General features: G+C 43.0%; 2 protein-coding genes across 3 annotated transcripts in view; one reads left to right on the top strand and one right to left on the bottom strand.

Annotated features, from left to right (window-relative positions):
* Window positions 1-32812: 32812 nt before the first annotated feature.
* On the top strand, window positions 32813-108726 carry LOC122564892 (gelsolin). Of its 2 annotated transcripts, XM_043720304.2 has the most exons (18): window positions 32813-32967; window positions 61063-61264; window positions 66110-66264; window positions 67695-67856; window positions 70724-70873; window positions 72635-72724; window positions 75166-75301; window positions 76864-76952; window positions 77693-77908; window positions 79838-79971; window positions 84285-84375; window positions 89025-89054; window positions 98513-98683; window positions 100883-101057; window positions 102002-102123; window positions 104584-104661; window positions 105423-105483; window positions 108351-108726. In XM_043720304.2, exons 2-18 carry the CDS (start codon window positions 61072-61074, stop codon window positions 108521-108523), a joined length of 2226 nt encoding a protein of 741 aa, XP_043576239.2. In that variant the 5' UTR covers window positions 32813-32967; window positions 61063-61071; the 3' UTR covers window positions 108524-108726. The 2 variants fall into 2 exon arrangements, with proteins under 2 accessions (XP_043576239.2, XP_087854507.1); XM_087998381.1 differs by lacking the exons at window positions 32813-32967; window positions 89025-89054.
* Window positions 108727-133507: 24781 nt separating this feature from the next.
* Window positions 133508-137511, bottom strand: part of LOC122564893 (stomatin) — a 50463-nt gene continuing 46459 nt past the window's right edge. The window contains exon 7 of the mRNA XM_087998684.1: window positions 133508-137376. Coding sequence (XP_087854810.1) covers window positions 137221-137376 — 156 coding nt within the window. The 3' untranslated portion in view covers window positions 133508-137220. The remainder of the gene's footprint in view (window positions 137377-137511) is intronic.

The raw sequence follows: 137511 nt of genomic DNA, 5'->3' as shown, positions 1-137511 counted from the left end.
CCTCCTCTGCACCCGTTCCAGTGCCTCCACATCCTTCCTATAGTATGGCGACCAAAACTGCACACAATATTCCAGATGCGGCCGCACCAGAGTCTTATACAACTGCATCATGACCTCAGGACTCCGGAACTCAATTCCTCTACCAATAAAAGCCAGTACGCCATATGCCTTCCTCACCGCACTATTTACCTGGGTGGCAACTTTCAGAGATCTGTGTACATGGACACCAAGATCCCTCTGCTCATCCACACTACCAAGTATCCGACCATTAGCCCAGTACCCCATCTTTTTGTTATTCTTCCCAAAGTGAATCACCTCACACTTAGCTACATTGAATTCCATTTGCCACCTTTCTGCCCAGCTCTGCAGCTTCTCTATATCCTGCTGTAACCTGCCACATCCTTCCTCACTGTCAACAACTCCTCCGACTTTCGTATCATCCGCAAACTTGCTCACCCAACCTTCTAACCCCTCTTCCAGGTCATTTATAAAAATGACAAACAGCAATGGTCCCAAAACAGATCCTTGCGGAACACCGCTAGTGACGGCACTCCATGAAGAAACTTTGCCATCAACTACTACCCTCTGTCTTCTTCCATCCAGCCAATTCCTAATCCAAACCTCCAACTCACCCTCAATGCCATATCTCCGTATTTTCTGCAGTAGCCTACCATGGGGAACCTTATCAAACGCCTTACTAAAATCCATATATACCACATCTACCGCTTTCCCCTCATCAACCTCCTTCGTCACCTTTTCAAAGAATTCAATAAGGTTTGTGAGGCACGACCTGCCCTTCACAAAACCATGCTGACTATCCTTGATCACATTATTCCTATCCAGATGTGCATAAATCCTATCCCTTACAATTCTCTCTAAGACTTTGCCCACAACAGAAGTGAGACTCACCGGCCTATAGTTACTAGGGTTCTCCCTACTCCCCTTTTTGAACAAGGGAACCACATTTGCTATCCTCCAGTCTTCTGGCACTACTCCTGTAGACAAAGAGGACATAAAAATCAAGGCCAATGGCTCTGCAATCTCCTCCCTTGCTTCCCAGAGAATCCTAGGATAAATGCCATCAGGCCCAGGGGACTTATCTATTTTCACCTTTTCCAGGATTTCCAACACCTCTTCTCTACATACCTCAAAGCCATCCATTCTACTTATTTGTGACTCAGTATTCACATCGACGACAATGCCCTGTTCCTGAGTAAATACTGAAGAAAAGTATTCATTCAGTGTCTCCCCAATCTCTTCCGCCTCCACACGCAACTTCCCACTACTATCCTTGACTGGACCTATTCCTACCCTAGTCATTCTTTTATTCCTAACATACCTATAGAAAGCCTTAGGGTTTTCCCTAATCCTACCGACTAAGGACCTTTCATGTCCCCTCCTTGCTGCTCTTAGCTCTCTCTTCAGGTCCTTCCTGGCTACCCTATACCTCTCAATCGCCACAATTGAACCTTCACGTCTCATCTTGAGATAGGCCGCCCTCTTCCATTTAACAAGGGATTCCAATTCCTTATTAAACCACGGCTCCCTCGCACGACCCTTTCCTCCCTGCCTGACAGGTACATAATTATCAAGGACACTCAATAGTTGCTCCTTAAACAAGCTCCACATATCATTTACACTCTTGCCTTGGAGTCTACTTTTCCAAGCCACACATCCTAAGTCATGCCTCACCGCATCATAATTTCCCTGACCCCAGCTATAACTCTTGCCCTGTAGTACACACTTATCCCTCTCCATCACGAGAGTAAAAATCACCGAATTATGGTCACTATCCCCAAAGTGCTCACCTACCTCTAATTCTAACACCTGGCCTGGTTCGTTACCCAGAACCAAATCCAGTATGGCCTCACCTCTTGTTGGCCTGTCTACATATTGTGTCAGGAAACTCTCCTGCACACATTGAACAAACACTGACCCATCTAACGAACTTGAGCTATAGCTTTCCCAATCAATATCAGGAAAGTTAAAGTCCCCCATAACAACCACCCTATTACTGTCACTCATCTCCTGAATCACCTTCCCTATCCTTTCTTCAATGATTCTAGGACTATTAGGAGGCCTGTAAAAGACTCCTAACAGGGTGACCTCACCTTTCCTATTCCTAACCTCAGCCCAAACTACCTCAGATGGCAAGTCCTCATCCATCGTCCTTTCCACCACTGTAATACTATCTTTGACAAGCAATGCCACACCTCCCCCTCTTTTACCCCCACCTCTGACCCTACTAAAACATTTAAATCCTGGAACCTGCAACAGCCAATCCTGTCCCTGTTCTAGCCATGTCTCCGTAATAGCCACAACATCGAAGTCCCAGGTACCAACCCACGCTGCAAGTTCACCTACCTTATTTCGTATACTTCTTGCATTGAAGTATACACACTTCAAGCCACTTTCCTGTTTACAGGCACCCTCCTTGGAAATTGAGGCCATGTTCCTAACCTCCCTACACTCCAGGCCCTGCACCCTGAAGCTACAATCTGGGTTCCCATGCCCCTGCAGAGTTAGTTTAAACCCCCCCCAAGAGCACTAGCAAACCTCCCCCCAAGGATACTGGTGCCCCTCAGGTTCAGGTGTAGACCATCCTGTTTATAGAGGTCCCACCGTCCCCAGAAAGAACCCCAGTTATCCAAAAACCGGAATCCCTCCCTCCTGCACCATCCCTGTAGCCACGCATTTAAGTGTTCTCTTTCCCTATTCCTCGAATCCCTATCACGTGGCACGGGTAACAAACCAGAGACAACAACTCTGTTCGTTCTAACTCTGAGCTTCCAACCTAGCTCCCTGAAAGCCTGTCTAACATCCTCGGCACTCCTCCTACCTATGTCGTTGGTGCCAATATGGACCACGACTTCGGGCTGCTCCCCCTCCCCCTCCAGGACCCGGAAAACACGATCAGAGACATCACGTACCCTTGCACCTGGGAGGCAACATACCAAACGTGAGTCTCTCTCGTTCCCACAAAACCGCCTATCTGTGCCCCGAACTATCGAGTCCCCAATTACTACTGCTCTGCTCTTCTTCACCCTTCCCTTCTGAGTAACGGGGACAGGCTCCGTGCCAGAGACCTGAGCCCCGTTACTTACCCCTGGTAAGTCATCCCCCCCACAAGTATCCAAAACGGTATATTGTTGGAGCTGTAGTCATCTTGACATCTTCCATCACACCTCTGATATGTGTCTGGTCGATGGTGGACAGGCTCTGGGGAGTCTGGGGATGTTGGTTACTCACTGCAGGATTCCTATCCCCTGATCTGCTTTTAGCCTGAGTATTTTCATGTCTAATTCAGATCTGTGGATTGCCATTTTGCTGCAGTGGAGAGGCTTGAGTGCTCCATTGATCCTGAGAGCCGTTTCATCAGGACAGAGGGAAGAAACCAGCTCAATCCAAAACAAATACTCAACAGCAAGCCAGGCAGTAGATATGCAGGTGCGGTTACAACATTGAAAAGACATTTAGATAGGTATGTGAATAGAAACAGTTTAGAGGGATGAGGGCCAAACACAGGCAAGTGGGACTGGTTTAGTTCGAGAAACTTGGTTGGCATGGATGAGTTAGACTGAAGGGTCTGTTTCCGTGCTGTATAACACTACATTCACTTGATATCAATGTGATGGTGGATGAAGGCTGCAGCAGTAGGGAGGTCCCCAGTCTTTCCTTGCCTCTAGAAATGGAACTACGTTTTGTCAAGAACCATGTGCCCACTGATGTGCAACAGCAATCCCATGGGAAAAGATGTCCCGCACAAAGCATCTACCTTGTCAATGAATTCAGTTCTGTTTCTGGTCAATGGTAACCCAAGGAATAGAATAGAATAGCAATTTATTGTTATGTATATTTTTACAGAAACGATTACAATGAAAAGCTTTCAAAGACACCATAACAGCACCTGAGTTAATGACAGAAGTCATAGATAAGAAGAAAAAAGTAAAAATTAAGACAGAGTTCATCCCAGATCAATTGCAGTTTGGCGAAAGTCAATTAGGTCAATGAGTACTGGAATATCCGGAATCACTGCCAAAAAAAAGACAGACCTCCATGCCAGGACAAGGCCACCAAACCTGGAGCCTGCCAGGCCAAGCCAATACTGCCCATCCAGATGAGGCCGCTGCCATGGGAGACCACTGCGCCAAGTCGAGATCGTCTCAAGAGACCAATTAATACCATTAAATGGCAATGAGCAATGGTTAAATTCTCTCTTGTTGGAGTTGGTCATTACCTGGCACTTGTGTGGTGCAAATCTTACTTGCCATCTGTTAACCGAACCATAGATATTGTTTAGGTCTTGCTACATTTGGAAATGGAATGCTTCAGTTGTGAATATTGTGCAATCATTAGAGAACATTCCCACTTCTGACATTATAATGGAGAAATGGTTGTAGATGGTTGGACCTCAGAGAGTACCCTAAGGAACTCCTGCAATGAAGTCCTGAAGGTGAGATGACTGACCTCCAACAACCAGAACCATTTTCCATTGTGCCAGGCATGACTCCAAACAGTGGAGTTTTTTTCCCCACTCCCATTGGTTCTAATTTTGTTGGGGCTCCTTGATGCCACACTCAGTCAAATGGGGCCTTATGTCAAGGGTGGTGACAGTGACCTCAATTCCAGAATTCAGCTCCTTTGTATATTTTTGAACACGCGACATAATGATGTCAGGTTCTGAATGTTTCTTGTTATCAAGTGGATTGAATTGAATTGGCTAAAGACTGGCATCTATGATGTTGGTGACCTCCAATGAAGGCAGAGATGATAACAAACAAGCAGTCTCCTTATTCGTGTTTGAACTGATGCCATGAGATTTCATGGGCTACAGAGTCAATGGTGAGAGCTTCGAGAGCAACACCCTCTCTCTCAGCTGTATTCTACTGTGCTGCCATCTCTGCTATTTATGTCTTGCCACGCTGGCAAAACAGATGGCACAGTGTGTGACATGGTTGTATGGTCTTAATCTGTGAATATGGCGGCATCAGTTTATTGCTTGACTAGTATGTGAGACAGCTTTTCCCTATTTGACACTCACCCTAGATGTTCATAAGAAGGACTTTCCAGGGTCAACAGGGCAGTGTTAGGAATTACTGTCTCCCATTCCTAGGATAATACAAAATGCTCTGTCCAGTTTCACTCATTTTTGAGGCTCTTAAACGGTTTGATACAAGTGAGTGCCTTGCTGGTCCATTTCAGAAGACAATTAAGAGTCAACCACATATAGGCCAGACCAGGTAAGGATGGCTCACTTCTTTCCCTGAAGATCATTAGTGAACCATTTGGCTTTTTACAACAATGGTTTCAATGGCCATTATTTATACTTGTAATTCCCAATTTACTTTGATTCAAATTTCGCCAACTTTGTGTGGTTGGATTCAAGCCTGGGTTCCCAGAGCATGCTCTGGGTCTCTGGATTACTACCATTGATGATACCATTGCCCCCCCCTTTGACAAAACATGTCTTATTCCAGCAATTCTTAGGATCTGTAGGGCTGGACAATCATGAACAAAGGACGTACACATCCAGCAACGTGTTCACAGACACTGAAGCTTGCACCTCTGCAATGATATTTGACACACTAATATAAAAGACAACTATTTCATCTGTAAAATGAATCACAGTATTAGCACTTGAAATGTCCTCTCTCCTGCAAAGAATTTGATGAATGTTGGATCAAAGCTTGTCTCGGCCTGAAACAGACAATGCATTAATAAGCACCCTATTACAATGTTCGTACTTATCCAGAAAAAAAATCCATGAATTTAACATGCAACCAACCTCAATAGAAATATTACAGATTCATGGGACCACAATTAAACTCTTCTTCTGATGCAATTGAATTCCCATTAAATTTGTTATTCAGATAAATAAACTTGGATATATTTTACACATATTTTGCAATTCACCTTTCCTTCATGCATTTTCGTAACCAGTAATTAGAATCAGTTGGCCTATCCTGAAAACCAGAATTTTCTCCGGACAGATAAATGACTAACAAATTAAAGAGCTAATCCAGACAAAACTGTGTTGGGGACTGCCCCCTAGAATATTTCAATGCACAACAGGTCTGTGTCAGCAATTCTGTTCACTGCTTGTATTTCGTCTTTCTGGTTTCTCTTGTCAGGGAATCATGACTCCATGCTCTATGCTCCGGTGGTTACACTGTTGGTGCCAGGGAATATACTGTTCACTGTCCAGAGACCAAGACTGAGTCAGTAGTGCTCATAAAAGTTGTTTGGCTGATGAGAGACATAAATCATTGGAAATAAATTACTGTTAGAATCACTGAATACATGGAGTGAACATCTTTGCCTGTACACTTTTTCTATATAATTACAGGAAACATGGTCACATATATGGGAGAATTGAGGAATATTCCTGGAATTGTATCATAGCATGAGTTAAGGCCAGCAGATGAATGCCAAAATTGGGGAAACGAGAACACAAATTAACCAATCTTGTCTTGTGTTAAGTACAACAGTTTAGTTACCTAACAATAAACTATAATAGTGCTCGTGTTTATCATTAATGATCTCTGACATGTGAACTGTACAACGTTATTCATTCAAGAAGGTTGATGTCATCAAAGACAAGCAGGCTATTTGGTTGGCAATTCCTCCCCAACTCCTGCCACTGCCTTAAACCTTTGCTCCCTCCACCTTGTGCACACAGTGTGCCACATTGCAGCAACGTAGCCAAGCGTCCTCTGACACACCTTCTAAACCAAGGTCCTCTACCATCCAGAAAGGTAAGGGCAGCAAGCACATGGGAACACCACCACCCACCAATGTCCCTCCCATACCACACATTATCCTGACTTGGAACCACATCACCATTCCTTCAATGTTACTCAGTCAAAAAACTGGAACTCATTTCCAAATAACAACATGGTTACAATTAAGCCAGATGGAAAGCAGCAATTCAAATAGGCAGCTGATGGCCAACCTTTTGAGGGCAGTTCAGAATGGGCAACAAAATCTGGTCTAGTCAGCATCCCAAAATGATTTATGTGTACAACCTGAAACTTTGATGGTTAAATATTGTATTGACTTGACTCAGTTCAAAGTGCTCTTGTCTATTTGTGAGAAAGTAACTGTTGGCACGCTCTCTGTCCCTCAGGTTTGAGCTTATGGGCTAATAGCTTTCTTCCAATGAAACATTAAACTGAGGCTTTGGCTAGATTGGAGTTGGAAAGCCAGGTACATGATGTGCAAAATAGCAGGGAGCTTCCAGACAGTCCTGTGCAACAGTTGTTCCTCAATTAGCATGACAAACAATAAAGTAACTAACTTGTATTGGAGAAGGAAGTTAAAGAAGAGGGAATTCAATTCAATAATTAATTTGAAATGCCTGATTCCAACATAATGCCAAGTACAGCAAGCCAAATCTTGTATTCAAATACTTCAAGAAGAACAGGATAGTGAAAAATTTAAAATGCTTAACATACTGGAAAGGTGAAATAACACCGGAAGACACCACAAGTACTCAGCAGATCTGTTGGCATCTGTGGATGGACAAAAAAAACAAGTTATTGTTTCAGATTTATTACCTTGGTCAGAACGCACAACCACAACCATCTAGAAAGATAAGGGTAGCAGATGCATGAGAATTTGATTTCCAGCAAGGTGTTCTTCTACATATCCTCCTGACTTAGAACTATATTGGCCTTCTTTCGTTGTTGCTAGGTCAGAATTCTGGAACACGGCAGAAAACCCTTGGTGCTTCCACTAAATGGACCGCAGCGGTTCAAGAAGTCAGCTCACCATCACCTTCCTAAGGGCAATTAGGGATGGGGTTAACAGGTGGCTTTGCCAGTAATGCTTACATCCCATGAAAGAATAAATGAAAAGTATAGAAGAATGGAAAAGCAGGAGGGAAGTGAAGAACACAAAAGAACTTTTGATAAGGTGGAAGTCAGGAGTAATTCAGTGACAAAAATGACAATGGTACAAAGCGAAAGTAGATGGTAATGAAGTCAGTAAATACACAACAGATGGGTCTACAGGAGGTATAAATGAAAAAAAAAACAACAGAATCATTATTGTCAATTTCTGTTCAAAGAATGTGGATAAGGATTATGATCTGAAGTTGTTAATTCAGCATTGATTGTAAAAGAGTTGACGTTTTGAGCATAAGCTCTTCATCAGGAATGTTATGCTCGAAACATCGATTTTCCTGCTCCTCAGATATTCCCTTCACTGGCTGTGCTTTTCCAGCATCACACTCTCGACTCTGATCTCCAGCATCTGCAGTCCTCACTTTCTCCCAATTCAGCATTGAGTCTGAAAGGTTGTAACGTACCTGATTGAAACACGAAGTGCTGATCCTCAAGTTTATACAACACTTTACTGGAACAGTATAGGACACTGGAAAGGTCAGAGTGGGAGTGAGGCAGAGAATTGAAATGATAGAGCATTGGAACTTCAGGGACACGATTGCAGATGAAATGGATGTATTCTGCAAAGCAATCATCCAAATTGATGTTTCAATGAAGCTTGAGGAATAACACCTCATCCTTTGATTATAGGCACTTCACAGCCTTTCAGACAAAACAAATGTTCAACAATCTCAGATTGTAAGTATGATTATCTGAGCTGAAATACTAACTCTGATGTTTCCTGACCTGCTGAATAATTACTGCATTTTGTAGTTTCATTTCATATTTCTTTCTGAAATTACAAACATTTATACCTCACCCAGTACTTGGCAAAAAACGTGATCTGATCATTTATGTCTGTGGCGTTTGTGGATGCCTGCTATGCCTGAATTGGCTCCTGCATTTCTTACAATACAGCGATGGCTACATCCCCAAAGAATTGCATTGGTTAGAATTGATGTTGGATGACGACATGAGGTTGTAACTGGTTCTTTAAAGATGTAAGTCTTTCCTTTCCTTTTCAATCATATTAATGTGTGTCCATGGCAAAATAATCAGAAATCCAAAAATTTGATGCATTTTTCTAGTCCTTTAAATCCCCAAAACCTTTTGCATTTTTATGGTCCCCGCTGATGGTACTACCAGACAAGTCAGATCCCAATTCTGCTTCAATAGATAATTTTTTTTGTTTAGTTTATCAACATGACAGTTAGTCACTAAGACATATTCACATGTGAGCGCAGATTTTCTTTAACCACAGAACAGAAGTTTATTACAAATTAGAAATTTGTTTTCAAAAACCAAGTTATCCCGGTGTATACAACAGCTACAATGATCCCAAAACACAGACTTAACCAAAACCTCAACCTAACACTATTACAGAGACTCAAATCCAGAGAAATTACTCCACCTCCAAATTAAAAAAAATCACAGTACCATACACAAATGATACACTTTTCATTACAGCATCCAATGTAATCCTTCCAAAAAATTTACATGAGTGAAAACAAGAGTAAGTTTCCACATGAACAACTTGAGATCATTGCTTTGTTCATCTGAGATTTTTTTCAGGTGTTGATTTGAGGGGAATTAATAACAACTCTCAAAATTTGGCAGGAGTATCTATGGCATTTTGACGTATTTTTGGCATATAGTTTGTGTCGTGCCTCCTCATTGGCCCCGCTGGTAACCTCAGTAGCCCTGGTCTTGATTCCTAAGTGCGAGGATGAAGACTGCCTGAAAAACATCGACAACTGGCAGCCAATAACTGTTGATCCGATTCTACTACGACTTTTCACAATAATAATGGCAAAACGCCTCAGTGATACTATCAAAATTAACAACAGACAAAAAGGATTTCTAGCAGCCACTCCCAGATGCAATGAAAATATTGTCATTCTCGAGAACATAATTAAGGGAGCAAAGCATAACCGCAAGGAACTGGTAGTTGTCTTTGTTGATGTGGCGAAAGCATTCGGCTCAGTTGGGCACAAATTACTACTGAAAACGTTGCAGAGAAAACATCTTCCAAAAGCCTTTGTAGGCCTCATCAAGGATCTCTACACTAGCAACAGAACCATGGTAGAAGGGAAAGGTACTTATACCACTCCAGTAAACATTGAGAGAGGCGTGAAGCAGGGTGACCCACTCACACCAATATTATTTAGCATCGCTCTGGATCCTCTGGTATGCTCTCTGGAGAAGGCCGACTCAGGGGGTCACCATGCCCCTGGGTGGCAGAAGAGTCAACAACTCAACTTTGGCCTTCGTGGATGACATAGCCCTTCTGGTTGACTCTCACACCAGGATGGTGAGGAATCTGAAGCTGCTCCAGTCATATTGTGACCATAGGAGCCTCATTATTAATGTCGCGAACTCAAAGGGCTTCCACTTTACGTTTAAGAAGAAGACCTTCCTGTATAATCACTTCACTAATTGGAAGCTGCGTAATGAATCTATAGCTTATATACCCCCAGGCGATACTGAGAAATATCTGGGTGTCAGTATCGACCCGTGGGCAGGTGTGTCGGAAGGTGAATGGGAAGAGAGGCTTAAGACCTGGGTGAAAGGAATACAGGCAGCATCTTTCCAACTGCGGTAATGCCTAGAGATCCTAAAAACGCATGTCATTCCCAGATTGTATTTTGATTTGTTCCTGTTTGAAGCATCTCAGTGCACACTTATAAAGTTGGACCAGATCATACAAAACACCACGAAAGAATTCTTCCACCTTCCATCTCATTCTGCTGATGGAATCCTGTATGCCAGCAACAGGAATGGTGGTCTAGGTGTGCTGAAACTGGAAGTGCAAATTCCATCAGTGATTGTCTGCAAACATGAGGCACTAGCAATGTCCAAGGATGCGATAATACAGGCGTCCTTTCAGTATAAAGGAGAGTGCAACAGAGATACCGTTGCAGGACTGCGAGAACTAAAAGTCCTCAAAGAGATCAAAGATTTCCTACCTGGCAGCCAAAGTGGCAGTGAAGGGGAAATGGATCCAATGACTCACATCGCGGCCATTATACCAGCACTCCGGGAGGCGGATGCCAGGCGTCAGAAACCACCAACAGGTATGCAGGATGGAGAGAGTGGGAATTTAAGAAATGGTGAGGGCTTGAATGTAAAGGGGCAGGCTTTCAGTATTTCAGAGATGACAGGATCTCAAACTCCTGGCTGAAGCCAACAATTCAACTGAAATCCTCACAGTTTATTAACAGCTTGCTCCTGCAGAGTAACCTATACCCAACATGAGCCACCCTATCAGGGGGAAGACCAAACAGAAACAAAACTTGCCGAAGGTGTGAGAAGGCAATCAAAACCATCTCTGCTCATTTGTCAAAAACGCTTGAATAAAAGGTCATAATAAGATTGCAGACCAGCTGCGGAAGCATGTCAGTCAGTATAGCTGGACATCATATGTTGAGCCCAGGTTATTTGCAAAAGATGGCTCACTGTGGAAACCCAATCTCATATTTAAGAAAGATCAAAAGATCGTGGTAGTTGATGTCACAGTGCAGTACGAAAATGACAGCAAAGCACTGGAAATGGTATGGGGTGAAAAAAGCGAGAAATACAACCACCTTAACGCTGAGATAATGGAAAAGACAGGAGGCACTGAACCCAAGTAGTTTGGCTTCGTGATGGGCGCTCGAGGCAAGTGGCTGTGCTTGAATAACAGCCTCATGAAATTCCTTGGCATAGAAAAATTTGAAACCTTCGCCAAGAGGGCATCCAGGCTCACCGTATCACTGACACTGGAATTATTACAACTCTTCAGTGATAAATGAGCAAACCAGCTCTGGCCAGAGACAAGGATGGGTCAACCCCCACCAAAAAAATTAAAAATAATAAAATGAAAAACGGCGGGGGGGAGGTGCTGGTCCATCAAAACCATGATCAGTCATGACACCTGACTGATGTAAGACATCCTAATCCAAGCCTCATATAGCAGCAGTACTACCCCCAGCCCTTGGCCCGTGGTAATGCTAGAGAGTCAACATCGTCAACGGGTGACATAAAGACTCAAAAAAGGCACTCCTATGAGTGTTACAAAATAACACCTTTAAAACAGTAAAACATGTCAAGACATTTCACAGAAGCAATTATCCAGTTTGATGAGAGGCAAGACTCCTACCCACTGAGACAAAACTGAGATTATGTAGCACCGTGTTACAGGGATGGATTGTATAAATAGGAGTCACGTACTGAGGGAGCAAAAGAGGATTCAAAAACACAGGGTGGAAAGTTTGGCCGAGTCCAGGAAACTTACATATGCGGAATAGAGGACTGAGGATTTTAGTTGGAACTTTAGACATTAAAAAGGAAATGGGTCTGGTATATCAGGAGAAAATCCTTCCTTTATTTATTAGTGAAATAGCTCCACAGAGGCTGGTATCCCATCACCAAGACACCCTTTATTTCCACATGCATAGGCCAACAGCCAGAGTGGGAACACCACTGACCAGCAGGCAGAGTGGGGATACCACTGACCAGCAGGCAGAGTGGGGACACCACTGACCAGCAGCTGGAGTGGGGACACCACTGACCAGCAGGCGGAGTGGGGACACCACTGACCAGGGCCTAGAGCAGAGACATCAGTGACCAGCAGGTGGAGTGGGAACATCAGTGATCAGGGGCTGGAGCAGGGGCACCAGTGACCATCAGGTGGAGTGGGGATATCAGTGACCAGGGGCTGGAGTGGGGACATCAGTGACCAGGGGCTGGAGCGAGGCACCAGTGACCATCAGGTGGAGTGGGAACATCAGTGACCAGGGGCTGGAGCAGGGGCATCAGTGACCAGGGGCTGGAGCGGGGGCACCAGTGACCAGCAGCTGAAGCGGGGACATCAGTGACCAGGGGCTGGTGCGGGACGCTGGTGACCGAGGGTTGGAGCGTGGATACTGGTGACCGAGGCTGGAGCGGGAACATCAGTGAACATGGGTTGGAGTGGGGACATCAGTGACCAGGGGCTGGAGCGTGGATACTGGTGACCGAGGGCTGGAGCGTGGATACTGGTGACCAGGAGCTGGAGCGGGGACATCAGTGACCAGGGGCTGGAGCAGGGACATCAGTGACCAGGGGCTTGAGCGTGGATACTGGTGACCGAGGGCTGGAGTTGGGTCATCAGTGACCAGGGGCTGGAACGGAGACATCAGTGACCAGGGGCTGGAGCCTGGATACTGGTGACCAGGGGCTGGAGTGGGGACATCAGTGACCAGGGGCTGGAGCCTGGATACTGGTGACCAGGGGCTGGAGTGGGGACATCAGTGACCAGGGGCTGGAGCCTGGATACTGGTGACCGAGGGCTGGAGTTGGGTCATCAGTGACCAGGGGCTGGAGCCTGGATACTGGTGACCGAGGGCTGGAGTTGGGTCATCAGTGACCAGGGGCTGGAGCGGAGACATCAGTGACCAGGGGCTGGAGCCTGGATACTGGTGACCAGGGGCTGGAGTGGGGACATCAGTGACCAGGGGCTGGAGTGGGGACACTGGTGACCAGGAGCTGGAGTGTGGACATCAGTCACCAGGGGCTGGAGCATGGATACTGGTGACCAGGGGCTTGAGTGGGGACATCAGTGACCAGGGGCTGGAGCGTGGATACTGGTGACCAGGGGTTGGAGTGGGGACATCAGTGACCAGGGGCTGGAGCATGGATACTGGTGACCAGTGGCTGGAGCGAGGACATCAGTGACCAGGGGTTTGAGTGGGGACATCAGTGACCAGGGGCTGGAGTGGGGACACTGGTGACCAAGGGCTGGAGCGGGAACATCAGTGACCAGTGGCTGGAGCATGGATACTGGTGACCAGGGATTGGAGCGTGGATACTGGTGACCAGGGGCTGGAGCGGGGACATCAGTGACCAAGGGTCGGAGTGGGGACATCAGTGACCAGGGGCTGGAGTGGGGACACTGGTGACCAAGGGCTGGAGCGGGAACATCAGTGACCAGTGGCTGGAGCGTGGATACTGGTGACCAGGGGCTGGAGCGGGGACATCAGTGACCAGGGGCTGGTGTGGGGACATCAGTGACCAGGCTCTGGAGTGGGGATATTGGTGACCAGGAGCTGGAGCGGGGACATCAGTGACCAGTGACTGGAGCGTGGATACTGGTGACCAGGGGCTGGAGCGGGGACATCAGTGACCAGGGGCTGGAGCGTGGATACTGGTGATCAGGGGCTGGAGCGGGGACATCAGTGACCAGGGGCTGGATCGTGGATACTGGTGACCAGGGGCTGGAGCGGGGACGTCAGTGACCAGGGGCTGGAGCATGGATACTGGTGACCAGGGGCTGGAGCAGGGACATCAGTGACCAGGGGCTGGATCGTGGATACTGGTGACCAGGGGCTGGAGCGGGGACGTCAGTGACCAGGGGCTGGAGCATGGATACTGGTGACCAGGGGCTGGAGCAGGGACATCAGTGACCAGTGGCTGGAGCGGGGACATCAGTGACCAGGGGCTCAAGCGGGAATACCGGTGACCAGGGGCTGGAGCGGGGACATCAGTGACCAGGGGCTGGAGCATGGATACTGGTGACCAGGGGCTGGAGCGGGGATACAGGTGACCAGGGGCTGGAGCGGGGATACTGGTGACCAGGAGCTGGAGCGGGGACATCAGTGACCAGGGGCTGGAGTGTGGATACAGGTGACCAGGGGCTGGAGCGGGGACATCAGTGACCAGGGGCTGGAGCGTGTATACTGGTGACCAGGGACATCAGTGACCAGGGGCTGGAGTGGGGACACTGGTGACCAGGGGCTGGAGCGGGGACATCAGTGACCAGGGGCTGGAGCGTGGATGCTGGTGACCAGGGACATCAGTGACCAGGGGCAGGAGTGGGGACAGTGGTGACCAGGGGCTGGAGCGGGGACATCAGTGACCAGGGGTTGGAGTGTGGATACTGGTGACCAGGGGCTGGAGCGGGGACATCAGTGACTAAGGGCTGGAGCGTGGATACTGGCGACCAGGGGCTGGGGCGGGGACATCAGTGACCAGGGGCTGGAGTGGGGACATCAGTGACCAGAGGATGGAGCAGGAATATCAGTGACCAGCAGCCATAATAGGAATGCCAGTGACCACTGGCTAACGCAGTGCAGAGCACGTGGCTGCCAGCATTTGATTGGTCACTGGCCTCCTGCATTGTTTGCTGGGGAGAGTTTTGGAGAGAGATTATGATGTTTGTCTTTATAACTCATGTTTTTCTGACCTATGGTTATACTGTGTATAGCTGTAATGTAACTTTTTCTTCATTTCTTTATTCTGTAACTAAGTACCTAGATACTCTGTACCGAAGATGGTACTGGGGTGTCTTATAAATTTTTCATTGTACTCATTTGAGTATATGTGACAATAAAACAAATTTAATTCAATTTAATACTTAACACTGGCCCAGATCTCTCAGAGCCAGCTCTCAGAGTGAACAGGATGCCTGTCACTCCTGTTTATTTTTTTCTTTTCTTTTCTTCTTTATTCTTTTCTTTATTTTAGAAACACCCAAATGTCCAGTGACAAGCAGTGCCCTTCACATCAAAGGGCAATGCTGCGTGATCAAACAGTGAAGGGGAGGGCAGGGATTAATCCAAAATAGAGTTGGAGAGGAGTCACTCCTCTTTATTTTTTTTTAGTGCACGAATCTTTATTCAATTTCCACCACCAGGAAGATAGGAAAACACCCGGGTGGCCAGTGTCAAGCACTACCCTTCACATCAAAGGGCAATGCTGTGTGATACACTCCAGTATATTTTTTAAATTTTTTTTCTCTTTTTTTTCCTTTAACCCCCACACTACCGCCTAACTGCGGTAGTGCTTATTTTTTCCCCCAGCACCCATGGTGTGAGTGTGTAGGTGTGGGACACAGTGAGAGACACAAGGTGTACGAATCTTTATTCAATTTCCTCCACCAGGAAGATAGGAAAACACCCGGGTGGCCAGTGACAAACACTGCCCTTCACATCAAAGGGCAGTGCTGTGTGATCAAAAGAGTGAAGGGGAGGGCAGGGATTAAATCAAAATAGAGTTGGAGGGGAGTAACTCCTCTTTATTTATTTTTTTCTTTTTTTTTCTTTTCTTTTTTTAAAATTTTTTTTCTTGAACAGCTACCAAACCTTTTTTTTAATTTAACCCCCACACTACCACCTAAATGCGGTAGTGCTTATTTTTTCCCCAGCACCCATGGTGTGTGTGTGCAGGTGTGAGACACAGTGAAAGACACAAAGTGCACCAATCTTTATTCAAATTCCACCACCAGGAAGATAGGAAAACACCTGGGTGGCCAGTGACAAACACTGCCCTTCACATCAAAGGGCAGTGCTGTGTGATCAAAACAGTGAAGGGGAGGGTAGGGACTAAATCAAAATAGAGTTGGAGGGGAGTAACTCCTCTTTATTTTTTTTTGCAAAACTGTTCTCTATGCACACTCACATTCTCGCTTAAATCAAGGCCCTCAGAAACCTTTTTTTTTATTTAACCCCCACACTACCGCCTAAGTGCGGTAGTGCTTATTTTATCCCCAGCACCCATGGTGTGTGTGTGCAGGTGTGAGACACAGTGAAAGACACAACGTGCATGAATCTTTATGCATGAATCTTTATTCAAATTCCACCACCAGGAAGACAGGAAAACACCCGGGTGGCCAGTGACAAACACTGCCCTTCACATCAAAGGGCAGTGCTGTGTGATCAAAACAGTGAAGGGGAGGGGAGGGACTAAATCAAAATAGAGTTGGAGGGGAGTAACTCCTCTTTATTTATTTATTTTTTTTTCTCTCTTTTTCTTTTCTCGCACAACTGTTTATCACTCATTGCTGCATCTACCATTAAGCATCATCAGTTCAGGCTCCCTATCAAAGCAGTTGTACACGACATTGGTTAGGCCACTTGTAGAATATTGTGTTCAATTCTGGTCTGTTATAGGACAGATGTTGTTATAACTCCTCTTTATTTTTTTCTTCTTGTGTGATCAAAAACAGTGAAGGGGATCTCCTGGTTTTTTTTTGGTTATATATTTCTTTTCTTTTTTTTTTAACCCCCACACTCCCACCTAAGTGCGGTAGTGCTTATTTTTTCCCCAGCACCCATGGTGTGTGTGTGTGCAGGTGTGAGACACAGTGAAAGACACAACGTGCATGAATCTTTATTCAAATTCCACCACCAGGAAGATAGGAAAACACCCGGGTGGCCAGTGACAAACACTGCCCTTCACATCAAAGGGCAGTGCTGTGTGATCAAAACAGTGAAGGGGAGGGGAGGGACTAAATCAAAATAGAGTTGGAGGGAGAAATCATGCACTCCACTCCCTGCGGCATAACTCCTCTTTATTTTTTTTTTCTTTTCTTTATTTTTTTTTATTTTATCCCCAGCACCCATGGTGTGTGTGTGTATGAGTGTGAAATACAGTGAAAGACACAAAGTGCACCAATCTTTATTCAAATTCCACTAGCAGGAGGATAGGAAAACACCCGGGTGGCCAGTGACAAACACTGCCCTTCACATCAAAGGGCAGTGCTGTGTGATCAAAACAGTGAAAGGGAGGGTAGGGACTAAATCAAAATAGAGTTGGAGGGGAGTAACTCCTCTTTATTTTTTTTTTGTTTCTGGACTGCTGTGCTCTTCCAGCACCATTAATCCACCACCAGCACCTCTCCTAGTTAAATTTTTTTTTAAAACCAGATTCCTTTTTTTGTTTTTTTTAATCTTTTTTTTATATTAACCCCCACACTACCACCTAAGTGCGGTAGTGCTCATTTTTTCCCCAGCACCCATGGTGTGTGTGCATACGTGTGAGACACAGTGAAAGACACAAAGTGCAAGAATCCTTATTCAATTTCCACCACCAGGAAGATAGGAAAACACCCGGGTGGCCAGTGACAAACACTGCCCTTCACATCAAAGGGCAGTGCTGTGTGATCAAAACAGTGAAGGGGAGGGTAGGGATTAAATCAAAATAGAGTTGGAGGGGAGTAACTCCTCTTTATTGTTTTTTATGGAGTTGGAGGGAGAAATGATGCACTCCACTCCCTGCGTTGCCCACCTCTCCCTGAACAACTCCAGGGTGTTGGTGGACACCGCGTGCTCCTTCTCCAAGGACACCCGGGCTCTAATCTCCTGTTTGTTTTTTTTTACTTTTTTTTTAAAACTCTACACAGACAGTCGCCTAAGGCTGGAATCGAACCTGGGACCCTGGATCTATGAGGCTAACCTCTGAGCCACCGTGCCACCCTAACGTGCCTGTTTATTTGTTTTTTCTTTTTCCTTTTTTTAAAATTTAACCCCCACACTACCGCCTAAGTGCGGTAGTGCTTATATTTTCCCCAGCACCCATGGTGTGTGTGTGCAGGTGTGAGACACAGTGAAAGACACAAAGTGCACGAATCTTTATTCAAATTACACCACCAGAAAGATAGGAAAACACCCGGGTTGCCAGTGACAAACACTGCCCTTCACATCAAAGGGCAGTGCTGTGTGATCAAAACAGTGAAGGGGAGGGCAGGGATTAAATCAAAATAGAGTGGGAGGGGAGTAACTCCTCTTTATTTATTTATTTTCTTTTTTTTCATGTCTTTTTTTAAAATTTTTTTTCTTGAACAGCTACCAAACCTTTTTTTTAATTTAACCCCCACACTACAACCTAAGTGCGGTAGTGCTTATTTTTTCCCCAGCACCAATGGTGTGTGTGTGCAGGTGTGAGACACAGTGAAAGACACAAAGTGCACGAATCTTTATTCAAATTCCACTGCCAGGAGGATAGGAAAACACCCGGGTGGCCAGTGACAAACACTGCCCTTCACATCAAAGGGCAGTGCTGTGTGATCAAAACAGTGAAGGGGAGGGTAGGGACTAAATCAAAATAGAGTTTTTTAGATTAGATTAGATTAGATTAGATTACTTACAGTGTGGAAACAGGCCCTTCGGCCCAACAAGTCCACACCGACCCGCCGAAGCGCAACCCACCCATACCTCTACCTTTACCCCTTTAACCTAACACTACGGGCAATTTAGCATGGCCAATTCACCTGACCCGCACATCTTTGGACTGTGGGAGGAAACCGGAGCACCCGGAGGAAACCCACGTGGAGGGGAGTAACTCCTCTTTATTTATTTATTTATTTTTCTCTTTTTCTTTTCTCGCACAACTGTTTATCACTCATTGCTGCATCTACCATTAAGCATCATCAGTTCAGGCTCCCTATCAAAGCAGTTGTACACGACATTGGTTAGGCCACTTGTAGAATATTGTGTTCAATTCTGGTCTCTGTTATAGGAAAGATGTTGTTATAACTCCTCTTTATTTTTTGTAACTCCAGGGTGTTGGTCGACACCGCGTGCTCCTTCTCCAAGGACACCCAGGCACTCCTGTTCTTTTTTTTTCTGTTTTTTTTCCCTTTATCCCCACACTACCACCTAAGTGCGGTAGTGCTTATTTTATCCCCAGCACCCATGGTGTGTGTGTGCAGGTGTGAGACACAGTGAAAGACACAAAGTGCACCAATCTTTATTCAAATTCCACCACCAGGAAGACAGGAGAACACCCGGGTGGCCAGTGACAAACACTGCCCTTCACATCAAAGGGCAGTGCTGTGTGATCAAAACAGTGAAGGGGAGGGTAGGGACTAAATAAAAATAGAGTTGGAGGGAGAAATCATGCACTCCACTCCCTGCAACGTAACTCCTCTTTAATTTTTTTACTTTTTTTTCTTTTCTTTCTTTTTTCTTTTTTTTATTTTATCCCCAGCACCCATGGTGTGTGTGTGTGTGTGTGTGTGTGTGTATGCATGTGAAAGACAGTGAAGGACACAAAGTGCACGAAATTTTTATTCAATTTCCACCACCAGGAAGATAGGAAAACACCCGGGTGGCCAGTGACAAACACTGCCCTTCACATCAAAGGGCAGTGCTGTGTGATCAAAACAGTGAAGGGGAGGGTAGGGACTAAATCAAAATAGAGTTGGAGGGAGAAATCATGCACTCCACTCCCTGCGGCATAACTCCTCTTTTTTTTTGGAGGGAGAAATAAACACTCCTGTTTATTTTTTTTCTCTCTTTTTTTCTTTTTTTAAATTAACCCCCACACTACCACCTAAGTGTGGTAGTGTTTATTTTTCCCCAGCACCCATGGTGTGTGTGTGTATATGTGTGAAACACAGTGAAGGACACAAAGTGCACGAAATTTTTGTTCAATTTCCACCACCAGGAAGATAGGAAAACACGCGGGTGGCCAATGACAAACACTGCCCTTCACATCAAAGGGCAGTGCTGTGTGATCAAAACAGTGAAGGGGAGGGTAGGGACTAAATCAAAATAGAGTTGGAGGGAGAAATGATGCACTCCACTCCCTGCGGCATAACTCCTCATTTTTTTTTTTCCTCTTTTTCTTTCTTTTCTTTTTTTTAGTGCTTATTTTATCCACTTTTATTTTAACCCCCACACTACCACCTAAGTGCGGTAGTGTTTATTTTATCCCCAGCACCCATGGTGTGTGTGTGCAGGTGTGAGACACAGTGGAAGACACAAAGTGCACGAATCTTTATTCAATTTCCACCACCAGGAAGATAGGAAAACACCCGGGTGGCCAGTGACAAACACTGCCCTTAACTCCTCTTTATTTATTTATTTATTTTTTTCTGGCAGTCGGCAGCATTCCTGTTTTTTTATTTATTTATTTATTTTTTTTCATGCTCCTTCTCCAAGGACACCCGGGCTCTAACGTAACCGCGGAAGAGGGGCAGGTATAGCACTTTTTTTTTCTTTTTTTTTCCTTTTTTTTATTTTTTAACCCCCACACTACCACCTAAGTGCGGTAGTGCTTATTTTATCCCCAGCACCCATGGTGTGTGTGTGCAGGTGTGAGACACAGTGAAAGACACAAAGTGCACCAATCTTTATTCAAATTCCACCACCAGGAAGATAGGAAAACACCCGGGTGGCCAGTGACAAGCACTGCCCTTAACTCCTCTTTATTTTCTTTTTTTCTTTCTTTTTTTTTTCTTTTTTTAATATATTTTTTAATTCTTTATTTTTCCCCTTTAACCCCCACACGACCACCTAAGTGCGGTAGTGCTTATTTTTTTCCCCAGCACCCATGGTGTGTATGTGAATCTCCTGTTTTTTTTTCTTAGTGCTTATTTTATCCCCAGCACCCATGGTGTGTGTGTGCAGGTGTGAGACACAGTGAGAGACACAAAGTGCACCAATCTTTATTCAAATTCCACCACCAGGAAGATAGGAAAACACCCGGGTGGCCAGTGACAAGCACTGCCCTTCACATCAAGTGACAGTGCTGTGTGATCAAAACAGTGAAGGGGAGGGTAGGGACTAAATCAAAATAGAGTTGGAGGGAGAAATGATGCACTCCACTCCCTGCGGCATAACTCCTCTTTATTTTTTGTTTTTTTCCTCTTTTTCTTTCTTTTTCTTTTTTTAGTGCTTATTTTACCCACTTTTATTTTAACCCCCACACTACCACCTAAGTGCGGTAGTGTTTATTTTATCCCCAGCACCAATGGTGTGTGTGTGCAGGTGTGAGACACAGTGGAAGACACAAAGTGCACGAATCTTTATTCAAATTCCACCACCAGGAAGATAGGAAAACACCCGGGTGGCCAGTGACAAGCACTGCCCTTAACTCCTCTTTATTTTTTATTTTTTTTTTATCCCTGCGGCGCCCACCTCTCCCTGAATAACTCCAGGGTGTTGGTCGACACCGCGTGCTCCTTCTCCAAGGACACCCGGGCCCTAACGTAATTTCCTGGTTATACTTTTTTTTTTTACTTTTTTCTCTCGTTTTTTTCTTTTTTTTTCTTTCTTTTTTAACCCCCACACTACCCCCTAAGTGCGGTAGTGCTTATTTTATCCCCAGCACCCATGGTGTGTGTGTGCAGGTGTGAGACACAGTGAAAGACACAAAGTGCACCAATCTTTATTCAATTTCCACCACCAGGAAGATAGGAAAACACCCGGGTGGCCAGTGACAAGCACTGCCCTTAACTCCTCTTTATTATTATTTTTTTTTCCCTTTTTCTTTTTTTTTAACCCCCACACTACCACCTAAGTGCGGTAGTGCTTATTTTATCCCCAGCACCCATGGTGTGTGTGTGCAGGTGTGAGACACAGTGAGAGACACAAGGTGCACGAATCTTTATTCAAATTCCACCACCAGGAAGATAGGAAAACACCCGGGTGGCCAGTGACAAGCACTGCCCTTAACTCCTCTTTATTTATTTATTTTTTTAATTTTTTTTTTCTTGTTTTTTTGTCCCCTGTTTATATATATTTTTTTTAGCACTTTTTTTTTTTATTTTAACCCCCACACTACCACCTAACTGCAGTAGTGCTTATTTTATCCCCAGCACCCATGGTGAACTCCTCTTTATTTTTTTTCATTTTTTTTCCCTTTAACCCCCACACTACCACCTAAGTGCGGTAGTGCTTATTTTATCCCCCACTCCTGTTTATTTATTTATTTATTTATTTTTAAACCCCCACACTACCACCTAAGTGCGGTAGTGCTTATTTTATCCCCCACTCCTGTTTTTTTTTTTCTTTTTTTTTTGAACTCCTCTTTATATCTGTCAGCCAGAGCTCCCTGATTGGACGGGATTAACAATCCCAATCAAGGAAGCCATATTCTATGAGGTCCACGTGACTGACCTCGTTCCAATCACTGTATCCCTTCTCCTCTAAGTCCAGGGATGTAGGCTGGTCCTTTATCTTGTAGCCTCAGCTATGGATGGTATGTATTGGACCATAGTCCACCTCTTGCACCTGGAGCATCTCGGAAAAAAATTCATTCTCTTCTTCAGGTGGTAAAGGTATTAAGGCAGTGACATCCTCCATGTCCATCTCAGATTCCTTCAATGCTTGGTATAGCTGGAAAACCATGGGTACTAACATCTTTTCTGGCTATTCTGAGAAGCAGGATATGTTTTGCTCCTGCCCCATTTGCAAGTTTGCAGCATTCCTGTCGTTCACATGATTGTTCAGGACCGGCTCAGCTACACAAACTTTGTATGTCATAGGACCCAACCTCATGTCAACCTTGCCTCTTCTCCATGCATGACCATTCCCGTGGTTTTGGCACCAAGTTAATTACCCTGAAGTAAACAGTCTCTCTCGGTTAGAGGAGTCTTGTATCTGATATTGGTGTTCCTAATGTCGTTTCCGTCTTCCCTTTCCCTCAGGTCCGGGAAGATCAGATTTAACCTGGTGTGGAGTCTTCTTGCCATTAGCAACTCTGCTGGAGCTGTCCCTGTAGTTGCATGAGGGTTGGTCCAATAATCAAATAGGAATCAGGACACTTTAGTATCTAGGGAAGCTATAGGTTGTTTCTTTAACCCTGCCTTCAAAGTTTAGATTGCTCTTTTCACCAGATCATTGGAAGATGGATGGTATGGAGCTGTCTTTATATGCCAAATGCTATTCCAATTTAAGAAATAGTAAAATTCCCCACTGGTAAACAATGGCCAGTTGTCTGTGACTAACACTTCCAGGAGCCTGTGTATTGTAAAAGATGCTCGCTGCTTTTCTGTTGTCATCCCCATGTTTGACAAATGGACTGTATGCAGGTCCATCCACTTTGAACGGACACCCATGATGACTAGAATGTTGAGCCCATAAAAGAACCAGCATAGTTGCAGTGTAACCGAGTCTAGGGTTTACCCGGCCATTCCTATGTATTTGGGGGAGCTGCTGGGCGGTAATCTTTGTCCTTGTTGGCACTCTGGGCACTAACGAGGCTATGTTGGCATCCAATCATGGCCACCAGACATAACTTCTAATCAACACCTTCATTTTGGACACCCTTGGATGACCCTGGTGGAGTTCAGCCAGTATCTGGCAGTGAGCCTTGCTTGAGACAATTCCTCCTAGTCCCCATAATAAAATGCTATCCTCTACTATGATCTGGTCTCGCTGAGTCCAGAAAGGTTTCAGTTCTGGTTGCGATGGCTCTTTTGTTTCACCCATCACCACCAGCTGTTTTGGTTTTGTCAGGACCGGATCTTGCGTCCACAGTCAGATATGGTCAACAGTGACCAGAACGGTGTCAGGGAAGTTTAAAACCAGAATGGACTCATCCAGCAGCGGCAGCACCGGTAGCATATCCACCAACAGGAGGCGGCTCGACGCATCCACATGTGTTACTTTTTCTCCGGGATGATGTTCCTACTTGTAATTGAATGCTCTTAGCATTAGAGCCCACCACTGAATTCAACCTGAAGCTATGGGTCGCCCAGCTTTGTCCTTTTTAAGTAACACTAGGGTTTATGGTCCATTACTATTATAAATGTAAGTCTGTAAAAGTATTGGTGGAACTTTCTCACACCAAAGATGACTGCCAAACCTTCCTTCTCTACCTGGATGTATTTGCGCTCAGCACCAGCCAGAGCCTGGGAAGCATTAGCTACAGATCCATCCGTAAGCCAAGGGTGCAGGAATTCAAGACTTGGGGGCATATTTTTAATGTGGGAGGAGAAAGATCTAAAAAAGACACGAGGGGCAACTTTTTTACATAGAGAGTGGTTCACTTGTGGAACGAACTGCCAGAGGAAGTGGTGGACATGGATACACTTAGAAAGTTTAAAAGACATTTGGATAAGTTCATCAATAAGAAATCTGTTACTGAGCTTTTGATCATCTGTCCTAATATGCATAAGTCTGTGTCAAATTTTCTTTGCTAATGTTTCTTTGAAACATTTTGGAGCATATTTGCTACTTTAAAATTGCTCTATTAATACAAAGTATTTGTTGTGGTTCAAGCTCCTGTTACTGTGTCCCCCTAGATGGCGCTATAATAAGATATAACATTGAAACCAAAGACATATGAAAGAAATAGCAGAATTTACCTGTATATTGACCTCATCTTTCAATATTTGCCTCCTGGGTTTACCAAAATATTTAATTATTTGCCATGGATATAAAAGTAAGCAACAAGAACACAAGAAATGTGGGCAGGAATGGGTCATTCCGTCCCTCAAACGTGCTTTGCCATTGAATAAGACCATGGCTGATCTGCCCCTGGCCTCAACTCCTGTTTTGTAAAAACCTGCTGATGTTTAAAAATAAAATCTATCTACCTCCTCTAGATATGGAGTATAAAAGCAAAGAAGTGATGCTGCACCTCCACGAATCATTGGTCAGGCCATGTTTGGAGTACTGTGTTCAGTTCTGACAGCCTTATTTAAGGAAGAATGTTAAAGCCCTGGAGAAAGTGCAAATGAGATTTACTAGAATGATAACAAGAATGAGGGATTTTAGTTACAAGGAAAGATTAGAGAAATTGGGCTTATTGTCCTTGGAGCAGACAAGGTTAAGAGGTGACTTTATTGAGATGTTCAAACGTATGAACAATTTCAAAGTTTGTGAGAAGATTTGTAGCTTGGGTGCTCGTTGTTGTGGTTCTGTTCGCCGAGCTGGGAATTTGTGTTGCAGACGTTTCGTCCCCTGTCTAGGTGACATCCTCAGTGCTTGGGAGCCTTCTGTGAAGCGCTTCTGTGATCTTTGAACAAATGTGTATAAACAATTTTGCCAGGGTAAAGAGGGATATTCTGTTTCCACTAATTGATGTGTCAGTAACTTGGGCTCACATTTTCAAGATTGTCAGCAAGACAGCTAGGAGTGAGGTGAGGAGAAACATCTTTACTCAGAGAATTGTTAGGATTTGGTATGTGTTGCCAGGAGAGTGATGGAGTAGATTGCATATGAGGTTTCAAAAGAGAACTAGATATATATTTGAAAGCGATGAATTTAATAGACGATGGAGATAAGGCTGGAAAATGAGATGAGCTGGGTAGCTCTTTCAGGTGTGGGTACAGACACAATTGGCCAAATGGCTTACTTCGTATTGTAAAATTCTATGATTCTGTATTTCTTTAATTACCTTCAGTGATCTAGCCTCTTTGCTGTTGAGAATTTACTGCCTTCTGAAGAGAAGAAAGTCTTTTGCATCTCAGTTTTAAATGAGTGACCCCTTATTCTGTAATCATAGATCAAGGTTCTTCTACTGGCGAAACATAGAATCATTGAGTCTTACAGCACGGATTCAGACCCTTTGATTCAACATGTCCATGCTGACCAGACATCCCAATCTGATTTAATCCCATTTGCCATCATTTGGCCCATATCCCTCCAAATCCTTCCTATTAATATACTGATCCAAATGCCTTTTAAATACTGCAGTTGTATCTGCTTCCACCCCTTCCTCTGGCAGTTCATTCCATATACACGCCACCTTCCATGTGAAAATGTTGCCCCGTTAGGTCCCTTTTCAATCTTTCCCCCCTCTAGTTTTTGGATTCCTCTCAACTGAGGAAAAAGACCTTGGCTGTTTGCCCTATCCATGCCTTCATGACTTTATAAACCTCGATAAGGTCATTCCTGTCTCCAATGCTCAGGGTAAAAAGCCCCAACCTATTCAGGCTCTCCCAATAGCTCAAAACCTCCTATCCCAGCAACATCTTTGTAAGTTCTATCTGCACCCTCTCATGTTTAACAACATCCTTCGTACAGAAGGATGATCAGAATTGTACACAGTATTCTAAAAATGGCTTCACCAATGTCCTATACAGCCAAATTCTATACTCAATGCTCTGACCAATGAAGGCAAGCATGCCAAATGCCTTCTTCACCATCCTGTCTACCTGCAACTCGACTTTCAAAGAACTATGCGCCTGCACCCCAAGGTCTCTTTGTTCGGCAACACACCCCAGGGCCCTACCATTAAATGTATAACTCCTGCCCTAGTTCGCCTTACCAAAATGCAACACCTCACATTTATCTCAATTAAATTCAATCTGCCTGTCCTCGGCTCATTGGTCAAGATCCCGTTGTACTCTGAGATACTCTTCTTCACTGCCCACCACACTGCCTATTTTGGTGTTTTCTGAAAACTTACTAACTCTCAACATCTCAACATTCTGCTAAGCCCTCTTATGATATTGTAGTTTTCAAAAAGACCACACTTAATTTTTTTAAACTCTGAATAATGAAGACCTAAATTCTTTACTAGTTTTAACATATCAACACCCTCATCCCAAGATTCAACCTAGTCAATCTCTTTTGAACAGCTTCCAATGACAGTTTATCCTTTTTTGACTTCAGGGAACTAACCTGTATACAGTATCCCAGATGTGGTTTCACCAACACCCTATACAGTTGTAACAAGACTTCCTTATTTTCAAAGCTTAAAAATGTGTTGCTGGAAAAGCGCAGCAGGTCAGGCAGCATCAAAGGAACGGGAGAATCGACGTTTCGGGCATAAGCCCTTCGTCAGGAAGAAGGGCTTATGCCCGAGACGTCGATTCTCCTGTTCCTTTGATGCTGCCTGACCTGCTGCACTTTTCCAGCAACACATTTTTAAGCTCTGATCTCCAGCATCTGCAGTCCTCACTTTCTCCTTCCTTATTTTTAAACTCCAACATTCTCAGCAATAAAAGACAAGATTAAATTTGCCGAACTATTTGATACACCTGCATGTTAAGATGTTACGTTTCATGTACAGGAAGACCCAAATCCTTCTGTGCTGCAATTTTTTGGAGTCTCTGTCCATTTAAATAATATTCTGTCTTTGATTCTTCCTATCAAAGTACATGACCTCACAACTTCCTGCATTAAACTCCCTTCACCAAGTTTTACATATTCATTCAACCTCTCTATATCGTTTGCAAAATCCTTATGTCATCATCACAATATGTCCTCTACCTATTTTGTAGCATTGGCAAATCTACATTACACTCTCCCATTCCTGCAAGTCATTAATAATGGAGGCTCTAGGACTGATCCTTGTGGCATTTCACTATTCATGTTTTCCAACTTGAAAAAGTCCCAGTAATGTTGACTCTCTACATTCTGTGTGTTCACTAATCCTCAATCCATTGTAATACTTTACCTCAAAAACCATGAGCTTCTATCTTGTGCAGTAACTTTTTATGTAATACATTATCAAATGCATTCTGAAAAATCCAAAGACAATATATCTACCAATTCCCCTTTATCAACTCTGTTTCTTAGATTAGATTAGATTCACTACAGTGTGGAAACAGGCTCTTCGGCCCAACAAGTCCAGACCGGCCCTCCGAAGAGCAACCCACCCAGACCCATTCCCCTACATTCACCCCTGACTAATGCACCTAACACTACAGGCAATTTAGCATGGCCAATTCACTTAACCTGCACATCTTTGGACTGTGGGAGGAAACTGGAGCACCTGGAGGAAATGTGCAAACTCCACACAGACAGTTGCCCGAGGCAGGAATTGAACCCGGGTCCCTGGCGCTGTGAGGCAGCAGTGCTAACTACTGAGCCACCGTGCCACCCCAAAGATCCTGAAAGAACTCTAGCAAATTTATCAAACATAATTTCCCTTTCATAAAACTATGTTATTTCTTTTTGACTGCTTTAAGCTTTTCTAAACGTTCTGCTGTTTGTTCCTTAATAATGACTCAAGCATATTTCCAAAGATAGATGGGAAGTTAACTGGTCTATGGATTCCTCAGCAATGTTCCAATTCACTGGAATCTTTCCAGAACCCAATGAGTTCTAGAATATTTTGAACAATGTTTCCACTGTCTCTACAGCCATTTCCATTAAATCTCTTGGATGCAGGCCATCAGGTCCTGAAGACTTGTCTGCTTTTGGTGCCATTAGTTGGTCAAATGCATTGTCCTTCATGTTAGAGACTGTTATAAGCTGTTTCCGCCCATTAGCACCATGTCTACCAGTTACATTTGGGGAGGTTATAGTGTTCGCCACTGTGAAGACTGATGCTAAAATATTTGTTTAGGTTATCTGTCATAGAGTCATCAAGATGTACAGCATGGAAACAACTTTTCGGTCTAACTCGTACATGCCGACCAGATATCTTAACCTAATCTAGTTTCATTTGCCAGCACTTGGCCCATATCCCTCTAAACCCTTCCTATTCACATGCCCATCCAGATGCCTTTTAAATGCTGCAATTGTATTAGCTTCCACCATCTCCTCTGGCAGCTCATTCCATACACACACCACCCTCTGCATGAAAATGTTGCCCCTTAGGTCTCTTTTATATCTTTCCCCTCTCACCCTAAACCTATGCTCTCTAGTCCTGGACTCCGCAACCCAGGGAAAATACCTTGTCTATTTATCCTATCCATGCCCCTCATGATCTTATAAACCTCTATAAGGTCACCCCTCATCCTCCTACTCTCCAAGGAAAACTGCCCCAGCCTATTCAATCTCTCCTTATAGCTCAAATCCTCCAACTCTGGCAACATCCTTGGAAATCTTTTCTGAACCCTTTCAAGTTTCACAACATCCTTCTAATAGAAAGGAGACCAGAATTGTACGCAATGTTCCAAAAGTGGCCTAACCAATGTCCTGAACAGCCGCAACATGACCTCCCAACTCCTATACTCAATAATCTGACCAATGAAGGAAAGCATACCAAACGCCTTCTTCACTATCCTATCTACCTGCAACTCTACTTTCAAGGAGCTATGAATCTGCACTCCAAGGTCTCTTTGTTCAGCAACACTCCCTCAGACCTTACCATTAAGTGTATAAGTCCTGTTAAGGTTTGCTTTCCCTAAATGCAGCACCTCGCATTTATCTAAATAAAGTCCATCTGCCACTCCTCAGCCATTGGCCCACCTGATCAAGATCCCGCTATGCTCTGAGGTAACCCTCTTTGCTGTCCATTACACCTCCAATTTTGGTGTCATCTGCAAACTTACTAACTTTTCCTCCGATGTTCAATTCCGAATCATTTCTATAAATGACAAAAGGTAGTAGACCCAGCAGTGATCCTTGTGACACTCCACTGGTCACAGACCTCCAGTCTGAAAAACAACCCTCCACTATCACTCTCTGTCTTCTACCTTCAAGCCACTGCTGTATCCAAATGGCTACTTCTCCCTGTATTCCATGAGATCTAACCTTAGTAACCAATCTCCCATGGGGAACCTTGTTGTACATCTTACATAAGTCCATATAGATCATGTTCACTGCTCTGCCCTGATCAATCCTCTTTGTTACTTCTTCAAAAAACTCAATCAAGTTTGTGAGATTTGGTTTCCCACATACAAGGCCATGCTGACTATCCCTAATTAGTCCTTGCCTTTCCAAATACATGTACACTCTGTCCCTCAGGATTCCCTCCAACAACTTGCCCACCACTGATGTCAGACTCACTAGTCTATAGTTCCCTGGCTTGTCCTTACTACCTTTCTTAAATACTGGTATCACGTTAACCAACCTCCAGTCTTCCAGCACCTCACCTGTGACTATTGATGATACAAATATCTCAGCAAGGGGCCCAGCAATCATTTCCTTAGCTTTCCACAGAGTTCTAGGGTACACCTGATCAGGTCCTGGGGATTTATCCACCTTTATGCATTCCTCCACCTCCGCTGTATCTGCTCCCAGGAGGTCCTGGGCCTCCTTCACTGCCATTCCCTCACCACTCGACGCTGGAAAAGCACAGTCGGTCAGGTAGCATCCAAGGAGCAGGAAAAATCACAGAGCGCTTCAGGGAACACCTCCAGGACACCTCACCAATCAACTCCACTGCCCCATGGCCCAACATTTCAACTCCCCCACCCACTCTGCTGAGGACATGCAGGTCCTGGGCCTCCTCCACCGCCGCTCCCTCACTACCCGACGCCTGGAGGAAGAACGCCTCATCTTCTGCCTCGGAACACTTTAGCCCCATGGGTATCAATGTGGATTTCACCAGTTTCCTCATTTCCCCTCCCCCCACCTTACCCCAGTTCCAACTTTCCAGCTCAGCACCGCCCTCATGACCTGTCCTACCTGTCTATCTTCCTTCCCACCTATCCACTCCACCCTCCTCTCTGACCTATCACCTTCATCCCCACCCCCATTCACCCATTGTACACTTTGCTACCTTCCCCCACCCTCCTCCCTGACCTATCACCTCCAACCCCACCCCCATTCACCTATTGTACTCTATGCTACTTTCTCCCCAAACCCACCCCCCCCCCCTCTCATTTATCTCTCCACTCTGCAGGCACCCTGTCTCTAATCCTGATGAAGGGCTTTTATCGATTTTCCTGCTCCTCGGATGCTGCCTGACCTGTTGTGCTTTTCCAGCACCACTCTAATCTAGACTCTAGTTTCCAGCATCTGCAGTCCTTGTTTTTGTCTGGTGTCCCAAAGGTGTTCTCTGAAACGATCCGCAAGACGACGTCCTGTCTCCTTGATGTAGAGGAGACCACACTGGTGCAATGGATGCAGTAGAAGTACAGGTAAGTTTCTGACGGATGTGGGCCTTGGACGGAGGTGAGGGGAGTGGTGTGAGCACAGGTTTTGCACTTCTTGCGGTGGCAGGGAAAGTTGCCAGGAGTGGGGTGTAGGATGGGGGGGGGGGGGGCGTGGGCATGGACCTGATGAGGGAGTCACAGTGGGAATGGTCTCTCTGGAATGCTGATAGGCGTAGGGAGAGAAATATATCTTTGGTGGTGGGGTCCGTTTGGAGGTGGCAAAAGTGGTGGAGGATGATGTGATGTATGCAGATGTTGGTGGGGGGAAGGTGAGGACCAGGGGGGTTGTGTCCTTGTTGCATTGGGAGGGGTGGGGTTCAAGGGCAGTGGTGTGTGAAGTAGGGGGGATGCGCAGGAGGCCATCGTCAACCACGTGGGAAGGGAAATTGTGATCATGGAAGAAGGAGGCCATCTGGAACTTTCTGAAGTCGAATTGGTCATCCTGGGAACAGATGCAGTGGAGGTGGGGAAATTGGGAGTAAGGGATAGCGCTTTTATAGGAGGTAGGGTGGGAGGAGATGGCTGGGTCCAGTTTCATTTCATCCTTCACCACAACCTATGCTTTAATAAGCAACTTTTTATTGTACTTTCAGCATTTTAATTTTAGTTAATTGTAAACTTGGAATTATTGTTCCTTTCGAAAAGGAAATTGACTTCAAGAAGGCAAAGTGAGGAAAACAAACATCATTGAAATAAAATAAAATACTGCAGATGCTGGAGAACTGAAATAAAAAGTATGCTGGGTCTGGAACTTAAGATTTCTCCGCAGGTGCTGCCAGGTCTGCTGTATTTCTGCAGCAATTTCTGTTTGGATTTTACACGTCATTTAAACTCATGTATATGTTAAACAGGTGCCACTATCTCCCCAGTACAAGTCTGCATGCTTCACCAACTTAGTCATCTGCTGCCATTTTCAGTTACTTGGGAAGTCTAGTGTGATATTTTCTAATCAACCCGGTAAGAGATGTTGCTACAGATCATTGGAGCAGGTAGGACTTGAGCTGGGTCTCCTAGTCCAGAGGGTAATTTGAATCAGTTTTATCTGGTAAAACCTTTGGTGGATGATGGTTGGCTGTTGGTTAAGTTTGATGTCAGCATGAATTGCTAAATTGTATTTCTTTGCAATTGACCATCAGCTGAGGTATATCCCATAATACAGGATTGATTTTTGGAAATTAGCGTTTTTGGGGGGTTGAATATTCACCATTAACTTTCCTTCAGTTACCACTTTAATCCCAAGCATTCCTAACAATTTAGAATTGATTCCCAAGATGGAGACTGTATTAAGTTAAACTTAGAAATAGCGGTGTTTGCAAAGCATCCATAATAAATGCCATCAGTTTCATTTTGGCAGCATACTTGAGATTTAAACAGCGTTATAAAATGTAACCGTAAATATTAATTCAAATGTGACTAAGTATGAAAATTGCAATATTTTCCACATCTCCTTACAGATTAGCATTCAAGCCTCTTTGCTCTGTTGTTCGAATTTTGTTATACTTTGCCCTAAATGACAATTCATTAGGAATTGACAATGTCGTAGGAAAAAGATGCGTGGGTGAAACTGAAGGAAACACATTGTTGGTGTTAAAAGGTTTCGCCTGAAATCTGACCAGGCTGCAGCTGCGGATGTCATTTCATGCGCTCACTGCCACCACCCATACCCCGGTCAGTTATATTTTATTTTCGCCCGGTCGAGCGGCTTCTGCAGGAGAATGGAGTTGTGGATTTAGAGGGCGGGGCAGTGGAGCCGAGCCCTACTCACATATCAGCTGCTTCAGACCCAGTTCGATTGTTGTGCGTTAGACACCGTCCATTTGTTTCTCTGCATCAAGTGAGGTAAGGGACGCAATTTGTTTCTTTCTTCTTATAATATTTTATTCCTCCCAGTTGCTGAGGAATGTGCTGTAGGTAGGAATGATTAAGGGAGTTGTGACCTCAATGTGTTAATTCGACCTTTTGCTGTAAAAATAGGCAATTGCTTTGGGTAATGTGGGTCTCTTTGACTGACTAATGTTCTCGGTGTGGTTTGTAGTTCAAGTAGCTGACAGTCTTTTTTATTAAATGTGGAGTTATTCTTCGCCTTGCACAACTGTTCGATTTTTTTAAAGCTCTGTTAAAATCTGGAATATTTTAAGCCAAATGTGGGTGTTTTTCTGTCTAGAATCCTGCAGATTTAAAAGCACTTCACAATGTTCATACTTGTCTTAAGGTCATCTCTGTGACTTTACTCCTCGCCTTCGTTTACATTCTGTTAATTCCTTGGCTTGGAGTGTTGTTTCCGTCTCGAATGGGCGTTAACCGAGGGTTCGCTATAGATCTAATTCACGTTTTGCATATTTTCCAACAAGCTATGACAATGGAAGAACGCTTCTTTTCATTGAAAAGTCTTCAAATGGTTTCGTACTTTATTAAAAGTCACACTCAGTTTAAAAGTTTTACTTAAGTATTTAGTGCGTGCCAACTTTCAGAAGTTAGTAGTTTTAATTAAAAGGATAGTGGTCCGTAGGGAGGATGAGTCATTAGGAAGAATCGCTGATGAGTAACGTTCTAATGTATAAACACATTTTTCCATTTTTAAAAACGGTTTATCTTCTGTTAAAGCTGAAGAATTTGGGCTATTTTTATTGCTGTGGTGGATTTTCACTCTTCTGCCATTTATAGAAGTCCATGGCTTGTTTTCAACGAGTTGACTTTACAGATGGACTGTTTTTCTTTGTGAGCCAAACTGCCATAAGTTTGGCTTCATCTTTTTGAGTGACAGGCTGAGATTCTCTCCTTAAACAGACAATCGCAAAGCAACGTGCCACGTCCCAGATCGGTTATAATCCAGACCCATTGAGCTGTGGAAGTTGACCAGTTAACCAGTCTGGTGTTTTGCATTTGTGACAGAGTAATGGCTGGGGATGGAAGAACTCAAAAGTAAAATACTGGGGCTAAAATGATCAAATTTCAGTGCCTCCTTTTTTAAAGGTAGCAACTCATGCCAGGGTACACTTTCTGCAACTGGACCAAGTACAGGAAAAGCTGCTAGTGTTTCTGGAAGTGTATCCAAGAATTTTTAAGATTCCTTTTAACCACATTGGCTTACAGTAAGGTTGATTGCTTTATTTTTAAATAATTATACAAACACACCCACTTTGAGATGATGTTCTGATTGTCCAGACTCAAGATAGTGAATCTCAGTTAAGTGGGGGGATGTAGCCCCACCCTGGCATAGTGAACTTGGCAATGAGCAGCAACTTATGTGGGCGAAACTTTCTTTTAATGACGGTTAGTATGAATCATTACATGATTTCATATCGAATTTAAGTACTTCTCCCTGGGTCTGTTACACTCAACAAGCACTGACCATGAGGATGTTGTCCCTGTTTTTCCCCCCTCAGTTGAAACAAAATGCTGCGACACAATAGTTTTACCTCCATCTTTTGTCTCACTCCAGGGCTCAGAATAATGATCGCCCATGTGTACAGAGACACGAGTTCTTGGTCTTCTGTCTCGAACAGCAGATTCTTAATGACTTGTGTAGTCATTTTACAGGGAGGAGCATGCAGCTAAGGCAACATACATTGAGTGACCATTACAATCAGCGAGTGTCAATTGTAGAAATTAAGCCTTTTGCTGTTATACAATGAATGTTATTAACCTTGTTAACTGGCTTTACATGGATACTTTCCCCTTCTTAATTGACCTTGCATACTGAATGCTTCCAATATTGTTAAATGGCTCTACATAATGACTGTTTTTCCACATTGTTGACCCATTATCCTTGCCTCCAGCATCCCGTTGTTAACGGCAATTCTTATCTGATCTGAGTCATGCTCGGCTGAACCTCTTGTTTCACAAACTTAAATTTTAACTTTTTTTTCCCTACCTGCTCATATCCTGTACACATTCTCAGAGAAAGTGGAAAAATTAGAATCAAACCACCATCATAATCTTGTCGTTTAAACCATGTTGCTACTGACTTCTGAATCAAGACTCCTAAATTGTGCCCCATCTAAGCAGAGTTCATGTTTTGGGTCCAGTAACTTATCAAGGGTCACCGGACCTGAAACGTTAACTCTGCTTTCTCTCCACAGATGCTGCCAGACTTGCTGAGCTTTTTCGACAACATCGGTTTTTGAATAGTTTTGCTATTTGCTATGAGAGAAATATCCTGAATAAACTTGCTGGATTAATAGGAGAAGTCATTCATTTTGTGAATACTAGTCTTTTTCTTCTTTTCCTACAGTTTAGTGAATAATTATTTTGCGTCCATAATCTGCATTGGAAAATTCTTGTTTTGGATAATGATACATTAGTTTCTGTAAGGTTTCATGGCATTAAACCTGTTTTAATTGTTACTGCATTAAGTATTCTATTTTCTCATGTTCAAAGATGTTTTTGTGCACCTCGGCAGCAGGTGGGACGTGTCTCCTTGTCCAGAGGTAGGAATGCTACCAATGTGCCACAAAAGGCCTTCAATATAAGTGATGTATTCAGTTGGCTCTGGCATTTTTTTTTTGTAGATTAACACCAACAGTGTGGGTTAAATTCCTGCATTTGGTGAGGGTATCGATCCTTCTCAATCTCTTTTTTTCCCTTGCCTGAGGCATGGTAACTCACTTTAAACACTACCAGTTGCCTCTCCAGTGGGAGAGCAGCTGTGTAGTCTATTAAGACTATAATAACTCTTCACATAAACCCCTTGTAGCTGCAAATTTACCTGTGTGGTAATCTTGCTATATTGCTTCCGCTGTATTCACTAGTTCCTTTATTTCACATCCCCTTTTTTTCAGAACTTTTTCTGAAACAATATCACATAATGACCAATTTTAAGTGTTTTGCACTTTTTAAAAGTGTAAATTGGTCTATCTCGTGCAATATGATCACTTATTGACACCATACTTCACCTTTTGAAAAATGCTATGTTGATTTTAAAACTTAAATCACTTTACAAACGATTGAGAATTTTTTTTTTAAAAAGCTATTGCTGAATGAAATAATAAATCCAACTATGATTTGCAGTGCAGTCAATTATGACTCATTAACCTGGCATTTTATTTAATGGTCATCAACACTTGACTGCAATTTTGTTTTAATGATTTTTAAGAAAACTCTACTGAAATCAGTTGGCAGTTGAGATTCTCCTATAGGTGTCATTTTCAAATCCCTTGCCCAGTATTTTGGGTCAAAATACACCTGTAAATGATCAGTGTATATAGAATAATCCTTAGCAATACATTGCAGTCACTGAGCCAAGTGTTTGTTCAGGTGTGGTTTATTGACTATAATGTATAGTAGGGGAAGTTCAGGGGGATTGATCAAAGTCTGAGGAAGCAAGCTGTTACTTCAGTTTCAGATGCATATCCCACACTGAGGAAGCATGTGGGGAAGTTTAATACCACGTTGTTTTGTGGGTTTTCATAAGGTGATTTCCAAACACAACCCTAGCTGAACTGAAGAATTCAAGAAATAATATGGGTTTTCTTTTTCTTGAGAATGTGTGCCTTAAGTCAGTTACCAACAGTGAAGTGAAACACTTAAATGAAGGTGCTCAAAAAATATTGGAAACAATTCTTCTTGACTGCAGCTGTTATTTATAATATCAAGACCTCAGCAGGTGACAGTTTGATTTTAAATATCTCATTGAGCAACATGTAGCCTTCACTTTTTAAAAAAAAAAATTCTGTATACATTTTCCAGCTAAATTTTTCTGACCTCTCATTTAGAGACACAATTTTTAACTTACTTTGAGTGAACCCCTTTATGAATACTCAATGTCCATTATAAATGATCAAAATCGCTTTGTGTTAAAATATTCCTGTTTAAAACTATTGGAGATAAATGGAATAAGTGAAGGAGATGAAATAACCTCCAGTTAATCTCAACAAAGAATTGAGTCTGGTTGTGGTCTGTTTAAACAAGGAAGTGTCTTGGAATTGCTATCTAATATTAAAATGACAAATGTAGTTCAGTACTACTGCTTTTCTGAATTTTGTTTCTTTGCCCTGTTTTTGTATGTGCCCATTTGAAAGGTTGGTTGTAAATAGCAATGGACATGTGCCATCAGTGTCCATCTGAAAAGCTTGTCAACACTCATTAATGTCACTGATCTAGGCATTTGTTAGTGAAGGTAGATAGTTGACATGATTTTCATTGCTTGCAGACTGACTTTAGCCAATTGTATTCAAGATGCTTTCTCATGTACAAGTATCTAAGAATTCTGACCTTTTTAAGACAGGATTTAGAGTAGGAGTGAGGGAATTGAACAACTTTTTTTTCTTTTAAGTTGTGAAATCATATCTGGCTCATGGCAAGGATATATACTTAGGATCAAAATAGTCTTAGGAGTGCAACTAGGGTTCAGGAGATAAGCTCTTCATGGAGATTCTTTCAGGGGATGCAGGCGCATAGTTGGTTGAAAGTGGAGTCTCAGGTTGACAGGATCGTTAAAGGTAAAAGTGGGGACTGTAAATGCTGGAAATCCAGTAGATTAGTGATGCCTGTCAGGCAGCATCCAAGGAGCAGGAAAATCAAAGCTTCGGGCAAAAGCCCTTCATCAGGACTGAAGCCTCCAGGGTAGAGAGAGAGATGGGAGGGGGCTGGGAGTGGGGAGAAGGTAGCAAAGAGTACAAAAAGGGGATGAAGGTGGTAGGTCAGAGAGGAGGGTGGAGTGGATATTTGGGAAGGAAGATGGGCAGGTAGGTCCGGTCATGAGGATGGTGCTGAGCTGGGAGGTTGGAACAGGGTTAATGTGGGGGGAGAGGAAATGAGGAAACTGGTGAAGTGTACATTGATGCCATGGGGTTGAAATGTTCTGAGGCGGAAGATGAGGCGTTCTTCCTTCAGGCATCAGGTAGTGAGGGAATGGTGGTGGAGGAGGCCCAGGACCTGCATGTCCTCAGTAGAATGGGAGGGGGAGTTGAAATGTTGGGCCATGGGGCGGTGGGGTTGATTGGTGCAGATGCCCCGGAGGTGTTCCCTGAAGTGCTCTGCAATTTTCCTGCTCCTTGGATGCTGCCTGACTGTGCTTTTCCAGCGCCACTCTAATCTAGGATAGTTAAAGGTGTTTGGCACACTTGTCTTCATTGGCCAATGCATTGAGTATAGGAGTTGGGAGGTCATGTTGCAACTGTACAGGACCTTGAGGCCAGTTTTGGAATACTGTGTAAAATTCTGGTTGCCCTTCTATAGGAAAGATGTTAAACTTGACAGGGTTCAGAAAAGATTTACAAATATGATGCCAGGGTTGGAGGGTTTGAAGTATAGGGAGAGGATGAATAGGCTGGGGCTATTTTTCCCTGGAGCATCAGAGGGGTGGCCTTCATCGAGGTTTATAAAATCATGAGGAGCATGGATAGAATAAGTAGACAAAGTCTTTTTCCTGGGGTGGGGAGTCCAGAACTAGACGGCATAGATTTAGGGTGACAGCGGAAAGATATAAAGGGGATCTAAGGGGCAACTCTTTCATGCAAAAGGTGGTGCGTGTATGGAATGAGCTGCCAGAGGAAGTGGTGGAGGTTGGTACAATTGCAACACTTAAAAGGCATCTGAATGGGTATATGAATAGAAAGGGTTTGCAGGGATATGGGTCTAGATCAGTTCAGGATATCTGGTCAGTATGAATGACTTGAACTTGAGGACTTCTGTACTCTTTGACTAATGAGATTTATGTCCATATTCTGTGAATTTGAGAGTAGGAGGTAATCTCATTGAAATGCATAAAATTCTTAAGGGGCTTAACGGGATAGATGTTAGGATGTTTCACAGCTAGGGTATGTGGGGAGAGTAAGTCTTGAAATAAGGGGTTGATCACTTTACACTGGGAAACTTTAAAGGGCTGTAAGGCTTGGGAGTCCTCCACACTCTCACAATGGATGTTTGGTTGAGTATATTCAAGTTTGAGATTGGAGAGTTTGGATTTTAAGGGAATTGAAGCACATGGCGTTGGTGTATAAAAGTGTAGATCTATCATGAACTTACTGAATAGCTAAGCAGGTTTGAGGAGACGTTTAACCTAATCCTATTTTGCTCCTGCTCTCTACCTGACTGTAGGCATTCTTTCGCCAGCTCCTCTGTGAAGGTTACTGTAGTAGCTTGCTCATGAGGGTATCTACTCAAATTCCCAGATAGTGTAGTAATTACAGCAAATGAATTCACTATCCACCCACCCCCAACCCCTCGCAGAATCCTGGCTCTAACTCCGTTCATGTAGAACCAGAAAATAGGATATCCTATTTGGATCAGTGAATAGCAGACTTTCAACCATTTTAAGGGGAACTACCTACTAACTCAAATTGTGCTTCAATTTTAAGCATTCTGTTTCTTCAGGTGGTCTGCTTAACTTTCTGCACCAGCTTTTGAAAACTTTCTCAAAATAACATTTATATTGCTGAAGGATTCATTAGCATTTTATAACGCTATAGGAGTGGAAGGTAGGTTTATAGCTGACACATTACCTGTAACTCATTCAGTTTGAAATTCCCAGAGTGCAGTTTTTGCGACATCCTGTTCTCTTTCTTACCAGTTTTCTGCCATTCCTCTGAATGTGTTCAAGACCCGTCAACAGCTACAAATGGACATGTTATTGATTTTTGTCTTAAGTGCTGACCAGTGACATGCAGATTGGCAACTGTGATACATCCATAAAGAAACTGACCCAAAATATTACTGTTGGAAGGTGAATTCAAATTATCTGCCTTTTTAATAACTAAAACTTCTGGCTTTAGGGACGCAGTACTGTTCTGTTGCTTCCCTGTTTTCCTCTTGTGACTTTCCTTAAACAGCTGCATTGTAAGTGTTTATACCAGTTGAACAATGTAGAGTTTGAGTAGCAATGAGTGGATTTTTTTTTCATTTCAGAAATAGGAAGTGTTACAAGAGTTTGGCTTTCCTCTCTGCAGGTTACTTTGTAGTAGTGTCTGCAACAAAGAATGGAGTTAAGCAGCTGGCTCAGTTCCTCATCTGCCAAGTCATATTTAGTCATTCTTAAGTATTGCTAAATACACAAAATTTGCACCCTCTTTAAAATATTCTCTTCAGAATTATTTTTGGCTGAGTTCAGAAGCAAAATCATATTTAATAGTACTGGTCAGTCTCCATTTCTAAATCTGTACTGCTATGCAGAAGGACAGTGTATCTTTACAGTGTAGTAGGAAATGTACCATTATGTTGCCCTCGGTTGTATAATTGTACCATGCTCTGTGCAGGCAAGGAGAGAAATTGAATGGGTTCTTATCTGTGAAGCCTGAATAAGAATTGAATAGTAGCAATGAAACCGGCCAAACTGCAACCTCTGGATTACACCTGACTGGCCCAAATTTCCCAGTAACTATGCTGTTCAATCTGTATTGCTTTTATCACTGGCTCAGACTACAGTTTGAGGTGGGAATGGAGAGAAGGCCTTGAATAATGAATGTCACTGCCTCTTTCGCATACTGACTTTAAATTGGTGAGGAAATCTAGGAGCAATGACTTGAGTTATGAAAATAAATAGCACACCATTTGAAACACAACCTTTTGGGGGTTAAATGAAGCTTTTAAAAGCCTAAGTTGGATAATCCTGAATTAGTGTAAAGTTGAAGGCAAATTAATTACTTGAGTAGAACAGGACTGCGGTAAAGACATTTGATTCTTGTTCCATCATCTGGAGTATCAGAATTGTGGGTGTCTGACTATAGGAAGGATGTGAATGCATTGGGGAAGAGTGCAGAAGTGGTTCACAAGAATAGTTCCAAGAATGATGAACTTTAGTTACGGGGATAAATTGAAGAAGTTGGTGTCGCCATCCTTTTTTAAAAGAAGGCAGAGACATGGTCTAAGAGGTTTTCAAAATCATGAGCAAGCTGGACAGAGTAGATTGGAACAGTTTCTCTCTGTCTTCAAGATGCCATCTCGACAACTTGTCAATGTGGAGGCTACAACCAAGTGCCCCAGACATTTCAGGAGACTGTTTGTTTAGATTTGTTGCCAATTCTCTTCTGAAAGTTACTGCTCCATTAATTCGTGGCCAAATATTTTAGGCAGAAAATACCATTTGAATTTCTTAAAAATTGCTTTGGGCACAGTAAGATTTTGCAAGAAGCAAATTGGCTGTTATGTATTGTGCGTCATGGTGATTGCACTTGAAAGGTACCTAGTTCGCTGTAAAGTGAATCAAGACATCCATTTGTCAAGAGTGGTGCAAAATAAAACCACTGTCCATGCTTAGCAACAGCACAGTACAGTTATCCTGTGTCTGAGTTACTGAAGTCCCTTACACTAGTGTTATTTAGTCATCTCTTCTAATCTTCTGAGATGAACAATTTATGGTAGACATTGTTTGTTTGGGAAATAATTCTTGTTAAATGGGTAGATCAAGCCTAACCAAATAGCTTTTTAAAAAATGTTTAATTTATCTCTTTCTCTTCCCCCCCCTCCCCCTCCCCTCCCCTTCGGTAATGTGTATAATTTGTGCAAACTCCACACAGACAGTCACCTGAGGCAGGGATTGAACCGAGGTCCCTGGCGCTGAGGCAACAGTGCTAATCACTGAGCCACCATGCTGCCCAAATGTTTTCAATTTTGTCCCAGTTGGTGAGGATTTTGTCGTCATTGACAAATGAGCAGCATCACTTCCCCTCACCCCCAAAAAAGTTGACTGACTAAATTCGATCACGAAAACTTTGCCAGGTCTCCAAGACTCTAGCATTGTGTGGCTGTTTAGTGGCTTCTGTCATTTAAAATGAAGAAAAAAACAACTTGCATTGAATTTATGTTTAAAGATTGCTCTGGCAGAACACCATTCTCTTCAAATTCACTAGCCTGACAGTTAGAAATTAAAATCAGCCAGGAATCCAATAAGCAGCACCTAATGATTCAAGAATTTGAGTCCTCATCGTGGATTGATGTTAATGCCTTTGTGGTCATTTTGCTTCCATGAAAATGAGGCGACCTTTGCAGAGACACAGGTTTACAATTTATGACTGGTTCACAAATGCAAACTGGATACTCCGTCAGTAAATAAAGCTAACTCTTTCTCGAAGTTATGCAGCTGTGCTGTCAGTGGAACAATTGCACACTTTGAAGTTTGAGATTGGGCAAGGGGGCGGAAATAAAATAAAGCTGTTAATTGTTCAAAGACATTCTGGTTCCAGTTTTGATTCTTGCAGTTGTTCAGTCACCTTTGCTACAACTTCTGTCCAGCTTGTGATGAGATGTGCCTTTCAACTAAACAAGAGAAATGTGAGTGGGTGGGGTCAGGCTCTTCAGACCCAGGGTTTGAGTTTGGCTGTCAGTTGAAGCTGGGGTTTTGGAGGAAGTTGCTGGTTGTGCCTGTCTCTGTTGCTGCGAGATTATTTGTTTTCTTTTAGTATATTCTACTGGATTAGAGTGAGAAGACTGCATGTGTGAACAACACTCTTTTGCTGAATTTGCCTTTGCCAAAGCTATGTGTATGGGATGCTGCTATATTGGAACAGTTGATAAGGAGTTAGATGTGTAATGTTATGGTAATTCTTGGTTTGTATTTTAACTGTGGTGTAAGAATAGTGTTGTGCTTAAAGCTTCATAATTTGACCAGTCAAATTGCATATGGACTGCAGTGCCTTCCAGTTGCCTTTAAATAAAAGTTAGGGTCTAAGCTATCTCCTTGATAAGGTTTGAGAGAGTTTAATCTGGTCCAGAGCTTCTCAAATGACTTGTAACTTTGCTAATCTTGTCCATTTCATCTACAGTTGAACCCTTTTTCTTTTAATTTAAATATTTTGCTTGATCTAGCAACAGCAGGGATCCTTTTCAAATCTGTGTGGCTATCTTTTTCACACGAAAAGTTTAAAGTTACAAGTGAAATCTCTTGACTCAGATTTTCGCCACCCTCTTTTAAAACTTTCTGGTGCCTACAGTCTACTCTGCAATAGAAGAAAAGTCTGCAATTCTGTTAAGCTCTGCTGGTAGCAAATAGCTTTTTGCTTTGTGGGTGCAACTTGATTTCTTAAACTTTCAGTTATTGGAACCTTCAAAGGGAAACTTGCTGAAGTTGCTAGATGGAATAATCAAGTCTTTTTATTTGGTTGTGGCTTTATACAATCGTACTCTGCCACTGCAGCAAGTGAAGATTTAAATTGCATTATTATGTCCCTGCCTCTGGGACAGAAGGTTCATTTCACACCTGCCAGAGGTTCATCATGACAGGTTCACTGGGTGTAGTAGCACGTATGTGCTATTTTTGAGTTTTGTCTGTTGAAGGTGAATGCTTTACAAGAGATGGATGGATAAAACTGCGAGGGTATATTTTTAATTGACTTTGTGGGATGTGGGTGTCACAGGCACGGCGAGCATTTCATTCTCCATCACTATTCTCCATCTTTGAAGGCCTTGATGAGCTGCTGCTTGCAGTGTACAGCCCACTATGCCGAAAGGGAGTTTGAGGATTTTGATCCAATGACTCTGAAGGAAGGGTAATTACATTTCCAAGTCAGGAGGAGAAGTGGCTTGGAAATGTTATCTACCTTTCAGTGATGGTACAGTGGATCTACCAACTGCACATAGACTACAATGGTTCAAGAACAAATCTGTTGGACTAAAACTACACAACACCAGGTTAATAACTGTTCACCCAGTCCAGCACCAGCACCTCCACACTTCAAGAAAGCAGCTCACCATCCGTCATAGCTTTACGTAGAGTATTGTGACTTGTGGGCAAGTTTCCAACAATGCATTTTAGGGTGGCATGGTGGTTCAGTGGTTAGCACTGTGGTCTCACAGTGCCAGAGACCTGGGTTCAGTTCCTGCTCTGGGCGACAGTCTGTGTGGAGTTTGCATATTTGTTCCCGTGTCTGCATGGGTTTGCTCTGGTTTCCTCCCACAATCCAAAGATGTGCGGGTTAGGTAAATTGGCCATGTTAAATTGCCCAATAGTGTTCGGGGATATGAAGGTTAGGTGCGTTAGTCAGGGGTAAATGCTGAGTAGCAGGGGAATGGGTCTGGGTGGATTACTCTTTGGGAGGTTCGGTGTGGACTTGTTGGGCTGAAGGGCCTGTTTCCACACTGTAGTAATTCTAATGTAGCCACAGATAATCTCCCAGTACTGAAGCAACCTGGTTGCTCTCGAGTGCTGTTTTTGTTTTGTAACTTGTGGTGAGATGTTTCATAACTGATTTGATTGAAGCATCAGCCTGCACTCTCTTTTTTGAGCTAAGAGTTATTCAGTGACGTAGTAAAACACCCCACCCCTGAAAACCGCATACCACTTAGTGGATGGCCTGTGGACAGTCCTGATGTGTCTCATGATGTATTTCAACATTTTTCTTTGATTTGTCCAGGGCAGGTGGTTCGGCTTTCAAAAAAGGGAAGTGAATCAACAAAAACCAATAATTTGGGTTTAATAGGGTGGATGGAGGTGTTTCCACATGTTCAGGGGCGTGCAAAATTACTGCTCTAAACATTTGTGCAAAGTCCAATAAGGAAGTTGGGAGAAATTCCATCACCCAAGTTTAAATGGAATGGGGAACTTGCAATCAAACAATAGTTAGTGAAAAGCCTGGATGTAATTTGAGGGGGAAGTTGAGTAAGAAAGGAAAGCTGTTTCCTAAAATGCTCAAAAGGTGTATAAACATTGAGGTCGAGATGGCTTGTTCCTCTATATTCTTGAATTATGCAGTGTTCACTCTTACGACTGGCATACCTTTTTTAAAACCCTTTGTTTTTTAAGGGGATGTGGATAAAGTAGGTTCCAGGCTGAATCCCTCAAACCAGAGCCTGCTGAGGTCTTGCCTCTCTGCAGCATCCCTGTGGGTCACAAAGCTGGTTGTAAATGCAGCAGGTTGAATAAGAGAAACCAGGGTATCCTTTTTGAAGTACTGACACACGAGGGGCAAAAACAACATTGCAGGATTTAAACAGGCTGGAGCTGCACTTCCCTAAAAGAAGTCGACACCTACATCTTTGGTACCAGAGTGTTCCAAGTGATGTTTAATGGTTGCTGTTGAGCGCACAGGCACAAAAGAGGTAGAGGTCACATGACTATAGCCAGTCAGTAAACTCCATCCAATTGCATTTTTAATCCATTTTTTTGACTTTGCATGCTGTTATTAGCAGTTAGAAGTAATCCATTGAGTAATTTTTAATTGTTTATTTGGAGAACTGAGAGAACCCTAGTCAGTTGCACATTATACATCATTATACAAGCATACATAGCCTTTTGATCATGCAGGTTTCCTAATAGTGTGCATGTGTTGGCTGTTCCTAGGGTGGTTGATCTTTGACTGTGGTGTGTTGTTTCCATAGTAACTATTGCTACTGTTTGCACTGCTAGAGGATGATGTTGCTCTGGGACTAATGGTCATTCTGTCCTCTGGTGAGGTCACTGGGCAGCTGTCTATAGTGAAGGTTCAGCCTTCCTAGTTGTACACAGCTGTCTGTGGTTGCAATGATTTGTTCATGTCCACCTGTGTATGTTGGAAGTAACTCTTCATTGCAGCATCTTAAGTTCCCATGTGCAGTGACTCTTTATCCAGTGTTGCACTATGCAGGAGCTGGGTATTAGTCAACAACTTAACAGTTCCAACTATCAGTGGAATTCTGGCTTTTTCTATCTTTTTTTGTCACTCCTATCCGTTACTACTTCTGGCTGACCGTTTGCTAGTAAGACAGGTTATTGAAGCAATGTTAAGGTGACCCCTTCAGATATTGTAGTCCGTTAGCACTAACATGTCACCCTTTTTTTTATGAGACCTGCTTGTTCTGTGCCTATGAGTGGATTTTATGTCCAACTTGACACTGACATTTTTTTCACAAAACCAATTGACTCCCACAGCTACCTGGATTATACCTCCTTCCATCCTACCTCCTGCAAAAATGCCATCCCTATTCCCAATTCCTCTCCTCCTAGGAGGACCATTTCTACCACAGAACACACCAGGTGGCCTCCTTCTTTTAGAGATCGCAATTTCCCTTTCCACGTGGTTAAAGATGCCCTCCAACGCAGATCGTCCACATCCCGCACCGCCGCCCTCAGACCCCAGCCCTCCAACCGTAACAAGGACAGAACGCCCCTGGTGCTCACCTTCCACCCTACCAACCTTCACATAATCTGCCAACATTTCCACCACCTCCAAACAGACCCCACCACCAGAGATATGTTTCCCTCCCCACCCCTTACTGCTTTCCGCAAAGACAGTTCCCTCTGTGACTACCTGGTCAGGTCCACACCCCCCAACAAACCACCCTCCCATCCTGCCACCCTCCCCTGCCACTATAGGAATTGCAAAACCTGTACCCACACCTCCTCCCTCGCTTCCATCCAAGGCCCTAAAGGAGCCTTCCATATCCACCAATATAATTTATTGTATCCGTTGCTCCCAATGTGGTCTCCTCTACATTGGGGAAACTGGACGCCTCCTCGCAGAGTGCTTTAGGGAACATCTCCGGGACACCCACACCAATTGACCCTACCACCCCATGGCCCAACATTTCAACTCCACCCTGCCCCCCCCCATGCTGAGGACATGGAGGTCCTGGGCCGCCTCCACTACGATTCCCTCACCACCCGTCGTCTCGAGGAAGAACTCCTCATCTTCTGCCTCTGAACACTTCAACCCCAGGGCATCAATGCAGACTTCACTAGTTTCCTCATTTCCCCTTTCCCCCAGTTCCTAACTTCCAGCTCAGCCCTGTCCTCATGACCGGTCCTACCTGCCAATCTCCCTTCCCACCTATCCGCTCCACCCTCCCCACTGACCTATCACCTTCATCCCCCACCTCCATCCACCTATTGTACTCTTTGCTACCTTCTCCCCAGCCCCCGCCCCCCCATTTATATCTCCACCCTGGAGGCTCCCTGCATCCATCCTTGATGAAGGGCTTTTGCCCAAAATGTCGTTTTTTTTTTCCTGCTCCTCGAATGCTGCCTGACCTGTTCTTTTCCAGCGCCACTATAATCTAAACTCGACAGTCCTCACTTTTGTTGAGTGGATTTTATTTCTGCTCTGGGAGTTTCAGGTTTTTTGATCTTGCCATTATATTGTGCGCTCAACTTTAATTTGCCCTGTGGGGAGGAGAATTGTTTCATGGTCTAGCATCAACATCCCACTTTAAGGGCTTTGGGGTCACGATCTGAAGTGTGTTTTTTTTTGCACTGGTTTTGTATTGCTCATGAAGTTGCCTGTAGAACCAGTACCTTTTTTCTTGTTACTTCTATTTCCTGTTTTCTGCAGTTATCAGTCTTGCTCACAAGCCATTTAGCACTTTTTTTAACATCTGACACCAGCTTGTTTTATGATAGATTTTTATCAGGCTCATCTCTCTCCAAGCAGTCATCTTTAAGCTCAATTGCTGCATTCTTTCTTTTCTGAATACCTGTGTGAATGTCATTTCGACTTCTTGATGTTGGAGTTTTTTTTCTAGTGCTAGACATGTTTCTTTTTACTTTGTCCTCAATTAGTGGTAATCTTTCAGGAATCACTAGAATCGGGGAGTGTCCGAGGATTGAGAAATCGCTAACATGACACACTTGTTTAAAAAGGGTCTAAGGCAGAAGACGGAAGGTTACAGACAGATTAGCCTAACCTCGGTTGTGGGTAAGCTCCTGGAATCCATTGTAAAGGATGACATTTCTCCATACTTGGAAGTGTATGGTAAAATAGGGCAGAGTCAGCATAGCCTCATCCAGGGAAGGACATGCCTGACAAATCTGCTAGAATACTTTTGAGGAAGTAATGAGCAGGTTAGACCAAAGAGAACGAATGGATGTTACTTACCTGGACTTGCACCAGGTGCTACACAGGAGGCTACTGAGTAAGAGAAGGGCCCATGGTGTCAGAGGCAAGTGCTAGCATGGATAGAAGCTTGGCTGGCAGCAAGCAGAGAGTGGGGATAAAAGGGTCCATCTCAGGATGGCAGCTGATGACCAGTGTTGTCCCACAAGGCTGTGTTGGGACCACAACTTTTCACTATATACATTAACAATTTAGCTAAAGGAACTAGAGGTGTTACTGGCTAAGTTTGCAGATGATATAAAGGTAGAGGGACAGATGGCATTGGGGAGGCAGGGAGGCTGCAGAAGGATTTGGACAGATTAGGAGAGTAGGCAATGAAGTGGCAGATGGAGTACAACATGGGAAAATGTGGGGTCATTCACATTGGTAGGAAGAGTAGAGGCATGGACTATTTTCTAAATGGGGAGAAAATTCAGGAGCCTGAAACCTTGGAGTTTCACTCCAGGATTCTCTCAAAGTAAACTTGCAGGTTGAGTCAGTGGTTAAGAAGGCAAATGCAGTAATGTTTTGAGAGGACTTGAATACAAAAGGGATGTACTTCTGAGGCTTTGCCAGGCTCTGGTTAGACCATATTTGGAGTATTGTGCACAGTTTTGGGCCTGACATATCAGGAAGAATGTACTGGCTCTGAAGCATGTTAAGAGGAGGTTCTTGAGTGGTCTTAGGAATAAACAGCTTAATAAATGAGTGTTTGAGGACTCTGGGTTTGTACTCAATGGAGTTAATGATGAGGGGAAATCTAATTAAAACATACAGAATACATGGTAGGAAGATGCCTCCATTGGCAGGGGAGAATAGGACCCAAGGGCACAGCCTTAAACAAAGACTTTTTTTTAGAGCAGTGATTAAAGAGAAACCTCTTCAGCCACAGTGGTGAATCTATGGAATTCACTGCCACAGACTGTGGAGGCCACATCATTGTGTACATCTTAGACAGAGAGGCTCTTGATCATAAAGGGGATCAAAGGTTATAGGGAGAATGGGGTTGAGAAAATTCAGTCATAATCGAATAGCAGAGTGGGCTTGATCGTGTGAGAAACAAAAGCTCACTCACTTTAATAATTTCAGTCCGAGACCAAATTTCTGAACAGCGTCGTTTTATTTGTACACCTGCAGGTGGGTGCTTTGTCTAATTGCCAGGTAAGGCAATGACCAAATGCACAGTATATCCCAAAAAACCCTTGCAATTTATACTGTTTTTTCCCATATGTTTTCCTTATTCCATTGTCTGTTCCCTGCTTCGCTTATGTCACTCATTTCCTTAAGACTTATCCCACAACTTCTGTTTATCCTGTCTTGTCCATGACAAACTCTTATCTCTGACTCCCATAAGGGTGTTTGACGTCAGTCTATTGTAGATTATTGATTAGGCATATCTTTTCTTCTATCAGCATCTATTTCCATCCAGAGGCCACTTTGACCTCTTTGATTAGGGTTTGTTCCTGTGTCTCCGTGTAGGGGGAAACAGATGCTTTCCTGTTTGCCCATATATCCACCATTGTTCTGTATTCACGTCTCATGCTAACATATCCTTTCTTTTTGCTGAATATGTATTTTCTCATTCCTGTTCTGTATCAGAATTTATACTTGCAGAAATAACATTAATTCATTTATATCCCACAATAGGATTAAAGGAGCAGAAATTAGGCCAATGTCTGTTTTGTCTTGTCTTACTGTCTTTAAAAATATGCCCTTTTAGTCTTGATGTATAACCCCTCATGACTTTATAAATCTGAGATCACCTCTCCTCTTCCTCTGCTCAAGTGAGACAAGTCCCAGCCTCTGCTTGTATCTCCAGCTGCTTATTCCCAGCCTAACAGTTGTAGACACTGAACAATTTGCTGTGGTACTTTTCAAGCATTTTTATAATGGGACTAATATTTAAAATACCTTTTTCCATAAATGCAAAGTTTTGGACTGATTTAACAAAAGCTCTTATGCATGCTGTTGACTTGCAAAGGTGTGTGGCTATAACCAATACTTTTCTCCTGACCAGAAGCTGAGATCACAACTTTCAAATGTAAATCAAAGTGCATCCAGTTTTAAATTGTGTAGCAAGTGGCGTTTGGTAATGACTGAGTTTGAATTTGAGTTGCTAATTAATCTGTGCAGAGAAATCCATCTTGGCCAGCTTTACTTTTTTGGGTTAGTTTGCAACAGAATGATACATCTTTAACCCTGTGGACACAGTTGATGCTTGACCTTCCTGCAGTAAAGCCTATTTCACATTGTGTTTTGCAAACCTAATTCTTCCTTTTAATTGCATTTAGCAAATGAGAAGGGCTTTGCAGTGTGCTGCAGTTTGAGATTCTCTGCTGCTGAATAGCACATTTCCCTAATTTAATCTAAATGACTCTCGGTTGAAATTGTCGCCATCATCTTTTACACCTAGTGAACGGCCGAAATCTCTATCTGGTCAGTATTTTTACTTTCCACATGGACACATGCAAATAGGAAGCTGGGATGTAAAGAATGTGTTTGGAGTTGCTCTGGGAGTAGCTGTGCCTTGCTACACTGCTGTCTCTGCTGCTGTTGGAAGGTGATAGCTCACTCCCTGCTGAAGATGTGTGCAATAGTTTTTCGTTCTCTGCACCTGGCAAACTAACAGCTAACTTGGTGGATTTCTTGCAAATGTATAAATCTTTTTCCCCTAATCCATTTTCAAAGTTAGGGCTGTCAAAATGCATGAGCTGTGATTGGTTTTTTTTACAAGCAGAGCTGCTTTTGGTTTACATCTCAAATCAAGTCTGAGTTTTAAGGGAGACTTGATGGGGGTAAGAGAATGAAGATTTCCTTAAAGGGAAAATTGATAGGAAGGAAGAGGCTGGCTCTGAGAATACTTAGGATGGACATTCTAGATGTCCTTGCTTCACCCAATGCTGGTAGTTATCAAAACTTAATGGCAGTGTTGGAGGTGGGCCCACCCATTTCGTTCACCCACAGATTTTAATTTTCCTTTAGACTTGAATGTTAACATGATTACCCAATGATATTGGATGATTTCCTGTTTGAATTCACTTCGCTTGTAAACCAAACTTGAATTCATTTTCCTTTTGAAACCATTTCCGGAAGAAGGGCTTATGCCCGAAATGTCGATTCTCCTGCTCCTCGGATGCTGCCTGACCTGCTGCACTTTTCCAGCAACACATTTTTCCTCTTTTGAAACCATAGACTAGATCTATTTTTGAAGGAAAATAATTTCAGATGAAACCCAAGTACAATTTGCCTTGTTGTATTCCTGACTGGAAGTTGGGGGTAGGGGATGAGGGAGTCTTTTTCGATCCTAATGATAAAAGGAGAAAGTGAGGTCTGCAGATGCTGGAGATTAGAGCTGAAAATGTGTTGCTGGAAAAGCGCAGCAGGTCAGGCAGCATCCAGAGAACAGGAGAATCGACGTTTCGGGCATAAGCCCTTCTTCAGGAATGATGTCTCCAGCATCTGCAGACCTCACTTTCTCCTCAAAGATTTTAACCTACTGCGAATCCTCTTACAAGGATGCCTTCCTTGAAGAAGCTCTCTTCCTCCCTCGATTCCTGAAGAAGGGCTCATGCCCGAAACGTCGATTCTCCTGTTCCCTGGATGCTGCCTGACCTGCGCTTTTCCAGCAACACATTTTCAGCCCTAATGATAAAAGCACTTACAAGTGAAGACATAAGACAATGTAATGTTTCACAAAATGAACTGTTTCAGTTCATCTGCATTGGTTCAGAAGGAGAACCAGTCTGCCTCCAGCAGTTATAATATAGCTTTACAAGACTTTAAATCCCATGACCTGTTAGATGGTGGTTGTTTTCTAAATTTACAAACTGACTTTCTGACCATTCTGGCTGTTACAAATGCATCTTCTGTGAATGTCCAGTCTGAAGGTGGGACTTTACTCTGAAGTACCAGCTTTGCTATGGCCCTCCCACACTTCTGTCCGACCTGTAAAGTAACTCCAAGGTTTTAGATTGTGACCCAGATACTGAATTGAGACAAGTATTTCTTGCAACATTATCTGAATGTTGCTGAAAAGGTTTTTTTTGTTGTCTTTCACAAATCCGGATATGTTTAAACAAAATAACAAATCAGATGCACTCCGGGCATGGTTAGGAACATGGGACTGGGATGTCATAGCAATTACTAAAAGGTGGTTCAGGGATGGGCAGGACTGGCAACTTAATGTTCCAGGATACAAATGCTACAGGAAGGACAGGAAAGGGAGACCAGATAGGAGGGGGAGTGGCATTTTTGTTAAGGGATAGCATTACTGAGGGAGGATATTCCTGGAAATGCATCCAAGGAAGTTATTTGGGTGGAACTGAGAAATAAGAAAGGGATGGTCACCTTTTATTGGGACTATATTATAGGTCCCCGAATAGTCAGGGGAAATTGAGAAACAAACAAATTTCACTTACCTGTAAGAATATTAGGGTGGTTATGGTAGGGGATTTTAACTTTCCATACATCGACTAAGACTGCCATAGTGTTAAGGGTCCAGAACTAGAAGGCATAAGTTTAGGGTGAGAGGGGAAAGATATAAAATGGACTCAAGGGGCCTTTTCACTCAAAGGGTGGGGTAGTGCCAGAGGAAGTGGTGAAGGCTAGTACAATTGCAACATTTTAAAAGGCATCTGAATGGGTAGATGAATAGGAAGGGTTTGGAGGGATATGGGCCAGGTGCTGGCTGGTGGGATGAGATTGGGTTGGGATATCTGGTCGGCATGGATGAGTTGGACCGAAGGGTCTGTTTCTGTGCTGTAGATCTCTGACTCTAAATGGGAACAGCATGATGGCTCAGTAGTTAGTGTTGCCTCACAGCACCGGGGACCTGGGTTCGATTCCAGCCTCTGGCGACTGCGTGGAGTTTGCACATTCTCCCAGTGTCTGTGTGGATTTCCTCTGGGTGCTCTGGTTTCCTCCCACAGTCCAATAATGTGCAGATTAGGTGAATTGGCCATGCTAAACTGTCCATCGTGTTCAGGGATGTGTAGGTTAGGTGTACTAGTCAGGGAATGGGTCTGGGTGGGTTACTCTTAGGAGGATCGGTGTGGAGTTGTTGGGCCAAAGGGCCTGTTTCCACACTGTTGGGATTCTGATTCTAAGAGGGAAAACCAACACTTTGTATTGTGAGAGTGCAGAGTACTGATTGGGTGCATTCTCTATTACAATGCATTTATCAATGCTGCTTAAAGCCATACCTGAACCAACATGTATAATGAACTTGCAGTGAAATATCACCAAGTGTTGTGTGAACAAAAAATATCCTGAGCATAGGAGAATTGCAAACCATTAGAAAAACAAAATTTAAGAGCTAGAATAAGTTAGTTTACAAGGATCTGGGTGTCCTCTTAAACAAGTCACCAAATTAGCCTGCAGTGAATAGTTAGGAATGCAAATTAAATATTCCCTGTTTCAATGGGATAGGATATAAAAGTAGGGAATTGCTGTCTGTACTAGATGGAAGTGTAAAACTTGATTTCCCCCCCCCCCCCCCCCCACTTGAAGTGGGACATTTATTTGCATTGCAGGTAGGTCAGAGAAGGCTAACTGGGTTGATTCCTGGGAATGAAATTTTTGCTTTTTTTTTGAATGGTCAGCCTTTGCTCATCTTAGTTCTGAAGAATCCAATGTGTGAGAACCTTGTTGAAACAGTACAAAAGGAAAGGGGTTCCTGTGTGGTGGAAGTTTTAGGAGGGGCTGTGTAACAGTCACGACTGAGATTTTATGCAATTGATGCATGACAGTAATGAGTCAACAATTCATGTTCCACTTAATCACACAGTGACTCAGTGGTTAGCACTGCTGCCTCACAGCACCAGAGACCACAGCACCAAGGTTCGATTCCAGCCTCCGGCAACTGTCTGTCCGTGTGGAGTTTGCACATTCTCCCTGTGTCTGTGTGGATTTTTTCCGGGCGCTCTGGTTTCCTCCCACAGTCCAAAGATGTACTGGTCAGGGGAAATGGCTGTGCTAAATTGCCTATAGTGTTAGGTGCATTAGTCAGAGGGAAATGAGTCTGGGTGGGTTACTTTTCGGAGGGTCAGTGAAGACTTGTTGGGCCGTAGGGCTTGTTTCCACACAGTAGGGACTCTAATCTAATCTGAGGAACAGGTTTGAGTAAATGCTGAGAGGATCCTTCAGGAATCCAAAACCGAAGAGGGACAGGATGAGAATTGGGACTTTGATTTGAAACTGTTATGTTATTTCTTTTCCAAGTCCTTTCACCATTTGAACAAGGGACTTGAGAGTTAGGAGGAGTGGAGGAATATTAGATGTGGGGCTGGAGCCATGAGGGGTAAATTGGTTATGATTTGCCCCAAATGTGTGTGGAGTGGGTCGAAGTTGGAAGCCGTGTGTCGAAGGGGAAACAGCTGGAATGGTTTAAATGGGATTTACTGCAATCTGTCTTGTGTCAACGGTGAAAGTAAAGCAGCTTGCTTCAGTCAAACAGCCTGCAGAAAATGATCCTTTAGACCATATGCTCAAAATTCTGATCTGTATTTAAAAGAAACTCTAGTGGCAGGTCAGTCACGTAGCAGCAAGCTTACCGTGAAGTTGGATGAGGTGGGTTCATCAACCAATGTGCAGTCAATATTTTCAAGTTAAGCCAGAGAATTTTAGTACAATCCTGCACCATAAGTAACTTTGTTTAGCAAATATCAACCTCGATTTAGATTTTATTTTTGACCTGAGTATGCATGTGCTCATGAGGAATCCTGGATGGGTGGAAATAATTTGGAAACAATCTTTTTAGAAAATTATTGACCTGATGACTTTGCAGTTAAGTATTTCTTGGAGTGGAACAAATGTTGTACTTCTCCCTTTTGCCCCACCCTCTCAGATTTGGACATAATTTGTTTGTCATCAATGCCATTCTGTTAGGTGGCCTCCATCCTTCCTGTAATAAACTTGCAATACTGAAGGCTGCTGATGCCTTTTTTTATTGAGCCAGAATCCGTGGTAATTATGGATTGTCAGTGATGGCAAAACTACTTTCAGGGGGCAGGTGGAGTAGTCAAATGCTTAAGTGACAACTAAACACTCTCTGTTTCCCTGTGGGTTGAATTCCGAGCCAAATAATGCAGCCTCTCCATTCTGCCACCACCAAAGTATGAGGGAGATGTTGTAAATAATTAACCATTTTCTCTCCGCTCCTATTGCCCAACAGCTGAATATTGAGTGGGATAACTTGTCCTAAACACACTTCCTCTTCCCCCACAGAGTCCACTTGAGAAGGAATCCTTTTGCTTAACTGGTGCAATCCATTATTGTAGCCAATTATTTATCTCTTTAATTCCTCCCTTCTGCATTTTATGATGCTGATATGGAACATTTTAAACTGTTGTTCAAGGTTTGATATTGAAGTTCTGCCCTTTGGAAAGCCGGAGCTGTTAGAGTTGAGCAGTTCATTAGTGCCCTAACTCTGACCAATCTCTGCCCTGTGGGTAGGAAAGGAGTAGGAAGACCAAGCTCCAACATTGCATACACCATTCTCAACTCATTCTTAAAATGAGATGCATCCACCTACTCTGTCTCTGTACTGTCTGTGTTGCAAACTGACTAGAAATCAGATTGGAAGCAACCAGCAATCTTAAAGGAATGTGGCGTGTAGAAACCGGAGGTCTCCTTGTGTAACTATTCCAAAAATTCAATTGACTGTTTTTCTCCTTGGCAATTTCTGCCCACGTTGTCAATGATTCATGTTCTTCAAGCGTCTAAGCAGAATGTCCATGCAATTGTTTTAAATTGGTTGGCTCTTTCTCATCTGAAAATGAGGACTAATGACTGAGGGCAGGTTTAGGTAGTATTTGTAATTTCTGACTCCTATAGATTGTCTGTCTAATATATTAGATTTCTCCAGTTTCCTCATTTCCCCTCCCCCCACCTTGTCTCAGTCCCAACCCTCGAACTCAGCACCACCTTCCTAACCTGCAATCTTCCTGACCTCTCTGCCCCCACCCCCACTCTGGCCTATCACCCTCACCTTAACCTCCTTCCACCTATTGCATTTCCAACACCCCCCCCCCCCCCCCCCCCCCCCCCCCCCAAGTCCCTCCTCCCTACCTTTTATCTTAGCCTGCTTGGCACACTCTCCTCATTCTTGAAGAAGGGCTCATGCCCGAAACGTTGATTCTCCTGCTCCTTTGCTGCCTGACCTGCTGCACTTTTCCAGCAACACATTTTCAGCTCTGATCTCCAGCATCTGCAGTCCTCACTTTCTTGTAATATATTATCACCCAGGGATTTCCCATATTGAAGCCCAACCAAAACCCTTTATTTTGTCTAAATTCAGTTCTTGATCAACAATGCACAAGTGACTAGATTTCTTTCAATTGCAAAGTCTTGCCCAAATTGACCACCTTATCCTTGCGTGGAACTGGTCAATTTGTATTTGATGTATTGAGATTGTTGTAGAAGTGATGCCTTGGGTGACTGCAAAAAGTCACTTGATTCTGATACACAAATTAACAATCTCTTTACCCTTATCCATTTAAATATTTATCCATTTTTAAAACCCCGTTCAAAAGGGGGAGTAAAATGAATTAGTTTCTTCCCCACCCCCAACCAAGACAAGAACATTTTCCTCTTTTTGAAGTCGGCTAAGATGTGTCATCCAGGTGCTTGAGTTTGGAACATTTTAAGGTTTACATTGGTTTATTAACATCAGCTTCAGAAGGCAAAAAACATGCACACTGGTAAGGAAACCAGACAAGACAGATTTGTATTTGTCCTAAACATATAACTTGAGATGAAATATCAATTTGGTTTGCAACTATTTAACTGTCACTGTTCGGCTAATTTCTAGTGAAATGGGCTCTGTAATGTTCCTCCTTGCAGCCTAAATGTAGACTTCCTTCCAGTGAACCTCTATCTAAAAAGAGAGGGTCTGCCAACCTAGTCTGGAATTCTGCTTTCCCTCTGGAGGTCAAACAAATGCTGACTTGGACTCGGACCCTCGGTTGGTTTGGCTAACAAGAATGTTAAGCTAGCTGTGTAGATTTGTAGATGATTGGGCAGGCATTCTGGTGACAAAGCATTAGTACTCGTTTTAGCATCATGACCATTGATATTTCCCTCTTTTGTCCAGAGCTGACAGGAGGCAGGCAGCTCCTGTCCAAGCCTTTGGTCACATTTAGCTGGAATGATTTAGCAATGCCAGAGGATCAGAAGCTGCTTAAAATAGGATTGTGATCAGCTTTAGCTGCTTTTAAACCCAACAATCTATCTTTTTGTTAAAAAGAAACAGAATTTAATTCCAAATGTAGTGAATAGAGCTTCATTTGGGATTGCTCTCCATACACACAGTGAGAGAATTGGGCTTCATGTCACTATTTGTACTGCTTGACCTTGTCTGGAATTTTTCATTTGTCTGAATAGTGTTCAATTGCACCTTCACTGTTGTATTGAAGAGCCCAACGTTTTCAAAAATATTCGACTTTCTCCTTGCTGTATAAATAAATATCTGTCCGGTTCTCTGCCAGTTGGAGGATGGAAACCCCTTGTATTGATGTGCCAGCTACAGTTTCAATCACTTATCCTCTCCGCTCTGAAACACTTGGCAATGGGTTCAAGCTTCACTCCAAGGACTGTGTGGTATTTTCCCAGGTGACCATTCCTGGTACCTTGAAATATTTGCCACCTCTTACTTAATGCAGCATACGGAGTTGTGAGAGGGTGTTTTTGCCATTGTTTCATCTTGGGTCTATGAGGTTAATGTAGAAGACACATCACCATTTGAGCAGTCACAATTGAGACACTGTTCTTGGGTAACAAAGACATGTTATTGCATAGTAGCAATAAGTAAGCTACACTGTTCAGGAGTAACTACTGGGTATTGTGTTGAGCTGGTGCAGATGCATCTTCAAAACTAGAGCAGAGCTCCTTGTCTGCACCCTCTAGACTAAATTTGTAAAATCCTGACTGCAGAAAGAGGTTGTTCAACCCATCAAGTCTACACTGACCGTCCAAGCATCCCTCTCAAACCAGCCCCTATTCTATCCCTGCAATTACCATGGTCAATTCACCTTACGTATATTTGGACTGTGGGAGGAAACCAGAGCAGACATGTGAAGAATGTGTGGAGTTTGCACACAGTAACCCAAGGCAGGAATGGAACGCATGTCTCTGCTGCTGTGAAGGGCTATTCACTTGCCACCATGTTGCTCTATTGACTGACTAACATCGGTTGAATGGTTTAATGCAACATTAACCTCCTTCAGAACCAATATTACAGGTTTTATATAGCAATTTTAAGTTGTTAAAAATCAGTCAAGTATTGCATTATTAAACAGCAACCCCCATCTCCCAGCTTTCTTCCTGTAAAAGATCCCACAGTGCTGCTTTTTTTTTTTTGAAGAGGTTATTCTGTTGAGGTTTAGATATGGACCAAATAACCACAAATAAATTACCAGCTGTATCATATTTCTGTTTGTGGAAGCTTCCTGTGTATGAATTGGTTGCCAGATTTCCTGTACTGTGACAGGAGCTACCCTTTGTGTTCCATTGGCTGTAAAGTGCTTTGAGACTGTCGTATGGCTGTGAAAGGGAGGTGGTGGCAAAGTGAAAATATCACAGGCCTCACAATCCAGAACCTCACGGTAGTACTCTGGGAATGTGGGTTTGATTGTTGTCATGGCAGATAGTGAAATTTGGATGAAAAATCTGGAATAATCACTGGTTGTCACTTAAGCTCCTTTTATTTAGTGAAGAGAATCTAACATTCTAATCTGCTCTGTACCCACTGCAATGTGGTAGGTTTTTAACAATCCTCTGGGCAACTTGGGATTTCCAATAAATGGTAGCCCTGGCATAGATCCTGTGGACGTTTTAATTTAAAAGGAAGTACTCCACTAATTATTTGGGACTAAAATAAATGTAAAAACAATGGAATATGGCATTGGATGGTTGTTTTTTCATCTGTACTGCTTGGACATGCTTCTCCTCCAACCCATAATACTGAAGTCAGTTTAAATGTAATGACAGGGAGCCAGACAGACACTGAACCAAATCTGTCTTTTTCCCTTTATTTGGAACATGGTAAAATTTAAAACCTTTAAAACCATCAGTTGATTCCAATGGTTTTTGACTGAACTTTTTGAGTAATCAAACTTTACAAATATCAAATCTTTACCACTGGGTTGTAGCTTAAAGTACTTGACAATGTACTCGCAATATAGTAACTTCAGCAAAGATAAAGGAATTTCATCTTTGATTTTAAACGTAATAAATACTAGTCTCTCAAGACAAACAGTTAATTAGATTTTGTTTCCATACAGTATGGAAACAGGCCCTTTGGCCCAAGTCCACACCTGCCCTTCAGCCCAAGTCCACACCTACCATCCAAAGAGTAACCCACCCTGACTCATTTCCCCTACCCTATATTTACCACTGTCTAAGGCACCTAACACGATAGGCAATTTATCATGACCAATTCACCTGACCTGCACATCTTTGTGTGGGTTTCCTCCCACAATCCAGACATGGGGAGAATGTGCAGACTGCACAAAGGCAGTTGCCTGACGCTGGAATGGAACCCAGGTCCCTGTCCCTTATGAGGCAGTAGTGCTAACCACTGAGCCACCATGCCATCTTAATGAATAAGTTTTAAAAATAAACTACGGTCCAGCTTACTGGAGTGGTTTTCTGACATAGATTGTTTCTTGGTTGGTTTGCTTTAGAAGACTTTGATCAGGGCCACCTTTGCAGTTCATGCTGTTCATGACTTAGTTGCTATTCCCCATTTCTATTAGTGAATAATGGGAGGTTAGACAGGGAGCTTTTAAATCTTCTTGCTGTAGTGTCAACAGCCAACTTCCTCAGAAAAATCCGTGCAAAACCCAGTTCCAACTCTGGCCTCTCCCTGTCAGACTGACCATCTGACCACAAGGTCCTAGCTATCATTCAACATTTTTTGAAAAAACTGGATGCGGGCGATCCAAAGCAAAAAAATAATTTGCTGGCGAAACTCTGCAAATTTGGCTGCGTTTGTGGAGAGAAAACAGAGTTAACAGTCATGCTGGTGTCCAAGTGTCTGTAGAATATGTCTAATGAACTAATTTGCAGTTAACCTTCAGGCCAGGCTCATCAGTCACCAGCTCATTTGTTCCTTTTATTTTAAACCACTTACTGCCCACAATCCAAAAGTTGCCTTCAGCTTGCGGGTCACCGTTCCGAATCAAAAATTATTACCAAAGTAAAATGAAAAGGTTCTGACTTTGCAGCAATATGTTGTTAATCATTGCATAATCAAAATATGTATAGCCATTTAATGGAAGCTAGTAGAGTACAATATTTTTAAAACAGATGAGTGATTGGGTGGACAAAGGCTTAATTTGCCACCTTTCCCTTGAGTCTATATGTTGAACTGTGCTATTACAAAGGGATGTATCTAGAAAGTTAACTTGTCTTTGTATGGAAGTGTGCACTATTTCAGTCCATGCTTCAGTCTTCAACCCTTGCAGTTGGAGAGCAGTGGAAAAGGCATCCCTTGAGCCAGAGACTTGTCATATACAGGGGTGGCTGGAATGTTTTCCCAAGACTTTGGCCCGAGCGTCTGTGTGCTAGTCTGAAACTCTCGTACAGCAGGGCATACTCGCCCCCTGAGCATCCTGGCACAAACATTTAAAGACATTGTATTTTAACCTCTTAGTGCTCCCCTTGTCTGCTTAAAGGTCTCAAATTTTAGTCCGTGATAACTAAATTTTTCACATGTTCAGATGCTGGGAACAAATGACAGCATGGATTCTTGTCCAGATCTCTCTGTTTTAAAATAAAACATTTTTTCTCGGACCAGTAGTGCTGAACATTAAGTTGTTTTATATTGAGTTAATCTGGTCTTGAAGAAAACGAAACTCGGTTGTGAAATGTGTTTTGCAGATATCTCCATGTGCCTTTTTGTCTGTCATCATTCATGAGATTACATTGGTTCAAGGCAAAGGTTTCTCACACTGCCTTCTCAAGAATGGTTAGACACAGCATGTGACAAAGCGGCGCCCACTTTGAGAACTGGTATCTTTTAAAAATTACCTGGTATAGAGTCTTTTCTTGACCAGAGTCTGCCCTGATATTAAGAGGGAGCCTGGAATAAGAAATTTGAGCACAGTATTCTGATTTTGTTTTACTTAAACTGTTGGTTTTTTAAAAGGCAATCCTTTTTTTGGGGGGGATGGATCTGTTTTAATGTTGGCTGAAGCCATTCTATTTTGTTTTTTAGCGTCCCACAATGGTTTACCATCCTGAGTTTGAAAAGGCTGGCAAAGAGCCTGGCCTGCAGATCTGGAGAGTGGAGAATTTGGATCTAGTGGCTGTGCCCAAAAACCTGTATGGAGACTTCTTCACTGGAGATGCCTATCTTGTAATGCGCACCATTAAACAGCGATCTGGGGCCTTGCAGTATGATCTGCATTTCTGGCTGGGTGAGTAATTTTTTTGTGTGCATGTTCTGTTGCTTTATTTATTACAGTCAACACTTCAAGTTTCAGCAATGTCATTCGGTGGTGCCGAATGCAGCGACTGGAAAGTCTGTGTTGAATTCTTCATGACAGATAACTCTGTGGGATGTACGTTAAGACTAGCCAATTCAGTCAGTGGCAGAGTTTTATAAATTCTGACACTTTGTGGGCAAAGTTACTAGCAACTGAAATGGACTATGTCCTCACCACCAGGTTCACGTGTTGCATGAAATTCAAATCCTCTTTTTTACTTGTGTAATGCATTAAATATCAACATGTTAATAGTTTCCTGTGCGTACAGATTTCAGAAGCTTGCTTTACTCGATGGATGTTGCATGGTTCCAGACTCCCCGGAGACCACAGAAGGGGCCAAATTTATGGTGTATTCTGTTTGAGAGCAAAATGTAACTTCCTGACATTTGCCCTCTAAAGGGCATTGCCTATTGAATAAGAGCAATATTCTGAAATGTTCAGAAGACCAGTCAACTTTTTTGGTCTCAGCCCATCTTCCTCTTCAGAATCTTGTAGCAAGGTCCCACCTGAAATAGTTCCCTTTTTCCCCAAATGCTGATTTGGTGTTAACATTCAGCCTTTTTCATCTGTACAATGATACAAGATTTGATGTTCTCCTGTTACTTGATCTTTGTGTGTAAAGTTTGTGCTGATTATGCACTTGTGCTGAACATTTTTACCCTGATTTCTCTCGAACGGGCCTTTGAAAGTGCAGGAGTCCCGCACCACCTTCCACATATCATCAAATCCTCAGTGTATTCCTAATGGAATCTTTAAGCTTTTCTGCCTGGGTTTTGGTGCTTTTTAAATGGGATTCCTAGATTGTTGCATCGATGGGTGTAAAGCCATAGATATCAATGCCAAACTGTCCTGTTGCCTGACTGCTGGCAACTTTCCTCTGTTGCTGTGTTTCCCCATGCTCCTACACACTTTGGACAATCAAACCCTCCTCAATTGTCATTTCCCAGGTAGTTTGAGGCAAATTGGAGCTGTACTTGAATTGAGACCTGAACAATCAAGTACATCAGGGTTTAGTATCTTGGGCTCTTGAGTCCTGAGGGCTGGGTGTATGAAACCTAGTGTTTCCCTTTTGCAGCTCACACTCAGCAGAATGCCTTGAATGACAGCCCTTCAATTTATTTCTGGCTTTGTTCATCATTGTATTCCCCCTCCCTGTCCTCTATTCTTAAAGGTCAGAAGTCACAGGGCACTCCATTACAGTCCAACAGGTTTAATTAAAGTCACAAGCTTTGGGATCGCCACCCCTTCACCTGACGAAGCTCGTCACTTCACCTGACAGAGCACTCTGAAAGCTCGTGATTTCAAATAAATCTGTTGGACTAAACCTGGCATTGTGTATCTTGTGACCTTGTCCACCCCAGTCCAACACTGGCACCTCCATAGCATCATTACTTTTTTTTTAAATGTCAGTTACTGTTTCTCACCCACTACAGTGTATATGTATCTCTGGGGATTACTTGAAGTGGGAACAGTGTTCTTTTGATGTGGATGTAAAATTGTTACCTTAAAAAGATGTAATTTGCAAATGAGTTCCTGCTGGTTCATAGGGATTTTCATGTCTAATGTTCTGGTGATGGGTGCAACAATTGCATGTAAAAACATTGGTCTGACATTGCAAAATGTAGAATACAGTGTGATCCACTAAATGAAGCTTCTACAACACATTGCTAGAGAAACTCCACAGGCCTGATGGTAGCAGTGGAGAGTGTGGAGAGAACTCTTTTTAAGTCAGGTGATCCTCCTTAAGAATATCTGCCCCTCTCCATCTATACCTCACTCCAGCAGCTGCTTTTTATTGTGTAATTTGGGATCTGCAACAATTCTGTGGTGAGAAATCTGATTTTAAGCCAATGCCTCTGGCCTATTCCATCTCCACCTCTTTTAAACGCATGTGTATTTTAATTTGATTTAACCATGCTATTTTCATTCCTAAGATCTTAACTTGATGCATTCTTAACATTCCTATCTTTTTTTATTCTTGCCTCCCTATTTGGTAGTAATGTATCTATCTTGCCTTCTTATAGGCTATGCAATTTTCCTAGTGTTATGAAGATGTGGGTGTACTATACCTTGAGTTAAAAGCAACAGAACTACCTGACAGAGCTAAGTGTTCTGAAAAGAAATATAATGTAACATTTGGTCAAACAACTCTAGGCCCCACCCCCCACCTTTTCCTCCGCTACATCGATGACTGTATCGGCGCCGCCTCGTGCTCCCACGAGGAGGTTGAACAGTTCATCCACTTCACCAACACCTTCCACCCTGACCTCAAATTCACCTGGACAGTCTCGGATTCCTCCCTCCCCTTCCTCGACCTTTCTATTTCTATCTCAGGCGACCGAATCAACACGGACATCTACTACAAACCGACCGACTCCCACAGCTACCTGGACTACACCTCCTCCCACCCTGTCCCCTGTAAAAACGCCATCCCATTCTCCCAATTCCTTCGACTCCGCCGCATCTGCTCCCAGGAGGACCAGTTCCAAAAACGTACAACCCAGATGGCCGCCTCCTTCAAGGACCGCAATTTCCCCCCCGACGTGGTCGACGATGCCCTCCACCGCATCTCTTCCACTTCCCGCTCCTCCACCCTTGAGCCCTGCCCCTCCAACCGCCACCAGGACAGAACCCCACTGGTCCTCACCTACCACCCCACCAATCTCCATGTACAGCGCATCATCCACCGTCATTTCCGCCACCTCCAAACGGACCCCACCACCAAGGATATATTTCCCTTCCCTCCCCTCCCCTATCGGCATTCCGTAAAGACCACTCCCTCCATGACTCCCTCGTCAGATCCACACCCCCCACCAACCCAACCTCCACTCCCGGCACCTTCCCCTGCAACCGCAGGAGGTGCAAGACTTGCGCCCACACCTCCCCCCTCACCTCCCTCCAAGGCCCCAAAGGAAACTTCCATATCCGCCATAGATTCACCTGCACCTCCACACACATCATCGATTGCATCCTCTGCACCCGATGTGGCCTCCTCTATATTGGGGAGACCAGGCCGGCTACTTGCGGAGCGTTTCAGAGAACACCTCTGGACCAACCAACCCAACCACACTGTGGCTCAACACTTCAACTCCCCCTCCCACTCCACCAAGGATATGCAGGTCTTTAGACTCCTCCATCGCCAGACCACAACAACGTGACGGTTGGAGGAAGAGCGCCTCATCTTCCGCCTAGGAAGCCTCCAACCACAAGGGATGAACTCTAATTTCACCAGTTTCCTCATTTCCCCTCCCCCCACCTTGTCTCAGTCAAATCCATCGAATTCAGCACCGCCTTCCTAACCTGCAATCTTCTTCCTGACCTCTCCGCCCCCACCCCAGTCTGACCTATCACCCTCACCTTGACCTCTTTCCACGTATCACATTTCTGACACCCCTCTCCCAAGTCCCTCCTCCCTACCTTTTATCTTAGCCTGCTGGACAAACGTTCCTCATTCCTGAAGAAGGGCTTATGCCCGAAACGTCGATTCTCCTGTTCCCTGGATGCTGCCTGACCTGCTGCGCTTTTCCAGCAACACATTTTCAACTATTAGCTGGTTTTTTAGAAATGACGAAACAGATTCAAGTTAGGCAATCAGTTTAAATTATATACCTTGCAAAATACCAAGCTCCAATCCCATTTGAATTGAGTATATTGACAATCTTAGAAGCCAATGACACAATCCAATGCTTTGAGGATAGAAGACTGGGTAAAATTGAATAATTGAGAGGAGAACTGCCAAGCCCCAGCATTTAAAAAGACTGCCTGAAAAATAGCTCGCTTAAAAGGTACCTTTGATCGATCAGTAACCTGGGAAAAGGAAATCCCTAAGAAGAAGGAAAGAAGACAGGAATATAGAGAAAATGAAAGCTGCCTGGTTGTGAGAAGTTTTATTTTGTAAATCGTAATCTGGAGTTTATCGGACTAGTATTATAGATGGGAAGGTAACAGGTTAGAGTAAGGCAGTATAAATAGTTGTTAGTTAATTATTCTGTTAATTTAAGAAATAAAGTTGTTAATTTTAACTTTACATAGCTCTTGGCCTCTCGGAGTTTCACAGATTACTGCCTGGGATAAATCTTGTATTGTTGCTTTTAAATTAAGCAGGAGGGTTTACCCCATGTCATAACACTAGCTACATTCAGCTTTTATTTGTGGTTGTGTTCAATTCTTAGGCAAGTGTGGAATACATTACCAATCTCCAGTTTTTGACATCATCAACACTAGCAAACTATTTGCAATGCTGAAGTGTTTAGTAATATAGGATTATATGGTACCAAAAGAGGCCATTTTCTGCCCCCCCCCCCCAATCTGCAGATTCTCTGGAAGTACAGTCAGGCTAGTTTGACTCTCTGCTCTCTTTTTGTTCAAACTGTTTGCTTTCCAGGAGTATATGCAATTACTTTACAATCTACTTCTACCAGTTTTTCAGGCAGCACGTCCCAAATCTCTCACTGCCTGTAATGACACTTTTTTTTTTAAGAAGTACAATGTTTTAAGTGGATCATTGACAACAATTTGTTCATTCTTTTCTGTTGTGTTAGCTATTCATGTTTAAGAGTTAAAATCTCTAATATTTGAACAATAAGTCCTGAAGACGTGGTTTACTTTGTTTTCTCTCTTTTCTCCCCCCCCGCCCCAACCCCAGATGTGAGAATGTGTGTATTTATTTGGGAAAATAGTAACATTGCCCCAGTTATCCTTGGTACGAGGGAAAGTCACTTTTTTTTAAGCTGGTGTGTTCTCAGTCCTGACAGTTGTGCTTCTCTTCATGCGCAGGTGATTCATGTTCCCAAGATGAAAAGGGAGCTGCTGCCATCTTCACTGTGCAGTTAGATGATTATCTTCAAGGCACACCTCATCAGTATAGAGAGATGCAGGGCCATGAGTCCAATGTTTTTCTGGGCAACTTCAAGTCTGGCATCAAATACAAGGTAAATAAAAGGCTGTAATCTGAGACAAGAGCTTGATTCAACAGTTTGCAGTGAACGAGTCCTGTGTTTTTCCTTGTTGGCTGTGGTACATGATTCCTTGAACCAATGCAAGGTCTTAGCAAAAGACATGTTTCTAAAATCACTGATTGTTGATTACTTGTCCTGAATAGTTTATAAAATGTTTTCTATGCTGTCTACCTTTTTGGCAGTAGAAAGTCTTTTTTTTTTTTAAAATGCCCAAAGGAATAAAGAAGCCAGAGAGCACCAGTGGAATCGATATAAATACCTAATACTAAGCACGACTGTGAGTGCCAAGTGCTAAAGCACATCAGTGTTGGGTGAGCTTTCCCAGCTGGGGAGAAGCTGCTTGACATTGAAGTTATTCATTGGTGCTGTACAGGCCTCTTTGTTCCACATCTGAGCAATTGGATTTTTGATTTGAGACCTATTCTGTGTTGAACTGTCTGGGACCAGAATAATAATAGTCCCTTGTTTGCAGGATGGGGGTGATGTTGATGTCGAGAGATCAGGAAGACAAATTTCAAGTGTTGATCTGAGCCGACAGCTAAAAGGGATGAGACACAATAGATTCATCCTTTTTTTATTTAAATGCAGGGCAAATGTTAAAATGGCAGTTGAAGTGTTGGGGGGAAAATAAATGGGAACAGGAATTGATTGTGTCAGAACTTGAGCAACAGCTTGTGGCTTTGCTCCATGGCCACAATAAACTATCATTCTAATGCCACCATCCTAAGGAACCAACCATAGTCCCAGCATCATGCCATTTGATCCCAGGGATGGAAGAACATTTTTTTTTTCACTGAGACTCCACTCTCTCTCCACCTTCTCACCCGCCCAGAGAGATTACTGGGCAAAGGTTATAGTCTAGACAGGATGGAGCTTCCCGTTAGTGGAGGGATCAAGGAGCAGGAGTGTAGATGTGAAGTAAGGAGACTTGAAGGGATGGGGAAGAAAAAAATTTGTTCTCATTCAGTGGATAGTGGGAGTCTGGCACTCCTGCCGTTTAAAGGTGGTACAGGCAAAAACCCTCAATGCTTTTCTTAAGGCAATTTTGAGGCATAAAGGCTGGTTGCTGGAAATGGGCATAAAATAATTAATTAGGTGTTTGACAGAAACTAAGCTGATTGCCAGAAATAGGCCTTTTTCTCTCCTTTAGACCCCACACTCCCAACAGCCTCTGCCCCATGCTGTAGGGCTCTGATTCAAGTGCACCCCACTGGGCCAGTTTAGTTCTGTAGTTGGAGATCCGCAAGTTGACCACCCACTGACTGGAATCCTTCATCCAAGAACCAAGTCCATCGTGCTTTTGAATAATTTTAGTCATTTATGTTAAAATAACTTCAAATGCTTTCAATGTTACTTCTGTGTAACCTGATGACCTGTTTGTTCTATAAATATTTCCACTGCAGGCTGGAGGGGTGGCATCAGGTTTCTCCCATGTGGTGCCCAATGATGTAACAGTACAACGTCTGCTCCATCTGAATGGCCGCAGAACGGTGCGAGCATTGGAGGTCCCTCTGTCCTGGGACAGCTTCAACAAAGGAGACTGCTTCATCATTGACCTGGGCACAGTGAGTCATGCACCATTCTTAAAGTTTTGTAGACCACCAGAATAGAGTGGTTACTGAGCCAGACATTGGATGTTTAGTTATTAAGCTAACAGGCCACTTAGTGAAATGTGACTGGCAGCCGTTGAAGTAGTATGATCGGTTGTTGGCTTAAAAGAATCTGCTCATTTTTGTTTTGGATGCACATCAAATGCTGTGCAGGGAGGTATTTGGATAAGACAATAAACTAGTGTACAAGCTGCCATGGTACTGCTTTCGCCTGTGGACATGACTAACTGAGACATGAGAAATGTACTGATTTCTCTATTATGCCAGCTTTAATCCTGACTGCATTCCTCCCCATTCCTGGATTTTTTTTTTAAACGTCTGAACAGCTCAGTTGGGAGTTCTTTAACTTTATTGCTTTGAGTTGTGGTTTTAAGAGGTTTACATCCTGGTTTTGGAATATGCTGGATCTCCCATGCAGTTAATCAAGAGGTTATGATTATCTATAACTCCATATTTGAGTTGAAGCTGCAAGCCAACTTTCCTTTTTGTCCAAGTGAATCGAATTGAATCCTTGCCTTGTTGGGTAATGCTAGTGGAGCAGCAAGAAAGTTCAACAGGTTCTAGTCCCATTCCTCTAGTTGGTCACAGAAGAAACTTTCATATTAACAACCTTTTTGAGCAAAGGGGAAATAATTATTAGTGCCCATCTTCATATAATATTAGAAGTGTTTTGATTTCTTGTTAAATATCCTTTTTGTGATGGGTGGTTGCTGTGACTAAATGTTTGTTTAGAAGGAATTTAGATGTTTCACCAGTGAACCATATCAAAGGTCCCTAATTAGGTCACCTTTCCATATCATTGAACAACTCTCAAGAGTCAGTCATACAGTATGGAACAGACCCTTCCAACCAACCAGTTTATGCCGACCATAATCTCAAACTAAACTCGTCCCACCTGCCTGCTCCTGGCCCATAATCCTTCATTTCTTTTTCATGTACATTATTCAAATGTCACTTAAAGTTGTAACTGTACCTGCATCCAACACTTTTTGGAAGTTCATTCCATATGTTTGTAAAGAAAACTGTCCCTCGTGTCTCTTTTAAATCATTTCTCCTCAGTGTCCCCAGTCTTAAAAACCCCAACCTAGCGAACTTACACCTGTCTATACCCCTCATGATTTTAAGCCTCTGTAAGGTCATTAGTCAACCTCTTATGCTCCAATGAAAAAAAAGTCCCAAACTCATAAATTCATATTTTTTTCCACTTCTATTTTTTTCTCCCCTGTATTGACTCTTGGGCCAAGTTGTATGTTTGACAACGCCATTTGCTGTTCTGTTCTGTTCTCTTAAATTGCTTTGTTTCATTGCCCAGTCCATTTTCCAATGCTGTTACCAGTCTCCTGGGTTGTATTTCTTCTTGTGCTATACTTTAGACATGGGGATGAGTTTGGTTGCGAGATTAGTATAATTCTCTGAAGTAAACAAATACAACTAACAAGGTAGGATCTGCCAAACCTTTTTTTGAAGTCCATTTGGTTTGTGCTTGGAGGTGAGATCATTCCACCACTGCTTTTGAGATTGATCAATTTTCTCAGTGGTAAACAATCAAAAATTAGTTTTTCTTCCTTCTGTCAGGAAAAGGAGTAAATGAAAAGCACTAGGAGTTTTTGTTTTAAACCTGATGCACCACCAAGAAATTGATTGATTTGGACCTAGTACATTGCTTGTATAATTCACTGCCTTGTATTTGTTTGGGTGGGAAGGATGACAGCCCACGGGCTACTCCGAGCTAGGACCAGGAGGAGGCTATTTAGCCACTTGATGCCCTTCACCATTCTATAAGGTCATGGCTGATCTGTTACCTAACACACTTTGTTTTAATCTCCTAGCTAACCAAAGCTGGTGTTAACATGTCTCCATTGCATCTATTTTGCTTTGTGGGTAAAACAACAATCTCAAATGAGTCCTCACAGGAAGAGGCATTGTCTTGATTGCTACCATTCAATAAAACTAACTATTTAAACAATTCTTACAAGGATGACGAGTTGACAGGACTGCGCTCCCAAGTTCCCAAGATGGCTTATCCCTATTGAAGCCAGTGTGTTATCAGACTGTTAGAGTTTGCATTAAACCTTACTCATTAGCCCTCCTTTCAGCACAATATCGACATCAGCCTGCATGCCGGTAACCTTCCCACATCTTGGCCAAAGTGCCATTTGTTTTCACTTGTGTTTTTTGTCCATGATTTGTATTGTGGCTGTGTCTAACTCCTCCCGGCAGTGGAGGTCATGGAGTAAATCTGAAATCCTAGCTGATCTTCACCACAAGAAGTTAACCTTTCATTCTTTGTGAATCCACTGTGAACAGGTTCCCAGTGAAAGCTGTTTGTAAGCCTCATGGAACCACAGCCTCCACGTTGGGTTCCAAGTGCAGTGAGTGAAGAGCTGTGAAGTGATTATTAGAATCTAAGTTAGGAGGAAACCTCTGTTTGTTTGGAATAATGTACCAAGTGCACCAACAGCAACATTCATTTGAGGCTGCTCAAAATACAACTCAGGTCATGATGGGAGAGATCCAGTTTAGGGCAAACTTTTAAGCTTTCATCTTCCCTGACATGCTGTTAGGAATACCATTTCTTTCTGTACCTAAAGAAACCAAGGGCTTGGCAATCTGCTTGCTAGCAATTAAACATAAATGGCAGCAAGCAAAGTGCAAAGGAGGAGATCAGGCTCTAACCTGACTCGGTGTTAATCTCTCCAAAGGGAGGTCAGTTTACCCAGCCTCGAACAGAGGATGTAATGAAGCAATTATGTTCATCAGTTTATGAAATTGCATCAGTTTGTGATTCTACACTATATCGCATGTCTTGTCTTTTTTTTCAGGAAATCTTTCAGTGGTGTGGCTCAAAGTGCAATAGATTTGAAAGGTTAAAGGGCACATACATTGCTAAGGGTATCCGTGACAACGAGAGAAGTGGCCGTGCCAAGCTGCATGTGTTGGAGGAAGGAATGGAGCCTGATAGGTTGATTGAGGTGAGGCTGGGGAGGTTGGTGATGCCACACATTTTCCATTAAAGAAAGTGAATTAAAAATGCTGCAATGACAGGATTGATGTGTGAAGAATGATTGAATGACTGGACTTTTTTTTAAAAAAAAAATAGGATTGATACTTGCTGAAGTTGTAAGGGGAATCTCAAACAGCTGAAATTCTGACAGGGCTAGATGCAGTAAATACAGGCAGGATATTTCTGATGACTAGGGAGTAAAGAACCGGGAGTCCCAATCTAATGCATGAGCTCACTTTTGGCTCAGATGAGGAGAAACTTCCTCACCTAGAGACTGGTGAGCCTGTGGATTTCTCTGCCAAGGCCGTAACATCGAATATTTTGGTTTTCGAGAAGGAATTTGATACAGTGCTAAAGGGACGAGAGCATGGAGAGAAAGTGGGAAATGGAGGATTCTCTGTTGGATGATCGGCATCGATCATGTTGAATGGCACAGCAGGTTGGCAAGGTTGACTGACCTGCTCCACCTCCTGATTTGAAGTTACCTTGTTGGGACCTGTCAAAAGTCATTTATTCTTAGCTGAGAACAATAAGTCTGTTTACAAATTCCATTTTAGTTATTCCTTGACATTTGGTGAACCAATAAAATCCCTTTTGTAAAATTGAGAGTTTTAGGGAGAAATTTTGCTGTATGAGACCTTGGGCACTGTTTGCTCTGATAATTGAAGTGTTTGAGGTAATGAGAAACAGTGTATTATTGACTTTTTGCAGCATCTGTTGGCCGATGCAGTCAATGGAAGGACCCTTAGAAACATTAGCAGCTGTTCTTCCACCCAGGTGGTCCTTATACTCATTTCTTAGTCTGTCCAACTCCTTTATTTTCCCCTCACATCTATCTCTACATAGTTATTCCCCAAACATGTTCAGTGTATATTCCAACCCTTTCCCAGGTACAGTCGGTTCTAAAAAGTCACTGGAACTGAAATGCTAACTGTTTTCTCTACCCAAATGCTGCCAGACCTGCTGAGCTTTTCCAGCAAATTGGTGATTTTGTTTCTCATTTGCAGCATCTGCAGTTCTTTTTCGGCTTTAGAAACATTGTACGGAGGGATCTTGGGATGCAAGTCCAGAGGTCTCTGAAAATGGCAACACAAGTGAATTGAAGTGGTGTATGGCATGCTTGCCTTCATCGGTCAGGGCATTAAATGTGCAGTTGGCAAGTCATGTGGCCTAACTGAAGTTTTATATAGCTGCAACTTTGGCACGTATTCAAATCTGGTTGCCACACTATATAGGAAGGATGTGGAGGCTTTGGAGAGAGTGCACAAGAGTTTTAACAGGAAGTTGCCTGGATTGGAGTGCATTAGCTATAAGGGGAGGTTAGATTGTTTTCACTTGAACGTCAGAGGCAGAGGGATGATCTGATAATGTATAACGTTGAGGTGGTGTTAGGGTTGGATAGTCAGGGACTCTTTTTCCCTGGCTAGAAATACCAAATACTAAGAGGCATAGGTGAGAGATAGGTAAGATTGCACTGCTAGGGAAGGTGGGTAGCAGTAGATAGGAACAGTCAAGTGTATGTGCCTGCCTAAATGTCCCATGAACAGGCAGGGAATAGAGGAATACAGACCATGTGCAGGCAGATGTGGGGTTAGTTTAGATTGGCATCATGGTCAGCATGGACATGGTGGGCTGAATGGCCTCTTCCTGTGTTGTACTGCTCTCTGTTCTGTTGTACCTATTTTATGGGTTTTGTGTCTGGTTACTGACTTAATTGCTTCATTTTTAGGTTCTTGGACCAAAGCCAGACCTGCCAGAAGGAATTTGTGATGATGTTAAAATTGATGCATCCAACAGGAAACTGGCTAAATTGTACAAGGTACAAATTATAACCATTCCAAATCATGTTTATTCAAAATGGAGTCCAGCATGTAGACTTAAATCCAGCCTGGCTGATTCACTTTTCCTCTTCAGAAGGAAAAAGAAATGACATCTTGTTCTTTCCAATTTCCAAGACGTAGGAGTGTAAGAAACGCTTGACACAATTGCATAGGGCTTTCTCAGTGACTCCACACCTGGTGCACAGTGCTCCATATTTACAGGAGGATGCACTGCATGGAGGAAGTACAGAAAAGTCACCAGATTTAGTCCTGGGTCAAGTGGGTCATTGTGTGGCAGTTGTGTAAATGGGGCTGCTCTTCTCAGGAGAGTGAGGGACAACCTTCTGGGAGCAAAGGTCTGAAGGGGCTAGACCAGATGTGACACTGAAGGTGCTTCCCTCAGTTGGTGAGCCTAAAACAAGAATCAATTGTTTGAGACAGAAATCTCTTCAGTCAAGAGTTGTAGATCTTTGCAATTTTTTGCCCTAGAGTTCGTGGCTTTGCTGTCGTCATTTTGAGGGATGTGGGCCTCTCAAGCTGGGTCAGTACTTATCACCCAGTTGGCCTTGAAGGTACATCCATTCAGTTGTTGTATCAAGATTCTGTTAATGCAACAGTTTGGCTCTTTGTAGCATACACCTGGCTTCATTTGTGGAACTTTTTTTTTCTTTTTTTTTAAAAAGGTTAAATATTGTCATTTTGTTTCATTTTCACCTAGACTTTCTAATTTTCAGTTTTTGATTTATAGAAGTTGGAGTTTTCAGCCAGGCACATCAGACTGGGAGGAGGGTTTCTTGCTGATTTGGCTCCAGCTGGAATATGTTGATCCTGATTTCAATCATGTGCCCCAGAGAGCTCCTGATTCCTCAGTACACCACTGTGTGCCTCAATGAGGGCTTAATACTATGGGCTGTGTTTCAGGTTAAAAAATGCAAACTAGAGGGTGATCTGACTCTTCCCGTGAAGGGCTGGGAGTTACCAACGTAGCTGCAACAGCACATCTGGGTGTGTTTTGAGCAAATAGCACTCTTGAACAGGGCCTTTTTAAATATCTGAAGGATTACTTCAAACTCACTAAATGTTTTAGGATTTTTTTTATTTGGATAAATTTTGTTGCACGTGGTAATTTTGGCCAAAAGAATTGGCATGTCCTAGGGGAAACCATTGGGTCTGCAGTATGTCTGCTGTGCACTTAAATGGGCCGTTTTGGTTTTGAAGAGCCATCATTATTGTACTTCATTTTACTGTTACTTTCCGATATGCCCCTCTCCAAAGACTTGCTCATGATATTGATGCTCGCTGCATCTTAGCTGGGGCCACTTTTTTTCCACCTGTGATGGAAATATGCTATCGTTTGTAATGGAATGAGAGTATTGGCCCAGACACTCTAGTGAATAGTGTGTATGTGATCAGGGAGCTGTAATAAACATGTCTGAATCTTAGTGCCAGCTTACCCATATCTCTCTCCTGTCCCAGGAGCTAACATGAGTGTTGCCCCATTGGGTGCAAATACCCTGCTGGAGGCAAAAGCCCACATCTTGCTGGTAGGTCACTTGCTGCTGAACCTGGTCTTGTAGTTGAACTGCTGTGCTACATCTGCTCAGCTTGCTGTACAGCTCAGGCGATGTTGACTCATGTCATTTCAAGCACGTGGCTAAGAGCTTTACCTGTTTAATTTGCAGTGTGAGCATTTGGCTACTTCCATGCCTTTTGAGTATTACCCAGCAGCAGCTACAGGGACATATAAGGAAGCGACCAGTTATAGCATGTGCTCTGTCCTGTCTCGTGACCAGATTAGGAACTTAGTGTCACCCCTCCACTCCTCCAACTCTGGCACTTTAATGCCAGGCCACTGCTTTAGGTCATTTCCCACTGATAAGCCTCTAGGACTACTGGCTGCTTTGTGCAACATGTTTTGTCTTTGGGAACTGGAACCTTGAACTCTGTCCCCTTGTGCAGCTCAGAAATTTCCTGCCCTTGTATGGATAAGTGTTCCCATCTGGGTAGTAGAGGTGGCTGTCACATTTCCGACGCCCCTCCCCCAAGTCCCTCCTCCCTATCTTTTATCTTAGCCTGCTGTATCAACTTTCCTCATTCCTGAAGAAGGGCTAATGCTCGAAACGTCGATTCTCCTGTTCCCTGGATGCTGCCTGACCTGCGCTTTTTCAGCAACACATTTCCATAGTAGAGGTGGCTGTGTCATCTTAAACAGGCTGCTGCTTCACTTAAAACCAAAGATAAGTTATTCTAATAAAACATCACCTCCAAAGCCAGAAGCAGGGGAACCCCAGGCTTATTGAGAATGAGTAATTTTTGGTTTTATTTTTAACTTGGCTAAGGAGAATTGAGTGAGGCATGTCTCACAGGTGGTTTTTAATGGGCTGCAATACATGGATGGCTTTCTGACTAAATGTGCACTTTCCCCAACTTTATTCCCTAGGTTTCGAATGCTGCTGCTGGTGAAGTTCAAATAAACTTGGTGGCTTCGGAGAACCCATTCAAGCAGAGCATGTTGGACTCTGAAGACAGCTTTATCTTAGACAATGGTTCCAATGGGCAGATCTTCGTGTGGAAAGGTAAGTGAGGTTGGGTTAGCCAGTTGATGAGCCATTAATAGCAATTTTTGAGGCGCTTCTTTCAAATTGCCAAAAATTGAAACCAATTTTAGATGAAACTCACCTTTCCCTTTTATCTTCGGACTTGCTGGTTTCATTTTGGATGATCAAGTGGGAAACGAAACAATTTTAAGCTGTGTTCCTGGATCACATCCCAGTACAGTCAGTGAGTATCTGTTGATTCAGCTCATCAGACTGAGAGAGTGGAGATCAGAATGTTAGTTCTAGGTTTGGAAATTGTTGATGAATTTAGGTGCTGCCTCAGAAGGGTCACATTAGTGAATCTGTGGAATACTCCCTGGGTGTGGGCACACTCCCTGTGGAGCCAGTCATTTCATGGAGGTTTGTGTGGGGAAAGACTCAGGATGTGCGGGAAATGAAAATTTTCAAGTTGCTCACTAATATTGAAGCAAGAATTCTTGCTTCAGTGTTGTGTCCAGCAGAACTTTTCTAGCCCTGAATCATGGGAGGGGCAATTCCTGGTGTCTTCACCAGCTCATTCAATGAGCTTTATTATCTTGTGTCAGTCTCCTGGTTTTGCTTCATATCCTTGCACAGTTCTTATCTAAATAACCAATGGCTGAAGTGAAGCAGCAGCCTCCACATTTCTAGGTGGTCTATCCCATTCCTGATTACTTGTGTGAAACTTTTATCTCTCTCCTCACTTTGCATGTTAAATCTACATCCTCCTGTTCACTTATTTTATGAGCAGGAACCGTTTTGTCGCACTTACTCTGTTCTACTTCATCGAGCCCACTTGGATTTTGAAAACTCCTATCAAATCTTCCATTCCTGCATTATTTTGGCTTCAAGTTTTATTTGTAGCTTTTTGAAATGGCATGAAAATTGGAGACCATTTGCGTTATCCATGGTGTTGCAGAATGAGCAGGAGGTGGTTTTTCAGAGGCTACCTCAATCCTTCAGATGTCCGGTAAATACCTGTCCTGGAAACATTTTGAAAGGAGTTGGTGCTGTTTTGCAACGAGATAATGGAAGGAGGGACCAGTAGTTGAATGCAAGAGGTTTTTGGTTGGCTTTGGCTTTGGCTTTTAATGGTGCAGTATCAATCTGTCTGCTAATCTATTGTGTAACCCTCTGCCCTGTGAAGGCAGTTACAAGCTGCCACCTTGACCTGCAGTAGTCAGTACCCACTTGATAAGACTGAGTGGTTTGGTCTAGAGTTGCTTTTATAGGTTAGTGTTCGGTTTACTTCACTAAAGTGTTGCATGAACTACCTGGATTTTACAGCAGTCCATTATGGGATGCTTTAATGATGTGAACTTTTTATTAGCAGCTCCAGAGTTTAAAAATTCAAATGCAGAACTGCCGCATGAGTTATACGTTAATTTCTCTGGATTTATATCCCGGATTCTAAATTGATCCAGCCGCGCACCCACTGTCAACATGATCATGTTAATCAGATGTTTGAGTCTTTCTGCCTCCAAGTGTTTGATGTTTGTTTTTAATGTGAAATTATTGCAAATTATTTTAAAAGAAAATTTAAACCCTTTTCTATTTCTAAGGTAAGAATGCTAATCCGGAAGAACGGAAAGCTGCTCTGAAAGCTGCTGAAGAGTTTATTACGAAAATGGGATATCCCAAACATACCCAGGTAAGATCTGCTGGATTGCTGCCAGCAGACATGGGAACAGCCTTCCTCATTTTGTCAAACTACAGACCTTTCTATTTTAGGTGGATGGATGTTGCCACAATTTGTTTCCTAGCACTGGGTCTAAAAGCCTGTTTGGCTCAGTGTTTGGGGATCAACTATTATTCCCCTTTTTGAAAAGGACAGTCTTAATGAGGTGTAATTAATTGCATGATAGCAATTGGATACTAGTCATGTTCAGTATTGTTACAAAGTCTTAAGGAAGGACCCTTGTAGTGTCCCTGCCTCTGGGCTGGGAGGTCCAGGTTCAACCCCACCTACTCCAGAAGTGTATAATAACCCCTGAACAGGTTGACTTTAAAAATGTCTAAGTCTGAGGAGACCTGCAGATGTCAGCCTGCACTCAGATTTGTTTTCTCTTTCCAAACCAGTGACAAATCCGGTCGGGCTTAATGCAGCCTCCAACATTCACCTTTTTAGAAGTTATCTTGTGCAAAAAAACTAACACTGAAAATAGATATATGGAGAGAGGGTTGAAGGAGAAACTATTTTTTAGAATTTACCTGAGTGGTATGTTTAATCTGTTTTCATTTTACATCCAGGGTTATCCTAAAGAACTACCTGTATACCTTGCTTTAACGGTTTATACTCCTGAGGAGAACAGAGTTTACATTTGACTCCAGTGAAAAATTTTTTGAGCACAAGCGTGTTGTTGGTAATGCTGCCCATGTCCTGTGCTTTAGATTCAGATTCTGCCAGAGACTGGTGAGACCCCGCTGTTCAAGCAGTTCTTCAAGGACTGGGTTGACCTGTATCAGACCGAGGGAATGGGAACCTGCTACGTTTCTGGGCAGATTGCCAAAATTGAAAAAGTGCCTTTTGATGCTGCGACTTTGCATGAATCTCCTGCCATGGCTGCTCAACATGGAATGGTAGATGATGGCTCTGGAGAGAAAACGGTATGTCACTAACTTGTCACTAACTTGTCACTAACTTGTCACTAACTTGTCACTAACTTGTCACTAACTTGTCACTAACTTGTCACACCTGAGAATGGAAGTTATGAAGCAAAAGTAGATTTGTGGAAGCCGTTGGATTTCCCCAAAGGAAACCAGTTCTTCATGAGGATCCAGTTGTGTAAAGAGATGTTGTTTGTACCACTCCCAAACCTGTCCAACAGCCAACTTTCACTTACATAGCATTATGTGATGTAGTGCAGCGTCCAATGACGTTTGGTGTCAGCTGTCAAAGGGAACCATCAAACTTTAGCATCCCACTTGCTAATTTGCTGTTCTGTCATTGGCCAACCAGATTTGCACCCAATGCCCCACTCCTACATCTGTAAATGCAATGAAATAAATTCATTCTCTTTCTGATCCTTGTCTTCAGTTCCCACTATGGTTTCCCCAAAAAATTCCATTTGTAAGTGCAGTAAAAGGATATCTGGAGAAAGTTGTGGGTCGTGGGCTAGTAGGTTGTTTGCCTGTTGGACAAGGGCAAACAGGAGAAGGCATGGGAAAAGTGGCCTTTGAAGGGGCTGACCATGTCTGCATTGCAATTGGTTTAGATGTTCCTCATTGTCTGTGGCTGGGCAATACCAAGTGCAGTCAAACCTTCTCTGCAGCTGAAACTATTTGTGGGTGATCTTCCTTCCATGTAGTCGCAGTCTACTTCCTTGCTTCCCCCTGTCTTGACATACTCTGGCTTTCAATGATTTGCAAAAGAGTCTCTCAGCTAAGTTGTCATTTTAAGATCAGAGATCACTTGTTCAGATCCCTCTGGTTTCAGCCACTTTTCCAAGCTCTTCCTATTTTGTCCTTGTACAACAAAGCCAATCACCTTCCAGCGCTAGTCCGAGAACCACCATTTTCTCCAAATATCCTTATTGCACCTGCAGTTTTTCCATTGAGGATTACAAATTAGATTTGGAGAGACTTTAGAACCTAAACAGTTCATGGTGATGTACATAGGACCCCATTCTTCCTCCATTTCCTATATTCCAGATAATAAAAGATCAAGGTGTAAATGCAAATTAACTGGATTTTTTGTTTTTACAATGTGCATGAGACACTATACACATCAATTTCAATCCAGTAAACCTGATATTTTTGATGGCCTGGGGAAGAGGTTATGCCATTTTTAATAGGAATCATAGATTGAAATACCATTTTGTAATTTGTACGCCATGAGAACAAGGAGAGGTTGGTTGGTGGCAACATGTTGAAAGGGGGGGGGGGGAATATGGCTGTATTTTCTTCTTTGTCTTGGCTACGACTTTAGACAAAAGGAAAATGACAAGTTATTATCTCCGTTTCCTGCAGTAGCTGCTTTGGAATATATTTCCCATGTTGGAATCCACTAGAAAATGAGGACTGCAAATGTTAGAGTTGAGAGTGTGCTGGAAAAGCACAGCAGGTCAGGCAGCGTCCAAGGAGCAGGAGAATCGACATTTCGGGCAAGAGCCCTTCACCTCATTCCTGATGAAGGGCTCTTTCCCAAAACATCAGTTCAAATGCTGCCTGACCTGTTTTTTTCCAGCACCACACTCTACGTATGTTGGAATCCAGTTTCATTCACACCCAGTGTGACTGGAGTACTTTCAGACTGATACTTGCACAATGCTGACCTGTCTGACTCTGATCAATGCAATGGCTCACTTAACATGGACAATGTGCCTCTTGTTTCTCGGCCAGAGGAGGGGAACAACTGTGATGTTCTGCTATCCTGTGCCCTCTGTCTGTGCTGGACAGAGAGTATTTGTGCTGCTGTAGACAGTGTACTGGAAGAAGGTCTTCCCTGGTCTACTTAACTACTTGCCTTTAGGAAGGGAAATGGGGATGAAATACTACCTTTTCACAACACTAAGTGATCACATTGAACCATTTCAGATCTGGCGCATTGAAGACAATGACAAAGTGCTTGTTGATCCCAGTACTCATGGCCAATTCTATGGAGGTGACTGCTACATTCTCCTGTATCCTTACACATCCTCGGGAAGACAGGGCAACATCATCTATTACTGGTAAGCTGTTGGAAGACTTTTATTGAATGTTTTATTTGTAGGTTTTTTTTGTGAAAGCTTTCTGTAGTCCCTTTCCCTTACCTCTGAGCAATGCTGGCACACAGAGGAAGAGGTGATCGACTGGGGTGCCCTCTGAATTCAGCCGGGCTTCCAGTTTTCCTGGTGTTACTCTGAAAAGAGGAATGGATGTTCTGCTAATTCTGTCTCCTTCCCACCAGCACCATTATCCTCAAGTAGCAGGTGACTGACCATCCCTTTCACTTGCTTTTGGAGATCTTGCTGCATTTGCCAATACAACTATTTCAAAAAGGATTCGGTGCCTGTGAATATCACTGTTCCCGGAGAATGTGAAAAGATGTTTTATACTCCATGTGAAGAAAGAAATTGGAGTCTACCTTGAAATAAGACTTTTTGTTCAATGAAATATTATAAGCAAGTCTCTGTATCTATGCTACTCCTGATTTGGTCTCTCTAATAAAATGGAGAACACTTGTTCAGATATCTCTACTGTTAGCCACTTTTCCAAGCCCCTTCTCTTTGGGCTTCACAAAGCCAATCACCTTTGAGCCTTAAACTAGAACCACAACTTTATCCAGTTGTGGACCTCTTCCAGTACGTGTCTAACCTCCAACTGATTACAATTTCGAGTTTGGGGTGGGGAGAGTAAAAAGCATCATCTGAGATTTTGTTAATGGGATGTGGGCATCTGTGTGCCAGCATTATTGCTTATCCCTGATTGCCTTGAGAGCACTTAAGTGTTAATCACATAGCTGTAGGAAAATAGTCTAAGTCCAACCAATAAAAGATGGCAGATTTCCTTTTCCAAAATGAAGGAATGACTTGGTACTGAAGATAAATCAGCCTTTTCTGATTTTGCTCCTTTCTATGAGCTTTGGATAAATGCTTGTGGACATCTTAAGACAGGAACTGTTTGTCATCTCCAGCCAACTAGGTGGGGAAGGACAGAATTATAGCTTAATCCTGATAATCTGGCGTTTTATTTAGAGATGATATTCATGATGAATTATGGCACTCCAACTCAGTAGAGCCACTATTAGGATCCCAAATTAAGCCACTTTTTTTTGTCTTAATCTTTTGGGTATCTCAATACAAGTATGGTACCTTTAACCGGAGTGAACTTTTTTTTTCAAGCACATTCTGTACAGATGTTGTGGTGTCACTAAGGCTGCATTTTATTGCCTGTCTTCAGCTACCTTTTGAAGAGGTGGCTCAGCAGTTGCCACTTGAACTACAGCAGCCCATGTGAGGAAGGTAATGCCACGAAGGTGTTTGGATTGCATTCTTAAATTCTGACTCAAAGGGCTGAGTACATATCTGAGGGTAGCCTGGAGGTGATAGTATTTCCATGATGTGGCTGGTGATAATATCTGCTCGCTCCTGGATTAGCCTGCTGTCAGTGTGCTTGGACTTATTTGTAAACCTGTCAATTTGCCTGAGGTTCCTGAAACTGTAACTTTGCAGGAATAATGCCTTCTGTACAGAGCAGAACTGGAGGGAGTGGGAGGCCGGGAGATTAACTTGAGCTGTTTTGAATATAGTGAGCCTCAGTACCATAGACACTGCTGTTCCACTGCTCTGAATTTTTAAAATTGATTTCTTTCCCACCCAATTGCTCATTGACCCAAACCCTGAACCTATTGATGATTCTTGAGACAGAGTACTTTAAAATCCTGAGGAGCTGACATTTACAAAAAAAAGAATACAAATCAGGATAGTTTAAATGCAGCTATACAGTATTTTCACTCCTAGGTGTGCCAGGTTTTCTGCCTTATCTCACATGGAGAATGAGGGTCTGCTACATGTTGAACCTGTGCTGCACAAAGGGAACATACCCATGTTCCTGCCCAGATGGTGTACTTCATTATCCAATTGTAGAAAGGGTTACACTCTGGTAGAACTGACTGGGATTGGCTGTGAGTAACGTTGGCAGACTTTTAGCTAAGGTTAGAGCTCTGTGTTTTTGTGGCTTTCTTTCACATCCCTGAAGATGATCTTTTGGTGGGGGCAGCAAAACTGTCTTCAAAAAGAAAGCCTATCCAATCTTGGCTGAGGAGACCAGTTGGGTCAATTCTGCTCATGACTTGGAGGGGTAAAGGGAATCATAGAATCCCTGTAGTGTGGAAACAGGTCCTTCTGCTCAAAGGTCCACACCGACCCTCTAAGAGTAACCCACCCAGACCCATTTCCCCACCCTATCATCCTGTATTTATCCTGACTAATGCACCTAACCTACATACCCCTGAACACCATGGGCAATTTAGCATGGCCAATTCACCTAACCTGCACATTTTTGGATAAGTTTTGTAAATCTTGATTAGGAGCGAAGAAGGCTGGACTGCTTGTCATGACTCATAGCTTTCTTTCTCAAACTGTTGCACAATCTGTCTCCATAAAAATTAAATAAATGGATGCAGGTTTTGCTAAAGTAGTGAGACTGTTAGAGTTCCACTAATACCAGGTCAAAGTGACACTGTCTACTATCATCTGCACAGGCTAAAGGTGGAAATCTGCAAGTTGCTGTTGATACTAATCTCCCACAGGGTGTGCAATTACAGTCTTCATCTTGGAACATTAGGCCAAATGCACATGATCTTGCTCTAAACACTTAGGGAAAATGTTTACGTTTTGAACGATTGGGTTCAGTAGTGCTTTTTCTGTTGCAAAGCCTTTCTGACCTTGGAAGAACAAAAAGTTTTTATTTCACGTGACACAAGAACAGAATCTGTTAATGGGGGGGAGAAAAGCTCAAGTCAAGTGGCATCTTTTGAAGGAAATAATTGTTTTTTGAATTCAAACTTCCAGCATTGACTGACTTTGTTTGTTTGTTGAGAAGTGTGGAGTATTATTCCAACAGATGCAGATTTTGGAGAAACTATTTTTGTCTTTGCATCTTATTTTAATCCCATGTGTATATCCATTTTGATTCATTGGGCAGAGAGCAAAATAAAATGTGTGGATTCTTCCATCTGGTTGTATGTTTAAGAGTCTCCTTGTCGCTTGCTAATGCAGGTATCGGCTTCCCCTGTAGAGGGGGCTAGATTCAAAAGAACACCAGGGAGCGAGCAGACTCCATTGATCAAACTTAATTTGAGTTAATGAGAAGTAGATAGTACCAGTGCAACCTGGGCTGTTTTGAACTGCATCAGTAGATTAAAAGTTAATTTCAATGGTCTTTTTCACGAAACAATTTTGCAAATATATTGCCTTCTGTCCCAAAAATGTTAGATTAGCTTGGGATTTTTATGGGAACTATTGTTACCATGGATACAGAGGGTTTTGTTTCAACTTTGAAGGTATCTTCCAGTTCTAAAACACTTCCATTTTTAGATCCAGGAATGGAGCTGCTTTTTGTAAAGAACATGCATTTTGCACATGATCTGTAGGTGGCAGCACAGCAAAGTTTAACAATAAAGTGTTTACTACTTGGTTTTTGATATGAAAGAGCATATCGATCTCTTAAATGCTAAGAAAGTATCTCTATACATTAATCAGAATGTCCTAGAATCCCAACAGTTTGGAAGCAGGCTGTTTGGCCCATCAAGTTCATATTGTCCCATCAGAGCATCCCCATTCCCCTGGGCAGTCCACCTATCCTGCGTATCCCTGGACACTATGGGCAAATTAGTACAGCCAATCCACCTAACATGCACATTTTTTTGACTGTGGCACCTGGAGGAAACCCATGCGGACACAGGGAGAATAGGCAAATTCCAAACACACAATTAACCAAGGGTGGAATTGAACCTGGGTCCCTGGTGCTGTGAGGCAGAAGTGCTAACCAATGTGCCATCCTGTCTCTGACAGCTGACTGATTTTTTTTTTAAATTCCAAACACACTCTGCCACTCACGACAACAATGGTTTGTTGACTTAAAAGTATTGCACTGATTTGTTTTTCCTTGCATTGGTTTCCCGCCCCCATCTTTTTATTTAAAATAATCCATGCTGCAATGCCACTGGTATCCAGGCCCCTAGGTGTTGTCTTAACTTTTTTTCCCTATACCAGCCAGTGGCAGTTGAGGGATGAGGATTGGGATCTTTGGTCTGGTGTGTATGGTGCTAATTGAATCATTTCTCTATATATGCAATTGGAGGGCATTCACTCAGCACACTTGCTGCAACTGAATGATTGGTTTGGGTTAGGAGGTACATGCATATAAATGTATGACTTGAGGAACATCCTTCAAACAAGTTGGCTTTAAGGCATAACGTAACGTTTTAGGTGTGGCACTTGTGTTGTTATCTCTTGTCCAGTCCCATTGATGTAATGCTGGTTCTCCTTCTATCTTGCAGGCTGGGAAGTACATCATCCCAGGAAGAAAAAGGTACCGCTGCCATCTTGACTACCCAGCTTGACGATGATCTGGGAGGTGGGCCAGTTCAGGTAAAGCCTACACGTTTTTGAGCAAAGTCAGTGTGGCCGTTAAGTGACTCGCTGATTATCACTTGACTTTTAAATGTCAGCTGTTTTGCGATTTTTGTTTTCAGCTTTCTGTTATGCAAAGCACCAAGTACCCCTCCAATAAAAAGCAAAGAAATGAAACAATTATACAACTGTTTTTCTCTTGAGCTTGTTTATGCTGAGTGTTGGTCCCGTGATTGGGCTAAGTAGGCGAGTGTGGCAGCTCACTGTGTAGCTGCCTTAATTATTCAGTTGCCTCTGTGCCAGTCCACTCTGCAGGGCATCAATTATTTTTGTTGCTTGTCCGTGTCTAGCACAGCAGGCACCAACCATATTAATTTTTTGGGGGGGTGGTGTTTGTGCTTTTATAAATTTTGGTTATTAGGAACTAGAGTTCTGAAACCAAAGAGTCAGGAGACTTATTCAATTATGCCCTAAATTCCATTGGAAAGAGCGTACTGTTGAGGGATTTCTTACCTGCTCCTAGATAGGTGAACCAATCTGCACTTTCTCTGCTGCAGCGTTTTTTTTTAAGGACAGTTTTACTGTGTTCCTGTCTGAAGAGCTCTGCATGGCGCACACATTAACTGTGCACGGCCCAGCTGTGTGTATCCCATTGTATTGCCTGAAGAGCAATACCACTTCCATTCAAAGTTTTGCTTATTCTTAGTTGCCAAATACCTTATTCATTGAACTTCTATTTTAAGTGGAAAGTAATACAATGTTACTTTCTATAATCAGTATCACTGACTATTGTGGGGCATGTTGAACTTCTTTCTAAACACTCCAATCCACCCTCATCCTGTTCATTTGGTGTCTTAAATTAGTCTTTCTTTGTGCAACAAGCTGTGCAAATGCTTCACAAAAGCAGCACTCCAAGTTTGTCATTTGACCGTGGACTGTGAAGAATCCAGTCTACTCCCAAAAAGTTCGCCAACAACCTGCTCTTGGCTACTAGTCAGCTGCCTCCCTGCAACTGAACTGGGTTCTATTTCTTTCCAAGTGCTTATTGTAATCCTCTGAATGACAAAGCACTTGGGCTCCCTGAATGTTGTTGCACTGCAAGAAATCAGGTTCACACAGAAATGGATACTTTAAAGGGAAATATTGCATACTTTTTGTGGCAGAGGCAATCTCGAGAGGTACTACTTGAACATGGAGTAGGTTTTGCAGGAACAACAACACTGCTTATGATGATTGAACCCCACCTAGGGCTTGAATGCTTTAATTCAACAAGTGGGGGCCGAAGTTAACCTTTTTTAATGTGTATCTTTGCCCTGACGTCTGCCTGTAGCCCAGATGTTGAGGATGAACATTGATGTTGGCAGGATTCCTGGCACTGAGGAACTCTATTTAATCTGGAGGAATTCAGTGCAGGGTGGCTACTATCTCTGTACAAATGCCAGTGTGCTTTGACTACCAAAGAATTGATAAGATGAACCAATTGACCACGGATTACACTATTACCTTTGCTACTGTGCAATCAACTGCCACCCCCAAGTTGGGGAATGGTCCAAGTTATCTTGGGATTCAGCTGGGATTGTGGTACTCCCAGCTAGATTTCATGATTTCGAGACCGGTCACCCTTAAGTGTCCTCATTACTCTTCATTATCACAGTGCTGACTGTAGCCCTAACCATCCCTCTGTATAGCAAGATCAGACTCTAGCCAAGGAACAACTTCTAGAAGAAGGGATCTCCTTGGATTAACACCAGCAGTACCACTGATCTACAAAGCACCCCAGGCATTTCTCGACATCCTCAAGAACTCCCTTGGTGCTCAGCAAACCCCATCTTGACACATTCTCGGAACTACCAGAATCCAGTCTTACTGGGTTGATTGGCATGTGCATCAATCAATACCTGCTCGAACTCTGCAACTTCAATCTGCTGGTTCTGAAAGAGATGTGTAAGGGAACAAAGAAACCAAACAGTCCAAAGCAGCAAACAAACATTCTCTTGAAGCCCAGTGATTTTACTGAACCTAGCAAGCTGATGGACAGGTAGCTGGAGCAATATCTCCTCCATTTATGTGATGAGAAAGTTGTTCTGAAGTTCTCAGTACTATTCCAGATGTTTCTGTGCTGGAGCTGGACAATGAGCCCACCATAGTCAAGTGCTAGCTGCTTGTCTGTATTGTCAGTGGGAAATCCCCAGGAAATAAGATCATTTCAAATGAAGTTTCAGGAGGTGGAAAGTGAGCACTTGCAACAGCACCTCCCTGAACTTGGCAGGGTTGGAAGGAACATGTGTTTCAAGGTGTTTTGATGCAAGTACAATCACCCATACAAAAGCAAAGGGGATCACAGTGACCAGCCTCTCTCTCCGCATTTATTCTGTGCATCATGTGGGTTTGGAGATGTAAAGCAAATGTTGGTTGGTTGATTTGGTTGCTCTCTGGTTTACCCGAGTAATGTTGTGCATGGTGCATACCTTCCCCCCTCAGTGGTTGTTGATCTTGTCAACACTTGTTAAAATTGGCTAGACTCCTCCTGAGTGTTTCTTCCCATATGAACATGCCATTGTCCATGGCGAGAAACAAATCAAACACTCAGACCGGCAGTGGGTTAAGCCGGCTGCACCCTGGTGCCAATTCCTATTTGCCATGGTTTGTTTTTCCTCCCTGCCAGTATTGAGTTTTCTTCAACTTTATCAAAGGTGCCTACTGTGTTCTGAGCCAACAGCAAGATCTTCATCTTTGTGAGGCTGCATGTTGAGGACAGGTCCTGATTAATGAATTCCTGTTGGTTGATGACTCTATGCTAGCATCCTGCACTGGAGGGCACCTTGCTGCAGCTTTCCCTGGATTTGCAAGTAGTTTAAACTGACAGTCATTGTCAGGAAAGGCCCAAGTTCTGGACCAGCATGTACAGCCTCCACCTTCCATTGTCATTGAGAATCTTGTTCAGTCCTTGGCAGCTTTGTGTACCCTTTTTTTTGATCAACTGAACAATTTGTGTCTTTCTGATGCGTCGGAGATTGAGGGGTGACCTTTACAAAATTGAGGATAGGATAACTAGACAAGGTCTTTTTCCTGGGGTTGAGAAATCCAGAACTAGAGGGCATAGGTTTAGGGTGAGAGGGGAAAGATAGAAAAGGGACCTAAGGAGCAACTTTTTCATACAGCGGGTGGTACATGTATGGAATGAGTTGCCAGAGGAAGTGGTGGAGGCTGGCACAATTGCAACATGTAAAAGGCATCTGGATGGGTGTATGAATAGGAAGGGTTTGGAGGGATATGAGCCAGGTGCTTGCAGTGGGACTAGATTGGGTTGGGATATCTGGTCGGCATAGACAGGTTGGACCGACGGGTCTGTTTCCATGCTGTACATCTCTGACTCTGATGCCAGAACTTGGCACCAGTGTTGCCTGAGTTGCAGAAATGATGTCACGGTTGAGTTTGAGCTGAAAGCAAACAGAAGTGAAATTCCTGTATACTTGTTTGTGGTTCCCTCTTGGACAGCAGGGAGGCCTGATCATCTTAAACCAGTTCAACGAACTTGGAGCATCCACCACCTCTGCATCAGGAAAACTGGGCATTCCTGGCAAGTCTGTGCCCAATTAGGCACAATGGCCAAGCCTGCTGGGGGGGGCGTGGTCCCCAGCAATCGGGTCATTTGAGCAACAATTGAAGGGCATGCTCAACAAGGAGTTTGCAGTCAGTACCAACAATGGCTCATCCACATCTACAATAAGGGATGACTGATGCTTTTGCCCGAAACGTCGATTTTGCCTGTCCTCGGATGCTGCCTGAATTGCTGTGCTCTTCCAGCACCACTGATCCAGAATCTAGTTTCCAGCATCTGCAGTCATTGTTTTTACCACCTTGATGAGATTCTTGGTCAATGAATAGTCTGCCCTCACCACAGTACCTGGAGGTGAGTAGTCAAGGAGAGGCATGGCAAAAGGATGGAAGAAATAACCAGATGGTAGAGAGCGTGTCAGAAGGTAGGGATTAGAGAAACTAATCAGGAAATGATGAGGTAACTATTCATCTTTTCATGTTGTGCAAGGGTCAGTCACTGGAGAATTGACCTACACAGCCACAGACAATACTCAATCCAGAAATGACACACGTACACACAGTCCAATTCCTAAGGTGGATGAATGTTGCTAGAAGCAATGGGTTTTAAATGGCTTTCTTGATTGGATTGAAAAATTCATACCTGTTTTTTTTTATTTCACAAATTCCCGGATGTGCAAACTCCCTTTCAAAGAAATTTTTTTTTTAATTTTGGCAGTCACTGTTAAATGGGAAGGCGTTCCAGAGTTTTAACCCAGTGTGGACTTGCAATGATGGGCACTGAACACCTTTTCAAGTGAAATGTATGCAATCTGTTTAGATCATGTAAAAAGTCTGAGACCTACTAATTTGAGAGAATGAAGAAACAAGCTCTTACACCTTCCCGGCAATGGCTTGTTACTAAGATGCTCCCTCTACTGCACCACTCCTTCCCCCTTCATGGGTGCTGGCCAGAACTTTAGTTGAAAGATTGGTGTCTCCAATTGGTGAAATGAGAGCGATCGGTTTTACAATACTGGTAATCATCATGGTTACGGTCAACAGAATAATAACTTCTGTATTCACAAAGCAGGGCTTCACTGACTCTCTGAATTCTAAATTCCCCACAGGGAGTTGCTGGTTCCGAAGTCACTAACCAGGTATCACTGCTTGCTCACGGTAGTTCACTTCTTTTTGTGACACTGAACTCCTCAAGAACTAGGATGTGTTTGTGTACCTAACCGTAAAGCACAGCAAGCACAGGGATAGTTCTGCATGTTTTGAGTTGTCCTGATGCTGCTGCTGTTAGTGTGAATAGCTGTTTTATAACCAGAAAAGTAGAAATGTGTAAACTTAACAGCTGTGGATGGAATGCTCCATTGCAGGTTGGAATGCTCTATTTAAGTACTCTGGAGGGTTAAGTATGCAGTTGATCCTTAATTTATTTTTAAAACTCATTATTCTTGATTGTAATTCCTATGAAATCTTTTGGTGGGTTGAGTCTTTTTAAAAAGATGAAGCATGATGCCAGTGCTGGAGAATTTAAACCATTTTCTAATTTTTGGCAAGCAGCATTAAATACCTCAAACTCCCTACCAGCTGAAATCCAACAGTCTTTCATTTGGAAATAAAGCACTTGGTGGTTCTGCCCTTCAGTTCCAATCTGAGCATACAAAACAGCTGCCTGCTTTTGTTCGTTGCTTGAGTGAGTTTTGGGTAGGGAATCCTGGTCACTTTAAATGTTCCTGTACTGAGATAACCCTAATGCTATCCTGTTCTTAACAATTTAATAACCTCTGTCGATGCCAGAGGGAAAATTTATAAGAATGTTCAGGGCCCAAGTACTGAGAGCTGTTAAACCTTCAAAAACAAATATTTTATTTTTAATAGGCTTATGGCAGTCAATATGTCCGTTCCTTAAAGTCTGCTATTTGCCTTTGGATAAAAGCCAACATAAACAGGAGAATTTATGTTGTATTTCAGTCTGAGTGAGAGAATTCCAGTGCACTGCTGTTCCTTGCTATTTTAGCTAATGGGAAACTACTGTACAACTGCAGTCTGCTTTGTATGTCGAGCAGTCCTTATTTGGTCACTGTCACTGTGGTGCAGGCTCTCCTATTAGCCAAGTATTGACCCAGTAGGTGGAGTGTCGGGAGCTGCAGTTTCCCCATACCTCGCTAAAGAATTCTGTTCCCAAATCTGGGCCAGTTCTATGGGAGATCTGCCAGTTAACTCTGACTCCGATTAAAAACTGAATTCTTGTGTTTGTTATCGGAGGGAGAGCTCATTAGTGAACAGAAGTACTTTACCTGAATGGTTTTCTGCTGCTCCCTCTTGAAATGAGCGAAATGAGCTGTTGTTACATTAAATACGTTTTCATCTGTCTATGGCCAAGCTTTCAGAGTAAAGCTAAAGGAGAAAATGCTGGAAAATCTCAGCAGGTCTGGCAACATCTGTAAAAGAGAAAAGAGCTGACGTTTTGAGTCTAACTGACCCTTTGTCAAAGCTAAAAAAAGGGAGAAATAGGGAGGTATTAATACGAGGCTGAGAGAAGGTGAGTCATGGCTCCAGAAGCAAAGGTAGCAATAAAGAGGTGATAATGACGGTGCATAGAGAGATTATAGGGAGATTAGGAGCTGGGAATGGCCAAGGCTGAAGCCAGTGCTGTGTGACAAAATATGGGGGGGATGGGTGAAGTGGAGACAAAATGGAAAACAGGGGAGAAGGTGGCAAAGGGGGAAGAGGAGAGGAAAAAGGTGATGAGAGTGGGGAATGAGAGAAAGAGAGACAATCAATTAAGTAATTCACATTCAGTTAGTGATCAGGGACATCAGAGTGTGACTAAGTGAGGCAGGCAGGGGGAACTTGAGTGCAGGAGCCTCAGCCCTTGACCTTGTCCAACAGGTATGGGATTCTTGCTCCCTATACGGATGAGGAAAAGGGCTCTGGACAGGATGAGCCAGCTGACCACGGCACCATGGTGCAGAAGGCCATTCAAGAGGGGGAGCAAAAAGACAAGTAGTTGTTACAGGGGATTCTATAATTAGGGGGACAGATAGTATCCTATGCAAGCCAGATCGGGAGTCTCGCATAGTGTGTTGTCTGCCCGGTGCCAGGGTGTGGGACATCTCCAACCGGCTTGAAAGGATATTGGAGGGGGAGGATCCAGTTGTGGTCTACGTTGGGACTAACAAGGGCAAAGCTAGGGTGGAGGACCTGTTTGGGGATTATCAAGCACTAGGAAGGAAATTGAGTACAGATCCTCGAGGGTCATAATCTCCAGATTACTGCCCGAGCCACGTGCCAATTGGCATAGGGATAAGAAAATTAGGGAAGTAAACGCGTGGCTAAAGGGATTGGTGTGGAAAAGAGGGATTCCATTTTATGGGGCACTGGCATCCGTTTTGGAACTGGGGGGATCTGTACCGTTGGGACGGTCTCCACCTGAACAGATCAGGTACCAATGTTCTAGCGAAGAGGATAAATAGGGTGGTCGGTAGGACTTTAAACTTCTGAGTTGGGGGGAAGGGAAAGTGAAAGCGACAGGGAGTATGGAGTTAAATGGAAAGATAAGCAGGAGGATAGCATGTGTGCAGGTGGATTTAACCTTGAGGCAGATTAGGAATGCAACAAAAAGGAAGGATAATTTAGGACATCTTATGACTTCCAATATCTCTATTGATAAGAAAGTTAGCATTAAGGCACTTTACCTGAAAGCTCGTAGCATTCGTAACAAAGCAGATGAACTAATGGAACAGATCCTCGTGAATGATTATGATGTGGTAGGCATCACAGAGACGTGGTTCAGGGGGGTCAGGACTGCCAGTTAAACATCCAAGGATTTTCAACTTATCTAAAAGACAGGGAGGCGAACAGAGGGGGCGGGGTTGCCTTGTTAGTTAAGAACAAAATTAAATCTATGGCCCTGAATGACATAGTGCCGGATGATGTGGGGTCTGTGAGAGTGGAATTGAGGAACCACAAAGGCAAAAAAACCATAGTGGGAGCTATGTACAGACCACCTAACAGTGGTCATGACTAGGGGACCAATATGTACCGGGAAATAGAGAAGGCATGTCAGAAAGGCAAGGTCACGGTGATCATGGGGAACATCAATATGCAGGTGGACTGCGTAAATAATGTTGCCAGTGGATCCAAAGAAAGGGAATTATTGGAATGCTTACAGGATGGCTTTTTGGAACAGCTTTGTCACAGAGCCCACAAGGGAGCAGGCTATTTTGGACCTAGTGCTATGTAATGAGCCAGACTTTATAAAAGATCTTAAAGTTAAGGGAACACTTAGCAGCGATCGTAATATGGTAGAGTTCAGTCTGCAGTTTGAAAGAGAGAAGGCAAAATCGGATGTAATGGTGTTACAGTTAAATAAAGGTAATTGAGGGCATGAGAGAGGAACTGACGAAAATCGAGTGGAAGCAGAGCCTAGCGGGGAAGACAGATCAAAAATGGCAGGAGTTTGTGGATATAATTGAGGACACAGTACAGAGGTTCATCCCCAAGAAAAGATAGATTATCTGGGGAGGGATTAGACAGCCATGGCTGACAAAGGAAGTCAGGAAATGTATTAAAGAAAAAGAGAGATCCTATAAAATGGCCAAGAGCACTGGGAAATCAGAAGACTGGGAAGGCTACAAAAACCAAGAGGATAACAGAAATAAGGAAGCGGAGGATCAAATATGAAGGTAGGCTAGCCGGTAATATTAGAAATGATAGTAAAAGTTTCTTTCAATACATAAACAAATGACAGGCAAAAGTAGACATTGGGCCACTTCAAACTGATGCTGGAAGGCTAGTGCTGGGAGATAAGGAAATAGCTGGAGAACTTAATAATAAGTACTTTGCGTCAATCTTCACAGTGGAAGACATGAGTAATATCCCAACAATTAAAGGGAGTCAGGGGGCTGAGTTGAGTATGGTTGCCATTACAAAAGAGTGCTAGAAAAGCTAAAAGGTATTAAAATTGATAAATCTCCTGGCCCCGATGGGCTACATCTTAGAGTTCTGAGGGAGGTGGCTGAGGAAATAGCGGAGGCATTGGTTGAGATCTTTCAAAAGTCACTGGAGTCCGGGAAAGTCCTGGATGATTGGAAGACCGCTGTTGTAACCCCATTGTTCAAGAAAAGATCAAGACAAAAGATGGAAAATATAGGCCAATTAGCCTAACCTCGGTTGTTGGTAAAATTCTAGAATCCATCATTAAGAATGAGGTTTCTAAATTCTTGGAAGAGCAGGGTCGGATTAGAACAAGTCAACATGGATTTAGTAAGGGGAGGTCGTGCCTGACAAACCTGTTAGAATTCTTTGAAGAGGTGGCAAGTAGGTTAGACCAGGGAAGCCAGTGGGTGTGGTCTATCTAGACTTCCAAAAGGCCTTTGATAAGGTGCCACACGGGAGGCTGCTGAGTAAGGTGAGGGCCCATGGTGTTCGAGGTGAGCTACTGGCATGGATTGAGGATTGGCTGTCTGACAGAAGGCAGAGAGCTGGGATAAGACGTTCTTTTTCGGAATGGCAGCCGGTGACAAGCGGTGTCCCGCAGGGTTCAGTGTTGGGGCCGCAGCTGTTCACGTTATGTATTAATGATCTGGATGAAGGGACTGGGGGCATTCTAGCGAAGTCTGCCGATAATGCGAAGATAGTACTACCTGCCTGTCCACCTGAGGAAGTGGGGAGGCTGTGGAAGGATCTAGACAGTTTGGGAGCGTGGTCCAGGAAATGGCTGATGGAATTCAATGTGAGCAAATGCAAGGTCTTGCACTTTGGAAAAAAGAATACAAGCATGGACTACTTTCTAAACGGTGAGAAAATTCATAAAGCCAAAGTACAAAGGGATCTGGGAGTGCTAGTCGAGGATTCTCTAAAGGTAAACATGCAGGTTGAATCCGTGATTAAGAAAGCGAATGCAATGTTGTCATTTATCTCGAGGGTTGGAATATAAAAGCACTGTTGTGCTACTGAGACCTCATAAAGTTCTGGTTAGGCCCCATTTGGAGTACTGTGTCCAGTTTTGGTCCCCACACCTCAGGAGGGACATACTGGCACTGGAGCGTGTCCAGCGGAGATTCACACGGATGATCCCTGGAATGGTACGTCTAACATACGAGGAACAGCTGAGGATCCTGGGATTGTATTCATTGGAGTTTAGAAGATTAAGGGGAGATCTAATAGAAATTTACAAGATAATACATGGCTTGGAAAGGGTGGACGCTAAGAAATTGTTTCCGTTAGGCGAGGAGACTAGGACCCGTGGGCACAGCCTTAGAATTAGAGGGGGTAAATTCAGAACAGAAATGCAGAGACATTTCTTCAGCCAGAGTTGTTGGCCTGTGGAATTCATTGCCGCGGAGTGCAGTGGAGGCCGTGGCGCTAAATGTCTTCAAGGCAGAGATTGATAAATTCTTGATGTCACAAGGAATTAAGGGCTACGGGGAGAATGCGGGTAAGTGGAGTTGAAATGCCCATCAGCCATGATTAAATGGCGGAGTGGACTCGATGGGCCGAATGGCCTTACTTCCGCTCCCATGTCTTATGGCCTTAAATTTGAGGTACAGAACCAGTGAAAAAATATATTAAAGAAAGGTAAAGAAAATAAATGAAATAAAATTACGGAGCAGAATGAAAACAGAGGGGGGTCAAGATGGGATAATCATCTGAAGTTGTTGAATTCAATGTTGAGACCGGCAGGCTGTAACGTGCCTAGTCGGAAGATGAGATGCTGTTCTTCCAGTTTGCTTTGCTGTTCCTCCAGCCTAGTATGAATACCTCCCCATTTCTTTTTTTAGCTTTGACAAAGGGTCAGTTAGACTCAATGTCAGCTCTTTTTCTCTCTTTATGGATGCTGCCAGACCTGAGATTTTCCAGCATTTTCTCTTTTGGTTTCAGATTCCAGCATCTGTAGTAATTTGCTTTTATTCAGAGTAAAGCTGTCTGGGTTCAGTTGGATTTGTTGGTGACCACAGTGGGTCAGAAATACTTGCTGTAAACCTGAAGGCCCAGAAATTGCATTAAAACATCAAGTTGATTGTGACAGATGGAAATTTCATTTGAGGGGAGGTCTGTTGCCCACATTTTAATCGCTGAGGAAAGAGATGGAGAGCAGTATCTGTGCTGGGAAGGGACAGTCTGACCAAACAAGGTGGGGCTACATGGTTCCCTCTGGCTGTGACTAGCAACAATAATGGGAACAGAAGAAGGCCATTCAACCCCTCAAGCATGTTTGGCCATTCAGTGAGGCTGTGACTAATCTCTGCCTGTCTCCAGACAGGCAGGAGCTGAGTGTTCAATCACCCCATGCTTTGGCAGAAACCCCAGCAAACATGGCCACTTTCAGAGTGACTTGGGGAAAGGGTGGAAAGATGGGAACCGATAGATTTTAGAATGTAAAATCAAACCGGTTGTAGCAGACTCTGTTAGGGTTCTGACTTTGATGTAATAAACATTTTTAGATTAAAGTACAGCATTTTGATTTCTGAGAAAATGCAGACTGCAGATGCTGAAGATCACGGTTTTAAAAAGTGTGGTGCTGGAAAAGCCCAGCTGGTCAGGGTGCATCCATGAAGCAGGAGAATTGACGTTTTGAGCATAAGGTCTTCAGGAATGAGGGGTTGGCCCAAGTCGGGGGGGGGGGGGGGGGGGGGCGGTGTGGCAGGAAGGTAGATGGGAATGTGGTAAGTAGAAGAGGCATGAAGGTGATGAGGAGGGTGAAGCAGATACGTGGGAAGGAAGATGAACAGGTCAAGAGGGCAGTGATGAGTTGAGGGTTGGATCTGGGATAAGGTGGGAGGAGGGAAACTGGTGAAATCCGCATTAATCCGTTGTGGTTGGAGGTTCCCAAGGTGGAAGATGAGGTGTCGGGTCGCTAGAGTTTGGCGGTGGAGGGGGCCCAGGATTTGCATGTCCTTGCCGGAGTGGGAGGAGGAGTTGAAGTGTTCACCCACAGCAGTGGGGGTGTTTTAATGCATGTGTCCCAGAGATGTTCTCTGAAACATTCTGCAAGTTGGCATCCTGCCCCTCCACTGTAGAGGATACCACATCGGGAGCAGCGGACACAGTAGATGACGTGTGTGGAAGTACCTGTAAATATCGGATGGCGAAATCTAAAATTCAAGTGCCCAGCAGGTCTAGCAGCAGCTGAAAAAGTGAATATTGTCATGACCATGCTCTGACAGTTCCAATGTGATCCTATTCAATTTGATGTTAACTCTGCTGTTTCCTGTGTTGACTGACAGTAGTTTCAGTTGTGTTGGTGCCATACTTCCATCTCATGTTAATCAATCTCAGGGAAGGTTTGACTGAAGACATGGGATTTGCCCCCCCACAGCATAGGGGCAATTGCAATATTGCATTGCTCTTCTAACACCACACTACCAATAGAAATGAATCCAGCAAGTCTTCACTTTTTGGCAATGTTTTCTGTCTTGAGCTCCACTTGTTTACTTTTTGTGCTGCTTTAAGACTGCCCTGCCTGTCCGTTTTGAATTAGTCCTGTGTTCAAAACTTGGCTTTACATTAATCCTATACTTCTCAATTTTTACAAACTGCTTTTTTTTTTGAGTTTTTTCTTTCAGTTAAACATGCCCACTCCTGTGCTATTAATGTATCCTCCTCTTGGTGGATTTTCTTCCATTTCGGTGATCAACTTGTTCAGAGATTGTGCAGGGGCAATAAACAGGAGAAAGTGAGGACTGCAGATCAGTATCGAAGAGTGTGGTGCTGGAAAAGCACAGCCGGTCAGGCAGCATCCAAGGAGCAGGAGAGTCCACACTTTGAGCACAAACTGGTGAAGAGCTTATGGCCGAAAATCGACTCTCCTGCTCCTTGGATGCTGCCTGACCGGCTGTGCTTTTCCAGTGCCACACTTTTCGCCAGGGACAATAAACAGACCTGATTTTTGAATTTTAAAATCCGTTCACCAGATACGGTGTCACTGGGTTTTATTACCCATCCCTAGTTGCCCTTGATGGTGGTGAGCTGCCATTTGGAGCAGCTGCAGTTCATGTGCTATAGGTAGACTCATAGTGCCCTTAAGGAGGGAATTCTAGGATTTTGACCTAGTGACAGGGAGGACTAGCCCCTAGTTGTTAATACAGAGGACTTTGCAGGATAGACTGGTCTGTGTTTTTTGATTTTGTTTTTTATTTGCAGTTGCCTTTTCCAGTGTCTAGGTTAATGCTAGGTGGTCCATCTGGTTTCATTTCTTTGAGATTTTGTAGTGATTGATATAATTGGGTGGCTTGCTAGGCCACTTCAGGGCAGTAGAGTCAACCACGTTGCTGTGGGTCTGTAGTCACTTGTAGACCAGACCAGGTGAGGATGGCAGATTTTCTTCCCTGAAGGACATTAGCGAGCCAGATGGGTTTTATGACCATGGTTTCGTGGTCGTCAGCAGTTTCTTAATTCCAGATTTGTTGTTCAGTCAAATTCCACCATCTGCTATGGTGGTATTCGAACAGTTGTCCCCAAAACATTAGTTGAGTTTCTGGATTAATGTCTAGCAATTAATTCTACTACGCCATCACCTCCCTTTTTTTAATCAGTTTGATGTTTGACCTGTTTGCATTATAACACTTTGTTTTCCCCAAATATACTATTCAACACTTTCTAAAAAATCTTTAGAAAACACTTTCAGTTTGAACATTACAGTATTTGCAAGGAAATTCAACTTGTCCTCATCTGTTCCACACCACAGGGTAGTAATCTGGAATCTAAAGACTCCTCTCCATAGTGATGTCACAATAACTATCTGCTTCACTAATGTCCTTTTTTTTAATTAGGGAAGGAAAGCTTCTGTCCTTCCCTGGTCTGGCCTTCATGTGACTCCACGTCTAAACTGTTGTACGCTCTTTAACCAGCCCCTAAAATGACTCAGCCGGCCACTCCATTTCAAGGGTCATTGGGGAGGAACTACAGATGCTGACCTTTAGCTGGTGACATTGTCTTGCAGTGAAGAATTGTTTTTAACCAAAGGAAACTTAATTTTTTCAGTTTGCACGTTCTAACAATGTGCAGGGTTGTGCATGGTGTTAAAGGGCAGGCATTCTATTTATCAGCAGTGTGAGATATGCCACCTAGCAGTTCCAACTACAAACAGAAAATCACCTGGCTGGCCATGGGCCTGATCCTGTGTACAAGTAGCTCGCTGCTTTTAAAGTGGTGACACCGATCATGATCCAAGTGTCAGAAATTAAGATCCACAGAAAAGTGGGGGAGTAAAATAAACTACATGTGAGGGAGTGGGCTGATGAGTGAACAGAGCAATGCTCATGAAGCTTCTGACTTGGTATAACTGTAAGAACAGTAACCTGTAGCTTATTTAAATAAATTCCATTAAATTTACTGCATAATATAAAGAGAAACATTTTGAATCATTTTTTTGAGGCCATCTTGACCTTTTTAATCTGGTATTCTGTCTGTGCTTTAGTGTCTGAGGCTAATTCTGAATGTTGCTTTGTTGTAGTGCATTTATTCTAGGCATGAGTTTGCACAGATTTGGTTTTCTAACAATTAGTGAACTAAATCACTTTCAGGATGCCCATGACTCATGCACTTTCCAAGATTATGTCTGCACGTGAGAGTAACAGTTTGTGTTTCCTTAACTGAACAGGTCCGGGTGATACAGGGGAAGGAACCAGCCCATTTGATGAGCATGTTTGGAGGAAAGCCATTGGTTGTTTACAAAGGTGGGACCTCCAGAGAAGGTGGCCAGACTGCGCCTGCGGACACACGTTTATTTAGGGTCCAAGCCAGTAGCTCTGGATTTACCAGAGCATTGGAGGTCAGTTCTAATACTAGCTCTTCATTTCTCGATCTTCAAAAAGCCTCAAATCCTTATGAGGGAAATAAGTCGGTATTGTTAAGTGTATAAAGGCAGATCCTTGTTTTCAAGGTGATTTTTGAGGTCATTGACGATACAAAAAGTCTCCCTTTTTTTTTGTTAAAAAAAATTACTTAATGTCTGCCTTCACCACATGACAGATGAACTTTATCTTCCCCCTTGGTTCCTCGTTCCTGTAGGAATGCTGTGCAGCCAACAGGTGTCGCTGATGCACCTATGCATGACTGATGCAGTGACACTGAATGAACTAAACATTCTGGTGTGGGCTGTACCAAGCATAACAAACCAGCTGGTATCGCAAGTTCCAGTTTGGGGCATATTGACCATTCTCTTCTGCCCCTCCCACCTAAAAACAATGTGGCTCTTTATTTGTCCTGAGTCCCAAGTCAGGCCTTCCAGCAGCATGTATCCTGTCTGTCATTGGCTCCTGTCATCACTAGGCAGTGTCTGTTGTTTGGGATGGTCAATGGCTCTGCCCATTCCCAATGATCCAACATACAGCAGCGTTCAACTTGATGCAGGCTATGTGGTTGCTACTGTGACCCACAAGGCCCGAGGGTTCCTGCCAGCATCCTTCCCTTGACCTTGTGCTTTCAGTGAGATGTGTCTATTAAAGCAGAGTGGGTACTGACCAATACGGTACCCCAGTTCACATTGGGTGTCGGCTCACTTCCTGGCAGTTCCCTCCAATTGCCCAGCCCTCATTTGTCAAGTTCATCTGAAACCCCACCACTGAACACCACCTTTCAGAGGAAATCCTTGTCCTGGATGAGTAGGGAATTCAAAGGAGCATGTAGAGGGGACTGGAATCACTGTGCAGTCAGGTTCTAACTTTTTTAAATTGAGATGGTGACACCAATGTACTCCACTTATGCACCAATCACTGCTTCCTCCCTTCTTTGTGAAGAGGCTTTTTTTTTGGTGTGTAATTAATGTTGCAGAAATAGCTGGAGAAACAGAACACTGCATCACTCCTATTGCTCACTGCACTGAATGGGTTCTTAAGTTCAGCCTTACAGAGGGAGTTGCTGGCTGCAACTTTTCTTTGGTATTGAATGTGGTACTGGTCACAACACAAATTGAAGCAAAGTACTGCAGTTGCTGGAAAATTTGAATGTTCAGTCAGATCTCTCCTGTCAGATGCTGCCAGACTTGCTGAGTTTCTCCAACATGGTCCATTTCAGAGTCCAATTCTGAAGGAGGGCCATACTGGACTTGTGCTGTTAACTCTGTTTCTCTATTTGAGTTGCCATAGCAAGAAGCTGGTCAGACCAGACATTTGGATTTCTAGTGAAAGCTTCCTGTGGACCAGATGGTGACCGGGATTGTGAACTGTCTGTTTGCTTTGATCTTTTTGCAAACCAGATCCAGCAAGGTTTCTCCCATACCATCCAAAACCAAAATTAAAGCATTTTCCAGCACATGGTAATTGGTCATCGACTCCTAAAGATTTTAAAAATTAATCTGAAAGGATACAAAGCTTTTGCTGTGTGTTTACTTTTTTTTTGTCTCACTTGTTCTTTCCAAACCCCATCAATTTCCCTATCAGAGGGATTGGTGGGTTGTATTTCTTTGTTTCCTCGTTTCCTCATTTCCTAAGGCCCTAGGCTGAAGACCCACTTTGTAGCTCGGCACAGCCATTTCTGCTGCCGACTCAGTACAGTGCAGTCTTTCAGATCCAATCTTGATCTAAGACCCCACTTGATGTTAAAGGCTGGTCCTGTTCTGTAGAACAGCAGGGCACTTATTCCCAGTGTTCTGGTCAGTATTTACCCCTCAGTCAGCACATGGTCATTATCACACTGCTGTTTTGTGGGAGCTTGCAATGTACATGTTGGCAGCAGCATTTCTGGCATTAGTGTGACTTTTTTAAAAAAGTACTTCATTGCCTTTAAAGCACTTCAAGACACAGGGTGACTGTGTGTATGGTGTTATATAAATGTAAGTCTTTTTTACTAAACCAATTCTGTCCTGTGAGGTCCATGTGTCTTGGTGGGAAGACTGAGATGTTTGCGAGTGTATTTGGACAGGGCATGTTATTTGGCCTGGAGGCATGATGAAATAGCCTGTGTATTTGCAAGTGGGTTTTCAGAAGCCAGCAGCTGAACTCACTGATGTTGTGCACTCTATTCCCTGCAGATTGATAATATTGCCTCCAACCTGAATTCAAATGATGCTTTTGTTCTGAAGACTCCTGAATCATCCTTTATCTGGCTTGGCCATGAGGCAAGTGACGCTGAGAAGCAAGGAGCACAGCAACTCTTGGATATCCTGGGAATTGATGCCTCTGAAATAACGGAGGGCAGTGAACCAGGTGGGTTAGTAAACCTCTACACCACCTGATACAACACGTTTTAATTCCTAATTGTAAAAGCCTCTAAGTTTTTCTGTAATGCTAATGCAGGAGTATTAAGTCACAACCACTGCATACTGTGGACTCGATGGGCCAAATGGCCAGCTTCCATATTATAAGCATTCTAAAAGATGGCTACATAAAGACCAAGATTTTTCTGCCTTTTTTTTTTATTTTCCCCCACATGCTATCACCTGACAACAGTACTGCTTATTTTTCCCCAGCACCCATGTCATGTGTATGTGCAGGTGTTGGGCACAGTGAAAAACAACGTGTGTAAATCTCTATTTATATTCCACCACCAGGAAGAAAGGAAACACCTGAGTGGCCAGTGACGAGCAGTGCCCTTCTCAAAAGGCAATGCCGTGTGATCAAACAGTGAAGGGGAGGGCAGGGATTAAGTCAATGGAGTTGGAGGGGGAAATAATACACTCCACTCCCTGTGGTGCCCACCTCTCCCTGAGAATCTTGAGGGTGTTGGTGGACATCACGTGCTCCTTCTCCAGGGACACCAGGGCTCTGACATAACCACAGAAGAGGGGCAGGCAATTGGACATAACGACCCCCTCCATGGCAGACCAAGATTTTTATACTCAATATGGCTTTTTGCCAGTTGTAAAGAAATATATAATGTGGACTGCTGTCTCTCTTTAAACCAGTGACTGTAACAACCCACAAGCAGCCATCTTTCACATGGAATAAGTGTGCTGCTTAAGCCTTGTGTGCAGTCATAAGTGGGACTTGTGATGTCCCCACCTCTGAGCCAGGAAGCCTGGGTTTAAGTCTGAGCTGCTGTCAACATCTCTGAACAGGTTGAGTAAATATCCACAATCATCAGTGTGCAGTCTGCATGCTTCCTTTGAATGGAGTGAATAATGTGTCTCTTCTACTCTTTGCCATGACAGATGAGTTCTGGTCGAACTTGGGTGGAAAGGCAGAATATTGTACTTCCCGAAGACTGAAGAACAAAATGGATATTCATCCTCCTCGCCTTTTTGCATGTTCTAACAAGACTGGGCGCTTCATTGTGAGTTTGATCTTGTAGTTACTGGGCCTTGGTTGTTTTTTGAGGAGGGGGTGGGGATAGATTTAGGAGTTGTGATAGAACGGTACCATTTTCACAGAAGGTAGGCTATTAGAAGTCAAATAATTGTTTTGAGCTCTCCACTGCTCGTGTGTGAGATGGGAGTCAAGGACCTGAAGACATGAGCATTTTTATTTCATTCCAGTTAATTTCCCAGTGTTCAGTGGAATGAACTTTTTAAGCAGTGAGTGTAGTCTGAAATCTAGACGGGTTGGTTGGTATTGCAGCAGTGCTAATGATTACCACTAGGCTGTATAGTATAGGCTCAGTTTACAAGGCTTAGATTTCTTTTGTTTAGAAGGGCTGATTTCAGCCTCCTTGAAGTGATGACCCATTTATATTGTGGTAAGCTCGCAATGACTTAATGCACATCCACAGAGACTCCACAAACCTTCACATTTGAAATGACCTTGATGTAAATCTTAAATAAAAGAAACACTATTTCTTTATTTTCAAACAAAAAATGGTTGTTAGAAGTAGAGGCGTACCAATTGGGGGTCATGAGGCTCTATACTGGAATCGCCCATTGTTTCTACTTCACCAATGATTTGGGTTGAGAAGCTCAACCTGGGAAAAGTTGGTATCTGAAGAGGTGGCCCAAGTTACAGAATGGAGTGGACAAGATATATCACTGACTTCATTGTTACTGTTCACACAAGGTATGTGAAGTCTAAGAAATATAGACACTTGATGTAGGTGGGAAAGAGAACCTGCTGGATGGTATTGCAGGAGTTAATGATGAAAAATGGGATAGGTTTGAAAGACTTGGTCACTTTGATATTCAACATGTTTAACTTGTGCAGCACATCAGTCAACAAGGGCTTGAGGATGCTTGTCTCCACTGCCTTGGCTACAAAGTCAATATTCAGAATTTGTAATGTTCTGTTGACCGAAATGTGTGATTGAGTCACCAAGGCTGATCCACCTTTTTTTTTAAGGTTCTGTTATCAGGGAAAACTCTTTTTTTCACTACTTGCATCTCAAGCCTTATTTCTACTGAAATCTTGTAGAGTTCTGCAAAATTGGTATAATTGTTTTTAAAATAATTGATAGTCGCGTATCAAGACACCTATATCACAAGAGGATAATGGGCTTTAACTGAAATGGTAAGCAAGTCAAAAACAATGAATGGAAGGAAGCTTACTGACATGTGACCTCCTATGCTTGTCTAGGTTAGACCATGTTCGGCTGATATTGGGTGGATTCTTTGCTCAGCCTAATTGAGGTGTGGACTGGCCATTGCATTCTACTGTGAGTAGGCAGGTGTTGAAGTCCCCCTCCCTGAGATGGGTCAAGTGGCTTTGTTTGTTATTTATCAGGTGCAGTCCACCTGGTTGGAACATGTGCCTGTTTGTGCTGCAGCTCTACCAGATTGCCTGAAGCAAAAGCAACAACACTGGGTAAATAAGAGTGCCTGTTGATGCAGGAGTGAGGACAGATTTCGTCAAACATTTTGGCCCTGTGCCAGTTCTTTGCCATGTGGGTTGCTGATCTCTACAAGTAAATGCAGAGCAGCTGAAGGTTGGAACTTTTCACTGTGATGGAGACCAGATAATCTTGTAATTCCTGTTTTTGTAAGAGCAGGAAACTGAAGAAGTTTAGTCCCCAAGAACATTTCCTTCCACAATCATGTACATACCAATTTTTTTTCCATTAACCTCAAGCCCTCGGGTAGTGGAGTGACTCACGTGAAAACATTAACACTGCCATCACCTAGAACTCTGAAGCAAGTGTTGGACACAAGCTATCTAACTGGGCATAATGCCTTGTGTTAACAGTTCTGCAATTTAAAAAAGAAAATCTTGTGATCCAAGTCTGACCTAGTAACTTTTAATTCCAGATCTCATTTTATTTTTAATATGGTATAGTGTCACTAGGCTGTTAGTATTATTGAACAAATTTTGATGTTAAATTGTACAAGAGGATATTGGGGTGGCTGATCAGAGGTTGGCCAGAGAGGTCTGCCCCTAAAGAGCATCTTAAGGGAGATGTTGAGAAGTTCAGGGGGATGTGCGCAGAGCAACTTCAAATCTGTTTATCAAAGGGATAGCATGAAGAGGGTCAAGAGTGTGGTGCTGGAAAAGCACAGCAGGTCAGGCAGCATACGAGGAGCAGGAGAATCTATGTTTCGGGCATAAGCCCCTCATAGCATGAAGAGTGTTCTTGGCCTGTCAGAAGGGGTAGGGTGTTTGGGAGGCATGTGTCACAATGAAAGGAGTGCTCATACTATTTGACACATGGTTTAATGCTGCATCTAACTTGGTTTGGGGGCACGGGGGTGGGGAGATAGGAGAAAATGCTCTTCACTGCCTGAAGGAATTTCCCAATTCCAATGTCTGTCTCCTTAGAGCCCCTACAACTGCAACTTAACGACCTGAAAGTGTTTTTCCATTTTCTTGACAGGTTGAAGAGGTGCCTGGTGAACTCACCCAGGATGACCTAGCCACTGATGACATCATGCTTCTTGATACATGGGACCAGGTGAGGTGTTTGTTGGGTCATATCTGTTTGTAATCACAAACTGCCACACTTTCTATCAGGTTATCCTTCACATTTTTCTGTCCATTTGAGGGTATTGCTAGACATTCCGCTACCAGTGTGTAGTTGCCCTGTGCCAGGTGCTGGTGGACTCCTGCCTGGTTTGGGCTCACCCATATTGCTTTTCGAGGGAGTTCCGGGGTTTTGACCGAGGGACAGTGAATGAACAGCAACTCCCTTCCAAGTCAGGATGGGGTGAGACTTGGAGGAGAACTTGGAAGTAGTGGGATTTCCATCTCTCTGCTGCCCTTTTATTTGTTGAGTTGGTATAAGTCATGAGTTTGAGAGGCTTAGGGGAGTTACTGTAGCTGTTTTGTAGATGCCATAGTGCTGGGTTTAGGGGGAGTGGATGTTTTAAGGCATCGTGGAAGGGATGCAGTTCAAATGTATTACTTTTTTCCTGAATGGATATCAAGCTCCTTGAGTGTTGGCGCTGCACACTCTCCCAGGCAAACAGTGAGTACTCCATCACACTGCTGACATGACCTGAAACAGTGGGCAAGCTTTGCTGAGCTAGGGGTGATATTCCCTTTAAATTGCACTAGCACTTTGTATCCCTGGGTAAGACTCGGAGTACTGAGTCCCACCATACTACACCCTGTCTCTTGCCTCAGCCATTTTAATTTGTACAGGAAGCCAGTGTTCTTCATGAAAATCTGCTGTCTTTTTTCCAACTGAGTTGGTATTGTCCTTTTTATTTCTAGGTGTTTGTGTGGATCGGTAATGAAGCACGTGAAGATGAAAAAACTGAGGCCTTAAAATTAGGTAAGAATTCCACATCAAATTTGTTCATCTTTCTACACCATCTTTTTTCTTTTTTAATTAGCACCAGCAGCCCCTTCACGTTTTAGTGTGATCCCAGTGATTTTAGAAGAGGGGTGATGTTTATTGTTTTGTGAATCACCCCAGTGCGTCCACTGAGGGGAAGGCTTTCTCAGTTATAAATATCCAATGCTGATCGATCATCTCTGATCAGGCATGGCCTGTCCAGCGTGGTGGAACACCCTGTTCCAGGCCCAACAATGTGGGAAGCAACTCCCTGGTCCATTTGCGTAATTTCATTGGAAAATGAAGAAATCATTCTCTCCCTGTAATGTATACGGGAGGGAGAGGAACATGGAGTGCATGCAACAGTGCTGAAAGGGCTATACGTTGCAAATCTGTCCCCCAACCCAGTCTTTCTAGGATCAACGTGACCTGGAATTTTGCTCTTTTCAACTTAGACCATGTTTTGATCACCTCCAAATTTAGTCTTAAATTTTTGATCACATCCAATTAACAATACTGTCCAGTGTAAAAAAAGAATGCCACCAGATCAAAGAATCTTAATTTTGGAAACTTGCCAGAATGTTATTGAGCTGGTGTTCTGAGGCACAGCATGAGGATGAGGTTCCATCATTTGGTGTGTTCATAACTTGGTGAATTGAGCAGCAGGGGGTGGTGATGCGATGACTTTCCAGAGTCCCTTTTTAATTGCTGCCGAAGAATGGCGTTTGGATGTGACTTACGGGTTCGATTGAATAGTGCCATCTGCCTTCAGTCTCCTGTCAGGGTGTAATTAATTATCTAGTGCAGATGGTAGACGCCAACTTGCATTGTTCCTTCAGAGGTAGGGAGGAATTGTGTGAATGGGTGGCGTACAGGGAGGTAACGTTCAGGATTAGGCTGGTGGGTTTGGGAGTTAGTTTCTGGGACGCTTTGAAGTAGAAATGTCATGGTGTTCCCTTTTGGCATTCTCTTTTGAAATCTGCACTCGTTTAAATATTGAATAAACTGGGGATGGGAATATTTGACCAAGACTCCAATCTATCCAATGGATTGGTAACAAAGGTAATGGATGAGGAAGAGGAAACCACTCCTTGCTTTGTAGTCTCTTACTGGGTGGTGACTTCTGATGACAAGTAACATTTTTTTAGGTTTCAGTAATTTTATGAAAGATTGCCATTTACTGGGGATAGATGAATTAGAACCTTTGGGCACAAATATTGGTGTTCTTCTGTAGTTAGTGTAGTGTCACAAGACTGTGGCTGACAACTGACCTGTGGTGTGGGTGTGAGGCATAATGATTTTCTGTTTGTTTTTTTTTCTCCTGAGGGTTTGATTATGACTGACTTGTTTTTTCTAATTAATACTTAGAATGCTGATTTATCTAGTGAATTGTGACTTAAAGATCACAATGAGACGGCTGTGATATCTATAGTGGAAAGTAGCATTAATGGTGGGATTTGTTCTAATCATGCTAAGGGAACATCCTTGTGCCAATACAATTGGGTGCATGGGTAGTGAAAAGAATGTGCACCTACATAAGGTAGCTATGAAGTGAATACTATATACAGAGGAACCTCTATTATCCCAATAACCCAAAATCCGATATTCAGATAAGCGATATCAGAAGGGGATCTCAAGGTCCCAATAGAAACATTACATGAAAGAGCTGTTTCAACCCTGATTGCATCTTTTTTGTTTACGATACGATGAAATACTGTCGACAACAGTCCTGGACAGTCCAGGCACTGTGCCTACGTGACTGATGTCGCTCTCTCTCTTGTGCGCTGTCTCACGCGCCCCACAGTGGTGTACTCTAAAGTCCACCCTTCCCCAGATCATCTCTCCAACATTGTCTGTGTGTACGTGCGCGGTATTTGGAGACTTACTCCCCACAGGCAGTGGCAGCAGCAGCTGTTGTATTGTTGGTGTACAGTCAGGCTGCCGTGGATGGGGTGGGGGGGGTGGGGTCTCGTGCACTGTGTGCTTTTGCCTACTCTCCTGGGCGGGGAGCAGACTTCACAGCACTCTGAGCCTCAGAGGAAATCAATTAACCGAATAATCAATTATCTGAATGAAATGCCTACCTATCTCGTTCAGATCATTGAGCTTCCTCTGTATACTCGAGTAATAGTTGATCTCGTGTAAAAGTTGATCCGTTTTTTTATTTTGGCCAAATAGCCTGGTCTCTTCAATATTGCTTGTAAAAGTCGACCCTAATTCCTCACAGATAAAAGATTGTGTGCCAGCTGTCACCTCCCGTTCCAACTTTCCAATCTGTCTGTTATCCCACTCCAGGTTTTCTGAATTACCATTATTCAATGTTGTGTTTTCTTTCTTCGGATAAAGATCAATTAGACTTGTGCTAATACGGTATGAATTTCAGCCCCTCAAAAGTAGTAATAGTTGACCCCATAGATTTAACCTTAAAATGTAGTCAAAAATCTGTAGTAAATTACACCACCACCTTGTGACGTAGCAAGCCAGTTTAACACTTACTATGACAGCCTTCATCTTGGTTTGAGCCAAATCCTCAGTGACATCCTCAACCAATAGGAAACCTGTTCAGAGAGTTGTCCTTTGGATTGAAAGAAGAGAATTAAGTGTTGATCTTCGTTGAGCACCACTACCCCCACATGTGTGTACACATTGAGATGTTTGTATATACTTGAATTCCACATTTCCTATGTTAGCCATTTGTACAGTTCAATGCCAGTAATCCCGCTTCCCCCAAATCTCATTGCAGTGAGGCTGATCAGTGCTAAGGTGGATTAAATGGGGCTTTTAATGTGAGAACTGTCCACTACTACAAAGATTTTATAGTAAAGGATAAGCACTCACTATATATACTTTTCTCTTCAATCTAGCTGAAGAATATATTGAGACGGACCCTTCCAGCAGGGATAAGGAGACACCAATAACGCAGGTCAAACAAGGTTCTGAGCCTCCCTCCTTCACTGGCTGGTTTTTGAGTTGGGATCATGATTATTGGAGTATTGATCCCTTGCAGCAACTCATGGGCATGGATGAAGAATCTTAAAGCCCTGGGAACATTCCCTACTGTCATGCTTTTGATCTCTCTTTTTAAGGAGCTTTAAAAGATATGAATGTTAAAGTTGCGCCAACCATGAGCACTGCTGCTTACTGCAATTTTCTGTGCAATATTTAGGCTGTGCATTGGCATGTGCCACATGTTCCTGCCTCCTGCTTTTGGTAATTAATAAAGATTGACTGACTATCTGAGAGCAGAGCCTAGTCACCTTTCTTTGAAGTTCGTTTCATGCCTGTTTCAGACTGGCAGTCAGTTCCTGGTGTAACAGTCACATGGTTCCTGTTCCTCTCTAATTAAATTAAAGCCTTGCATTGAGGTTTCACCTCAGGGTAACTGAGGTGTAATGCCAGAAATGAAAGCTGCTAGGTGTACTGCACATCAGCTCCCACAATTGGTAACGTAATAGACTAGAGCATCTCTTTGTGATGTTAATTTGAAAGGTAGTTGAAACTTTATTGCTGGAACAGCACAGCAGGTCAGGCAGCATCCAGGGAACAGGAGATTTGACGTTTCGGGCACAGGCCCTTCCTCAGGAATTTGAAAGGTAAACAGTGGCCAGGACATGGGTGAGAATTCTCGTGCTCTTCAGTGCTGCCTTGGGCCAATTCAAGTCTGTGCTAGAGAGCAGGTGGGAAATGGGCTGACCCTCCCATCGGCAGAGATTCTGCTGTGAAAGCACAGCGCTGGGTGGAGCTCCCAATCGCCGTTCATTTCGATTCCTCTTCCCACTCCCTTTCCGACATGACCATCCTTGGCCTCCTCCATTGGTGCAACCAACCAAACCACACAGTGGAAGAAAAACACCTCATCTTCAGCCTGGGCAGCTTACAACCCGGAGGACTCAATATTTTGTTCTCCAATTTCAAATAACCTCCCTTTCCTCAACTCCCTTCCCAGCCCCTCCACCTTCTTTCCACTCCTCCCTGCCACCCACCAAATTCGTTCCTCCCATTGACCAATCAGGTCATACCCTCTTCCTGTCTTCATCTATACCCACTTCATCCTTTCTCTTTCTCTCCTTTTCCCCCCCACACCCCCTTATCTGCAGTTCCCCTTACATCCACTCCTAGTTCTGAAGGGTTACACCTGAAACATGGACGACTTCACCTCCTGATGCTACCTGGCTTGCTGTGTCCTTCCAGCCTCCTGCCTGTCTACCTTGGATTTCAGCGCCTGCAGTTTCTTTGTCTCTGCAAGAGGTGAGAGGATGTTTCCAACTGCAGTTGTCCCACTGTGTTCTGGATGAAGCATTTACTTGGTACTGCAAGAGTGTTTTGGAACATTTTAATAGACCATTCAGCTTCCACTTAATTGGAACAGGTTTAAGAAGCTAATTGGTTTTAAAATGGGGAGGTCTTGTGCATTCTGCAGGAACTTTTCAGACTACAATAGCTACAATCACACAAGCCCTCCATTGAAATATTCTGTGATGTGGCACAATCTGTTTTATGACACACTGGAGAAATTGTAATTTTCCCTTCCACATTTAAAAGATCAGAAATATGGAGCATAAAAATGGCATTGGTACAGCAGTAGTGGGTGTGGTGAGGTTGACTTTTGCTACGATTGTGTAATAATTCTGACACGTAATTAATTGCTGGTACTGATCCTGGGATCAAATTGCAAAATGCTGCTGTATTCAATCATGTCACTATCTAAGAGTAATGGAAAAACACTGGGTGACAACTTAACCATTCAGTCCTTCCTGGGTAGAACAGCTTTCATGACTTTACCTGTTACTGTAATTTCACTTTGTGCAATTTTGTAATGTTATTTGAATACTTCCCTCTTGCTCAATTCCACAAAAATGTCAGTCGTGATCATTATGTTGTAATGTGGCAGCATTTCTTTTTGGGGAAAGAACATACCTAATATTTTTACAAAAGTTGTACATTGTACAAGCTTTGAACTGTTTCATGAAGTGCAGTAGGAATTAAACTTCTGTTGGCACCCTCTTGTGTGTCTCTACCCACTACAGGTTCTATGTAGCATTTGCTGGTATTAAACTGAGATGGCATTGCTCAGGCCACGGTGATACAATGCCTTCAGTGTAACCAAGAACTCCATCTCATGGCATGTTGGTCTGGAGGCGAGAATTCACTTCTGGGCCTGTGTAAAAGCCAGGGTTCAAATCTTACTCAAGCACTCATGTTGACACTCACTGTCCAAGTCACCTGATAAATGCAAAGAACTTTGCATTTGAGAAGGTGGATTTTGGATCTCTTGTACTACAGTGATAGTGTCATACCTCTTGACCAGAAGGCCCAGTTTTGAGTCTACTCTCTAGGTTAAGGCCAAAGAGAGAGATCATGAAATGTCCAAGCAGGTTGATTTTCAGTTCAGTCCACCGAATGGAAATCCCTCTGTGCCAAATGACCTGTTTGTCTTGACAGGTCTGAGAGCCCTCTCTGCTTCAGCCCACAGCTGACAATATTAAGCTATGCTAATAGCAAGATAAACTCATAGTTTCTGCATTATCATGAAGAGAATCATGTCAAACTTGCCCAGCTGATACTTTTGCAGTTTGAACTTTGATTAGATTTCAAAGTCACTGCACACGAGGATTTAGTGACCGGAGGTTATAAATAACCAGTGTCAATCTGGAAAAGGGAAGACTCATTACTGTCTCCTTAACGCTGCTTCAGTTGAAAGTAATGCTTTCTCTCGCTTCTATGAACTTTGTGTAACCCAATCTTACACAATCAGTTTTGCATATTGGGCAGTCAGTTTTCACCATCAGGATCCAGTCTTTAGCAAAGTTATTTTTCTGTGGATTAACCCTGGCTAATTGTATTACAACATTCAGAAGCTGAAGGATTCTGTATTGTCATGTGATGGGCTTCACCTCTGAGTTGGGAAATGTGATTATAACCAACTAAGTATGATCTTATTGAATGGGAGAGCAGGCTCGAAGGGATGAATAGCCTACTCCTGATTTTGTTAGTATGTAGGTACTTAAGTATAATCACTGTTTTACAATTTAAAAAAAAAAATAAGATTGAATGCTTCTGCAAAATAAGCTGCTGTGAGTAGCAATATAATTACAACCAGAATCCTTTGTGTGTAATGGTGATTTGAGGGATAACTATTGGCCAGCATCCTGGAGCTAACTCCACTGCTCTTTGAAGAAGACCCATTGGAATGTGTTGTCCTCAGAGACAGCACCTCTGATAGTACAGCACTCCCTCACTGCAGTGGGACGTCAATCCAGATTTTGGTGCTGAAGTCCTGGAGTAGGACTTGATTCTGTTTCAAAGGGTGGAGATGGTGAGCGAACATCAGATCTTGGGCATGCAACACCTCTTGAAAGGAATTTAAAATATGCAGCTTGCGAATGGGAGAGAGGGGGGAAAAAGTCATGGTTTGAAGTCTGAACATGCTCCTGTTTATCGCAGTAACTTGTGTCCTGGAGAACTGCAAAGTATTTACTATGTACTGTTCTCTCTGCTGAGAGAATCCCCTTATGTCAGTACTTCAGGGCAACAAAAAACTTAAATTTTTACAGCATGTGATGACCAGCTATAATTGTGTTTAAACAATATAAGGTTTATTTATGTGTATTTTATTATAGCCTTTAGTGTTAACTTTAAGGCAGATCTGTTTTTTATGATTACAGTTGTTGAACATTTTGTGTATAGATCAGATGGTTGCTCACTGTCTTCAGTCAGCATGCTGACTAATGTGTGAATCAGATGAATGAGGTGCAGATACTTGTTTAATTAAAATGGGTTTCAGTCAGATTGTATCAAGCTGCTTCCAGTACTCTGCGTTCTCTCGGTCATCGCTCATCTGACGCAATGGATTTGATCTGTGTTCCTGAGGTGCTGTGCTGGACTGGATTATGTGACATTCTGGGTAATTTTTCAAAGTCCCTGCTTGCTGAGAGTATTGTTAAAAGGTGCTCACGACATTGTGGCTGATTGGCCAAATTGTAGCAGTAATATAACTTGGTTTATTTCATTTTGTCCTTTTTTCGTAACAAACTTCTGTCTATTGTTGAAACCATATCTACAGCCACGTGAGCTTGCGTTTCAGTGAAAGATCACGATGTTACATAAAACAAAACATGATCTTAAGTCAGGTTTCACTCTGGAATCTGACTGTCCATAGCAACTGAACTTCTCTTACACATTTTTCTAACAACCTGTTGATGGAAAAAAAATCGAACCGACAAAATAATGGACAACTTTTACTTGACTTTGGATCTGGTTCTTTTATAACTGATGACATATTATAGTTTTACACATGTCTGAATTTACTCTTGGCAAAGTTCAGATCGTCTGAATTCATAATCAGCTGAACAGTGTGTGCTTGCGGGCAGATTGCTACACCATGCTCTCATTAAACTATGTTCTCTAAACAAGGCAATCCTTCAGTTCAAAGAAATCCGATGTAGGTCACAAAGGATATTAAATGATAAGAGACCCATTATAACTAGTCCACGAGGGAAATCAGGAGTCATGACCAGATTTATACTACTTCATCAAGGAAGTTAAATGGTAAGAACAGTAAAAATGAATGTTAACCACATCAGCAAAGTCTTTTCTTTAAAAAAAAAAGACCCAAAGTAAAGCTCATACATATAACAAATTTGACAGATTCCTGGGTACATTTGAGATCGAGAATATTGTAAAACGTCAGTGCCACTGATCAAAATCAAGCAATGGGAAAATGGAATGGATTCATTTACTTAGTGAACCACAATAATTTGTTTTTCTCTCTGACAGTGCCTTTGGGAACATGACCCAATGTCACATTTTCTGACATAAATATGTAAAAGAAAACCAGAACTGAAACAAACACACTGCTGGAGAAACTCAGCAGGTCTGACGGCACATGTGCAGAGAGAGAAAGTTAACTTTGAGTCCAGTGACCTTTCTTCAGAATTGTTAACTCTATTTCTCTTTCCACAGACCTGCTGAGTTTCTCCAGCAATTTGTTTGCATAAATTGGTATACCAATGTATGGTATGTTCACATGTATCTATACCTTAACTTTCAATAGCTATAGAATTAACAATATATTGAAAGTGAACATGTCTTCATTCTGATAATTCTAATATATATGTAGAATGCATGCAGTGACTTTGTTTTACAGTTTTAGGAAAAACAAGATTGCCAAACTCCTGCAATAACACAACTATCACCATTGTGCACCTTACGCTCGAGAAAATTTGAGTTCAGTTGCCCATCTCTCCTATATGTAACATATCCTCACAAATACTCAATGACGCCAAATTATAAACAGGTTTTTACAGTGCTGTGAAAGGAATTGTAGGTTCCAGAGCATCTCCCATCATGCCTTCTGTGGTGCAGTGGAGACTGTGTTGTCATGTAATGAACAGGGCTAAATAGAATGGAGGACACAGCCAGGCCAGTCGGGGTAGACTGTTGCATGTCATTTCAAGGCAGAGTCATGCAGCCTGGAAACAGACCCTGTAGTCTAACTAGACAGCACTGACCATAATCCCAAACTAAACTACTCCCACATATCCGTCCAAATCTGCCCTTTTCATGTACTTATCCAAATATATTTAAAATGTTTTAATTGTACCTGCATCTACCACTTCCTTTAGCAATTCATTCCACAATAGAACCCCACTGTAAAAGCGTAGTCCCCTCATGTCCTTTTCAATAACCCAAGTTCCAGTCTAGTTTTATTTGATAGCTGCAGTTCAATCCAGACACTGCACAATTAATCCCACTGACGTCTGCAATCCTGCATCACATCTCAACATGAGATGTCCAGATTTATTAAAGGCCACTGATCAGATATATGACTGCAAAGGTTAACAAGTGTAAAACATTTCAACTTATGCACTCCAGTCACACTTGGATGGTAGTGCCATTGTTGTATGTGTGACATCTCATGGCGACTGATTCACTGTTGGAGGGAGAATAGATCCACTTTTGTAAATATGGGGAGCAACAGATGGAAGGGTTTTGTGTTCTTGCTGCATTCCGCAGTGTTCAGTTTGTGGATGATGTTGTGAAACTGATGACATCATCCAACACAACATACGATGTGTCTATGTCAACCACCAATGAAAGTTTTCGTATAGCTATAGCTAGGTCCTTCTGAGGGAGGCCAGCTCGCATTCAGGCCCCAAACAAAGGCAACTACTTGACGTCAGATAACTGGAATCCCTGTCTCATTCCCCCAACCCACTTTAGTTCACAGTCGGAGAAGATAATTGTTGCATCAATCGCTGCAACTCTGACTCAGATAAACAAACTCTATATAGATTGCTGATGGAGCCTTGCCATTCCATATAGTTAAATGTCACTCATTAGTCAAGTTACATTTCAACCAGATTACATATCAGTCCCATTACTGTCTTTTCCCTTGTAGCTGTCTTTTCCCTTGAATCAATCAAAAGAACATCTAGGTTTATGGAGTGGCATATTCAAACACACTATGAATGGAAAATGATTACTCAGCATTTTATAATTTCTATTGAACCACTGGGCTTTTCAAAGTTGGTTAACTTTTTTTTCTTCTGTTGTCCGGTGTTATTGTAGAAACAAGGTGTGTTAAATCATACACTGTCTATCATAGTCCAGGCTAAACTTTAACTTGAAATAAATCTATCAGATAATCTTTACTAAACCTTCAGATGAATCTTAACTGTGTTTTATTAACCTTCCATTACCAACATAGACAAGTTTTCTGAAAGAATGGATGAATCAGCCACATCTGCGATTGTCTTTAGATTAATGCTGGTAGTAAATGCCTGTGATGTAATACAGGTTTACTCACTGCACGTGAAGAGTTACATAATCAATGAGCATTGTTCCATTTGTAACATTGCTGTCTTTCTCCAACTACAAAGTTTGAGAGTTAGCCATTGATTTATCAGGGTACAGTCTAAGTTTAGCTCATCGGTTTTCACTGCTGGTGGTGCATTAATTTTATCCTAATGATGGCTCAATGTTGACTCACTCAATAGGTTACACCTCTTTTCCCCCCTCCATCCCCATTCACAAACCACAACCCTACATCCCCTCTGCTTGTCCTTCATGTCACCAGTCCCCCAATCTCCCTCCATACGTGCCTTCTCCACTGCTGTCAATCTAGACACCCCCCCCCCCCCCCCCCCCAAAAAACTTTCTCCATACTACCTCCTGTTGCTCTCCCTTCAGAACCCATCCGCCTCCTGCATATGGCCTCCACAAACCACCTCTCTCCCTGTCCCTTCACACCACCTTCTATTGGTCTCTGTCCACACCCCTGTTCTCCCTCTCTAACCCTCCATTCTCCCTCTGCACACCACCTCCCTCACTCTCTCTCCACACCCTCTTCTGTTACTCTCCATCCAGAACAGCACCCTTCCCTCAGCTGCCCCTTCACAGCCCTCCCCAATTTTCTCTCAACACACACTCCTCCATTGCTCTACATAACCTGTCCCTCCTTTCCATTCTCCTCCCACACCCCCTCCCAATGCTCTCCACCCATTTTTATCCCTCTAAATCCTTCAGCCCCTCCATCCTCCCTCTGTACAGCTCTTCCCCCATTCTCTGTCCACACCAAGTGTTGCTTTCCTTCAGACTCCCTCCCCCACTCTCCCTCAGAACCCGGGTGTATGCTGCTGGCCCATTGCCCTGTCTGAGCTGCTTGCTATTGGCTACGTTTGACTTCATCCTTTACCTACCTTATTCTGACTGGTCAAGCTGACATCATCTCCTGAAGAAGGGCCTGTGCCCGAAACGTCGAATCTCCTGTTCCCTGGATGCTGCCTGACCTGCTGTGCTGTTCCAGCAATAAAGTTTCAACACTGACATCATCTCCACCAACCAAAGCCCATGATGAGGAATAGATGAATACTACAAGAGATGTTGGCAAGGGATGTTACCAGGGTGGTGCTTGGGCCTTTCTTTGGCTCAAGTTGGGATCCTCTGGGCAGTCACTGGAATTGCCTTCCTTTAAAGGACATTGAGCCAGATATGTTTTTTTTTAAATATAAACCAACACCGGCTACGTGGGCGCCATGACATCAGCATTTTAGTCCAGATTTTTCTTGAATTCAAATTTGAGAAGGTCTCCCCTGCAGGCTGATCAAGTAAGAGCCCATGGGATCCAAGGAAACATTTGGAGGCAGGGAGCAAAGGGTGATGAGAAAAGTGTTTGTGATCTACAGGGCTCAATGCTGGGTCCTTGCTCTTTATAGTGTACATTAATGATTTGTGTTTAAATGTAGGGGGAATGGTCAAGAGATTCACAGACAGCAGGAACTACTAAGTGAGGTAATAAACAAGAGGATAACTGTACTGCAGGAAGGTAGCAAAAGAGTGCTTAGCTGGACAGAGCTATAGCAAATCGGATATAGCCTGGAAAAGTATGAAGTATTACACTTGGAGAGGGCCAGCAAGGCAAGGGATGCCACTTTGACTCTGGAAGGTCCAGCAGGTCAAAGGGACCTTGGTGTGCATATCCACTGATCAAGAAGGTAGCTGGGCTAGATGATAAGGTGATTAAGAAAGCATATGGGATACTTGCTTTTATTAACTGAACATGTGATACAAGATGTTCTGAAGGTGTAGAGGTGTACTGTCCCTTTGAGAGAGAGGAAGCTAGCAAGGACTGACTGAAAGCACAGAGTATCCTGAACAATTTACAAGTGTAACATTTGGTTGAAACAAATAGCTGGAGTTGCATTGCCATGGGAACAAAAACAAATTCAAATTCAGCCAATACATTTAAATTATGCCCCAAATACCAAACTCCAATTGAATTTGAATTTAGTGTTTTGATGACATCAAAGCAATGAAATGATCTGATGTTTTAGGGTATAAAACTGGACATTTTGAACAATTATTGCAAAGAGCACAAACAAGTATGGACTGCTAGCTGAATAGCTATCTGAAAGGTACCCGTCCATAAGAAATTTGTGCAGCAGAAGATTGAAGCCGACCTAGAAAAATTACAAAGGAGAGAATAAACAAAGCTGACTGGTTTTGAAATGTGTTTTTTTATTTGTAAATCTTAATCATGGTTTTCTTTAATATCAGACCAGTATTTTAGACTGGGAGGTAAAAGATAGGTTTAAGAGAAAGGAGTTGTCAATAGTTATTAGTTTTCTCTGTTGGACTTTAAAGAATAAAATTGTTAACTTTTTTTCTTTAAATAGTGAAATCTGGGATAATTCTTTGCCTCTGGAAATTTAACAGATTATAGCACAAGGTGAGCTTCGGAGTGTTGGGTTTAGATTAGCAGAGGGGTTTACCCTGTGTCGTAACAAAGAGCAGAAAGGTTATGCTGGAACTGTACAAAATGTTGGCTAAGCCAAGAACTGAAGTACTGCATGAAGTTCTGGTTACTGCATTACAGGAAGAATGTGATTGCAGGCTGCAGAGGAGATTTACCAGGATGCTGCCTGAGCTGGAGGGTCTGAGCTCTGAGGAGAAATTGGAAAGGCTGGGATTGTTTGTTTGGTGAAGGTTGAGAAATGATCTGATGGAGAGGTATAAGACCATGAGAGGTATACTTAGGGTGGTTAGGAAAGCAAGTTTCCAATAGTAGAGCAGTCAATAAACAGGGGTGTAGATTTGAGGTAAAAGGTGGAAAGCTGAGAGAGGACATCTCTGCACCCAGGAGGGCTGGGCGTTTGGAACTCACTGCCTGACAACATGGTTGAGACTTTTTCCTAGGGTAGAGGAGTCCAGATCTAGAGGGCATAGATTTAGGGTGAGAGGAAAGATATAAAAGAGACCTAAGAGGCAACCTTTTCACTGAGGGTGGTATGTCAGAAGATGTGGTGGAGGCTAGTGCAATTGCAACATTTAAAAGGCATATGAATAGGAAGGGTTTGGAGGGATATGGGCCAGGGGCTGATAAATGGTACTAGATTGGGTTGGAATATCTGGTCAGCACGGACGAGTTGGACCGAAGGGTCTGTTTCTGTGCTGAACATCTCTCTGACTAACACTAATAACTCTTTGCACCTGCCTGGGATAGGGATGTGCACTGCAGTGAAATGGTTTCATGGATTTTCTCCTGTTTGTTGGAGAGAGATTAAGAATGCTGTTCATAATTCCCTGCCACCACAAATGCTGGAGCAGTAATCCCTGGGGTTTGCTGTCGAACTGAACATGCTGATATGTCTAAGGGTCTCTGTCACACAAACCTCCCATTGCCTACTTGTAATAAAACAGCCCAACCCAGCAACTCCCTGTCTTTTGTTCGTTGCTCACTTACAATCCTTCAATGCACGGCGAGATTGATCTGTGGAATCTACCATTCCACAGAGTGCAGTGAGTACTTTTCAGGAGGAGCAGGAAAGATTTTCAATTGGTAACGGGTGCAAGGGTTATTAGATTAGATTACATTACAGTGTGGAAACAGGTCCTTCGGCCCAACAAGTCCACATCGACCCGCCGGAGCGCAACCCACCCATACCCCTACATTTACCCCTTACCTAACACTACGGGCAATTTAGCATGGCCAATTCACCTGGACCTGCACATCTTTGGACTGTGGGAGGAAACCGGAGCACCCAGAGGAAACCCACGCAGGCACTGGGAGAACATGCAAACTCCACACAGTCAGTCGCCTGAGGTGGGAATTGAACCCGGGTCTCTGGTGCTGTGAGGCAGCAGTGCTAACCACTGTGCCACCGTGCTGCCCATGGTGAGCAGGCAGGAAAGTGGAGTTGAAGCTGAGGTAAGATTAACATTATTGTACTCAATACCAGATCACAGTTGCAGATGTGAATTGCCTACTCCAGCTCCTACTTCTGTTCTTCTACATGGAGGTGCAGACAAAGATCTGTATCTGAGTAGCGTCCTGTATATGTTCAAAATATGGCACAGGTTGAAGGAGAATATTGTAGCGTTTTTGTTGTTTCAGCCACAATGTATCCCCTCTACCCAGCATAAACAAAACTGATAATGCAACCATTATCACATTGCTACTTTTGGGATCTTGCTGTGTAAATGTGCTGCTTCACTTTTCCCTTTTGAAACAGTAATTACGCTTCATATGTACTTAGCTGACTGTAAAGTACATAAGGGCCTTAATTAGGATGTCCCAAAGACGTATCATACAAATGCAAGTTGCTTTTAAAAATTACATTTCTATATAATGCCTATTTTCAAATCACTGTCACAAGATAATTCCCATTATGGCAAAGGAAACCGCAGAACACCACCCCTGATGTGAGAAACGTTCTCCTCATTGCAAACGGCAGCAGGAAGACCTTTGCGTAACTTCAAACAAAGTTTTTTAAATTGCTGGTGAATGGAGTCAGAGATTTCCAGCCCTGAAAATTGGAAGCCGCTCCTACATTTGGGTGGTAAAGTTTGCAGAGACAAACTCGACTGCTGCTTAAGAGTTGGGCTCATTAAACAGTGACATGTAAATACCACAGCCATTGGAGTTCTGCACAGCCATCTCTTGGTAACCAGACATTTTGTTAAAACAGTGACAGAAGGTAGCCCTGTGACAAGCCTAATTTAACTAATTCACCCTTCCCCAGTGTTCAGCACATTACTTTTGGAACTGCCATATGTCACAAGTGCATTTAAAAAATACCTTTTTGCCATGAATGTATATGGGATGAGCTATAGTGTTGATATTAGTGCCATCTCTGTCTTCTGTTTAAAATGTGAAACTAGTGAATTTGTAAACATTTCCCCTGCCCCACCCACACACAACCACCACCTTCCTATTTTAAACTCAGTAATTCTGTCGATTGTTATGGATTTTAGCAATTACAAACATTTGGCTATGTTCAGATGGGTATTGAGGAATATCTTAAATTACTGTGATCTGATATATCTGTAAATATTCAGCTAATGCTGAAGTGAGTGGGTGTTCTGATTTCATCTGTTGCAATTTCATTCAGAAGACTATCCAAAATTCCCCAGATGGTTGACCTGATGGCATTGCTTTGCATGAAGAAACCTGACAAAGTTCTGAATGTGCCAGGGTGAACGGTGCCAGTTTAATTGAGCCAGCTTGGCTGATTTTCCTGGCAGCATTGGCTGGAGGTCTGGTTCCGGGCAAGTGGGTGTGGGCCTGAGCCTGATGTGGTTCGAGTGAGCCTGAAGTGTTGGTGAGGTTGGTTCCCCCTGTACCTGCACCATCAAGAGCAGCAAGTCTGTGGATTCTCGGAGAGTGGGCCAGAGCAGAGCAGACTGAGCCCTTGCAGGGAGTGCACTAAAGGTCTGTTCAACTTTAACCAATATGCCATTAGTTCCCACTTAATACTAGGAAAGATTGTAATGTTAACTTCTAACTTTATTTCTTTATTTTTCTGCTTACACTAAGAACAATGGTAAAACCTTACTTTTAACTTTGATTCTCTACTGGTTGTACCTAGATCCTTTCATAACTGAGACAGTGCCATATGTGGCAATTTTGTTCACTTTTCACTGTGCTCCTTGAGTACATCTGACAACAAAAGCTTAAAATCTTTAAAAATCTTAAAACTGAATTTTTTATCAATTGAAACAAGTTTCCATTCACCCCTCACTCAAATCAGTGGCACTTACTACATTATAGTTTGATGGGCACACCATTGATTCCTCTTCCACGCTGTCTCTAGGCTGCAAGCATCTATCATATATTTAACAAAAGGAAAAGAGGTAGAACAATCAAGTCCCTATTCCTTCTCGGTTAATGGCTGTGCATTGTGTCAGCTCGAGCTCTTTTCTGCAAGCCAGAATGCTGGGGACTCCATCTCAGACATGAACACTACAGCTTAGCACAATGCTGAGCGAATACTGTGTTTACTTTCAGATTGATCAGTCATTGAACTGAACCGCCAACCTGTCCTCTCAGTTAATGTCAAAGTTACATGGTTTAAGTTGAAGTGAAAGATAATATTACTCATTAGGGGTCAGTAAATTTAACCTGAGTGTCACCACATCTCAAGTTCTTTATTGTAATCTCAGCTAGTATAGGAATTGACTCCTTGCAGCCCCACCCCCCCACCCATGCTGTTGGTATTACACTGCATCAGCAAACCAGCTGTCTAGCCAACTGAGCTAACCAACCCCAATCCTATAAACAGTCAAGTTTGGCTGGACAATCAGTATTTCTCTCACACAACTGAAAATCAAAATAAAATAATCCAGGCGTTGGAATTCTGAAACAAACACAGAGAATGCTGGAGCAACTCAGCAGGTCAGGCAGGATCAATGGAGCAAGAAGCAGAGTTAGAATCCATACAATGTAGAAAGAGGCCATTCAGCTCATCGACTGTACACCAACCCTCCAAAGAGCTCCCAGCTCCTCCACCTTATCCCCATAACTCTGCATTGATCATGGCTAATCCACCTAGCCTGCATGCTGCAGGACAATTCAGCATGGTTAATCCACCTAACTTGCACATCTTTGGACTGTAGGAGGAAACCAGAGCACCCAGAGGGGACCCACACAGACACAGGGAGAACATACAAACTCCACATAGTGACCTAATGCTGGAATCAAGCCTGAGTCCCTGGCGCTGAGAGGTCGTAAGGTTAACCACTGAGCCAGCATGCTGCCCAAAGTCAATATTGTCAACGCTTCAAACAGCTGAACTCCTATGATGCCTTTAGAACTGTCACACCAGACTCGAAACTTTAACTCTGTTTCTTTCTCCAAGATGCTGCCAGACCTGCTGAGTTGCTCCAGAGTTCTGTGTTTGTTTCAGATTTCCAACATCCGCAGTACTTTGATTTTATACCTGAGTGTGAGAGTGAAATACTGGTTGGCCAGTCAAACGCTGCCTGTAATGAGAGAGGAATCCCTAACGTCTGATCATCCATTAACCAGGAGCAGGAATACTCTTTTGGTAATTCACTGTCTGCACTGTGTCCCACATACAGGCAGTCACTCAGACTGTGAGGCAGCTGACCTGAAATCCCTAAGGCGATTGGTTAGTTGTAGTTTTTGTTGCTGTAGCACTTATGTGTCCGATATGGCGGCTGTGACACTCACGCCAGTCAAAAAAAACCTTAAGTGAATGATTGGTTTTATTGCCACATGTATTATACAGTGAGAGAAACAGTAACATACAGTGAAACGCTTCTCCCCTGTCACCATGATCTGGCGCCATCTTTTAGAATAGAAAGATATAGATTAAAAAGAGTCCATTAGTCCTGAACCAGCTCATCACCAATGATGCCTGCACCACCATCCCTCCTCCACCTCCATGCCACCGTGTACACTGGTCCCAACCAACAGTGAAGTTGCTGCTCTTCAGGTGCCATCTTTCATCACTGGGCCCATTCTCCTCTGCTGCTTCCTGCATCAGACTCGCCCACATCAGAGCTGTATCTCTCACTGCTGGGCCCACCTCGCTGTCACTCATGCCCTTCCGCCGGCAGTGCTGGGCCCAACTAACGACCAAGTTGCTGATCCTCAGCTGCCATCTGTTGTCACTGGGCCTACCTCGTCAATGTGAAAAGTGAGTAAGGGCTGACTCGTTGCCACCACAGGGTTTGCACTTGGCCCCCTCGAGTCTGTACTGGGATTCCTTGCTGCTGCCTCTGGTTGGGGAAGTAAGTCAGTAAGTAAAATTAAAAAAACAAGAAAAGAAAAAACAGTTGGAGCAAATGAGCCCAGGTTCAGGAGCTTCATTCTGCCGCCATCTTGATGACATGACAAAAACCTGTTGGCGGTCAAAGTCTAGACCAGGGGCTCACGACATCACTCCCAACAGCTGGAGCAAAACACAAGACTCTGACACAGCTAAGACAGTACAAGAGAACAAACCAGAAACCTCACTAACCCACACGAAGTTACACATCCAGACCTGTCTCTATGTATAAACATCTAGAATCCCTATAGTGTGGAGACAGGTCCTTCAACCCAACAACTCCACATCAACCCTCTGAAGAGAAACCCACCCAGGCCCATTCCCCTACTTCTTTACACTTCCCCTTGATTAATACACCTAATATCCCTGAACACTATGGGCAATTTAGCATGGCCAATTCACCTAAGCTGCATATCTTTGGATCGTGGGAGGAAACCCACGCAGACATAGGGCAAATGTGCAAATTCCATACAGTCACCCAAGGCTGGAATTGAATCCAGGACCCAGGCACTGTGAGGCAGCAGTGCTAACCACTGAGCCACTATATCACATAAGTGGCACAATGCATCATGAGCAGCTACTATTTAGTTTTATATCCAGGCCACCCATTACTGGAGGTGATAGTGTTGTGGTCAAGTTACTGAGCTAGTAATTCAGCAGCCTCAAATGTTATTCTGGTGGTGGGACGGGGTCATATCCCGTCTTGTTGGATGGTGACATTGGAATTCACTGAACGCCTGCCATTGAAAGCTAGCCTAATGGTGACCTTGTAATCACTGTTCATGGTTTGTTCACCTCCTTCCCAGCAGGAAATCTGATGCTCCCACCTGGATCTGGCCAGACTTGGAGCAATGGACTTTTAACTGGCCCTCCAGCCAATTAGAAATGTGCAATACACAGCAGCACCCAGCAAAATAAAATGATGGTTAACGTCTCAGATTATTGTGGGTGATTCTACCACATTTCCAATTTTTAGAACATTGCAAATAAATGAGTCTTCCTGTGGTATGAAATGTTTATAATATGAAAATGTCCATTTTGTTATATCTGGCAAGTAACAATGTAAGTATGATAGTTTAAAAAATGCATATAATTGTATTGCTTTTAGCAAAATAAATGATTGTTTCCAAATGTTTCCCATTAATTAGGAACATTGGAAATCAGAGCTGGAGGAATTCATTCAGCCCCTTGAGCCTGTATCAACATTCCATGAGTTTATGATTATTTTTGTAACATGAAGCCATTTTTCCACATTATCTGCATCTTCCTTGATATCATTGATGTCTAGAACTCTATGGATTTCTGCCTAAAACATTCTCAAGACTGAGCCTCCACAGCCCTTTAGGTCAAAGAATTTCAAAGATTCACCACTCGACAAGTGAAGAAATTTCTCCTCATCTCAGTGCTGATTGGTTCCATCCTTATTCGGTGTGATATTAAACTGGCTCCACTCAAACCAGGCGAAGCATCCTTCCTACATCTACCTCACCGAGTCCATAAGAACATTATATCTCTTAATGAGATCACCGTACATTCTCGTAAACTCCAAATAATACCGACCCAGTGCCCTCAATCTCCTTTCATTTGGGCATTCCTGCTAGCCCATGGATCAAGCTGGTGAACCCTCATTTCACTCCATCTATGGTCAGTAATTATATTCCTCCTCAGTGAGCCAGGTGTGGTTACAGTACAATGGGAGTGTCCTTACTTCTGAATTATCAAGGTCTAGTATCACATCCCACTCACTCCAGAGGGGCTTTGTCATTACTGAGCAGATTGGTTAAAGATGCCTATCCCTCCTTAGGTAAACGCTGATGTTTTTGTTTTCGCAGTTGAGTGAAAGCATGTGTAGCAGTTTCTGCATTGGATATTTTACCCCATTTAAGTGATCCACAACTTAAAATTAATGTTTATAATATGAAAATGTCTATAACTTTTATCTGGTGTGAAGAAATAATGTATTTATGATAGTTTAAAACAATTAATGCATGTAAATGCATTTAGCGAAAAATATATTTATAATTTCCATTCGTTCTCCTTGCTTAGGACCATTTTTGATTTGATCTATTTATTGTAACAAAAATATTACAAGAAAAGCGTAAAGCGTTGTAGCATTGCCACTCTCTGGCACCAACTTAAAACACAGAAAAATAAACCAAAACATAGAATATAAAGGCAGAAAAATAAAGAATTAAAGTTCATCTTTACAGTCCTTCCTGCTAAGTGCTCAGTTTTGGGCTGGAGTGGCTAGCCAAGAGTCCCCTCACCTTCTTCCAGAACATGTCACCAGTCTGCATCTTGCCTCCACCAGCGCTGCAGCCACCGTGACTCCTCGCTGAAGCTCCCCAATGCAGCCACCACCGATGTCTCTGGGTCCCACACTGGCCCAAACCTGACTCCGCCATCAATGCCAAGAGTCTCACCAAGGCAGCCACTGCCAATGCCGTCGCCATGATCAAATTCTTCACAAGTGGTAAGTAAAAAGAAGAAAAAAAGAGAAAAGAGAAAAGAAAATCCGACCAGCCCCACTCTGCTGCCAATTGGATAGGCTGTGTGAGATAGGAGCAGAAATAGACCATTCAGCCTGCACCACCTTTGGTCTGGAATTTCTTTTTCCTTATTCTTGTTATGGATGTGGGCTTCACTGGTGAGGCAGCCATTTGGTTTCATCTCCAAGTACCCTTGAACTGATTTGTTCTCTGGGTCTTTGGGAGGGCAGTTAATAATCAACCTCAGGGTATCGGTCAGACTAAGTAAGGACAAATTTCCTTTACTGGATTTTTTTTTAAATGGCAATTGACAATGGTCATATGTTGTCATTAGACTATCTTTTAATAGCAGGTTTCATTTAAAAAAAAATCACCATCTGCCACAATGGGATTCGAGCCCTTGCCACCAGAACATTCTGCTGAGCCTCAGGATTACTAGTCTAGTGACATTACCACTGTGCCACCACCTCTCTACCAATGAAATAAAGATGATCCAATAATGATTGGCTCCTTGAACAAAGAGGGTATGGGAGACACAATAACCTACAGTGAGTCCCTGTCTTACAGGATAAGATTGCTGTGCCTTGCCATCCATTCCTGGAGGTTTCATCTGACACCTGTCCCACCCTCCAGTCACTAGTTGTCCAACACATCCATCATTTTGACAAACCTCTTCCCTACGCAAATCGGAAAGCAATATTACTCCATACCCAGAAGAAAGTGAGGATTGCAGATGCTGGAGATCAGAGTTGAAGAGTGTGGTGCTGGAAAAGCACGTTTTGAGCATTCCTGATGAAGGGCTTATGCCCGAAACATCGATTCTCCTGCTCCTCGGATGCTGCCTGACCGGCTGTGCTTTTCCAGCACCACACTCGCACTCCTCACCCAATTAAACAACACCAGACAGCGGCCAAAGAGCTGCTCCATCCATTATTTTTAATGTTCTTACATCTGGCAAAGAGCAATGTGAAAGAAAATGACAAAATAAATCTTTCTGTGGTAGTATTTTTCCATGGGATTGCACACAGCAGTGTTTGAGTCTCAATTCCTGGAGTCTCCAGACCATTCCAAGAAGATTTGGCAACCTTTGAATATGGGATTCTGCAGTTTGAGCCAGAGATTGCATTACCCACATGGAAAGTTCATTATCCCAACCAGACCACTGGGGAAGCGATGCGACAACAGCTACTTAATTAGGGAGAGAAGTCAGGAAAGTTGGGAGGTCAACGAGTTGAAATTCCTCTCTGAGTACATTGGTGCACAGAGTTATTTTTAACCAGCGTACAAACACTGCTGAAATACTGGACACATGAACTTGATGTGAATATATTAAATGATGCACTAAAAATAGGGAAAGGAATTCAAAACTCCAAGTTGCGCCAGGCCGTTCAGCATTCAAACCTCTGTCCACTTCCAAAAATATGTTGTGGGATCTTTCAGGTCACTCCTGACCAGGCAACAAATGAAGGAAATGATCAAGAAAACAACACAAACATGGAGGCCAGCATAACACATTGTCAGATTAAGCTCAAGCCATCTCATTACAGCCACAGGAAGTTAAGCAAAGTAGATCAATGCCAGAGATTTGTCTTGGCTGGCTTCCAGCTCAATTATCAAACTTAGATTCTGTCAGAGCCAAGAGGGAGGAACACACGGTTAAAATGAGAGTTTTTCAGCATTGAGTGCACTGTGTGTTGCTTTTTCTGCTCTGAGAGGGGGACAGGGAGCTCTGAAACCTGTAGACAGAAAGGCCACCTGCAGATTAAATGTGTTAAAAAAAAAAGCCCATGGTTTCGTGCAATCCAGCTACTGGCAAGCAGCAAGACTAATGAAGAGGAAGCAGGCCTGCAATCTAAAACATAATCACCGTCTTGTCGTCCCATGCTGAGTCATATTCAAACACCATACTGCATGCAAAATCAGATTGGGAGAAAGAAATACTCATATAAAGAGGCTCAATAATAGGACTGGCTTAGTTTATAGCTAGACTGTTGTGTGCCAGGTATGAGTTACAATGCAATGCCTGCGGTTAACATAATTAGAATGCAGGTACCATAGGATTTCTGATGAACAGCAAAATGAAGTGGTAGAATGCAGAACATTGCATTGTAACTCATACCTGGCACACAACATTGATCGAACCAAGTTAACAATGAGCATATGTTTAGGGTTGAAGGTGAGAGGGGCAACTTTGTCCACACAGAGGATGGTGCACATATGAAATGAGCCAGCCGCCAGAGGAAGTGGTAGAGGCGAGTACAATTACAACATTTAAAAGATATTTGGACAGGTGGGTGGATAAGAAAGGTTTACAGGGATACGGGCCAAACACAGGCAAATGGAACTCGTTCAGTTTAGAAAACCTGGACGAGTTGGGCCAAGTGGTCTGTTTCAGTGCTGTAGGATATGACTCTACAACACCCACTATCATCAGAAGAGGCTCCATATTTATTGTAATCTCTTGTTTAAAATAAGTAGTGCCAATGATGTTTCTAATAAGATGAACATTAAAGCAGGATGTGCAGATAGATGGGTAATCTCCACCATCTACCAGTTCTCCTGCAGGTCACACACCATCCTGCCTTGGAATTATATCACTCTTCCTTCACTGTTACTGGGTTAAGATCCTGGAACTCCCTCTCTAACTGAATTGTGAGTACCCCTACATCCCTTGGACTATGGTGGTTCAAGAAGCCCGATCACCGCCTCCTTCTCCAGAGCCATCAAGGCTGGGCAATAAACATTAGCCATATCCAATGATACCCACAACCCATGATTGAGAAACGTTCTCTGCTATACCATTCCAACTTTCTTCAGATTGAGAAATATTGCAATCAAAACGGTCAAATGGAGTCGCTCAGAAGGATCACTCCAGTCTGAATTAACTTATCATCATGGCACGTCAGCATCAATTTGAGGAGCACACTCCTGGTATTTTCTAAAATACCAAATTAATTTCTGAACACTCAGGAGAAACAATTTGTACTGTAAAAATGGCTAGAATGTGGAACCTGACAGTACATAAACAAAGAGGACTTGAGGCATGGTAGGTGAAGTTGCCATAGTCTTCCCAGACCATATTGCTGCTCTGTCAATACAGACAGTGTCTGTCAATACAGACAGCGGTGGTTTAACCTGAGGGACACTATGCATCAAGTGAGGGGAGAAGTAGAAAAGCTGAGTCCTTCATGGTAAGCTCAGCTAGTGGGGACATTGTGAAGATCACGGGCTGTAATGTTTAAACCTCACACTATGTCAATCATCAGATCAGCATAAAACCAACACTAATTCTGGGCCCTCTTTAGGGGCGCCATTGTCTTATGTTTTTCTTTACTCATGGGTTAGCTAATCCAAAACTCACAGGATGCAGAAGATAAACACACACAAAGCTTTAATAGCAGGAAACCCAACCAAGCTTTTAATTTTCAAACATCCTCGTTTCCAGAAATGTGAGGTCAACATGCCGAGAAAAATATCAAAACGGTGGAAACCTATCTGCCATGGTGTCTCCAGCAAAGTGCTGCAAAATGTGGTCTGAGTAACTTGTGATGCTCTAATCCAATACTGACTCAAACATTGAGTACTAGTTGACAATTCACTTGAAGTAATAAATTAAACAGGCATGACAGCTCCATCAGTAAAAGAATTAGTCAAAATGGGAGGAAAAGATACAAACTCATTGAACGGTGACTGAGAGATCACAATAGCCCTTGTTTAGCTTGGTCTGTCACACAGAATTCAAGGTGACATGTCAATCACCGGAAGCACATTGCAACTCATCTCTGACTATAATCATTTCGGTAGTCATAATTTGGAGATGCCGGTGTTGGATTGGGGTGTACAAAGTTAAAAATCCAGGTTACAGATGAAGGAGCAGCACTCCGAAAGCTCGTGCTTCCAAATAAACCTGTTGGGGTATAACCTGGTGTTGTGTGATTTTAAACTTTATAATAACTTCAACCGAGCTCAGACTGTTTTGATCGCATATGGTTACAGATTCTCTTTGGAGGTAGTTCTTCTTTCAGAGGGTTGTGAATCTGTGGAATTTTTTACTGTAGAAGGCTGTCAAGGCGGAGTGGTAAGGTATATTCAAGGCTGAGATAGATGGGTTTTTAATCAGCAAGGAAAGCAAGGCTTATGGGGAAAAGACAACTGAATGGAGTTGAGGATTATCAGATCAGCCATGATCTCATCGGACAGTGCAGCAGGCTAGAGGGGCTCAATGGCCCATTTCTGCCCATATTTCTTATAGTCTTATTGTCTTACAAGGTCCTTTAGCTCAGATGGTTTCCTTGCTTCCTTTCCCTAAGGTACCTCATCATTTTGACACCAAATATCAGCCTTGATACCTTTTGCAGTTCTGCTTGCCCCCAAAAGGGTCCTGTGTGACTAGAAGTATCACATATAGTAGTGACTGACATGGATCCACAGCCACTTCTCAATGTAGCTTAACCTGTCACCTTACATACTGCTTGGGGCAAAGTAGCAGATGTAGGCAGGCATCAGGGAGAGTTGACTTCTAAATGGAAATGGTACTTGAAAGTGCTTACTCCTGACTGTAGAGAGGCGAAAAGGAGATATTTCTTACTGCTGCAGTTACAATCCCAGCTGTTGGTGCAACTGGACAAGTCAGATCCCAGAATGGAATCTGAAATGATTGCCTTTTTGTTGTTATTTAATGTAATTGTTGGTCAGAATCACTCCGGTTCAAGACAGAATGGCTCAACCTGTGGGTGCAGATGAATGCTCCAGCTCCATCTTTAACTACACACCCACTTGCATGGTTGCAACAAGGTTAATTTCGAAAGGCTTACTTCTCGTGGATTCTTTTCTCCCAGATCCAAATTAAATTATGTTTTAAAAGGAACCAATTTAACCAGGTTTTCTTGAATTAACAAAACTAATGAGAACATTCATTCATACATGAGAATGAATACTAAAACAACACGAAGATAATGAGGAGAGCCAAAGAGATAAAAGTTGGCAGTGCAGCGTGATTTTCTGAAACAGCTCATTACAGGTTCAATAATGGCAAAAAACTGTAGGATACAGCTGGAAATCATTCAGCATTTGCAGCATTTTGCTTTTATTCAAGACCGTAATTCACTGCCACACCTCTACCTAGTGTACTCAACTTGAATAAGTTCTGCTCTTCTCCCGACAGGATTTTTGCTTTCATCTTATGGCTCGTTCGCCCTCATTGTGCTTTCTATCTCCTGCATAGTGTTGGATACAATATCACACCCCCCGTCCCAAACTCCACATGCAAAGGACTGACCTCTGCCATTTCCGCCCCCTCTAATTGGATCCACCACCTTCCCCTGCCAGCATTCCACAGGGAGCATTCCCTCCATGGTCCCCTCTTCCATCACTTCTCCACCACATCTTCCCATGCAATCTCAGAAGGTAAAACACTTGCCCATTTACTTCCTCCCTCCTCACTGTCCAAGGCCCCAAGCACACCTTCCAGCATTTCACTTGTACTTCTTTCAATCCAGTCGACTGTATTCGTTGCTCACAATGTAGTCTGGGTTATATAGCGTGGAAACAGATGCTTCAGACTAGCCAGTCCATGTCAACCATGACTAGTCCCATCTGCCTGCGCTTGGCCCATATTTCTCCAAGTATTTCCTATTCATGTCGAGTGTGGGGTGCTGGAAAAGCACAGCAGGTCAAGCAGCATCCGAGGAGCAGGAATGAAGGGCTCTTGCTTCTCGGATGCTGCCTAATCTATGCTTTTCCAGTACCACACTCTCAACTCTGATCTCCATCATCTGCAGTCCTTCATCCTAGTTGATTTATTTCCTATTCATGTACTTATCCAAGTGCCTTATAAAGGTTATAACTGTACCCGCATCCACAACTTCCTCTTGAAGTTCGTTCCATACACGAACCACCCTGTGTAAAACAAGTTGCCTCTCATATCCTTTTTAAATCCTTTTCCTCTCACCTTAAAAATATGGCTCCTAGTCTTGAGCACCCCCACCCTAGGGAAAAGACACCTGCCATTCACCTAATCTGTGCCCCTCACGATTTAAAAAACCTCGATGAGAGCACCCCTGAACCTTCTATCTCCAGTGAGAAAAGGTCCCAGCCTATCCAACCTCTCCCTATAACTCAAACCCTCCATTCCTGACAACATACTGGTAAATCTCTTCTGAATCCTATTCAGCTTAATAAGATGCTTCCCATAACTGAGCAACCAGAACTGCACAGTACTCCAGAAACCTTAACATTGGTGAGACCAAACACAGACTGACTGCTTTGTGGAACACCTCTGTACTGTGTGTAGGCATTATCCCAACCTTCCTATTGCTTGTCATTGCAATAAACCACCTTTCTCTCTGGGTAACATTTTATCCTGGGCTTGCTGAAGTGTTCCAACGAAAGCTCAATACCTCATTTTCCGCTTAGACACTTTAGTCTCAAAGACTGACTGAACATTGAATCCAGGAACTTGAGAAACTAAAATAAAACAATGAACTGTGGATGCTGGATACCTGAAACAGAAATTGCTGGAGAAACTCAGCATGTCTGGCAGCATCCAGGGTTACAAGACTGGAGATATTAACTCTGACTTTGTCTTTACAGATATTGAGTTTCTCCTGCATGCCCTGTAGAGGTCACATTTTCAAGCTCTACTTCAAGTTTTGAGTACATACGTTAGGCTGACATATATATGAAAGGTGGTAAGAAGAAGCCTTATAGGTGAGTGAGCCTGACCTCGGTGGTGGGCAAGTTGTTGGAGAGAATCCGGAGGGACAGGATGTACATGTTTTGGGAAAGGCAAGGACTGATTAGGGATAGTCAACATGGTTTTGTGTGTGGGAATTCATGTCTGACCAACTTGATTGAGTTTTTTGAAGAAGTAACAAAGAGAATTGATGAGGGCAGAGTGGTCAATGTGATCTATATGGACTTCAGTAAGGTGTTCGACAAGATTCCCCACGGGAGACTGGTTAGCAAGGTTATATCTCATGGAATACAGGGAGAACTAGCCATTTGGATATAGAACTGGCTCAAAGAAAGAAGACAGAGGGTGGTGGTGGTGGAGGGCTGTTTCAGACTGGAGGCCTGTGACCAGTGGAGTGCCACAAGGATTGGTGCTGGGTTCACTACTTTTCATCATTTTATACAAATGATTTGGATGTAAACATAAGAGGTATAGTAAGTTTGCAGATGACACCAAAGATTACCTCTGACTACAAATGGGCCAATGGGCTGAGAGGGTGGTACGTGTATGGAATGAGCTGCCAGAGGAAGTGGAGGAGTCTGGTACAATTGCAACATTTAAAAGGCATCAGGATGGGTATATGAATAGGAAGGGTTTGGAGGGATATGGGCCGGGTGCTGGCCAGTGGGACTAGATTGGATTGGGCTATCTGGTCAGCATGGACAAGTTGGACTGAAGGATCTGTTTCCATGCTGTATGTCTCTATGACTTTATATCAATGCAGTGCGGAGGGACCACTACAATGCCAGGTGTGCTAGAGTTTAGATGTGTATTAAACAGAACCTCTTTTAACCCTTTTAAGGTAATGCACCCATAAGCATAAAAATGCCATAGTACTATAAGAAAGAAATGCAGGGGAATTTTCCTGATTGCTCAATTTCATACAAACAATACCTGTACAGTTATGTCACTGCTTTTTACAGAATGTTGCTGCATACATATTGGTCACAATGTTTCCCTCAAACAGTGACTGCCCTTCAGAAATATGACTGGCAGAAATGTCACAATGACTGCCATACAAATGCAAAGTTGTTTGTCCTGGTGTCACATTCCTCTCCCCCCCCAAATAAAACAGCACAAGCAGCTTGTTGAAAAGTACTGTATTGTACCGCGATTGTGACTGGGTGCAGCAACTATGTGATGGTTGCAGGCCTGTGTGCATTCCACATTGAGCATCGAAGACACACAGAAAGTGAAGAACAAAGTTACAAATAAGGAAAGCAGACTTGATTTAATAACATTTATTAAATGCATTGCAAGCTTAATTATAAAAGTACACTACACCAGTTATTGAACGTGCTTTCCAAAACATATAAATGATAAAATAAAAGCAGATTAATTTCTGGAAGGTCAGCAGTTGGTTATTACATATTGCATACATTCTAAATTGTTACATTCCCAAACTTCAGCAGGAAAATTATACTGTATACTTCAATGAGTTGTAAGGCCTCCAAAACCCTGCCTTGGTCAATGATACCTGGGAAAAGTCTATGCTGATCCAGCTGTCTTGGTTTCTTGAAAAGTGAGCTATGTCTTGTTGTCATGCCCAATTCGCACTCAGGCCCAATTTCCAACCAGCTAAAGATTTTACATTTAAAAGACACAAATGAATTGGCAATTTTAAGTGACTGAAGAAAAACTTCATCTGCAGGGATGGGCTGTTTCCGACTCAACAAGTGAACCACAAACAGTAACAAGGCAACTATGTACAAACAATTTTCAGAAATTTTGTTCAGTGAAGTTTTGTTTTTGTACATTTCCATGGTGAAGAATAAGCCAATTCTCTTTGCCAATATTATGTAGAGTATGGTCAGATACAGTTCAAAGCTCCCTTCGCTCTGCTTCAATGACATGGCCCAATTTCCATTTCAAAGCAGCATTTCCACAATACCAGCGTAACTTAGTCCACATGGAAGATAAGTGGGCAACGGAGACAGTGAAGCAGAGACTGCATTTAGAGCAAAATGATCCAAATCATGTTACATGCAGCCAGTTACTTTGATTACTTTGGTCATAGCCAGCACTCTCAAGTTCAAAGCGACAGTGCACTATGTACAATGCTGCATCCTGTACCAATACTTATTTCCCTCCATGCCAATACATTTACTGCCTGTTGACATACACATGATCACATACCATGGCTGAATGAGCTTCAGCAGAGGAGAGTTAAACAAGTGCAGATTGGACCTATTTCAGACCATTAGCACAAAAAATGGTTAGGATTGGAGTTGACACACAGTTGATTGGATTTGATGTGATTTGACAATTTCCCCTGATGAAATGTGCACACTAAAACATCACTGTTACATACCAAACTGATGAGTTTATTTTCCTATCCTATTGTTCATGTCCACGTTTCCTCACTCTCGGTATTTAGGACGGCAATGATTTTGCAACTGCTCTAGGTACGGGCATGTTCATTTAGATTAGATTAGATTAGATTACTTAGTGTGGAAACAGGCCCTTCGGGTCCACACCGACCTGCCGAAGCGCAACCCACCTAGACCCATTCCCCTACACTTACCCCTTCACCTAACACTATGGGCAATTTAGCATGGCCAATTCACCTAACCTGCACATTTTTTTTGGATTGTGGGAGGAAACCGGAGCACCCGGAGGAAACCCACGCAGACACGGGGAGAATGTGCAAACTCCACACAGTCAGTTGCCTGAGGCGGGAACTGAACCCAGGTCTCTGGCACTGTAAGGCAGCAGTGCTAACCACTGTACAACCGTGCCGCCCACTGCAGGTTACTTTAAGCAGTAAGTTTTTAAATAATGATTGTGTTTTTGGTGCAATGATATAATAAGCCTCTCAGTGAAACTTTGTTTACTGTCAGTGAACAGCAAATGATTAAAACCACAAAGTTTCTACAGCAACATTTCATACTATAATTAACAAACAGTTCAAACAGATTTAATTTCTCGAATGAAACTATTAAAGGAGTTTCTTAAAAGAAGCAATTCTCCCTTTTCAGTCAGGTCACTGTCTAAACTTTTAAACTTTCCAAGTTTGACCAAGAACCCAAATAGCTCTATTGTACCAACGACACCTCCACCACACCCCACCCCATCCCATCCCATCCCCTCACAACTGGGCTTGGTTGTTTGGTTGTTATTCTGGTGTTTGCTGAGCACTGGGCAATGCATTTCCCCAGGTACACAGACAGCACTTGCAATCATGGTAGTGATGGCAAAGCTGTCTGATGGAGTCTGCTTTGAACTCTGCAGTGTTTATGTTGCTACAGCTTGCCCAGAATTCGGTCAATCCCCATCAACTCAGGGCAGGCATTATTCTGCTCCATGCACAGGCCCATAGGTAGACACCAGCGACACACTGGGACTTGTTTTGCAATGCAAGAAGACCAGCAGCATTGCCCCTACAAAACGCACAGGCAGAATGGTGATGTATGTATCCCTTGGAGTGACATTTCTTTCAAATTTCTTTCTGCACAAAAATCCACAACGTGATGAATTCAGCAACAAAATTTAGATTCTGATACAAAATATCTGACAGGAATTTTTAACATATGTGATGTTTACTTTCTCATTACAACCAAACTAATAAATAGGTTTCTTGAGCAATGATTTAAACATATGTGACTTACTCATCAAGTTCAGTTTATTGTATCTTGTGTAGATGGCCGGGGACATGTAAAGGGTTACTTTCCTTGCAGAAAGAGTCAGGAATATATAGCCGCAATTTGAAAAGAAGACAATTCCACTTTTTAAACAGACTTAGATTGGTGGAGAGGGGTGGTCATAGTGTGGAATGAAACCAATTTTTTTTACAATGGAGGGTGTCTCATTTGGCCTGAGCTAGTAACTGCCCAGTCTAAATCATCAATGAAGAGGCACACAACTGTACTTGATAACTGAGCAAGTGGTCATCCACCAGAATTGAGTTTTGTCAGAAAATTTAAACGGATAATCTATTATGCATTCATATCGTGAGTGGGTAGGAGGACCATGATGTGAGATATAGATCATTTTCCACTCTACAATTCATTTTTTTCTAAGAAAGACTGGAAATACTTAACATTGAAGGCTACAAACATACCTGCCCTCAGGACTGCAACAGGGTTGTAAATTTGTGTAGTTTACTTTTAGGATCCTTGGTGCTCCTGATGGTTTAAATTTAACCAGACCTTTGACATATTGGTACAGGTACAATAATGGCCACATAATTTTAACACCTCCAAGTTCAAAACAAGTATGTTCTATAGAATATACATAAATTAAAATGGATTAATACAAAATGATATGTGATACAAGTCTTCTAATGATAAATGTTGCAAAATTGAAGGCTTTTTAAAATGAACAGGAGTACAGGTAGGGGTGAGAAATACCAAATGTAAAAAAAAACAATAACATAATTAAATTCTTAGTCAAAGCAGCAGTCCTCACGAGGATTCTTAACTGCAGAGCTATTGGTTCGATTTAAGTTGGTGTAGGTTTTGCTAGGATTGTGGTAGCATTTAGAGATGAAGATTTGACAAAGGCTTCTCTACGTCACTGAGCTACATGAAGCCAGTAAATGCACAGAGAACATTATTGGCTTCACCGATGAAATTCTAGCAAGCCGTTCTGTTTGGCTAAAAAAAACATTCAGGCCGACACTACAATGACAGAACTGCGCAAAACACAGTTTGTTCCAGGACTAGTGCATGCATGTCATGAATTTGCCCATCATGGTGTACATGCTATTGTGAATCATTGCTTTAACAAATACAATCAAATTGTTCAGACGTTGAAGCGTTGACATATAGTGAAATATTAGTTGATGGAGCTTCTTTGTAGATCTAGCTGTTAACCCATCGCTAATGTAAACCTTGCTTACTGTTATTACAATGTGGAAAAAAAAAGTTATTCTAACCAAAATTGTCTATCATTGGAAAACATACGTAGAAACTGTGGTCAAGATTGGTGTTCAGTAACATCACTTCTTAGCCCCCATTATATTTTGAACCAGGTCCATTGGCAGAGGAAATACAATGGTGGAGTTCTTCTCTGCAGCGATAGTAGTGAGGGTCTGCAGGTAGCGTAGCTGCAGAGCCGCTGGAGATTCCGAGATCACATCAGCAATAGAAAGCTTCTTTCAACCGTGCTGTGGATGCATTCATTTTCCCCTTCGGACCGCCTGCAATCACCTGACTCAAGACACAAAAAGGGGTCACAGTGTATCCGAGAAAAGACTCTTAGTACGACCGAAGAGGATTCCACGGCTAGG

Source organism: Chiloscyllium plagiosum, unplaced genomic scaffold, assembly GCF_037043375.1.
Source record: "Chiloscyllium plagiosum isolate Xiang-an unplaced genomic scaffold, Cpla_swu_hap1 HiC_scaffold_21, whole genome shotgun sequence".
Lineage (NCBI taxonomy): Eukaryota > Metazoa > Chordata > Chondrichthyes > Orectolobiformes > Hemiscylliidae > Chiloscyllium > Chiloscyllium plagiosum.
The sequence above is the reverse complement of the archived record's forward strand: the minus strand, read 5'-3'. Positions and strand labels throughout refer to the sequence as shown.

Bases quoted from the DNA above. Each gene is read 5' to 3' on its own strand.
- LOC122564892 (XM_043720304.2), top strand. From the start codon at position 61,072: ATGGTTTACCATCCTGAGTTTGAAAAGGCTGGCAAAGAGCCTGGCCTG. The intron at 72,725-75,165 runs GTACAAATTATA...TTTATTCCCTAG, and splicing joins AACTGGCTAAATTGTACAAG to GTTTCGAATGCTGCTGCTGG. The intron at 105,484-108,350 runs GTAAGAATTCCA...TCTTCAATCTAG, and splicing joins AACTGAGGCCTTAAAATTAG to CTGAAGAATATATTGAGACG.